This window comes from Psittacula echo (genome assembly GCF_963264785.1).
Source record: "Psittacula echo genome assembly, chromosome: Z".
Taxonomy (NCBI): Eukaryota; Metazoa; Chordata; class Aves; order Psittaciformes; family Psittacidae; genus Psittacula; species Psittacula echo.
This window is the reverse complement of record NC_137742.1, coordinates 95004272-95114847: the sequence shown is the minus strand read 5'-3', so window position 1 is coordinate 95114847 and position 110576 is coordinate 95004272. Positions and strand designations below refer to the sequence as shown.

At 43.2% G+C, this 110576-nt stretch overlaps 2 protein-coding genes across 3 annotated transcripts; both read left to right on the top strand.

Annotated features, from left to right (window-relative positions):
- Positions 1–267: 267 nt before the first annotated feature.
- UBA2 (ubiquitin like modifier activating enzyme 2) lies at positions 268–17398 on the top strand. 2 transcript variants are annotated; one of them, XM_080636767.1, is made up of 17 exons: positions 268–461; positions 4148–4231; positions 4481–4551; positions 5664–5728; positions 6195–6295; positions 6468–6589; positions 7236–7303; positions 9564–9685; positions 10530–10629; positions 11155–11315; positions 12192–12285; positions 12385–12497; positions 12961–13116; positions 13677–13773; positions 14397–14502; positions 15308–15444; positions 16308–17398. In XM_080636767.1, the coding sequence occupies exons 1-17, from the start codon at positions 312–314 to the stop codon at positions 16487–16489; spliced, it is 1929 nt and encodes a 642-aa protein (XP_080492893.1). In that variant the 5' UTR covers positions 268–311; the 3' UTR covers positions 16490–17398. The 2 variants fall into 2 exon arrangements, with proteins under 2 accessions (XP_080492893.1, XP_080492894.1); XM_080636768.1 differs by lacking the exons at positions 268–461; positions 4481–4551 and having other exon boundaries at positions 4154–4231.
- Positions 17399–27860: 10462 nt separating this feature from the next.
- WTIP (WT1 interacting protein) lies at positions 27861–108079 on the top strand (the record flags this gene model as incomplete). Its single annotated transcript, XM_080638170.1, has 8 exons — positions 27861–29337; positions 59465–59566; positions 88090–88157; positions 100504–100566; positions 102929–103059; positions 104163–104214; positions 106051–106119; positions 107927–108079. 8 exons carry the CDS (start codon positions 27861–27863, stop codon positions 108077–108079), a joined length of 2115 nt encoding a protein of 704 aa, XP_080494296.1.
- Between the last annotated feature and the right edge of the window lie 2497 nt (positions 108080–110576).

Sequence of the window (110576 nt, the reverse complement as noted above, 5' to 3'; positions counted from 1 at the left end):
GCAGGCGAAGGCCGGCTTCCCTGGAAGTCGGATAGCCCAGGCAGCCCCCAGCCGAGGCAGGGCCGGGCGACGGCGGCAGGAGCAAGACTCGAACCGGGCTCCTTCCCGCCTGAGCTCCGGCCCCGCCGCAGCCTTCCGGGGCGGTGCGCGGGCGACGACCGAGGCCCTCCTGTCTGGCAGAGGGCGCTGCGGACGAGGTGAGGGGCAGCCGCTCTGGTCTCTCTGGGGCTCTCTGTCCGGAGTGCGGCCCGGCGGAGGAGAGTCGCGCGCATTGCCCCGCTTCCCGCCGCCGCCGTTGTTCGCCCGCAGTCATGTCGGTGCCGGTGTCGGTGTCGGGCCCCTTGCGCAGCGAGCTGGCGGAGGCCGTTGCCCAGGCGAGGCTCCTGGTGGTGGGAGCCGGCGGCATCGGCTGCGAGCTCCTCAAGGACCTGGTGCTCACCGGCTTCAGCAACATCGACGTGGTGAGGGCCGGAGTCGGGGGCCGGGGCGGGTGAGGGGCCGGCGGGGAGGCCTGGGCGCCGGGGGTGCGGGGAGTGGGGCGGAGCCCTGGGCGGGGGGGGGGGATGTTGGCTGTGGCTGCGTGGCCGCTCCCGCCAGCCGCATTGTCTGCGTGTTTTCAAACTGCTCCCGGCCCGCCAAAGCGGCCGGGCGAGGCGAGGACAGGCCCCGCCACAAAGGGGCCGCGGCCTGCGGGCGCCATCCACGTCCCCGCGTCAGAGCGGCCGGCCTGAGCTGTGCCTGGGCTCCCCGGAGGCGCGAACGCTGCTTCTCCCCGACGGCCGGGCCCCCCTCCTGGGTCCCGCCGTCGCTCGCCGGAGGAGCGGCTGCGCCTCTCTGGGAGCCCATAAATGGAATGTCCCAGGGGACAGCAGCGTGCCATGTTAGCTGCCCCACGAGTGATCCTCAGAGATCTTAATGCCGCCTTCGCTGATGCTATCAGTAATGGTCCAGTAATGGGAAAGTAATTCGTGGGAGGTGAACTGTATTTTCAGATACCGAGCGGTAAAGCTGTCAAAGGTCCTAGGAGACCGGCCACGACAGCTCACGCGGTCTGTGCTTTCAGTTTTGCTTCCTGATACTAATCGCTAAGTGTGTATAGGAAGGGCAGAATTGAGAGGTGGTAGAGAAGAAGGGGTCGGAGAGAAATATTGTTAGCAAAACTCTGATTACCCAGCTTCCAGACCTTTATTAGTAATGCCTTGTTGTAATTATGAAAAGTATATGGTTTTAAGAACTCATGTGAGTGCAAATCCAGGTAGAGCACAGGTCTGTTTGTTGAATACATTTGCCCATGTTTGTGCCTGGCCAGGAGTCACATCTGGGAGTTTTGCATGACACGTTGCCAGAAGTTTTTACAGTCAGACTTTTTGAGCAAAGCAGGCAGAAACAGCTTTTGTCTAAAACTGTATCTGCTCATAGAAGTGTGCAGCTACTGATTTGCCTTGTTGTTCAAAAAACTAAGGCCTTTCTACCGCAATACTTTAAAACTTGTAGGTTATGCTTAAGTGTAACTCCAGGTTGTCCCTTTGGTTTCCGTCTGCGCTGACAGCCCATCTGATTTTAGTATTGTACTGGTGAAATAAACGCGTGCAAAAAAAGTGGAAGCCTGTGTTTTCTGAACTGGTCTTTTTTCCCTCTTTACTTTTTCCTACCTTGCTATGTCATTTGTGTACTCCCGCAGTCCATTCTGATAGAAGGAGTGTAATATCTACTGATTTTCCAGTTAGTCATTAGGTATAAATCTCATTGCAGTACATTTATTGTTTCACTTACTATAGTTTGATTTTTTTTGTATTGTTTTTCAAGGCAAGTTGGACTCCATTAACTTAAGTACATATTGGATCAGGGCCATCTTAATTTAAAAATATCATTGGCAATGTTCTATGCAAGACAGTAATGTTTTAATAACATATGGAGTGGATGGGAGAAGATGAGGTGAGAGCAAAAAGAGAATACGTATGCAGAGATGAAATGTGCTATTGGGAGAATAAATAGCTTTTATCAACATTTATGGTATTGTTGAGGGTTTTCGATGGTTGTTAAATAGTAACAAACATGGACACCTGAAAAAGCTTTATATTTTGTAAGTTGTGAATTAAAAAAATAATTGATACTGTTTAAAAAAATCTAGTAGTTTTGAATACCTGACAACTTGCAAATATGTGATTTCATTAAGTATACTCTATGGAAGGCAGTGCCTTTGTCCTCATTAAGAACAAAATCAAATTACTCAAAATCCAGGTCTGAACATGAATATATATATTCTTAGGAACCTCTGAGGCCTTTCCTTCTGACTTAGAAAAATTGGAATAATGTAAAAGCTGTTTTAATAAGAGATCTGTTATATTCTGATTATTCTGAGCTAAATTGAAGCTTCTCTTGAGGCCTAAAGGTCTCAAGTATTCTCTTCGGAGAAAAACTTCTTTGCTTCTTTTGGTCTTGGTAGTACTGTTCTCAGGTGTGGCTTACATCATTTGTTATCATCTCCAGTTAAAATCCTGAATGCTTTCTGGGTAGTGGAAGTTTTAGCAATGATGCACTTGATTGTTCTCACTTGAGGTTCTTGGGCTTTCTGGCTTTGGACTAAGCAAGCTTTTTGAGTGTGTTTCAGTGAAAGGAAAGGAGGTAGAAATGTGTTTTCACACAAATACCATTTTCATTTAAAGATGCAAGACCATGGGTAGTTACTAGGATCCTATGAAAATTAAGAGTGTTTAATACTTTATAATACTTCCCTAAAACATTGTGTATTTTCTGTTTGCTCTATAAGCACATATTTAATATTTAAATAAAATTCTTTACTATTACAGTTCTTAGTATATTAAAACTTAGATTTAAAAAATATTCTCTTCAGAAAACAGGCAGTTTAATTTTGGAGCATGGATCTCACATACAAAGGGTCTTCAATGAGAAGTGCATGGCATACTTTTTCATTATTCAAGTTTGGTTAATAAAACCAGAAGTGTATGGGAACACCCTCAGTAAATCATGTTTCAACTCCATGCTGCACACTCAGTCTGATAGTACTCTCCATATAGCTGGAAGCATTACTGTGTTGATTATGTCAACATTGTCTATGGGAATTGGGGAGAAATATCTCTGAGGCTCCAAAGAATTGTCTCCTCTCCTAGTTAAAAATGTTAGGGACAGGAGAGGACTTCTTAAAGGATGGTGGATCAGAGCAACAACTGTTTAATTAAAGCAAAAGTAGTGGCATCAAAGGTAGGAGTAAATCTCAAATTTCTAATTAAATCTTAATTCTCGTGGTGGGAGGTGAACACATTTGAAATTATGATGTCATGTGCATGTATTAATAATCAGAATCATGGCCATTAGGGGGACTACAGTCATGGCATCCTTTGAGGTTGCGCTTCCCAGGTGTTCTGTGGTACATGTTCTTACACATCTTGATTGCATGATTGGATTTTGTTGTTTTTTGGTTTTTTTTTTAATAGACTTCATAATTTTTTAATACACACTTAAGCAGTTAGTCCTGTTGACAACCAGTAAAGCTTTTTGCTCTGCAGTGTATGTATTAGAACACAGTGCAGCACTCAGTGAACTGATTCAATTGCTCAAAGCCATGTTCAAATGTAAAGTCGAAGTACTAATTTGTTTGCTGAATAGCCTTTCTTTGACCTTAGGGAAGCGTGAAACAGAGCCAGTGGTCAGGGTGGTTAGTCCCATGTTGAGTCTTACTGGACTTACCTAGACTGATGTCTGCAGTGTCCCTTCTGAGTCTGTACACTGCTCCTTATGAATTCTCAATAACATCTTTATCCTGCAGTAAACAGTAGAAAGTCAGTAACTGATTGTCCTAACTACTGTGCATACATATCTGAAAATTCTCATGTGGTTTTTGTAAGGACTCTTTATTCAGAAAGTTCACGGTATGTAACCCTTAATTTTTGACATATAGCTCCATTGTTAGTAATTATTTAAAATTACTGGATTCATGAAGATGATTAGGTGATCACTCATGCCTCCACAGTTGTTATAGTGCAGATGTGACCCCTGAATGCAGGTCTGAAAAGGAGTTTGTAAAGTTTATGCATTTTGGTCAATCTCATTTGCTTCAAGCTCTGTTAATGATTATGTTCCTTTTGTTTCTGTAAAAGTAAAATGGCTGTCTCTTGTGTGTTTATAGATTGATTTGGATACTATCGATGTCAGCAATCTCAACAGGCAGTTTTTGTTTCAAAAGAAACATGTTGGAAGATCAAAATCACAGGTGAGGAAAAAGTCAAAGATCATGTTTTACTGTCCACAAAATAATACTGAGTGTTAGAAATATGTCACAATTTTATTTCTATTGTGAAACGGAAGTGTTGGTTGGTTGGTCTTGACTGTCCACAGCATTTCATTGTAAAAGTATTTAAATCTCTTAAGGTAGTCAACTTGATACTCAACTGGTATTAAGTCTATATCTAGAAGGAAGGAAGAAATAATAAGTGGTTTTTTTGTTTGTGTTTATTTCTAGGTTGCCAAGGAAAGTGTGTTACAGTTTTATCCAGAGGCTAATATTATAGCTTACCATGATAGCATCATGAAGTAGGTTTGGTTTTTTGCTCTAGTTACATGTTTTAGTTTGCAAGTACTGTGCTATTTAAGTGCTATGATGGAGTGCTTTAGGATATTTTACACAGCTACCAGAGTAAGAAGAAAAAGCTGTGAGACTACCACAAACCTGAGTGGGAGTGTGGATTTTGAATGAGTTTTCTTTAGTTCTGGTACTATGCTGCAGCCATTTGTTTATATCTATTTCTCACTTTATTAGCAACATTTAGTATATAAATTTCTACACTGTAAGGTGGCCCTGATGTTTTGAGCCATTATTAGGTTAAAATAAATGTGAATGTTGAGTCTGCAATGAAAAAAAATGTCTTGTCTTAGGTAACTGAGTATTATGTGTGCCCAAAACTGTTAAAATTTAGTCTTTATGATCCATAAGCAGTGTGTAGAATACAGGAGTAGTTAGATTTTCATTAGCTGTTTCCTATGTTTTAATTTGTATTTGTTTGGTTTCTTCAAAATTGATACTGTGACATGTTAAGGTTTGAACTCTGATGTTGTTATTAGCCACTGAAACACTCACTCATTGCATCCTTTGGAAACGGTAAAACCGTTAATCCTGTTTCCTCTTTATTCTCTCATCACGTTCTTCTTTAAATCAGAAAAATGCAATGTAAAAGTACTAAAGCATCAAGATTTTAAAATCCAGTGTCTTGAATCCTAAAAGTATGGAGGTACAATCAAAACCAATTGAGCTATCACAGTGTAATGACTTATCAACAGTCTGATGAGATGATAATTACAGTGTGCACATTTTAGCCTCAGCTGGTGGTTTTTAAGGTCAGTTACCACAGCTCAGCCAATTTACTCATATTACTGTCAGAACAGTATAATTGTTTCTTCGTTGACTGTCTGTTTCATTGGTCAAATCAGCACTAACTGCAATAGCTTCCTTCCAGCAGCATAAAATCCATTATTTCATCCAGTTTTAAAATGGGCAGAAGGCAAATGAGGCAGTTAAAGGCTAGCAGTAAACTCATAATGTGTGTAATTTATCACATCAGTCTGCCCTTTGCATGTGTGTAGTTTCTGTTGTGTCATAACCAACAACTTTGATATACCATTCTGAGTATTGTTTTTCTTTTCTGTAGCCCTGACTATAACGTAGAGTTCTTCCGCCAGTTTACATTGGTTATGAATGCTCTGGATAACAGAGGTGAAGTTTTCACTATGACTTATATTGGAGATGAAAATAACTGTTGTTCGTATGAATAATCATACAAACAGAACTTTAATGTGTTTTGCTCTTAGTATTTCTGCAATGTCAGTTAAAGTATCCTCTTAACCTCTCTGTAGTTTCACTAATACTTGTGTGCTTTACTAGAAACTTGAAGAGGTAGTTAGTGCTTGAACAGTTGTTTAGAAAGTAAACATTAACTGCTGTGCTGCTGCTTTATGGGAACTGATGATTATTGTGTGTATATGTGTAACTTTATTCAGTTGAGTTTGCTATATTTAATACTGTTGATGTACTTTGTGTTAATTGAAAAATAACTGTCAAAAAGTTTTGCTTCATAATGAAATAAGGCACTTAAGGATAAATGTTTGCATAGGAGGCTGGTTTGAATTTGGAGAAGTAAAACTTTTTTTTCTGTTTTTCTTTAAAATCTCTTGGTTTGCAGCTGCCCGTAACCATGTGAACAGGATGTGTCTGGCTGCTGATGTTCCTCTTATAGAGAGTGGAACCGCAGGCTACCTTGGACAAGTAACAGTTATTAAAAAGGTTAGTTTGTGTATTATTACTCTTGTCACTTTAAGTTTAAATCATTGGCTATTTTAAACCAACAGGGCATTGAGTGTTTTGAGATACAGATACAGTTACAGTTCAGCTGGTAATGGCACATGTTGTCTGTAGCCTTCACAGTGTGACATGTAAATATTCTGCTTTTCACCAGGGAGTGACAGAATGTTATGAATGTCATCCCAAACCAACTCAGAAGACTTTTCCAGGCTGCACAATCCGAAATACGCCATCAGAACCTATCCACTGCATTGTGTGGGCTAAGTATTTGTTCAAGTAAGTGATTTATTTAAAAAGAAAACAGGTACTGTGTTCACTCTTCTGCTTGCTGTGAACCTACAGACAGAGAAATAAAGTGAACATGCTCTTTCTGGTTTGTTTTGTGTTCAAATGAATATCGGTTATAGCGAAAACCTCCAGTTCTTTGGCCTGGGTTTTAGGGTGCAGTTTGGGGCTTTTTTAATTTTAATATGAAGATGAAAGGTTGACTAGTACTTAGGCCTTGCTTTAATATCATAGAAAATCTGGCAGTTTGGCACAGTACTGTTTACTTTGTTCTTCACCTGTGTGTGAGGTTAACACGTTTTTCAATTTAGTGCATATATTAACAGATGTAAAGTTTGCTGGGATCTTGGAGGGTTATAGGCAATGCATTCAGTACTGCAATATAAATACAATGCTGGGTGAACTGCTGAGTGAGTTATACAGAACTGGTTTGCTAAATTAGTTTTTGTATTGGACATTTTGGGTTGGCAATGTTAAGACCATGTGTGATGAATCCCAACAATTTAAAAAGCAATGTATGAAATGGTGCTCTGATAGCAAGAATTCTAAAGTGGATATATATCTTTTAGCAAATATTTCAGTCTCTTACAAGATATGATAAAATTCTAGTGTGGTGTTATTGTTCTTAATTATATAGCCAGTTGTTTGGAGAAGAAGATGCTGATCAAGAAGTCTCTCCTGACAGAGCTGATCCTGAAGCTGCCTGTGAGTGTGAAATAAGCCAGTAGCTTACCCTGTTATCAAACAGTTCTTGTTTCTGTACATCTCTTAAGGTTAGAGAGTTCAGCTACATTTTCTTTAAGATGATTCCATTTACTGCACCCTTGAGCAGTAAGAGTTTGGGATGTGTGGACACTAGTTTCCCTAACAGATCTTCATGTACCTGGTGCATAATTTGGTTCCCTCCTACTGTTGCTTATTTTTGCAACAATTCCCATGTTTTTAGTTAACTTGATCCATAGTGCATACCAGAGGTTTTTGCGTGGAGAATCTGCAAAAAAAAAACCACCACTGCAAGGTAACAACAGCTTAATAGTTTCACCTGTCAGAAGTGTGGCCCTTGTGGGCAGCCTAAAACATTATTAACTGATTACTTCAGCTGTCATGAAGGCTTTTTAATACAGTGTAAGATGGGTCACTGGCATTCACCAAATTTTCTCAGGTAGTGTATGTAGAACAGCTGTGAGGAATGCAATCAATACGTTAATCATAAAGCTGCAGTTAACACGTCCAAGCGTTAAGATATGATTTAGATGAATGGGCTTGTATCTGTTGGGAGACTCCTGTTCTCTCTTGTCCTGGATTCAGCAGTAGCAGTCATTTTTCTCCTTCTCAGTAGCTGGTGCAGGGCTGTGTTTTTGACTTTCAGCCTGCGAACAACACTGGTAATACCGATGGTTTTAGTTGTTGCTATGTAATGTTTACGTAGCTTGCCTTTTGAGCTGAGAACCGAGTGGTGTTTGTAGTGGCTCTATATTTTCCATTCGTAGCTGAGGGGTTGCAAGGAAATACCAGGATTGTATGTGAACTCTTCTAGATTTAAACACTTCTGTGTTAATCTGTATAGGAAATATGCCCATTTTGAGTGATGTTTTTATAGCTATTCAGTATTCTTCTATAAGGACAGTAACTGTAGTTACTGTGCAGATGCATAAGCATTATTGTTTCTTCTTTTGGATCCTTTGATAGATGAACGGGCTTGGGAGAGGAAGCTTAGAGAATTCTCTGAGCATCAGATAGTGATCACATGACAGATAGTTCCTATAGGATGTGTAGAATGAAATAGCTGAGCCTTTGAAACAGCATTATATAAAGTTACTCAAAACAGTGGCTGCTGGAATACTTAAGGTAGCAGACACAATGCCACTTACTTACACAAAGATACCACGGCAATTATAGGAGGCCCTCAGCCTGTAGCTGAGCTGTAGTGGGCAAACTGTCCATAGCAATAGTGCTGTTTAGAATCAGTGGATACGTGGTGTATCAGGGGAGAGACAGTGCAACCTTTGCAAAGGGAATTCCTGCCTCGTGTGGCTCTGCAGGTCCTTTAAAGGAATTGAGAAACCTGTGAACAAACGTATCTGGTTTACACTCTTCTGAATCTGCAGGGGGCACTCAGAAGCTTTTTGTGAGGAACCTGAAGGAGTTCAGCAGCCACGGAGAGAAAAAAGGATGGAGATCCTGAAGTGGCTGAACTACTTAAATGATAGAGATAAGTGGTGATTAGAGGAAGGTCTCAGATTGGGGATGGGACCAGTGTTGTTCAGCATACAGGATCAGGCAAAGTCACTTAGGATAATAAAGATGAGAACTGACTGCAGAAAGTAGTGGAATGCTGCACAATGACTGAGCAATGTGACATTAGGTAGTTTTGCTGGAGATTAAGTGATGCAACTAATGCATTGGTGAAAAGGGGAACATGCACAAGTTTACATATAAAGGATGGTCTCTAATTTTTCTTATTCAGTCAAGATGTTAATAGATAGTTTTATGAAAACATCAACCTGCTGCTTATTAGGAGTCATGATAGCAATTGCTGGATGTGACTGGGAAGGAAACACAAAATGAATAGCATCTGTGTGCGTGTAATAGTTTTGTATAGACATAACCAGAGCTAAGATAAGGTGGGTGATTTTGTGTTGACGTTCTAACCAAACTAAGACTGGAGACTACTAAAGGAGGATCATTGGACATACATGAAATCACAACATTATGTGGAGAGTATTAGGGAACAATTGTTCACTCTTTCTCCAAATAAAGGAAAGAGGTGACAAGAAGTTAAATTAGTGAGTTGCAGTTGCAGAAGCAAACAGGAGTAGTCGCACTGTGTCTAATTCAGCTTTTTTTCAGCACAGTAAAGCCATTTTATGGTCCGTGCATAATTTTGGTTATTGACTCCAGGGGAAATGTTTGGATGGGAACTTCCCTGTTTTTAATTGAAACACCGGTTCATATTTATTAATAGGGGAGCCAGCAGAAGCAGAAGCCAGAGCACGAGCATCCAATGAAGATGGTGAGATTAAACGTGTTTCAACTAAGGAGTGGGCTAAATCAACTGGATACGATCCAGTTAAACTTTTTACTAAGGTATCTCTTTTACCCCCATAAATTTCTTTATTTGAAGTGCATGAGGTGCTGTAAAGTTATCAAACCCCAGTTTGGACACTTAATACTAGCTATTTATTATGCAATTATGCTACAAGTTCCACCAATTTTGCTGTAATATTGGTCTTTTACAACACTTGTTTGTTGTATGGCATTCCATCTGTGTTATACAGATGGCTTCAGCAGCTTGTCTGTACTGTACAGAAACACTTCATTCACATTCCTTTTAATGCGAAAAGGTAAAACTGAATTCTGTAGGAATTTCACTGGAATTTCACAATCAATCTGAGGACCTAAAATCTATCAGTCGTCTGTGTATAATCAGGCTCCGGTGTGAGAAAATACAAACTGGTTTAAGAGTTTTCCTTCCAAATAGTTGCTGAAAGTGGATAAATAGGGGAAATTTGTATGGAATGTAATGTTGATAGGTAGTAATAACTTTACTTTGGAAACACATTGGCATGTAGGTAAGAATATGTTGGGGAGCTACAAATAGCTGTAGTGATGGCTTCAGTGGGCAAATGAACCCACTACATGTTTGGATTATTGTTTCTTGATTTTTACTTTATTCCTTCTCAAATTAATCAGAGCTATATCTGCTTTATGTAATAAGTTTTAGAGGATGGGGAATACGCAGTTTTTCAAATCTGTTTTTATTTATGTGGATGAGAATATTTTCAAGGACAAAAGCAAGATCTCATAAATATCATGCTGATTTTTCAATTTCACAGCAGGTATTAAAATAAAGTACGCCCTTTTTTTCACCTTTCATTTTAATGTGTTTTGTTGTTTGGTTTTTTCGTTTGTTCGTTTTAATGTTTCCTAGCTTTTCAAAGATGACATTAGATACCTGCTGACAATGGATAAGCTGTGGAGGAAAAGAAAACCTCCAGTGCCACTGGACTGGGCTGAGGTACAAAGTCAAGGTAATTATCCCTCCTCCCACTGTTTATTTGTAAGCCATACTTGCTGTTTATTAAGGCATCTCTGTGATACTTGATTTTTTCACTGCCACAATTGAGTACTGAAAAACAAACATCTTAATTCTTTGCAATTCCTCAAGATTTAAAATTTTTCTCTATATAGAAAACATCTTCTTTCTAAAACTGTTTTGCAGTTGTTATTTTTGATACTTGGTATTGGCTGTAGAAAATTCACATTTTAAAAAATTACATATCAGCTTATTCTGGGAGCACTAGTATATTTATCTCTGAAAGCTGAGTTTTGCTGAAAATTTACATTTGCTGTAATTTGTTCATGTGTAGGCAATTGATACAAATGTAGTTGCAGTTTTAAATGCAGATTTGTTGTAAGATGTTTGGACTGCTATAGTTTAGGGATATTCTTCAATTTAGAAAAGACACAATTTTCCTAAAATTCTTAGCTTTTTGAGAGAGCTTCTGTGAGATTTTTAAGTCTTTCTGATCTTATTTTTTTCCCTTTTCCCAAAGAGAAAAACACATCTGATCTACAAAATGAGTCTTCTGCAGTCTTGAAGGATCAGCAGGTTCTCGACGTCAAGAGCTACGCACACTTATTCTCAAAGAGTGTTGAAACCCTGAGACTTCACCTGGCTGAGAAGGGTGATGGAGCAGAGCTTATATGGGATAAAGTTAGTCTGCCAAATACATAAGAACCAGTTATACTCTACATATGTAGTATAAATATTAATTATACTCAGTTTCATTCCAAAATAGTACTCTAGTACTAGTTAGAACAGTGTCTGGCACCTCACTGAAAGTGCTTTGAGTATGTAAACAAATACATACTTTAAACACTGTATTTTGTAACTTGCTGAGTGTAAGGATTACCTCTGATGTAAAATAATTCACCAACTTCAGAAAGCACAAATTCAGAAGTACTTGTCATATTTTGATTTTGAAAATATTTTAATAATGCAACTTCACTTTTTTGCTTTTTAGTTTTCTCTAAAACATGCTCATAAATAGTGAGTTGTAGCTAGAGCTCTACTGAGTTGTACTTTCTGATTAGCTCTGATGATAGGTATGCGATATGAGTTTCACTGAAGAAGAAAAGAATTTTCTCTCTTAGCACCACAGTGTAATCCTCCTGCAGTCGTTGTCGTTTAGCATAAGAAAAAAAAGTAGTCCATAAATACAGGAGGGACAAAATAATAAAGTAATATTACAACAGACAGTAAAAATACTTCTTTCTGACACACCTGTTTTTGAAACTGATTTTTGAAACTGCAAGATTTAGGATTTGGGTATTTTTTTGAACATGCAAGGCATTTTATTGGTACTAATACGCTACTGAAATAGTACAATTGCTAAACGTCTATTTCAAGTATTACTGATCTGACTAAACATGGCATCTGAAAGAGGAAGTATATTGCCTTTGGAATGGAATACTGCACCGACTGTTTTTCAAACTTTCTATTTTTAAGGTTTTAGGAAATGCATGTTGCAAGCTTTTTCCAGTGACTAGTGTGATTTTTAAATACTTAATGTATTAATTTCTTGTCAAGGATGATCCTTCTGCCCTGGATTTTGTCACTTCTGCTGCGAACCTCAGGATGCATGTTTTCAGTATGAATATGAAGAGCAGATTTGATATCAAGTGTAAGGATAAAATACAACACTGTTTTATTTAAATAATAATTTAAACTTTTCATTTTCATTTACTGTTAAAAATCTTGCATACTCTTGCTTATTTTGCAGCAATGGCAGGAAATATTATCCCAGCTATAGCTACTACTAATGCGGTAATAGCTGGTCTCATAGTGCTGGAGGGTTTGAAGATTTTGTCAGGAAAAATAGATCAGTGTAGAACGGTAAGTGGGAATGAGACACTTTTACTTTCTTGTTATTTATTATTTGTTTAGAAGTCATAATTAACCTGCTTTGACTATTCTGTAGTTTTACTGACTCTCTTGCTTCGGTAGATTTTGAATGTGCTGGGAACTTTCAATCACAATGAAACGAAGAAGTAGAAGTCTTAAGGAACATTAAATTCCTCTGAGTTAATAAAAATTAGTTGCTGAATAGGGTAGAGAACCAGACTGACATCATTTGAAATATGCTTGTTTCATCTTAATTTGGCAGCAGCTGGTCAGTCAGCACAGGTGTTACTGTGGACTGGCTGTAATACATACTTTCTCCTGTTCAGCAGGCATGTCAAGAAGAATTAGGGAACAGAACAACATGTGAGACTAAACGAATAAATCTGTAGGAAAACAGGTTTTATGACTGCTGTTACTTACAGAATAACTTATTTTGTTCTTTTCTGTTCTCAAGATTTTTCTGAACAAGCAGCCAAATCCCAGAAAGAAGCTATTAGTTCCTTGTGCTTTGGATCCTCCAAATCCTAACTGTTACGTATGTGCAAGTAAGCCAGAAGTGACTGTGAAACTTAATGTACACAAAGTTACTGTGTTAACGCTCCAGGATAAGGTAAATCTTGAGTATTAGCTAAGACTTGTTATTATTCTAATACTGTGAATTATTAAAGTTAGGGTTTTGCTCTGTGTATTTTGACTGAACATCAATTTTTATATTTGCTTTACATTTTGCATTTCTCTGAGCAACAACAAGACCTAGATTAGCCAGTCTGCTTCTTGCCCATGTATCTTGTGAAAGAATGTTTGTATTTTTTGACTTTTTGGTGGTTTAAAAGCCTGTTTGTATTTAACAACAAAACCATGAATTTGTATTTCACTTGTTCAGTAGCCACATTATAGCTGTATAGTCACAGTTGATGTGTTTCTGCCATTTTATGAAGTATTCTAAATTTTTTTCAGCATATCTAAACCTGTAGATTTCAGACAGCAAAAACTATTCATTCTTTTGTTCATGGAAATTTTAAAAAAAAAAAAAAAAAAGTATAGGCATTATAGTTTTTCAGCAGATGTCTGAAAATGAACCAGGGTAAGAAAATCAACATAATTCAAGGTTCTTTTTTGTAAGTGTTTTTAAGTCCAGTCTTAATTAAATAATCATCTACATCTTTTCAGATAGTGAAAGAAAAATTTGCTATGGTAGCACCAGACGTACAAATAGATGATGGAAAAGGAACTATTCTTATCTCTTCAGAAGAAGGAGAAACAGAAGGTATGCATACTGAAGCTTTTAGATAAGAGTAGATACAAACTAGGAAGAAACCAAGATACACAGAATGGAAGTATAGCAAATGTTCTAGGGTTCATCCTATAGACTAATATTTGAAGAGAGCTGGATTACAAGTATTTAAGTGACTCAAAAACAGCTACTGGTATCATCTACAAGCTTGCATGTCCAGCTCAGTTTTCCTATTTAAAGTACTTTTCACCTGAAGTGTCAGAATTCCTTTCAAGAGTAGGTATTGAGCTATGAAAGTGCACCAGTCATTTTCCTCTCTTCACAAGGCTGCTTCATTTTCTTGTTCTTAGATTGCAGTCATTTTAATGATGCTTGAAAGCACTGTTGTAATACAAATATTCTCTCCAAAATGTTTCTAAATGTAATAATAGTGAAGTGCTTGAACATGATGCATGAGGGGTAAATATGTCAAACATAAGTAGGTTTAACTACTGATGGCTAGCTTTAAATATAGCTAATAAATGTTAATCTTATGTTTCTACGTAGAAGTTCTGGAGTACTCATTTCATCATACTTACTCAGGTGTAAAGGATCTTTACATAAATAGCTGTATACACGACTACTGTACATACTGCAGGTTTTCACTTTTTTTGTAGCAAATAACCACAGGAAGTTATCAGACTTCGGAATTCGAAACGGCACTCGACTACAAGCAGATGATTTCCTCCAGGACTATACACTGTTAATCAATGTGCTTCATAGGTAAGGATTCTGAAATAATTATTTTTGTATATAGAACAGTTCCACAGGGAATTTCCACTCAGAATTTTAAATTCATGAATAAGCTCAAAGATTAAGTTGTAGACAGAAAATAAAGTGGTAAAAGAGGAATTGTTATTTTTTAATGAATTTATAAGGTTTAGGGTGTTCGCGTTTTTGGTGTGGATTTTTTTTTTTGTTTTGGGGGGGTGGGGTGTTGGTTTTCTTGGTTGTTCGGGGGTTTTTTCCAAGAGTAATTGGAAAATGTTTATTTAAATAATTTGTCATTGCACAGCGTAAAAATACAGTGCAGAAAACAAATTTACTTTTGAGGCAGCCAGCAAATGAGAAACTGCTGTTAAAATCTTTTAAAAGGCAGAAAGCCACCCAGGGTGCTGAGGTAGTAAATCCTGTGTTTGACTACCTGTGTTCAGATACAGCAATGCAAATAGAAGTCACTTTGGAATAATTGGTGTGTGTATTTAACCCTGGACAAGTAACATACATTTTTGTACAGTAATTTAACACACTGCACTTTGAGTGAGAACAGGAATGTGACATTGAGGAAGAAAGGTAAGCTCAGGTAATGCTTTTAAGTCATGGCACTGGGTGGAACAGTGTTTATGACTAGCTAAAGTGTAAATTCTAAAGGAGGACTAAACAGATTTTTCTCTTTTTTAATGTGTTTTTCTTGTTTTGTCACAGTTGCAGGGTGCTCTAACCCTGTAATGACATACATTCTTTGTTAAAAAGACAGGATTTTTTTATTTTCACCCCGTTGTTTAAAAGCGTATGTATTCTTCTACAGTGAAGACCTAGAAAAAGATGTAGAATTTGAAGTTGTTGGTGATACCCCTGAAAAGGTTGGCCCTAAACCATCCGAACCAACATCCAAGAGCATTACCAATGGGAGTGATGATGGAGCGCAGCCCTCAACATCAACAGGTAAGTAACAGTAATAAATATGAAATTAAAAAAAGTCTTTCAGTAGAGCAGTCCAGTTAAAATGGTTGTCTTCAGTTTTATGACTTAACTTTGCCAACATGAAATAAGAGGCATTTAAATTGCCATAGTGTATAAATATAATATTAAATAGAAAAATGCATTATTTACAATTGCTAAAAAAATGCACATTTAAGATTGTTTCAAAGGTTTACAGTACATACAACCTGAAATTATATTTAACTTGCAAGGGTTTAGTGAGGTGTCATCTTAAATGCATCATTTGGCACAGTGTTTTAAATAAAGTTAGACCCATTCTATCTGATGGTCATGCTATTGCTTGGCAAAAAAGTATCAACCAAATTTATTACTTTCTCCTATCAGATTAAAAATTACTTTGTGGATGTCTTTGATCATGTTTTCATTTTGTTAATTTAAAAAGATGTCTTTATTATCTGCTTCCAAAATAATTCTTTTTCACCTGTCAAGCAAAGCATGGCAAGAAAATAGTATTTCCTATTCAGGAAGAAGTACCATCACCTTCCTAATGTAAAGGATGTGAACATACTCAACATAGGTTAAGTTAAATCAGTATCAGATGCTTAAGCACCGAAGGCTCATGTTCTGGAAACATCATAGTGTTCTATAGGGGTAGCGTATGAATCTGAGTACTTGTGGCACATATGTTAGATATCTCCTAGTTCTGTTTTACACTTTTCAAAATACTCTTGCAGTTAAATGACAAAGTAATAAAGAGTGCTGCAAGCTGTATTTGTTGTATTAGGGACATTTTTATGTATGAAATTTGGGTTGAGAGTAGGCTGTCTTTACAGTATCCACTTGAATTAAAAACATATATTTTGCAGCTCCAGATCAAGATGATGTATTGATTGTTGATTCTGAAGATGAAGGTACTTCAAGCAATGTTGATGATGATATAGAAAACAAAACCCGCAAGAGAAAACTAGAAGATAAAGAGTGTGTCAGTACAAAGAGAGTGCGTACTGAGCAGACAGAAGAGCAAGATGAAATTATAGCATTAGACTGAACATGCAAATGCCCCTTGACAAAATGATTCAGATAATGTAATACAGTAACAGCATATTATGTTGGGATGTGAAAGATGCACAGAACTAGACTAATTTTAAGGCCTTTGTTCCAAGTGAATACCAAACCACTGACTTAAATAATTTGTATCTGTTTCTCTTAATGATAAAAGTCTCTTCTCAATAGACTCTTTCAGAAGTTTTTCTATATGAATTCCATATATTAAATGTAGTAGAAACATAGTTTATAAATACTTACAGATAATTATTTGCTTAAAAAGTCATAAAAAAAGCATGTTACTATGTGTAAATACTGTTTAGGTATAATTCAATAGGACAAAAAAACCCTACCATTATTTAGTAAAGGGTAATCATCTGATGTCCAGATGTTGAGTACTTTTATTTTTTTATCTTTGTTTCTGTTTTTTCATGAAGAAAAACAGGTTTAGCCTAGTCCTAAACATTTTTCACACCCTGAACAAGTGAAGAAAAAAATTCAATAAAAGAGATTAGTGCCATGTTCTAACAGTGTTTTTGAACTTCAGCTGGAACTATGTACATTACTGTAAAACTGTTAATTTACTCAAGTTTTTCAGCTCGTACTGCCTGGTATGTCAATGTAAGAAGCAAATTTTTGTGTATTGTTACAGTTTCAGGTTATTTATATTTGATGTTTTGTAAACTCAGATACTACTACTATACTGTACATCTGATGGACCAAATAAATGACATCTGAAATACTTGCTATATTTGCTTGTACTTACGGGATTTTACAATGTATAGCCTTCAAAAATTACTGTATTATTTTCATTTTTCTAAACATAACCTAGTAGTACAGAACTTAAGCTTCACTTGTTTGAGGTGAAAGGGGATTTTTTTTTAATAAAACTTTTGTGAATGGTTCTTTTCTTGGACAATCAGTTATTGGCTTCTTCAGTTGGAGCATTTGCACCACCACACGCATGCTTTGCCACTTTATGCCTTCAGAAAGAAGAAAGCATCAGTCTGTTGTACGTTACATTTTGTGCGTAGGACAAAAGTGCAGTGTTTGGAATTGGTATCTTAAAATCAGCTGCATTCATCGAACTATTTTGGTAGCTCTCAAAACCATCAGTGTTGATCCTTAGAACATGTTTAGCAGCCTTTGTCACTGCACTAATATTGTTTTCCAGCTTTGTGTTAGTGAACCAAAACTGCTACTATTTATACATAGGTATGCCGAATTGGCCTTTCAGTGCAGAGGAATGGATTGGGCAAGATTTATTCTGTTACAATTTGCAAACTGAATTTTGAACAAGATGTTAACTGTATAGAAGCAGAATGTAAAAACTAACTTTTGAGTTAGTTGCTTCTTGGACAGCATGAGTGAAGATTAAGAGGTAAAGATGTAAATTAGAGGCACTACAGAAAGGATTTTTAATGCTGCGGTGAGAAGCTTTTATAGTTCCTTGCTATGAACAGCTGATGCACTAGAATTTAATATGTCTAGTTACATCTTCCAAAATTAAGGCTGACATTTTGGGTTTAAAGGTTTACTAAAAATGAAGTTACTGGTTTGTTAAATTAGTTATTTAATAGCTTAGCTGTGTAATAAAATGTACTTACTGTGCCATGACAAAGCTTTATCTAAGCTGATAGCATGTGTAATGTGTCTTAAGACAGTCTGATCCTACCTTACTGCCCTGCTTGTACTGGTTGATATACAGGAACTTAGCTTTCAACTATAATTCTGATAACTTTATTGTATTAGTTTTACTGAAGTTGAGTGTTCATGACTTGGAAGTTGAATGGTATATGACCCAAATCGAAATAACATGCAACACCAACAGATTTGAGGGTGAGGGGGCTATTCAGTCCCATTCAGTCTCACTGGCTCCTTAAGTTACTAGTGTTAACAGCATAAGATGACAGTACTGGAATTATAAAGTATTTAGGATGCTGCTATCCAAGAAGATACTCTGTAGTTTTTCAGGTCAATAAACAACTGTCAAGAAGACCAGATTGCAGAAATGTTCAGAATTAATCAAGACAGTGTATCTTTGATGGAGCGGTACTGCTGTAGGACACTGGTTTAAGTTTTAGAAAATCATCAAGTAATTTTAATGATGCACCATCATTTGGTTTGCAGCATGAAAGGCAGTCTAGAATTTTAACTACCCAAGCAATTACATCTTGATATATTTACGAGATGTAATTGGGTTGCTTTTGTTTGATTAGTAAGTTAGATGGCCAAAAAATGCTCTTACATCCTTCCTGCAAAATACTTTAAAGTGAATGATTTTTAATCTCTTTTCACAGGCTGCGCCTATAGAACATATGACAGGCTGTTCATATAGTGTCAGCTGTTCTAATCGGTTTTTAAGTTTGGCAATGCTGAATGAAAAATGCAAGCTGCTGCTGTGCTAAATGAAAAACTGCATTTCAGAACTGGAGTATGAGTGTCCTTAATTGGCTTCTAGTCACCAACATTGTATTAATGTAGAATTTTCCACCTTAACTTTCTCATGCCCTTGAGAGCAAGTTATAAATCAAAGCATTTATTAAGCTTTCAAGTAATTAAAAAACTATCACAAGACAAGCCACTTTTCAACTGACAACTTGTCCAACTGCTATTACAGTAATACCAATACGGAAGGAAGTGTAGGTGGAAAACATAAGATTGAGATGTTACAATGGAGGAGAAATTCTTCCTAGTGCCTTAGCTTGGCAATTCTCATGTAGGCTCTGTCTTCACTAACAATTTTTGAGGCAGGCTCATTAAATCAGTTTAGAAATTCCTATCTGCAGTGGTACAAATTGCTCTTCTGTCACACAGCATTCTCAAGTTGTTTATACTCAAGTTGTTTTCACCTGCTGGAAAGTAGTGAAGGGGAAAGGGACCTGGGGGTCCTGGTGGGTAGGAGGATGACCATGAGCCAACACTGTGCCCTTGTGGCTAAGAAGGCCAATGGAATCCTAGGGTGCATTAGAAAGGGTATGGTTAGTAGGTCAAGAGAGGTTCTCCTTCCCCTCTACTCTGCCTTGGTGAGGCCGCATCTGGAATATTGTGTCCAGTTCTGGGCCCCTCAGTTCAAGAAGGACAGGGACCTGCTGGAGAGAGTCCAGCGCAGGGCAACTAAGATGATTAAGGGAGTGGAACATCTCCCTTATGAGGAGAGGCTGAGGGAGCTGGGTCTCTTTAGCCTGGAGAAGAGGAGACTGAGGGGTGACCTCATCAATGTTTACAAATATGTAAAGGGTGAGTGTCAGGATGATGGAGCTAGGCTTTTCTCAGTGATGTCCAGTGATAGGACAAGGGGTAATGGGTGTAAACTGGAGCATAAGAGGTTCCATGTGAACATCAGGAGAAACTTCTTTACTGTGAGAGTGACAGAGCACTGGAACAGGTTGCCCAGGGGGGTTGTGGAGTCTCCTACGTTGGAGATATTCAAGGCCCGGCTGGACAAGTTCCTGTGTGATGTACTCTAGGTTACCCTGCTCTTGCAGGGGGGTTGGACTAGATGATCTTTTGAGGTCCCTTCCAACCCTTAGGATTCTGTGATACTGAAACAAGTTTCTGTAAAGCAGACGATAAGCTTTTCTGGCTGCTTTTCATAGTAACAATTCATTTTTGATACTTGTATTTTTTCATTTACACAGTGAATTTCAGTTGCATGTATGAAAAAGACAGAATACTTTAGTGTAGCTGAACATAGCAGTGTATCTTTGTATGCTAGTTCAATATTCTTTTTATGCAGTGGAGCATGGAGAGAAATACCAACCACTGTTGATATACAACAGTTAACTAGAGATTCATTAAGCTGCTCTAGCTTATGGTGAAGAAATTTGTAACGACTTCCCACAACCTTGTTGTAAAAAGAAAGAAATATATATTTCATAACAGCAGAAGTGCAACCCGTCTGATTCTCAAAGCATCTAGAGGATCACCCTTAAGGGGCAACTGGTAACAGACTGCCCACCTCTAAAGAGCAACTTTAACCTGTGGATAATTAATGTTTGTAGTACAAACTATGTGACATTTTAATTTTACTTTATGAAACCATTTCACTGTTGAATCATAGGGATAGATGCATGCCTTCCTTGCCTGTTGGCTTTGACAGCTGGGAAACAGATTGATGTGCCATTTCAAGTTCTGACCTTTACAACAAAGATCTCTTGCTAATCCCAGAAGATAAAATAGGCTTCTGTTCAGTTAGTATATACCATTGATACCTGCTCCAAGCCATCTCTCTACTGACCCAGAATTTCAAGTTTGGATTAGAATACTGAAAAAACACTGAATTAAGGAACATAGATTTGTTTTTCCCTGTGTTCTGTTTCTGTGTCTATAGGTAGAGATATTTTCTTTCTTCACTTTGCAGCTATAAGGACAACAAGCCTGCACTTTTGTGCATCTAAAACACAGAAAGCAGGATCAAAGTAACACAACATATCTTACACAAGTCAGTCATCTGTGTTTTGGTTACCTGAAGTTACTTCTGGGCTGGTGTCTAAGCAGGGGGTTTACAAATAAGATGTGAAGAAAATAGGATGGGAGGGGTAGGCAATTTAGTGCTTTGTTTTGGAGGCCTTGATTCGTCTTTAAGGGAAGAATAGGATGAATAAAAGTACACCTCGATATAGCTTGATACCTGTTTCTGTTAAGAGAAGAAAATTGCTGTTTAGGTACATGTAATTATTTTTGTGTTTCTCATCCACATACTTCTTGTCCTGGGTTCAGCAGTAGCAGTCAGTTTTTCTCCTTCTTAGTAGCTGTTGCAGCACTGTGGTTTTGACTTTCGGCCTGGGAACGGAGCTGATAACACTGATGTTTAGACTGACCAAGGACTTTGTGAGTCTCATGCTCTGCCAGGGAGGAGGAGAAGCCGGGAGGAAGCAGGGACAGGACACCTGACCCAAACTAGCCAAAGAGGTATTCCATACCACAGCACGTCATGCCCAGGATGTAGAATTGAGAGTTCCCAGAAGGACTAGATCACTGTGGGGTGGGGGGCGAGGTACCGGTTGGTGAGCGGTTGTATTCTCTTTCCTTGTTATTTCCTTTATCATTATTACTATTAGTGGTAGCAGTAGTGATTTGTGTTATACCTTAGTTATTAAACTGTTCTTATCTCAACCCATGGGAGTTGCATTCTTTTGATTCTCCTCCCCGTCCCTCCAGGAGCAGAGGGAAGAAAGGTGGGGGGGGAAGTAGACTGCGTGGTTCTGATTTACGGCCTGGGCTTAAACCACAACACTTCTTCACTCACATGAGAAACAAGGACAAATTTTCAGTATGATTTCCTAAAGAAAAGATAGGGAATTGCTCCGCCAGTGCTCTCCAGCATTTGAAGCTACTTGCAAACATTAAGCAATTACATCAGTGATCTCAAAGCTACTGCAATTCCATAAGTAAGTGGCTGTAGGTAAGGAGAGACAGACACACAGAACCACTTCTACAGTAGCACTTAGCCTTCTGAGGTGCAGTACTGTGCTAGTCTTTATGCAAGTCCACATGGGAGTTTGCATCTAACCAGTGACAGCTGGAGGTAGCCCGAGAGTGTTGAGAAGAAATGTTGGCTAAGAGACCAAACTAGGACCTTAGGAAGCTTCTGGGAGCTGTGGATATAAAGGGGATAGAGACAAGAAGGTGTGTAGGTGGGCCTGGGAGAGGAATAAAGATGTTATAGAGGAGCTCCAGGGACAAAAGAACACTGACAAGTCTAGAGATGTAGGTGAATACGGTGGGAGGAGCGTGGAGGTACTGCTTATAGCAGCTGAAGACTAGGGTAAGTCTGTAGCAGTGGGACAGCTCTGTGAGACAAAGGGTTTGATAGAACCGCAGCATTACTGGGGTTTTGGAGAGGAAGTTACAAGCAGGAGAATGCAAAGGATGTAGAATACAGACCTGTAGGAGACCATCTTTCATTAGTTCCAATGCTCATGAAACAGCTCTGTACTTCTTGCAAATGTGTTCATTGTTTTCAGTTAGCAAGTGTTATCTCTGTAATACCATTTTATATGGAAAATACCATGAAATGTAAATGTAACTGGTGTTGTCCACAAATCAACATCCTCTTTCTTCTGAAATGATCCTTCTCATTGTAGCTGAAGTGCATTGTATTGCCAGGTCAGGAACCTAGTGCTCATAGCCTGCCTTGTTTCTTGAACAGCTATGAAGAGATGCATACAGTTAATCTGATGCTTTTCACCAGTGGAGAATAGGGAAGCATGTGTATAGCAGTTTGACCCTCACACAGTGTTTCTGGTTTTTATTAAATGCACTAAAGCTATCTGATTTCTTTGCCAGAAGATGGTTTGCAGTATCATAATGAGGGCTTTCTTACCGTGTCAAGATAAATTTTAGCTCTTTAGAGTCCTAAATCCCTGAATTAAGAAACTGTATTAACCTAAGACCTCCTTAAAAGTACTAAGTGGGTGCACTGCTAATTGATCTGACTTATGTATTTATGCAAATGTAGTGGCTGCTGTTAAGCTAACTTTGTGTTTGAATATACAGGGATTATGTCCTGTGACTGCAAGGAAGTATGACTAAGGCCATCTGCAGTCTCCAAAGTACAAGCCAATAAAGTGCTTTGGCCAGAAGTGTTATTGTCTGAAATATGTAAGAGAAGTGGAAGATGAAACTATAAAAGAAATAAGATACATAAATGGTGTATTAATTGTAAGTGCTTGGACATATGTTGTCTGTCTAACCTAGCAGGTCCACAAAGCGCCTGTTGTGACTGGAGTTTCACAGAGGCCTGTCCCAAGTTAAATTTGTGCAGCACAGTGAATAGCTGCATTTGCAATGAATAAGAAGAATGTAAAAAATGTTAAATAGTGTTTTATTGCAGATTTAGAATGAGAAATGACCTGTACGCCTGCAGAGGGGTGTTAGTCAAAAATACTTTGAATAGTTGTGCCTCGCACAGAGAGTCATTCAAATACAATGTGTTCTGTCTACCAGAAGATGGTGCCCTAAAACACAGTCAACAATTTCACCTTCTAAACGCTATGATAGACTGTAAATGAGTATCTTTAAAAACACGTCAGAACAAGATTTACAAACAAATCGCCAAAGCCCAATTACATACTAATATCCAAATTTTACATTCCAAAAAGCTTGCTTAAAATTCTCAAAACACAAATTGACAGGACCCAAGCATGCAAAACAAAGCAATGTAAAATACAAGACCACTATCACTTCCAATAAAACTGAAACTTCAGCCCCCTTATCATAAATAAAAACATTCCTCAACATTTGTATGAAATTCACAAGGGTTTTCGTGTTTTGCTTTGTTGAGGGTTTTTTTTTTAATTAAACTTGAAACAGACCAGAGAAAAAGGACAATCATTATATTCCTCACCAAGAAACCAATGAGCTTTAAAACTGGAAATCAGAGCAGTAAATCCCTGAGTAATAAGAAGTCTTATTTACCTTCTGGCCTTCAAGGTATAATTTCACTGATTTCTTTAAAGCTGGAGACAAGGAGGGAAATTGCAAAAACTCAGGTAGCATCCAGTTCAGTAAGCAAATCTGTAGAGTAGCTTCAAATCATTAAATTGATGAAGTGAGACAAAGCACTCCTCTCCTGCACTGTGTCAGTAGTACCATGTTTAATACAACATACACCACAGCACAAGCCAGTGGGATTTTTGCCATTGTCTTCAACAGGGCTAGAGTTTCATTGGTGGACATGTTCTCTGCTTTGTTGGTATTAAACTGTTTGCAACTCAGAGACACAAAATCCCCAACAAGCCATCAGACCCCTTGCCTGCTGGCTTGGACAGCCTTTCCTTAAAGGCACTGGCAATTAGGAGAAGCAGGAGTGTGCTGCCTGCGAGGCCCAGCCGGCTGGTATTCACAGATCAATAACTCCACCTGGCTTTTTTGCTTCCTTTAAGTCTCAGACAAAGGAGTTTAACAGAAGCAGCTGCCTTTTCTTAACATCTGATTTACTGATATAACTTAAAATCAGGTGTAAGGACTGCCACCCCAAATTAAGAAATTAGGTTCAGCTTTTATAATATTCTATGACAGCTCTTGTGCTCTTGGTTGCAGAAGTGAGTCTTTTTGAAATATATATGTTTTACTGCTGGTTGTTATAATTCAGCAAATGTATTTAGAATAAAGTGAGGCGAAAACCACATCAGGATTGCTGAGCTGTAACTTTGAGTTTTCTAGTACATAAGAGTTAGGAGAATGATGGGGGTACTTATTACAGCAACAGCAGCTTCAACTCGACACTGTTTGCACAGCCCAGCACATATGGTCCTCTGTGAGAAATGCAGCAGTGCTGAAGTGTGCTATGTACCACTGCAAGCATATTTATTTCACCCATGTGGCCTGCATCTGTGGCTATAGTGTGGATAAATGTTATGTTCATTACGTGTATGACAGAAGTACAATTTACTGGTGAAAAGGGGGTCTGTAGTATTGCCCCTGGAGCAGGGCTGAGATGGGAATACAGGGATAGTTTGGCCTGGGGCTGCAGCAGGCTCATCTGGATCTGGCTTTGAGGATTTACTTATTGAGCATAAGCTCTCAACAGTAAAAGTAAGTGATTTTTATAATTTGATCCACATTGCTTACTAAAAAAGTGTTTCCTTAGATTCCCCATATTCTCTTGGTCTCCTGTATGATTTTCCCAGGAGTTCATCCTCAACATGCTTTAATGACTTAGGTAGCAAGAGGCTTATCATAGAAACTTGCTACCTGCTTGCAATGGAAGCAATATAGAACCGTGCTGCCTCAAAAGGTGGAAAAAGGGCCAGATTTCTGGCTCAGAAGGGTAGAGCTACAGAAGGACAAGCAGCTCCTGCAGCAGCTCACACTTCTGACTTCATGCAGCATGAGCTCTGCAGTTCTTACTGTAAAGGCAGACATAATGCTTCCATGCAGGAGCACACCAGAAGGGCCTCCCAATATGTCCTACCCACTTCTAGATTAGTAGCAAAGTTATCTAATGTTGTAAAGTTTTTTAAAACAAAACAAAAACTAATTTTTCCTTACATGTGCTCTGACGGACCAAGTCCCCAGGTTGTCCATGACCCCTCCTAGTTTCTCAGGAAGACAATCCTGTAAAAATCACAGTTCAAAGTCTGTAATGGGATAGAGCATCCCAGCACAGGCACCAGGAAAGGCTGAAGAAAGAGCTCCTATGCATGAAGGCAGCAGCTCATGAGACACCCATTGTCCCAAACGAACACTGTGTGGAGTCCCAGGTGGGGTAGATGGAGGGCTCAGGTTAATGGCAATTTCCATGTGCTCTGTGGAAGGAACCTCTCTTTGTTCTTGGTGGGTGTGTGTCCATGCCATGTGGCTAACAGCACAATTTGTGTCTTTGCTGACAGCTTTACCAGAAAGCCCAAGGCTTGAATGGGACTTGAACTACTGCTTTGATCCTGCTCTGTGCTGTGGCACATTTGCTGGGAAGCTTTTGCTGCTGGTCTGTGGGCCTGCACTGTGTTAGCTGGAGCAGGGATGGCATGCACTGGGTCACAAAGCTGCAAGAGGTGCTTCAAGCCATCACACACCTGCAGACTACAGGTGAAATGTAACTTGTCCCACAAGTAACACCTTGTTTAGAAGATTGGCAGAAAGTGTAATGAAAGATGTGAACATATATTAGAAAAGAACACTCGACTCCTAAGATCGTTTGTATTGGCACATGGATGATCACATTCACTGTGACTACCTCTCCCATGTCTAATAGATTTGCTTTTCATGTCTTGCTTTATGTATTTATATGATTTGTTGGATTTCCACTCCCCTGCCACCCCTCCACACAAACAGATTGCCAGTCAATCGCCCTCCACACCTGGGGACATTTTTGAGTACACAATTGCTTTTAATGTTTAATTAGGTATGGTAACAGGATAAAATGTTCTTGGCATGGCACAATGGCTATAGCTCAATATTGCAACGTATTTCTCTCCTCACAGGGCGCCCAGCACCTGGCAGTGTGAGAACATTGTTCAGTTACCCATTGTTAGCGCTTTGTCAGCATTTCTGCCATTAACACAATGATCATCAGGGATTTCAGCCTAGTTGCAATAAAATTAACTGTAAGGTGCTGGTTTAGTACGGGAGTTCTCAGTTCAGTAGCCGTTTTGGGGGTGTCATTTTCTGGCAGCCTTTTTTGTGCATGTACAGATGTAAATGGCAAGCAGCGCTGGGTCTTGTTACCACATCAACAGATGCAGTCCTTGAAAAGTTACACAGTAGCTTGCTTTCTTAAACTCGTGTCAATCCATAGATTGCTTTGGGCCACAATATGTTTATCATATGTCTCAGCACTGCCTATAAAAGAAAACAAGGAGGCTACCTAACTGCTAAGGGCGATTAGCTGCGGTGTGGGCCGTGGGTGCTGAGCGGGTCACCGGCCCTGCTCCGCGGTTACGCACACGTGTAGGTCATGAGCAGCACGGCGCTTATCGCAGCCCCCGACCCCGATGTCGGGGGATCGACGGGAGGCACCCCTTTCCGAGGGTCCCTCCGGAAAGTTCCGGTGAAGGGGCGAGGGCGGTGGAGCCCCCCGGAAAGCGGGACCCCAGCGGCTGCCTCCCCGGCAGACCCGTCCGTGCTCGGCAGCCCCGGAGGCGCTCCGCCAAGCCCCCGGCCTCCCGGTGACAGCCCCGCCGGCCCACGGCTGCAGCGCCCGACAGCCAGCCCTGGGCAGGGGGTCTTGGCGAGTACGAGCCACGGAGAAGAGCTGTAGGCGCGGAGGGGAAGCTGCGCGCAGCGCCTCAGCCGCCCTCTCCCTGACTGACTCGGTGAAAATCATTGTTTGGCTCCAGCATTAACTACATTCCAGCGGGACGCAGCGCCCAGTCTCCTTCCTCGCATTCCTGCCCCACACAAAGGAGTCCCTGCTTCGCCGCGTCCCGCGCTCCGCTCGCCGGGCCGCAAATCCCCTCCGTGCCGGCCGCCGCCTATCACCCGCTGCCCCGGGGGTGCGAGCTGGATCGCGGCCCCTCCGCAAGGCGGCCGGCCGGGGGCGGCGGGGGCAGGGAGCCGCCGAGCGCAAATTCCTCCGCGCAGCGCGCCATTGACTGGACCGAGCAACTTATTTAAGGCTGGAAAGTGACACAGGGGCTCCTCATCTCCTCTCACCGCGCTCCGCCGGGCAGCCCGGCTGTACCGAGCCGGGAATGACGCCGAGGTGACTGCCGCCTCGCCTGGCCGCCGCCTCGCAGCCTCACGACCAGGGAGCCGCGTCCCCGGCACTGCCCTGCCAGGACCGCAGGAAGGGGCTTGCTTTTGGGTTGTTTTTTCCTTTGGTTTTGTGGTGCATTTTGGAGTGGGCTTTTTTTTTCCTTTCTTTGCTCCGGGCTGTGTTTTCACAGAGTTCGTCGTGCTTCCCCCGCGCCGCCGGGCACCGGCCGAGCATGGAGAAGTACGTGGAGGACATGGCACTGAAGGCCACCAAGTTCATGGAGGATCTGTCCCTCTACGAACCCTGCCCGGAGGGTCCGTACGGCCGGGGCGGCCGCCGGGACATGGTGCTGCACCCCGACCTGGAGGAGACCAAGCGGGTCATTGCCGCCCACATGACGGCAGAGCAGCGGGGCCGGAAGATGAACGGCACCGCCGCGCCGCCGCCCGCCGAAGCCTTCCCCGCCGCCGCCCCCTGCGGCAAAGCCTACCCGCCCGCGGCGCCGGGCGTCCCGCTCCGCGCCGCCAACGGCCGCACTGCCGAACCACCGCCGGGCGCGGGGCCGCTGTGCTGCGAGGAGGGGCTGTGCACCCGCTCGGAGGTGGCGCTGCCCTGCTACAGCGGCTTCGCCGACAAGGGCAAGCGCTACTCGGCTGAGGGCTACCGCTACGCCGCGGGCAGCGCCTATGAGGGCGGCTACGTGGCCAAGGGCGGAGGGCGGGTGCCCAGCGCCGGCCCGGACGGCAGGTACGGTGCGGCCAGCCCGCGGGCCAGCCTGGCCGCCTCCTCGCCGGGCCCCGTCGCCGAGCACGGCAAGTTCTCCAGCCCGCGCTCCAGCCTGGGCGGCGCGGCGGCGCTTCCCTACGAGAAGTTCTCAAGCCCGCGGTCCAGCCTGGTGGTGCCCGGCCAAGAGAAGTACAGCAGTCCCCGTGCCAGCCTGGTGCAGTACGACGGGGCTGCTCTCAGCCCCCGCTCCAGCTACGCCAGCACGGCCAGCGACACCAGTAAGCACTCCAGCCCCCGCGCCAGTCTCACCAGTTACGACGGTGGCGGCGGCAGCAAGCCCAGCAGCAACCGCACCAGTGGCATCAGCATGGGCTACGACCAGCGCCACGCCAGCCCCCGTTCTAGCACTGCCAGCCAGTACTCCTGCACCACCAGCCCTCGCTCCAGCTACTCGGACTCTAGGTACGGCCCGCCGGGCAGCAGCGCCGAGCCGGAGGCTGCGGGCGGTGCTGGCTTCGTCTTGGCCAGTCCCCGCTCCAGCCTCTGCGGCCCCGAGGGCCGCGTCGCGGTGGGCGCCACCGTGGTGAGCCCCCGCTCCAGCATCTCCAGCCAGAGCTCGCGGAGCTCCCGCGGCTCCATGAGCGCCTACCCCGAGCTGCAGCTGCCCTCGCCTCGCTCCTCCCTGCTGGGACCCGGCCTGCAGGAGGACGGCGCTGCGCCGGAGCTGGGGGACGTCTACCACAAGATCCATGCCCAGTCCCCGCCGCGGCTTGACCAGCACCACCCGTCCGCTGTCCCCGAGGCCGTGCCCCCCTACGCCTACAGCCCGACCAAAGGCTCCGTTTCGGCACCCAAATTCAAGCTCCCCTACCAGGTGACGCCGTGCCGGGAGAGCGGCCCCAGCCAGGCGGAGAGGCGGCTGGAGGCGCTAACGCTGGAGCTGGAGAAGGAGCTGGAGATGCACATGAAGAAGGAGTACTTCGGTGAGTGAGGGAAGGGGGTGAGGGGCCGCGTGTGGTGCCCGGGCTTGCTCCGGGCCAGGCACCTGCTGGAGGCCCGTTTCGTTGCCGTTCTAACTGTCCAGCTGGTGTCGGAAGGACTTGCACCATAGCTCGTTCCTGGTGTGTGATGCTGTTTTCTATCTAGTCTTCACAGACTAGGCAGAAGATGCCGGGGCATGTGGTGCTTTCCCTTCCACGTGCGGATGGGAGGCTTGTCTGAGATGTTGCAGGAGCGTTTGTGCTTGCAGTGACTTCCGTGTGCCTCCCTTGGTCTTGAGCTTGCTGATAACCTCCTACACCCCTGAGGCTGTGGCGTTTGACATCGTCCTCTCAGCCATTGTGTGATAACTCTTACAGACATGAGTGTGGCTGGTGAAGTAACTTCTAGTGCCTCGTTCAGTAAAATCCGTGTGATAGTTTGGAGTAAGAGTGGAATCCTGGCTTTGTTTCTGCCCGTGAGAGCTTGAAAAGCTGTCATGGGTCGTCATCTTCCCAGGGATGGGAGTTTGGCGCAAGGAGAGCCCTCTGTCCCTGCTGAGGTTAACCAAGCCTGTTGGTCATCTCCTGAACCGTTGTTGCTTCTTCATAGAACAAAAGTAACTTCTTGAAATGAGTGCATGCATTTTGTAGTCACACTAGCTAGGATTAAGCTCCCTTGTCTTTCTTGTTTTGTACTGGGTGGAAAAGTCCAAAATGCCTTTGAAAGTTAATCCTGGAGCATGCAAATACCGCACGGTGGGCTGCAGATAAGCTGGGTGACTGCAGGACATGGGCAGTCCTTGGGAGCAGGTTGTCCCCAGCTTGATCGTGGGATGAGGGCTGTCGTGTAGGGGTGCGAGAGCTCCTGGCAGATAAAGAAGCCTCGGAAGAAGAGGGTCAGTGGGTGAGCCAGGCCCCATCTGTGGCCTTTGAGGGGACACTTATCTCTGTGCCTTTGTGCACTGCCTTCGCGTGGAGGAGCTGCTTCTTAGTGGTGTGTGATAGGAGCCTTTCTGAGGATGGAGTCATGCATTGCGTTAGTTGCTAATTTGAACACAGGGATTCAGACTGTTTTTGGCATAGTGTTAGTGCACTCTGCATGGAAGAGTGTAGTTGCAGGGCTCCTTGCAAGCATCTGTGAGAGGCTTGTAGTGAGACAGACCTGGGCTGATAACTGGAGGTAGCTAGCCAGAGCAGTACCCTCTCCTACTAGGAAAAACCTTTCTGTGAACTGCAGCGGCATCATTTCTACAAGCTGTTGTGCCCAAAGGAAGCTGAACACAGTGCTTTCTGCCACCCTCCATCCCTTGTGGGACTGGTAAGAAAGCTAATGGTCATCCACGGCATCTTTTGCAGGGTCTGGAACCTGGCATGGTGCTCCTCAGCAGCTGAGGACAGTAAGAGTTTGCTTCTGTCTGTGCAGAAGCTGAATGGGAGGGCTCTGTTAATATGCTCACTGAGTGCAGGAAACGCTGCCTTCAGAGTTTCTGTGGTATGCATTGGAGATTGAGAAATAAGATGTATTCAGAGTAAGAAACAAGCTTGTCCTGAGGCTCTGAGCGGGGTTTTCAGTGGTCAGGGGAGCTGCATGTGTGATCAGCAACTCCAGGAGCAGTACTGGGGGATCTGTCGCGGTTGGGTTTTTCCTAATTTATAAGCATTTGCCATTTTCAGGTGTCACTACTTGCAGGTATATTCAGTAGTAACATGTTCCAGCATGCTGTGAATGTCGGCAGATGTGTCCTGTGTAGGATCAGCAGTAAGCCTGTGCCTTTATGCCTAGGGAGCATATGTACCAGCTGCTCTGTGGGTATTTGTTGTAGCAGCACAAAGACTGCGGCTGTGACTCATACTCTGGAAGCAGCTGAAACCCAGAAAACTGGGGTTCTTTAAAGGAGAAAGTTGGTTTGTGTGAGTTGTTGAGGTTTTGATAAACCCTGGTGGGCTTGATCCTTTTTAGTTCAGATCACACATGCAGGTGAATGCTGACCTTCAGCTGAGCAAGCACATGAGGGCTGGCAGGAACGGCTGCAGGCTGATGGGTCAAAGACAAGGAAAGTGATAACAGGATAGGGAGAAGTCTGTACCTGGGAGGGTCTTACACAATGCTGATGAAAGGGAGCAAGGAGAAATGCATTGGTTGGTGTAGCAGCTCACACATATTACAGCTGAAGTCTTTGCTTGTGTTCACTCTCTTGGTGCTGGTGCCTGGCATGCCCTGAAGGCAGTAGTGTTCTGTGATGCATGTGGAGAACCAAGCATTGAGCCTGAAGTCTAAGAAGGTAGAGGGAACAGAGGATATGGTTTAATACTCCTTAATAAGGAGATGGTGTAATACTCCTTAATTAGATGAGCTCAATTGTCCAGTGAGTAAGTGCTTATAAGAGGACACTGGTAATTTCAGTGTTCTCCCCTCTTTCCCCTGTTGCCCCTCCCACTCATACCCACTCTCCCCCAAAACCAAAAGGGGGCAAGGAATTGAAAATGAATTGAAAATTTGAGCAGTCTTTGAAACTGAGGTCAAGTGACTAACGGGAGGAGGAACAACTCTACCCTGTCTTCATTCTGTTTGGGGTTTAGTTTGAGTGTTCCCTAACCCTGCTCATGGTGGCAGTCCCTGGCTGCTCTTCCACATCTCACTGCTCTGCTTCAGTAGGAACCTGCAGTCTGGGGCAGATAAATAGGTGATGGAGGGCATGTGTAGGGTCTGAGCATTGAAGAGGCTCTGGGGGAACCAAGTAGCGTGCAAGCCAGCAGGTCTAAGGGACTGATAGCTGTCTCTGCCCATGCTGGTATGAATGGCTCTGAGCAGTGCTGTGCCGGGCGCTTTGCTTTGCTGCCTCACCTTCTCCATCCTCCCCTCTCTTCCGGCAGGCTTCAGCGCATCTGTAGCGAGGAGGAAAACGCCCTTCCGCAGTTGGTTTAGTCTGACTGAAGATGACAGTGCCGCAAAGGAGCGCTCTGCATCTGCCCTAACCCCAGTTGCACAGCTGCAGGGTAGCGCCCTGCCACTTCCAAGTGCTCTCGACAGCATGTTGCAGCCACATGGGCGCACTGATCTTGCAGGATATGGAGCTTGCAGGGGAGGAAGGGAAGAGAAAGGGTTGTCCCGGGCTGGATTGGTGAGCTGCTCCCATTCATCCCTGTCGATGAGGTGTCTGGAGCTGACCCGAGGGAGAGGGTGCAAACAAAGAGTTCCTAGAAGCGGAGACTGTTCCTTTGACAGCTGGATTGGGTAAAGCTTGTGGCTGCTTCCTATGCAGCCCCAGCCCAAACTGCCTCATCCTCTACCCTCTGAGACCTCCTGCCTGTCCCCTGTCTAGGTACTGACAGCTTAGTAATGTGCTTCGTGTAGTGGCAGATGCTGAAAAGAGAGGTAATAAAAGAGTATTTTCACTTGCTTTCATAACTATTCTCAGCTGAATATCTGTATGTGATGAGGTGAATTGCCAAAGTTGTTTCAGGGATACTTTGAATTGAATGTGCATCCTGAGGTGTCAACAGGACATTTGTGGGTGTTGGAAAGTCATCAGCTCAGGCGCTGTCTTAAATCCTATTTTATCTGCAGAATTCTTCAGTCTGTCTACATGTTGAAAAAGGCAGTTTAAGGCAAAAAAACTGGCTTTTGGCATGGTTATCCACATCAAGCAGTCCTTGTGGGACTGACTGTAAACCTCTACAGCTTGTCATCTGCTGGGCAGGGAAATGTCATCATGTTGAGCAGTCAGGCTGATTTGGCTGTTGCTTTTGAGCAAGATCTCTGTATGTCCTGTGGGTTTGCTGGCCTGTTGTCAGGAATGGAAGGAAAGCCAATGGAGGGGTACAGGCAGCTATCGTGTGCTCCTGGCAACTCCTGCTGTGCTGCAGCCATCGTCCAACAAGGGCTGTCAGCTCATCATGGTCAGGGTGGGGGATCCAGTGCAAGAAGTTACTGGATTGTCTCACTGTCTGGAAGTAAAGAGGAGATGGAAAATGCACTGTGAGAAAAGGAGGCAGGGAAAGTGTGGCTCGTTTCCTGCTTGTGCAAAGCCTAGAGAGACAAGCAGGTTTGCAGTCTTGCTGGCACCCTTTGGTACCCCCATGCAGTGCCCTTTGTGAAGGTGCTCTTCTCCACCTCTGCACATCAAGTGCCTTCCTCCTCACTTTGTGGTAACCTCACCCCCTTACCTCCCACGTCAGATATGCAGGATACAGCAAGTTCATACCACATGTGGTAGTGAGAAACAAGCGTTCCCTTTGCAGAGAGTTGTCACCCTTCTTACTTTATGCCTTTGTCTGACCCTTCTGTATCCTGAAGGAAACAGCCCCTTTCTCAATACCATGCGGGAGATTTACCAAGCGAATCAGGGATCAGTTATGTCTTGAAAGGAGATGCAAAGTCTGGATCGTGTTAATAATATAGTCACCTGGCTAGCAAAAGTCCACTGTTATCCTAGCAAGTAGGCTTGCCTTCTGAGAGCTCCTGGATCTTTCCAGAAAGCCACCCAGTAGTACCAGCACAGGGTTTCTTGGAACACCACCAGGAAATGCTGCTGATAACATCCTGATGAAAAGCCTCTGGCCTGGTAGGTAGATGAAGGGAAGAAATAGATTCTTAGACCCACCAGGACCTTTTTGCCCTTTATGTACATAGTCATCCCTGCAAATCTGGATTGGTTTTTGGGCCCTACACTATGCTTGTGAGTTAATTTTTGTGTGTACAGGTTGGTAGGATGGGGAGATGTATACGCAAGTGAGATCAAAATTAAGACAGACAACAGTGGTAAGTCCCTAGAAGCTGCATTGTTTAGAGATGAAATTTAAAAATCTGAATGGAATTTAAGTGAGCTTGCAGTTGGTGACCAGAACACTTGATGCATTTGCTAAAGTGTTTTAAGCTTTCTTTGTGAAATATTAGATCTTTTCTATTTCCATGAAAATAAAGGCAACAGTTGATAGATCATACTGTGTGTACCCCTGTGAACATTGTGCCTGGTGGCTTTTGAGCACAGGGCAGTAGAGTGGAGGGATGAGCCATCCAGCTCTATGTATGTGAAGTAAAGGGGATTGTTATATGCAGACTGCATGTGGAGAAGTAAGTCTTTTGGCTGTTTCAGAGAGTCTGTATCTTTGTGGAAAGGATACTACTGGTTTGCAAGGGCTGAGTGGAGCCTGTGTTGCAGTTTGGCTTGGAGCATGCTGTGCGCCTGCTCGTAGCAGACCCAAGGGGCTGCTGTGTGAAACACTGAGCGATTCATTACTTCTGCTCGGGGTTTCTCAGGGCTCTGTCACAAGCTCCAAGCCAGGTCTGTATTGCATTCCCCAAGCAAAAGCTCTCAAATTCCCAGAAGTAACATCAGGCTCTTAAATACACCCTTTCCTGCGCCCAAAAATCCCTGTCAGGTTTGTAGCCTTAAGGTGGTCAGGAAGACATCCTAAGTGAGATTAAAAGCACAAAAATCATTCTCCAGCAGTTCAACTTGTATTGTCAGCTGTTCACCTGCCCTCTGTGCCTTCTCTTCCACAGAGATTTATGGGCGCAAATGTCCGAGTTTGGTGTTAAATCATGCACTGGAAGTTCATACACGTTGGGGTGTGAATTGAGAGTGAATAGTTTAATGGATGGTTGTAGGTGGCTGCTGTAGGTTGCAGAGTAGGAATGTGATGCTGTTGTGAAGCAACAGGTAACTGTCAAAGTAGCTGAAGTTACAACGTGTTTGAAGTTGATGTTTCATAGTGGAAAATTCCCCTGAAGTTCTGTCACTTTTGTGTCATTTACATGTGTTAAATGTAACTTCATGTGCTCCTGCTGATGGCTTGATGGCAGCAGTGAAGATACTGGTCTAAGCTGAAATCCTTAATATCCACAGTTAATAAATTAGGATCTAGATGTCTCTGTTACAGCCATGTGGATACTGGATGCTTAGAAAGCCTTCTCAAAGGAAAAGTATTTGCCAAGTACTAAAATGATTATTAAAAAATGGGGAAAAAAATCTGGCACAGTAATTTCCAGATGTTTCAAAGGCTTGTTCAGCAATGGAAAGGAAAAAAAATATAAAACAACACAGCAGTGGTAAGTCAAACAGTTCTACTAAAACTGAAACAATTGCAGAAAGATGGTACATCTAGATTAGATAAAGAAAGAAGTTCTTACACTGTGTTCTAGTGCTGAAGCACTGGAACTCACAGGGGAAGGCCACTGGAACAGCTTGCCCAGATAAGCTGTGGCTGCCCCATTTCTGGCAGTGTTCAAGGCCAGGTTGGATGGGGCTTAGATCAACCTGCTCTAGTGGAAGGTTACTCTGCCTGCAGCAGGGGGTTGGAACTGGGTAAGCGTTAAAGTCCCTTCCAACCCAAACCAGTTTGGGATTCTATGAAATCACTGTCACTGGGGTGAAGGTGTTGGGATCCTGTGGGACCCTGCTACCTGGGTCTCCTGCATCTCTGATGGAAGAGGAGGTGCAGCTGCTCCTGTGGTCTTTTAAAGTCTGTGCTTTCTCCTGCAGCCTACCTGAGCGTAGTGGTTCTGCAGTCAGAATTAGTTGTAGGCTGGAGAAACTAGATTTCTCTTAGAGTATAATGTGGTGTTTGATTTTTATGTCCATCCTGGACAAAGTGCCTCCTCTCTGACAGAGCTGGGAACATATTTTAATTTTAAAGCAAAATTTAAGCAGCAAAAAGGAAGAAATGCAGGAATGTGCATGGTACCTGTAAACTTTATTTAAAAAGGCTTGTTTTGGAGGGCTACATTCAACTGCATGAAAGGATCAAGTCCTGACAGGATGGAGGTGCATGGGGCTCTGATGTGGCATTGCTTGGAGATGCTCCAGGGGTGTGACAGATCCATTGGCTCGCAGCAGGATTCCTGTTGGCTTATTTGGTAGCAGGAAGGACTAGCCTTCAGATCTTAACAAAACTAGCAGATGTGCTAACAATTGACCAGAAAATGCCATTATTTAGCTGGACGTATACATGATTTTTCTCTGTGCCTGTGTGGATGCTGTCTCTGGAAGTAGATTTTGTCCCTTTTTTCTGTATTGAAGCAGATATTTCTGTTGTGTGGTATGTGTTACCTGTTTCTATTAAACTTACTGTGGTGTTTTAATTCCTGATGAGCATAGCCGTGTTTATTACTGTGCTGTGATACAGAGGAGCACAAGAAAAGGGCCAAGCAAGTCATGTATCTCTTCCATCTGGAATATATCACATCATCTGAAACTTCATTGCTTGTTTTTTTGGAGCAGTTTTACTAAATTTCTAATGTCACATTTATGTGTTCCAGCAGACTTTTAAGAAAAGGCCTATGACTCATTAAGGAAAAAAACCCAGCATCCCAGAGCACAAACACTCATTTAATGCTCAGCTGAGGACTACTGTGAGTATAAAACATGTTAGGGCTTACACAGGGGGACTCAGCTGGGGGCCAGGATTTATTGCTAGTGACATCTATTTCCAAATTTGAGATGCTGGAAAAGCTCCTCTTGGCAGGTTTGCACGAAAACCTGTAGGCAGTTGGGTTCAAACCTCTGTTCCGTGTTGCTGGGGCTGTGATGGTGCATGTCTACTGACAAGAGCAGCTCAGCCATTGTAACCCAACCTAGATGAAAGCCTCAACCCTCCCTGCACCTGAGATTAGAGAGCAGCAGTAGCAGCTACTGCATGGTTGGAGGAAGGGATGTATTGGGCTGATTTGGTAGGTGCTGCCCACTGGGGTTGGACTGGCATGGGGTCTGCTGATGGGTGCTGCACGCTGCTTGCATGCTGCTTGCATGTGTGAGAGTTTTCCCAGTGGTGAGGTTTTGGGAGCTCAGGTATCTAACAACTGAGTTCCTTCAAGTGCCAGGGATGAGAAGTCAAATGACTTGAAGAGGGATTTGAGTGGGTTGGAATAACACTACCAATACCGAACGCTAGATCTGGGGGAGATGGTTAATTCTGAAGTCTCTAATTGCAGGCAGCAGCACTGAAACACAGCAAGGTTGCTGTGAGAGTTAATGTGTATATTTGTGTCAGGAGAACTGCAGGGAAGGCAGCATGTAAACACAAAGAATATTAATACCGCATATTGGCATGAAATAGTCAGGGAGTGGATCAAATGGACCACGAGGAGGCATTTTATAGGTTATAAAAGGTCATGTCTGGCTGAATAAGGCATGTTTCTGTTCAGAACATGTTTATAGCTTTTGTGAAGGGTAGATGTCTACTGTGGAAGAATTGCTGGGGACTCTCGGATGCTTTCCTGGCCATCCAAACATTAATTTAATTGGTGAACTGTTTCACTTGTGACACCACAGAGCTTCTGGAAAATGAAAACAAGATGTTTTCTCCCTTTTAATGTGGCCGCTTGAAAAAATTGGAAAATTTCAAAGTTAAAATAAAGAGAAAAGCAATTTCTAAATGCAGTTTGACACTTGCGCACATTTAGATGCTTCAGCTCACTTGGATCATGTTTCCTGTGGTCTGTGGAGACCCTGTGGCCTCTCCCAGGCATGGGAAATACCCTTTTGTTCTAGTGGTCATTGCATAAACCTTTCTCCTGTGCTGGAGGCTTGTCCCCAAGTGTATGCAGTACAGGGAGCTGGGATCCCATGAGTAAAGCTCTGGGGCTGGAAGCTGAGTGGTTCTGCTGTGCTTTCTAAGTCTCCTCCAGGGTTCCGTGTGTGCTGACAGTATCAGCCTGTGGGCTTTCAGGGAGCAGGATGTAGCCGATTGGAAACCTTTGTTAGTAAGGGATATCTAATGAGATAGGGAGAGAAGTATGGTTGGTTGTTACTGTAATACATCAAGCACTCACCTGACTGAATTGAGATGGCTGAAGTCTCTGCTGCTGTCGCTTGATTCAGTTTCCTGGCCTTGTGGATGTGACACTGCCTTCTGTAATGTTAGAGCAGTTTTAATGTCTTTTTTTCCTAGTGTGAAATTCCTACTAAATCCATTTGTTTGGGCCAGGTGATGAATGACTGGGAAGTAATCACTAGGGAAATGGTTCTGAGCAAGGGGATACTGAATAGATTTTGCCACTGTCCATGGTTTCCTCTGCTCAAAAAAGCATGCTGACCAGGCCATGTGCTGCTGTCTGCTGCCCTACCTGTTCTTGTCATCAACATGAAACACAGCAGGATCAGACCCAGGGTCTCTGTGGAGTGTCTCACCTGGCATTCTTCTTTCCACTTCTCCATAACTAAGCTAGTTCAAAGAGAATATTGATTAAAAAAAAAAAATAGTAATGAAAAAGGGAGAAGAAGCAAAAGATTTTGGACTCCAGCATCAGCTGAGACAAAACAACTGTTTATACCAGACAGCAACTTAAGCATCTCAATTCTCAGGTGTAGATGGGGGAAACAGGTAATTCCTCAAGGGACAAGGCACAAGTTCTGATGAATGGCTAATAACTGTTGCAGCTCGCTCTCTGCCAAGCTGTTATGTGAAAATTCTCTGCAATTGGTGGGTTGCCCACTTTTAATCAAAGCCACGTTTCCCAGATCTAAATGCTCAGTAGAAAACAGAGCTGCACAACAATGTGTTAGAGTCCAGATTTTGAGCTGGTTTGAGAAATAAGCATGTAATTTTCTGAAGTGTAAGTCTTCTAAGAAGAGCAGGTTGGCTTGTTGTAGCTGTTCCTGGCTAGAGCAGGGCAAAGCCTCTGTGATACAGCCCTGGAAAGCAGCAGTGGTTCACAGCAAGTGATGTACTTGCTCTGGTGGAAAACCCCTGCAACACAGGCGCAGACTTAGTGACTTAACCCAGGAAGAAAACCCCCAAGACATCTCACAATGAAATCCATTCAGGGTATTAACTAAGTACATTTTTATTTAGAAAATGGAATACTTATCTGATAAATCCAGACCTCTGTCATTCATGACAGGCCTGGTTAGGTCACAGGGGCATGTTTGACTTGGTTTTGACAGCTTGTAGTCATCTCTAGTTGTTTTTATTACACCACAGAGACCAGGGAGTAAGTAAATTCATGTCTGTGTTTCACCCTTGCCATGTTTCTCTTCCTGGCCTGCCAGGCTGCCCCTGCACCTCCCAGAATATATCCACTGTAGAGCTGTGAGTATATAGCTGCTTTGAGCTGCGGCTGCAAAAGCGACCCTGGGAGCTTAGTACCTTGACAGATAGGCACCAGATTCCAGCCAATTGTGATGTAAATAACAAAAAGCAGGTGGAGTTAATGGTGTGAAAGAGGATTATAATGCTCTGTTTAGTCCTGCTGACCTCTTTCAGCTTGTACAAAGCCAGCTATTGCCACTGTGTTCCCAAGTTACTCTGCTTGCTTGCAGGAGACAGGTTTATGGAAGATATGTGTGAATCCTAGGAATGCAGAAGCTGGGATCCCACCATCTTGGGGCATTGAAATGCCAGTGAGAAGAGACTAGATCCAGAAACTGAACCTGACTTTTCTGTGTGTGTGATTTTGGTAGGGTGAGGTACAGGTAGTGTCCAGAAGTGGAGTTCTACATCCTCTGCTTTTCCTCTACTTGTTGTCTTCTGTTCAGAACAGAAGTAATTTAATAAATGACTTCTAATAAATGATAATAAAAATATCACAACCTAAACCAGAAGAGGTTGTACAGAGCAGAGGAACATGGGTGATTCATGTGACACCCATTGCCTCTGATTTGCAGGTAATTATAGAGAGCTCCTTGATGCAGTGTGTGCTGTGAATGAAGCTGGAGTCTCCAGGTACTGTTGCCCCTTTGTTCCTTTTGATGCCTTTTATTTGCAGCAAAATAAAAGGTCCTGCTTATTGATACTTGATGATTTTCCCTAAAATGTTAGTGTCCATCAGATGTTGATCCAGATGCTGTGTTACAGATAATTAGAAGAAAGCTTCCTGTTTTGCTTTGCCAGGAAAGAGACCCTCCTAGTCTTATTTCTGTATCTTAGTTTTGAGGGAGACATTCCAGTGTGAGGTTGGTGAGAGTGGCTGTGCTGGGAGGTGTTGCCTGGTCTTGGAGAGTGGTTCAGGGCTTCCCAATAGCAACACACTCAGCACGTGCAGAGTAGGTCACTGCCCAATTCAGAGAAAGCAGAAAAACCAAATCCACTGCAGGTTTGGGCTTGGAGCTTTGAATGCAGCAAGGGCAGGCACAAGGCAAGGTTTGCCTCTTGCTGTAGTTTCTGGCAAAGTGGAGATGTGGCAATTCACTCACCAAATCCCACATTGCCCTAGAGCTTCAAAGAGCCCTTGTGTGGGGTTCAATGACTTGAGAGTGCCAGACCACGCTCTTTTAAAAAACAAAACCAAGAAACCACCCTGGCGTACAAGGAAAAGGGAAAAGAGAAGGGGCAGCTTGGGTTAAGCTGAAACAGTCTTGAATACTGTGTAAGAGCAAACTGCTGTTACTCTTTTGGGAAGAGGCTTTCTCAGCTCCTGCTCCACACCTGGGAGGAATTCAGTCTGGTGAAGAACCAGTCCAGAAAGAGGTGATCCCCGGAGGCTGATTTGCATTTATTCACGAAGAAGATGCTTTGAAGATGCTCCAAGTGCAGACTTGCAAATCAGTTTCCTGGTGTGCCAAGTGTGTGAAGCCCTGCCTTTTCCTGCTGCTGCCTCTGTTCCCCACCTTGCTGGGCTTTGCCTGCTTCCCCATGGGCTGGTGGGACGGGAGAGGGGGGCAGCTCAGACCCATCTGGCTGTAGCAATGGCTTGGCTTTGGCTGGGTCACTTGTGTCTAATTTATTTCTAAGCCTCATGGAAGAGAAAAGTGCCACAGAACACCCTAGCTCCTGAGCTTAAGGCTGAATCTTGGACTCCTTTGTGGGCAGAACTTCCTTTCAAATTACTGGCTGTTTTGCTTGGTTAAAGATGGTCAGAATTGGGAATCATGGTCTTAGGTTGTCGCAAGGTCAGAGAAAGGGTGCGTTGCAAGGTCTGGAGTCTTTAATTATTTTTTTTCTGACAAAGTACCCCATGAATAATGAGTATTGGCTTGGAGCTTTTTCATTCCCAAATAGCAGCACAGTGTGTCTGCTTGTGGACTTTCTAACCCTGCTCTGCAGGTGGGATGACAGAGGGGCTGCTGAAGGCCACTGTGCCTGGATAGAACCTGGCTGTCTTGTCTTGTGTTGTGCCTGGGGCTTTCAGCACGGAGCTGAATCCCACCCATGGGAGCTGGAGGTCAGGGGCAGCAGTGCTAAAGGAGCAAGGGTCGGTTCTGGGGTGCTGCTGCAGGCACACAACCATGCACAAACATTAGCTGGACCTGAAGGCACAGACATCAGGGTAACAATTGATAGAAGAATTTTTCCCTTCTACATCTGAGTATCTCTTCTTCCCACTCGCCCAGCCTGTGTGGTTGGGTGAGGATGATGTGCCCACTCACCAGCATGTGCATTTGTGGAGCTTTTAAATTTGTGTTCCTAATCAATGTGTAAAACACAAGAGGCAACTTTGATTCAAAACAGGAGAGGGGGCTGCTGCAGAGAGTTTTAGCAAATATGTGGCAATATTTGCCTAAATTTTTGAGAAATGTTATTACACCTTTGTTGCGAAGCTTATGCCTGTGGATTTACACACACACACATTTTCCAGGCTTTTGCCATTTCAAGGCATTGTTTCCAGAACTGCCAGCATCAGGGCTGAGCTGAAAGTGGCTATAAAATCACTTTGGTTTTAATTTCAGCTGTTTTCATTTTGAGCACAGGAACAAGTCATAGGGGCATTTAGGGGGAATGTTAGGTCGTAAGCTTTATTTTGCTTATATATGTTTTACGTTGGATTTGGACTGCAACCAAACTGCAGTGAGATGGATGGGAGTCTTCCCTTTTCAAAGGACAAGAAGTACACACCCATGTAGCAATCATTTGTAAAAACATCTCCCTAAACAGAAGACATTCCTGTTTTGAAGAAGGATCAGCAGCTGGGGCCTGCGTATGCTGCTGGTGCGGGCTCAGTTCTGCACATATCATTTCCTTCTGTAATGCTGCTGTTCTGAAAAAAACAGTTACCAGCCAGAAAAAAAGAAGTATTCAATAAGCCTGTGAACAAATTGTAGTTTGAATTTTTTTGGACTATAGTTTGCAGCTTCTCACCAAGCAATTGACTTAAGAGAACAGAGTTAGTGTTGTCTTGGAGTCTAAGTCAGGGTAAGACTAACTCCAGGATCAAGTGTGACAGTTTAATTATAAATAGCTGTATGTTTTTATCCTGTGGGTCAGGGCATAATTTTTAAGCCTGTGGTGGGATGGTGAGATGGGGTTGTTCTGTGCAGGCTGGAGACTGGAGAGCAGTGATCCTAAAAAGGAATACAATATTTTGAGTTTTCTTTCCTCAAAATGCTCCAGGATCAGGTAATAAAGAAATGGTACCAAGTAGTGCACTGGGCAGTATCGTACAGAGGAAGAAGAGGCTGGAGGCCAGGGGGCACCCAGTATTTCAGGTCTGACCTGAAGGCCCTTCTGCTGTCAACAGATGCTTAGGTAAAGAAGTGGGATACTTGTCAGAATGAAAACCTTAAACTCAGTACTGTAGAGGAACGGGGCCTTTTTTTATTATTATTATTCTTATAAGATGCAAGTTTCTTGGCAAACTCCTGAGTGATATCACACATCTTTACAGCAAGTCTTTTGATTCAAGGGAAGATCCTGTGCTTTCCATGGCAGAAACTTGCATGAGCCATTCCTGTCAGCCTGAGTCATTGATACCACTGCAAGATAAAAGCTATGGCTCCCATCAGATGAAGACCAACGGGGAGCAAACATCTGTAGTGATTACTTAGTTTTACTTGCTTGCTTGAAGAGACATCTCTCTTTTTGGCTATGATGGAAGACAACCAGAGAAAACATTTTGTGACTGATACTAGATTGAAACAGAATGTTTTAATTGAGAATAAACAATGATTCCTTCTCTGAAATGCTCCTCTGCAGAAATGATAAAATCTTTCATCTTTGAAAGATACCAGTGAGAGAAGTAGGGGATGTGTCGTACCAACTCTGAACTTCACTCTTAATCTTACAGAGACAGCACAGTAGAGAGATTCTTCATTGATTTAATAAAAGCTACCCTTATTTTTATGAATATAATTACTGAAGAGGCTACATTCATCTGGGAACAAAGGCTTTATTAATTAAAAAAAAGTGTGGGGGCAAAAGTAAGTGCAGTACACATACACATCCCCCCCGCCAACAAATACACCAATTCTTTTAGCTGGTTTTCAAGAGAAGTATTATGGGTTGTGGGTCTTTCTTAGGGAATATTTACAAACTTATTTATTAGTGGATACAATGAAAAAAGACATTCCAGAAGGACTTTTCTGCAGTTGAGGGAATGGTTGCGTTACGTTATGCTGCCATTGATTTAGTGTGAGAAGGAAAATCCCAACTGAGTGATTTACACACTGATCCTGAACGTTTTGATTAAAGGTCACTCAGAAATGCACTTAACTCTAATTTGGACATCTGAAGAGAATCCACTGGGGACTTAAATCTCTAAATAGAAGTTAAAGGTATAAATATTCACAGGTAGCTCTTTAGTTACCCATGTCATTTTGTTGTGAATTTAGTTAGGGAAAGCTTTACTTGAAAACTGAAGTCCAGTCTCTATGAGTACCTACAACAGGGCAGAGCATTCCTGTAGACTGTCCTGACATTGGTTATTGCATATAAAAATTTTGTACCTTACTAACTGAAAGGAGTTTGAAAGTAGATGTACTTTATATAGGAAGAAGAGAAAAGGGATCCAGGAAAGCCGGTTGATGTTTTTCAAGGATTGCTGTCTCCAAGCTCAGGAACGGTCCATCGTGATGTGCAAGAACTCAAGCAAGAGTGTCAGGAGCCCTGCAAGGATGAGCAAGCAGCTCCAAAGGAAGAGATGAAAAGGAAATATTAATGTATAAGAGGTGAAAGCAGGGCCAGGTGACCTGGCAGGAATATAAATATCTGAGCACGCACAGATGGGGTCAGGAGAGCCAAGGCTAGCCTGAAGCTGAATCTGGTGAAAGATGTGAAGGTCAGGAAGTGCTTCTGCAGATGTAGGAGCAAGAGTGAAAATGTGGAGCAGGGTACTGGGTTGTTCTGCGATAAGAAGCTTGGTGAGTAAAGGGAGAGCAGTGGATGTTGTTGATCTTGGCTTTAGCAAAGCTTTTGATACTGTCTTCTGTAGCATCCTTCTAGCCAAACTGATGAAGTGCAGGCTGGATAAATGAGCTGTGAGATGGACCGAAAACTGGTTAAGCTGCTGGACTCAGAGCTGTGACAAGCAGGGTGAGGTTAAGCTGGAGGCCAGTCATTAACGGTGCACTTCAGGAGTCAGGACTGGGGTCAGTACTGTTTAACTTGCTCAGTAATGACCTGGATGATGGGACAGTACACATCTAGCAAGTATGCAGATTGTACTATGCTGGGAGGAGTAGCTGACATATCAGGTGGATGATGTGTTGTCATTCAGCAGGACCTGGAGAAACAGGCTAACAGGAACCTCATGAAGTTCAACAAAGGGAAGGACAAAGTCCTGCACATGGAGATCAACAACCTTGTAAAATGGTCTGAGCTGGGGGCCCACTGACTGGAAAGCAGCATTGCAGAAAGACCCTCTGGGTTCTACTAGACCTGAGCCAGCAGTGTGCTCTTGTGGTAATAAAAACCAACACCATCTTGAGCTGGTGTTCAGACCCACCTGTCTTGGGTCATGGGAATATCGAAGCGGAATGTATGCCCTGGATTTCTGCCTGGGAACTAGGCGCCCACATGCTCTGTCCATGCGCTGCAGGTCATAGAACGGTTCCTCAATGTCTGGGCAGCTTGCCCACAAGAGCTGTGTGTAAACAGGGGACTGCAGGGCCTGAAGGGTTGGAGTGAGTTGTGTCAGCTTCTGTCAGGTAGGTCTTGGGTGGGAGAGGTGCCAGCTCTCACCCAGTGCCTAGATGAAAGGTGCTGCTGCTGTGATGTGAGCCTATGGGGCAGCTCAGGTCTTAGCCAGTCTTCCCAGTACGAACCCCTCTGGTGCCCACTTCTCAGGTGAGCCCTTTCAAACTTAAAAGGCCACAAAACATGTACCACATATACCATAATCAGATGTGAATTATCTTCTGTTGCTTTTGTCAAGATCCTAATCTGAACCACTGCTTTAGTAGCAGGGAAGGTATTTACCACTGACATTGCACATGGGGTTTCCACCAGGCTGTGTAATGGTGGATGAACAGACAGTGAGGTTGAGGTGGACAGGGTTACCCCTCTTTATCGCTCCTCTTTATTGATGCTCTGTGTTTTGCTGAGTATTTTAATTAAAACCAGATAAAGGAACATTTTTCACACAGTTTCCATTTTTTAGTGATTTCACCTGCTGCTGAAAACTGCATGAAGACGTAACAGTAAGTGAATGATGTCATAGTATCATAGAACAGTTAGGGTTGGAAAGGACCTTAAGATCATCAAGTTCCAACCTCCTTGCCAGGGGCAGGGACACCTCACACTAAACCATGTCACCCAAGGCTCTGTCCAACCTGGCCTTGAACACTGCCAGGGATGGAGCATTCACAACCTCCTTGGGCAACCCATTCCAGTGCCTCACCACCCTTACAGTAAAGAACTTTCGCCTTATATCCAATCTAAACTTCCCCTGTTTAAGTTTGAACCTGTTACCCCTTGTCCTATCACTACAGTCCCTAGTGAAGAGTCCCTCCTCAGCATCTTTGTAGCCCCACTTCAGATACTGGAAGGCTGCTCTGAGGTCTCCATGCAGCCTTCTCTTCTCCAGGCTGAACAGCCCCAACTTTCTCAGCCTGTCTCCATACGGGAGGTGCTCCAGTCCCCTGATCATCCTCGTGGCCCTCCTCTGGACGTGTTCCAACAGTTCCATGTCCTTTTAATGTTGAGGACACCAGAACTGCACACAATGCTCCAAGTGAGGTCTCATGAGAGCAGAGTAGAGGAGCAGGATCACTTCCTTGTAGACCTGCTGGTCACGCTCCTTTTGATGCAGCCCAGGATACGGTTGGCTTTCTGGGCTGCGAGCGCACACTGCAGCCGGCTCATGTTCATTTTGTCATCAACCAACACCCCCAAGTCCTTCTCCGCAGGGCTGCTCTGAATCTCTTCTCTGCCCAACCTGTAGCTGTGCCTGGGATTGCTCCGACCCAGGTGTAGGACCTTGCACTTGGCATGGTTAAACTTCATCAGGTTGGCATCAGCCCACCTCACAAGCGTGTCGAGGTCCCTCTGGATGGCATCCCTTCCCTCCAGCGTATCAACCGAACCACACAGCTTGGTGTCATTGGCAAACTTGCTGAGGGCGCACTCAATCCCACTGTCCATGTCACCGACAAAGATGTTGAACAAGACCGATCCCAACACCCATCCCTGAGGGACACCACTCGTTACTGGTCTCCAGCTGGACATCGAGCCATTGACCACAACTCTTTGCGTGTGGCCATCCAGCCAGTTCTTTATCCACCGAGTGGTCCACCCATCAAATTGATGTCTCTCCAATTTAGAGACAAGGATGTCATGTGGGACAGTGTCGAATACTTTGCACAAGTCCAGGTAGATGACGTCAACTGCTCTGCCCCTGTCCATCAGTTTCGTAGCCCCATTATAGAAGGCCACCAAATTGGTCAGGCAGGATTTCCCCTTAGTGAAGCCATGCTGGCTGTCACCAAGCACCTCCTTGTTTTTCATGTGCCTTAGCATGCCTTCCAGGAGAATCTGCTCCAAGAGTTTGCCAGGCACAGAGGTGAGACTAACTGATCTGTAATTCCCTGGGTCATCCATTTTCCCTTTCTTGAAAATGGGGGTTATATTTCCCTTTTTCCAGACATCAGGAACTTAAAGAGGACTGTCACGAGAGGAATGTCAAGAGGAATAAATGCTCCTTTTAGCTGCTATGAATAGAGGCTTCTCATATCAGTTAAGACTTTACAATTAAGAGAAGATTACACATTTCTGTTATTTTTTAGTCAGTCTCCTAAGACATAAATTAACTAACCTTTCACCACTTTGTATAACCATTCAAAATGGAGAAGGGAAGTTTGGCTGATAAATTACAGAAGATCACATCTATTTGGAGATATTTACTGTAACTAAAAAAGTGGAAAATCACTTTCCTAACCTTGTGGCCTTTTCTATCTGCTCACGGTTCCCTGGTTTTGCAGTTCTTGATTTTCCTTTTTGCTGCCTCTAGAAAGATATTTAATGAATTGTCCTGGAGGGGTTTGCTCCACAGCTGTGCTTAGCTGTATTTTTGTAAGTGCTGCAAAAAATTTACCCACAGCTCCTTTGCTGCCTGATGCCTGGGGGCAGTGGAGATGATGAGTTACTAAATGAGTGATGTCTGAGTGGTGGGATGCTTGAGGGGATGGTGAGGTGTTGAGAGGGGAGAGAAGAGCATCTCGCTTCTGGTTCATCACTTTGACTTGAGTGTGGCATTCAGCTGCAGAATGAATGGAGTCCATCTTCCAAAATTCAGCTTAAAATGAAGGTGCCTTGCCATCTTGGCATGGAGACAGTGAGCAGAGTGAGTTGGAGCAGACACTTAGTGCTGGTTTTGGGAACAGGCCTCCTGTGATGTGTGGTTGGGTCTCACAGTGCTGAGGGCTGGTTGGCAGCTGCCAGCATCTGTTTTATGAAGACCAGACTCATTAGGCACCAGGGCACCAGTGCTATACAAGTGATCGTTTTGAAAGATAAATCCTTTTATCCTTTCAAACAAACAGCCTCTGACATTAGCCATTGGGGCTAAACTATATTTCACTGTTTGCATCTCAGTGCCAAGTGCTATAGCAGGACACGTGTTCTTTAACAGCAGCAGCTTAGCACTTCAGCTAAGCAGCTGCAGGTTTCTCCCTTAGAGGGTTTGGGCCAGGGGTTTGGCTGCAGGTGCAATGGGCAGGTTGCGAAAAGAGCAAACGATGCCAAAACCTCATTATAGTCGGGGTTTGCCTTTTTTGCCATGTTCTTCTTGAGATAACTCACTCATCAGTGTCTTGCACTTTTTTTTTTTTAGCTCTGTGCTCAGCTTTTGCAGAGCAGCCAGGCACTTCTACCGCTGGTCTGGCCTTGAGAATGTAAAAGATGTGTGGCAAAACCCCAAGTAAGCATGGAGCCTGTTAACCTGGAGGATGGTTATTTCTAGCTGGGAAACAGTCTGCCATTGAGTGTGTAAGCTGAGTCAACACATACTACTTATTGAGTGCTGTTGACCATACCTGTTTCCCACTGTCTTCATCTGAGAAAACTAGCTCTACTCTTTTTTTTTCTTCTTCTAATTTTCCAGCCTTTTATACCCACTTTGTGTCAAGATAAGTGAGACAGGGACAAAGCAGGGGAGACGGATGGTCCCAAGTGTGATATTCATGCATTTCTGGATCATTCCTTGATAACAACTGGACAAGGATCAAGTGTATGTTCACATTTGTCATATTAGCCAGACAGATCACATACCCTGAAGTTCACGCCAGCTGCTGAGAGCAGACTGTTACCTGATCCAGCAAAAAGTCAAATCAGTCCAGACAGATGATACCTGACCTAGCAGACGTCCTGCTAATATGAAGTTAACTATCAGTAGTTTACACTGTGTAGCATCTTCTGTACAGTACCAAGAGTTGTAAAGGCAGATTTATTCAGTCATTGGAGCACACCTGCTGCAGTGCTACTGCCCATCTCATTGGAAGGGTTGCTTTGCTATTGAGAAAAATAAGATCTGTCTACTCCTATGGGTCTGAGCGGTGCTGGCTGGCCACAGCTGCCCTAAAGAGCAAGTCACTGAAGGTGAAAATTGAGCTCAAGTCCTTTCATGGTCCTTTCCTCCTGTAAGAATCAGTGCAGACAGGAATCTGACTAAGGCCTGAAACAGTCGCCACTTGCCTGCCTTAGATATGCAGTGGAGAGCTGCTGAATACATGGGACTGCCCAGGTCTGAGAAGCCTCATTTTGCTATGGAAATTGTCAGTGTGCTGATTTTCTAATTTTTACCTTCCCCTCCAGTTGGATCCATAAGAAGGACATGAGCCTATATATGTATATATAGCATTTACTGTTACTGTTTCCTGGAGGTTGGGGAGGCAAAATCTGAATATCCTGTTTACGTGCTGTTAGTGCTGTATTTGACCAGTTGTCCTAAGGGCTTTCAACTTGCTAGATCGAGACAAGCTTTTGTTATGGTCTGAGGGTCTTCTGTGTTACTGGATAGAGGAGTGTGGCTGTTTGCACAAGGCCTGAGCACTTCTCTGGACTGAGCCTTGCAGCTGCAGAGAACATGGCTTTTTGCTGCAGCTGAGGCAGGGAGAGTGAGGCTTGCCAGGCTAGGTACTTCAGAACTAAAATATTTTGTGAGCTGAAGGGAGAAACCCCTGAAGTGTTCAAGGCCAGGTTGGATGGGGCTTTGAGCAACCTGCTCTAGTGGGAGGTGTCCCTGCCCATGGCAGGAGGGTGGAACTGGATGAGCTTTAAGGTCCCTTTCAACCCAAACCAGACTATGATTCCTGAAGGATAGCCTTACAGGAAGGCATAGCCCTCCTCCCCATGTTCTAAAAGCATCCTTGAATCACTTGACTTGCAGTGACTGAGAAAAAAACCCCCACGTTCAGAGGGTTTAAGTGACAGGTTTTAAAGTAATTTCTAGCTTTCTTTAAGTAATTCAGTCTTTCTAAATATCTTCGTATCTTACCTACATATATGCATGCTTTTGTTTAGGCAAACCTATTTATATGTCTGGAAATGATAAAGAACCTCCATGAGGCAGGTGAGAACTACTGAGCCAGTGCTGGTAGCACCTTTGCAGGGTGGGTAGTGGAAATGTGGGGCTGCTGTGGACATGTAGTGTTTAGGTACTGCTTGTGGCAGCAGCTGCTGAATTTATAACCAACGTGGTTACCTAATGCCGTGCCTTTTCCAGACTGTCATGCATGTTCTGGAAATGAACCGTTATCTGAAAAAATGGAGAAGTGCACCTGGAAACTTTTAGACTAGTCTCCTTGTTTAATCATGAACCCATTTTAAATATGTCAGGGAGGGCAGCTGTAATAAATGACCTTTTCCTGCCATATATTAGAGTGATGACTCATGTGCAGTGTCAGGAGAATGTAATGAAAAGTCTCTCCAACTTGACGTCTGTGCAGTTGAAAGCTTTCGGGTCTGACATGCCGTGGAGCACAGGGTATTTGGACTGCATTGTTGGTGCTTTCAGTATCACTGCTGTCACCTGGTTGCACAGATATTTTTCTAAGCCGAAGCATTTATATTGATTCTGTCTTTTCCATGTCATCTAGAAGGCTTTTTGTCTGAAGACCACACAGGTGTCAGAGGCTCCCACAGAATACTGAAAAGAGCCAAGACACAGAGAAGCTAAATGGTTTGCTAAAGACAGCTAAGAAAATCAAAGCTGGAAAAGGGGGCTGGTACAGTAGAGTTGCTCACTGATTTTGTACTGTTGTGTATATAGGAAAATCTGCTATGTCTAGATAAATAGATTATTACTAATATGTGGTATCAGCCTGCACAAAGGAAAGGTGATGAAAATACAGGCTTTAAGTACTTTGTTTATTGTTTACTTGCTGTAATAAAATTGTCTGCAAACCTGCCACTGGAAACAGCTTGAATAAAACTTAGCATGTCCACGTTTCAACCTGCAGTATGCCAGAATAAGTCTAAAACAATGGCACGGGCAAGCATCTCATCCCAGAGCTTGCTTAATCTCCAGTTGGTGCAACTTGCAGAAATTAAAACATTGGTAGAAACTGCAGTATCTATGTTAATTAAAACCCAAATGTTTTTGTGTGAGTGCATTTGCAACCTGATTTTTTCTTTTTTTCCCCCTGAGAAATCTTCTCTATCACTGTCTGTGAGCTGCCACTTCTTCTGTTGCCCATTCAGTGTGAAGGTCTGTCTTCTTTCTCAGCTGCAAGTACGGTGGGGCTGACTGCCCCTGGAGCTCTACAGCAGCCTCACAAGAAATTTGCGCAGCAGCACTGGGGAGGCTTGGTTGTTGGTGTTAGATTTTTCTCGACTGAAACTGGGACCTGCAGGAGCATTGTTCACGTCTGCTGTCTGCGTGACCTATGTGTGTGTGTCTGTTGGGCTTGCCTGGTGACTCTGGATAGGATGATGTATCCTTTGCTGCTAGAAGTTGTACAAGCTCAAGCTTTTGCTGGCCTAGCCTATTTTCACCTGATTGCTACATCCACCGTGCTAGAAATCTCACATTCCTACACTAGGCTGAGTTATGTATGCAATCACATATAATTCCAGGCAAATTAAGGATGGTTTGAGCTGAAAGGTCGGGTTGATGCAGTCCCTTTGAGCTGTATGAGGATGCTTGTCCACAGTGAGAGATTCAGATGTTCAGCAGCAGAGGGGCAGTAGGACATGGAAAGGCCTTTACAGACACTGTTTCCTTCCAAGTCATTCATTCCCAGTGATGCTCTGCTTTACCCCTGCAGCTGATTACTAATCCCAGTAATCACAAGGTTCTTCTAGGAGCAGGATTTTCTCGTGTGTCTTTTTGTGTCTTTTTTTTCCACCCTTTTTTTCTTTTTGTCAGTAATTCAGTTGCTAATGTTATTTGCAAGTCCCCTTGTGCTGTGTCTGTCAGCTTGAGCATGAACCTTGAGCAGTCAGCTGAGCTCTGAATCGTGGACAAAGCACCCAAAAGTGCCACAGACGATAAAGCAGCCACGAGAACGACTCCGTCTTCCAGTTCATTACCTCAGTAGCAGAAGATCTTTCTACAAATGCCAGGCGAGATGTATAAATCATCCTGGAACTGCCATGCACTAAATCAAGAAGCAGAGAAATGAATGAATATTTGTAAACCAAGTGTCAGTGTAACTAAAACACGGTGCAGAACAACAGGCCTGTGATATGCCTTGTGCCGTTGGGAGGCTCCACAGCGGAGTTGGAGATCCACACAAAGGGAAGTTACACAGAGGCATGCCGGCTGTGGCTGAGGCAGGATGAGCTGTGTGCAGATAGCGTCAGTAATTTCATGGTTCAGAGCAGTAATTTCACGTACTGTATGAAGCAATAAGCGTTTGCTGTGCTAGTTTCAGGCTTTTGCTGGGCGACCAGGTGGATCTACTTGAATAGTAAGATAATAGTAAGGCTTTCAAAGCCTTCCAGTTTCCAGCAGCTGCTAATCAGAGCTGATACCAGCTCCCATGACATCTCCTGCTTTGCAGTGTTGCCCTGGAGCTGCTGTGGCTTAATTCACCAGCACAGACATGCCCTGGGCTCCTAGCTGTGACAATACAGAGTCAGGGAGGGTGGTGTTTTAAAGTTGTTTCTGCAGCCTTCTGTGTTCCAAACTCTTGCCCATCACCTCATCCTACAAGAAGGTTTCTGACAAAACAGTGCAGCCCATGTATTTACCAAAGCAAGTGGGAATAGTTTGAGGCTGAGCCTTGCTGGCAGCACCAAGTCCTTAGTCAGGCAGAGCTCAACTCCTGTGTCCTGAATCAGCACTGTCACCTTTAGAACTGATCCCAGCACCTCCCTTGGTGGCCATGACGTCTCCCAGCAGTTATGTCCTATATGAGCCAAAGCCTTGTTAAGCGATAGGCAGAGTGGACATAATTGAAAGTTATTCTAGGAACTGGAGTTAGAACCTAGAACTTGCTTCTGCAAAACTTCCAGTGAATGTGAACTTCACTGTATTTGTAACCAAACATAAATTAATCTCAAATTTTGGTTGTTTTGAGTAAGTTCCACACATGCATCCCTCCTGCCCGAAGTCTGTACATAGAGTAAAATCTCTTGTAGGAGGCAGGTGCTGAAGTGATGGGCATATTTTTAAGTCAGCAGGTAGATATCTCAAGTTCCTATAAGTGGTTTATTTGTGAGGTTTTTACCACCTTTTCAAGGAATAAGGTTTAGCAGTGACAGCAAAAGGTTTCTTGGTCCTCAGCCTGCTTCTTGTCTTGCTTTGCTTAAGCTGTGATTTGGGGTAGGTGTTGTGGCCCATCTTCCTCCAGTTTAGTGTGCCCCAACCTCCAGCACAGTTGCTGCAGGGAGCACATGGGTACTTGAAAGCCAGAGCAGTGTTATTGAATGGAGTGACCTCCTAGCTGTGGGGTGTTGTGGTGCCAGGTGTGAATGGGAAAGGGAGTGTAAAATGTTTACTTGAGCGTTTCCCACTTTTCTTAGTTTGTCATTTTCAACCTTAATTCAAGCCGCGGTGTCTTCTGGTCTTCCCCTGCTGCAGAGGGCAGTGCCAGTAGCTTAGCTGGATGGGTCCCTCGGTTGTTCCTATCACAAGATGCTGATGCTGAGTGTGTCTGGGATATAGTTATTTATTTATTTATTTATAACTTGTACATGTCATTTAGTTTTCTGTTGGCTATTCAAGCCATTTGCTAGATGTCTGCAGGTGACTTAAGTCCTCCAGCCAGAGCCACCCATGGTGGCGAGGGCCAGGAGGGTTTCGAGGGCTGCCTCCTTTGCTGCTGCCTGGATGCTGGGAAGAGGCTCTGCCCTGCATGGATGCCTTGTTTCTTCTATCTGCCTCTGCCCGGGAGATGATGTGTGTCAGAGGATCTCCCTCCTCCTGGGGTTGCTGGAAGGAGCAGAGCATTCTTCTCTCCTGAAGTCAGCTCTGAGTGCCGAGCACTCAGCAGTGTGAGCAGTGTCAGCAGTCCGAGCTGCCACAGTCCAGGATGTCTGCACAGTAGCTGCTGTCAGCTTGGACAGGTCCTGCTGCAGCAGTGGCACAGCTACCCAGGCGTGGACAGCTCTGATGCTTCACTGTTTACCCAGCTTCTTAGCAGTGTGTTTCTTTAAAGGTAGTAGCAACACTGTGTAAAACCTGGCCAGGTGTGAAATCACCAGCTGCAGTCACTGCAGCCTGTATGGGAGAACACTTCCCATGGCCATGGCCCTTCCAAAGCCTCCTGCTCTTGTAGCTGGCCCCTGTTGCTGCAGTTTGATTTCTTGAACTGGATTAAGGCCTCTCCTCCTCCTTTGATTTTCCCGTTTCAGAGCTGTAGGTTTTCATTTCATTGTCCCTGTGCTTTGGCTGGGCTACAGGTGTGGAAAACCACACTGGGGACTTACATAGAGATGGTCTTTTCCTGTCCAAGAGAAGAAAAGGGGATTTTGCAGTCGCCCAGCGTGATGTTCGCGAGCCCTTTTTCCACCACTGCAGCATGAACAGAACTGCAGAGGAATGGAGCGAGTTGTCTGTGCCATGTGTTAGCTGTTAATTTTAGCCTTACCATAACTCTTGATGGCAGGGTTTGGTGTTTCCTACTGTAGGCAGCATGTAGCACTTATCCTGGAGATATGGTGTGGCTGTAAGACAGCAAAGCTACAGCTCATCCCTGAGCTGCAGTGCGCTGTCAAGCAGTGCGATAGCCAGATTCTGTTTCTGACTCACATAGCTGCTCTGTACTGGAGTTGAGAGGCAATGGTACCATATGGTACCATTTTTCTTGAATTTGTGTGAAACCCTTGACTTCAGATTAAGCAAGGATGGCAGTAGGCACAGACTGAGTTCCACACATCTCTGAGGACAAAGCTTAGCCAAAAGGTTGTTATACGTTAGCCAGACAAGTCTCTCCATCATAATATTGCTATTATAGGTACTTTATTTAATGTTAGTCTATTGCTTTTTCCCTAATTCTGGGTACTTGAAGTCTGTATGAACTGCCAGCTTGTACTGGCATGGTCAAAAGAGCGTCCCAGAATTTGATGTACAGCTCTCAAATGGAACTTCTGGTATGTAGGCTACTACAGGGAACTCTTGTAAGTATGTTATAGCAGGCTGAACAAAAATTACGTAGCTTTAATATCTTCTCTGGGTTGTTGCTCATAGTTTTCCTTGTTAGAATGCATTGCATGCTCTTGAGTCTGGAGCAAAATCACTGACTACATCAGAAGATACCCATCATATTTTCTTCCAGTGCTGATATTAGCTCTTGTTGATGTATGAGTTACCCAGAGCATCGTGCTTCTGATGACTGTGTTGCCGTACAGTGCTGGTGGCTTGCCTGGCTTGCATCCAGAGATGATATTCTGACTGACATGGTCAAGCTCAGTGAGGTGAATTGGTTAAATGTGTGGGGAGCACTGGCAGTGTTCTGCGGCTGACTCCAGCAAGGAATCTCTGGGAGCTTCTTCTCTTTCTAGTGTTGTTTTGGTGGTGGTCTTTTGCCATGGTCTACAGAGTTTGTTCAGTCTGTACTCTTATGTCTGGTTAAACACTGCATGAGGATGCAAACGTCTTTTTGCTGCAGTGAAGGAATGCTGTGACGCTGTGCTCCTCCTCAGCCAATCTTTATGCAAACTTTGGGTACATGCAACATCTTCTTCTAGCTAAAGAAAGACACCAGATCTGTAGGAGAGCTGATGTCTTCAGGTGGAAATGCAACAGTTGATGTGTTAAAAAAATAGAGGTACATTTGGCTGCTTAGAATAGCGGTGTTGGGAGGGGCAAGGAATTGTATAGAGGCTGAAAGGGTTGATCTGAAGCCATGTCAAGTGAAGTGTCAGAAATGAGACATGCTGCTCTGTAACAGAACATTCTTCATAGGCAGTTTAACAAGCTTTGGAATTAAATCTGGAAAAAAAAAAAGTGATGTAGCTGTTATGTCAGGGCTTTCACAAGCTTGCAGTGTGCTCTCTGGGCTGTGACTGGTAGAAAACCAGACCTGAGCAGCCATGTAATCAGTGCTTTTCCTAGGCAGTTATGAGCTCACACTATACTCACACCACAGCTGCGTATATATTTTCCAAAATACAGTTTTGGAATTATACATACATTTTCTTAGTATGCTAATCGCCGCTGTGGTCATTCATTCCTGGAGTTAATGACTAGTCTCTTAGAGAAAATAAGTTAACAAACTGACAGCTGCTCATAACAAATCACTTGCTGGAGAGGCCAGTGTAAGTTTACCATTCACAATAAATCCTTCTTTTGCTTCTGATGGTTCAGTGGAGCAATGGCAAAGAAATGAGGCAATAATTTCATTTATCAAAGCAGTTTATGGCAGATTTGAGCATGAGAGCTCATAGACAGAGATGCAAGGGAGTTACAGACTATGGATTTCTGCTGCTCTTTGAGTAATACTAAGTGTAAATGGGAAAAGGTAGATCTCTTGGTGTAACCTCACAGTTGGACAGATTAATAGCTGCCAGTTCTGGGTACATATTTGGCATAAAAAGACCATCAAAAAGGGTGGAGATAGGTAGGGTACTCCAAAGGGGCTTATCTTCTGGCTCTGCTGCCAAGAGTGAGCTGAATCTCATACCAAGACCTGACACTGAAGTAACAGATTGCTTGTTTCAGATATGAACCCCATGTTCTCATGGTTGTTGTGCGTGCAACCCCTTCTGTTCCCAGGCTTACGAGGGACCATTGCAGATCTCATGGTACATGGTAAGACAGCAAGTTTGTGGATGCTGTGCTGCTGCTGAGAGTAATTCTTGCAGCTGCTGGCTGATGGGGCACCTTTTCTGATCACAGTATCTACAGTAATCAATAACCATCTTTCGGCAGCAGCTAACCATTAACTCACAGCAAATAGCACACGTTTTTCATAACCTTTGGTTACAAAAAAATAAATAGACGTAACAGCCTTGGATAAGGCAAGAAATTTTGTGAAATTCCCATTTGCTGGATCAGAGTTGAGCTACTCTGAGGATTAGCATTTTCTTAGCACTGTATATGGAATGAGCTGATGGATCTAGTTGGCAGCTAATTTGTATTGCAGTTTTTAGCTTGGAACATTGGTGCCTGATAATATTGTAGTTCCTGTTTCACGGAAACACTGACATCAGGTTTAAGATTTAAAAATTGTCGTTGTTTTTCAAAATTGCAGTTTCATGTGGCAAATATGCTTACAGTCCAAAATGACAACATTGTGCTGAGCTAATTGAATGAAAGGTCAATTAATCTCTCTGTGACCTGAAATGAGGGAGCTAAAGGTATAAACACCAAGAAACCTGTGATTTAAAGAAAGATCTTTCATTTCAGCATTTGAATTAATAGTATAGGAAAATTCTTTTCTTCAAATGCAGTATGTTTTTAAGTTGACAGTATCCTGATTAAACTGATCACACTACACAGCCCATACAGGTGGCTGCGTTAATGCTACACTGAACTGAAACAGCACCCTGTGGAGGGGACCCACGCTGGAGCAGTTCATGAAGAACTGCAGCCCATGGGAAGGGCTCATGTTGCAGAAGTTCATGTATTCCATGGGAGGGACCCCACACTGGAGCAGGGGAAGATCACGAAGAGTCCTCCCCTGAGGAGGAGGGAGTAGCAGAGACAACATGTGATGAATTGACTGCAACCTCCATTCCACATCCCCCTGCAGTGCTGGAGGCAGGGAGGAGGTAGCAAACTTGGGAGTGAAGTTAAACTCGGGAAGAAGGAAAGGGTGAGGGGAAGGTGTTTTTAAGATCTGTTTTTATTTCTCATCACCCTAATCTGTTTTGTTTGGTAATAAATTAAACTAATTTCCCAAACTGGAGTCTGTTTTGCCTGTAGTGGTAATTGGTGACTGATTTCTCCCTGCCCTTATCTTGACCCACAAACCTTTGCCTATATTTTCTCTCCCCATCCAGTTGAGGAGGAGACTGGTAAGAGCTGCTCTGGGAGTGTCCAGTCAGGGTCAACCCACCATATAAGTATACATAAGAACTATTGCATAGGAGCTGTTTCAGGCAGAGAGTACTAATGTACTGCTTATGCCAGTTTGTATGCTGGTAGTGAAAAAACCAAACCCCATAGAAACTGAATTAAGGCACCAAATGCTTTGTTAGCTTGACTTTGTTTTTTCTGCTATTAAAATTTCTACCACTTCATAATATGCTAATTTACCCCCAAAGAGGTTGCATTTGTATTTTCTGTGTGTTTGTCTGTATAATATGTTCACAGCACAGCAGGGGAGAATTTTGGATGATTAAAACCAAATTTTGTAATCCTCAAGTTCCTGGGCTCGGAAAGTGTATTAGCAGTCTTGTTGATGCTAATGATTAATGCTAAGCTCATGAGTGTATTTATAGAAAGAGACTCTCAAGCACATGGATCATTATAGAGTTGTGTGAGGCAAAATCTCAATATTTATTTTCAATGGTACTATTTTATTAAAAACACACAGCCTTGTCTTGGGATGTACTGTCCTGCTGTGGTCAAATAGAGACCAATGGACATCTCGGAAGAATTTACAATCAGTAGTCCTGATTATGTGACAGAAGGACATGATTCCCCTCCAGCATTCCATTTCCTCTTCATGAGGATACAGAAGCCGTGATTTTTGAGTTATCTGCCTGCCCTGGTTTGAGTTTACGAAGGCTATGCATAGATAGAAATAAAGGCATAGGCAAAATGCTCTTAAAGCTGTAACTATGAGGAAAAAGCTTTTTTAAATGGAACAAATAACCACTCCTAAAACCCTCTTTGTGGAGATTATTGAAATAATGACCTTTCCTATGAGCCTGCTGTGTGTGGAGCTAACCACCGACTTTACGAGTGCTGCTCTGGTTCTTCATACTTTGGTCTCATGCAAACTTCATGAGAGTCTTCCTCAGCATCATCAAGAGCAGGCTTGGGCAGTGAAGGTGAATTTCTGACCCCACTGAAGCAAAACTGCCAGCCAGTATTTTTTCTATTAGGTATATAGAAGCCTTGCTCTTCTGTTTTGTAAGGTGCCAGGTTATGTTTATGTGGTTAGATACTGCTATCTAATATAACTGTGGAGAGTTAAACAATTCTCAAATGTGGCTGACAGGCCCATTTTTCTGGTGCTGCATGGCTTTCAACATGGACCAGTGCCCTTGTTGTTGCCTTGCTGGAGAGGGGCAGTTTTTTGAGTTCGGACTGGATTGTTGTATTATTAGTGATTATTGAATGTAATGTGATGGAGCACCTAGTTGTGAAGGTGAAATCATTTCTTGGGCAAACAGAGTTATTTCTGGAGAGTGTGTGTTTTTTCTGTCCCCTCTCATTGCACCTGCCTCCTTTGGATTTCTGTCTTCAGCGAGCCTCAGCCTTCACGGATTGAAACACTAGCAGAGGCTTCCCTCCCTTTTATTTTGGGTTAATTTCCGTGCATCTGTTTCACTAAAGCCACCTGCAGCTGTCTGGGGTACTTGAATCTGTTCAGGGTGAGGATCTCATTGATTTAGGGCCTGATGGGGGTTATCATGAGTGATATGAATCAATGGCCTGGAGCAGCGGGGGGGTTCTAACTTTCGTTCTCTTTCTCCTTTATAGGTATTTGTATAAAGTGTGGAAAAGGTGTGTATGGAGCGAGCCAGGCTTGCCAAGCAATGGGTAACCTATATCATACCAACTGCTTCACGTGCTGCTCTTGTGGTAAGTCAAATCTACCATAGCCTTATTAAGTGGCTTTATTTTGTAATATATATTCCTTTAGCAACCAGTATGCAGAGTGAAACCTCATCTTGCGTGCTCTTGAGGCAAAATTCCCACGCAAGATTCCAGCTTCAGAAGTAGTTTTTTATTTGCCATCTGTAAGTGTTCAATGGTGTTTTCCTAAGCAACAGCCCAGAAAAGTAGTATTTGGTTGGTTTAAGGCCTGCATTTACAAAATGGCTTCAACCTGGCCATTATAAGTGCAACGTACTTCAGATCACTTGTGTTTACGGAACTGTAATGTGCATGTATCATTTTTACAGAAAAGCAGTAAAAACTTGTGCAGCCAAAACTGTATTTTCCCTCACTTCCTATTTCCAAATGTAACTCTAGCCAAGCACATATATTTGTCATTTCTGTGTATACCTAATGCTCAAAATTGTTCTCTTACGTTTGAATGCGGTAAAAACAAATAGAAACTGCATGTTGAAATACTTTAAGCTATTTCATTTTGCAGGAGAAAACTTGCAGGTTTATCGCTAGTTCCTCTTTGCTGTTCTTGGGACCCTTTTAGGTTTCTCTTCAAACCTGAATGCATCTGAAAGTGATCTGTTCCGTATGTGATTTGGGGAAGTCATGGTTTTGTCAGGGAAAACAGGACTTGGAAAATTAAGGGCAGCACTTTCTGAAGTGTTTGCCTTCAGCCAAGCATTGTGAATTTAAGTTGGAAACTTCCTCAATGTATTGTCTGTAGCTGCTGAGAGCAGACAAATTCACACAAGTTCAAGGGAAGTATGAGAGCTCAGTTTTCATGAGTCAGGTAATTTTTATTGATCTGTCCACACATTTATTTAGGTACCTGATTTCTGAAAGTGTTTGCCTGGATGTTGAAGATCTTGTTGCAATGCATATACACAGAAAAAGATTTACTCTGAGTAGAATATGCCAAGTGTACATTATTTATAAAAAGGATTAATTAAGGATTAGAAAAAGAGTAAAAGATTATTGGCATAGAACCAAATAAGTTGATAATGAAAAGACCATTGTAAAGTTGACTTGTGAAAGGAGAAGTGTTGTCTTTTCTCCTGAGATTTGTACAGATAAATATTAGTTTAAAGAAACCTATAACCTGAACATAGAATTTAGTGACCTTTATAAATGACTCTGGATCATTAGCAAGTTCTAGAGTAAACTCATCTGAAACCTTCAGGGATCGCTCTTGACTTCGCTCAAGTCTGACAGTGAACAAGCAGCTATTTTGTTGGCTCCCAGGGTGAACAGCATCCTGTTTAGCAGAGGATTACAAAATATGGTATCAGATAATATCTATCCACTCATTGCCAACATTAACCTAACCTAATTGTATGGGTGAATTCCAGCTTCTTCTCTGGGGCAGATGTGTTTTACTTAAGTAATCAGGATACACGCTTGCTACCACAGAGATCTGTACACAGGTCACTCTGTTCCTCAGAAGAATGCATGAGGACCAAGGAATGTATTTTAACAGCAAAATACAAACCTAACTTCTTTATTCAAAAGGACAACAAGCTCTTCTGACTGTTCTAGCAAGGTGTGTGTGGCCAGTGTACATCTACCACAGGGCGACTTGAGACATGTCCGTTGGGAGCATAGTTTTGCCCACCTCACGGTGCCAGCGGAATTTCATGATTCACAGTACTTCCCATGAGTCATGCACACACATGAGGAAATGGTGCTCCAGGTTGGTCTTCCGAGCTTCTCGCTGTACTGCTCGTGGGCTGGAGGGCCCGGCTGTCATCCACCAGGGTGTTTCACAAGTGAGGGCTTGGATTTCCTTCTCCCTGCAACCTCTGGTACAATCCCATTGAAAGAGGAACATGTGGGGACTTTCTTATGTTAGGCACTGGAATGGGGGGTGTGCTGCTAATGTGGCAGAGTTACATAGAGTATTAAAAAGGAGGAGACAAGCTAATTGTGGGAGCCCTGTGTATGGGCAAATTATGGGAGGGACATGTGGCTGGAGCTTGTCAACACTTTTACCATTAAACAGCATTAGAAAGTGGTCTCGTGTATTAGTCTCAAACATGGGAGATCTTTTCTGGAGGCTGAAATTACACAAGTCAAATAGAAAATCAAAGACAGTTTTTGAGGAGGATTAACTGCTGGAATGAAAAAGCAAAAGAAGTGGTAGATTCTCTGTTCTTCTTTGTTTTCAAATTAAGACCAGATATCCCTTTGGAAAGTGTTTTAAGTTGAGCCAAGCTTTTAGATTCAATACATAGGTAACTGGGTGATCATTAATGACCTTTGTTAGGCAAGAAGTCACTAATGCGCCTTCTGAGCCTTTGGCAGGAGAGTATAGAAGGATGTTCGTACTCTCTGTCTAAACAGGTACCTATACAGTAGTTCTTATCTACGTGGTGGGTTGACCCCAGCTGGACACCAGGTCCCCACCAAAGCCGCTCTTGTCAACACCTTGCCACGCTAAACCCAATACAACTTAGAAATCTGAGACAGAGTAAGAGTGCAAGCTTGCCTTTCTTTATTTCCCAGATAACAAAAGGGATCCAAACTGTCCTTCAGCAGTTATCGGTCTTACTTTCAATATAACAGATCTAGAAAGTAAAAGGCAGTAGCTGAAGAGGAAAAATTCTGTACCTGAAGACGTTTGATTTAGGTAAGGGCCAAATATTTAACCAGCAAAATTTAAAAAATATTTCAGATCCTTGGGAAAAATTGTGGTTTGGAGACCACTCAGGCTGAAATGTGATAATGAGTGATGGAGCTTCCAAGGGCCTTGTTTCAGCACTCAGCAGTGAGAATTTTCAACTCATCAAAGAAAAGTGCAGTTATGTAGAGAAGTGGGAATGGACCCTCAATGGGAAATCTTGCCCACGTCAGAGTCCCTTCTTAGGCACTTCTTTAACTTTGGTTTCAGTGCCAAGTGCCATCTGTCAGGGTGCCTGGTTGAAAAGGGCAGCGTGTGGCAGAATGGGCCATCTTGCACCTTCTGGGGAGCATATAGCACTTGCCTCAGTGCTGTCCTTTTCAACTCCCACCATTGCTGGAGAGTTTGTGTTGCTTGTAGTTAAGAGTTAACCTAAAATACGCTCACAGATGCAGGCACTTCTGTGAAGACTCCAGCCTTGCTAGCATACAAGTGTGAGGATGCAAAGGATGGATTCTCAGGGGTCTTCTGCAGTGATGGTGGTTAGCTCTTGAAACATGAATGAAGAAAGATGAGGAAATGCTCCAGAGATAGAGTAAATAATCAGGAGACTTCTGTCCCCTTTAGACATTTTTGTAAATGCTCAGATGGTAAATCTCTTAATTGTCTTCCTGAGTTCTGAGAACTTTGGGATAAAACTCAGTAATACATTAATTCAGAGTTGTACAGGATGTCCTTAAAAAAAAAGGAAATCTTGCCAGTGAGCTGAGGTCAGAATGGAAAGGAAAAGTAAACGACCTAGCAGGCATATTTTATGTGCTGCATTTCTGGCTCTGTAATGTGTTCAGTAGGCTTTGGATAGTTGAGCCTTGCTCCCATAATACCATTTTAGAACTTTGCTCTGTCAGTTAATTTTTTATTACATCTCTGTGTAAACCCCTATTGCCTTCTGCAAAAAGCCATGCTTCTCAGATAGCTTTCTTTTTCAGAGGCCTGATAATTCTCTTCAGGTAGTGTAAAAGCCAAAGCAGTCTGGTTTCCTAGGATCAAGTAGTTCAATGCAGATCTTTATCCACAATCTCTTACAGAAAACAAATGAAGCTTGTTAGGATGGTTTTTAAATGTAGACTCAAATCCTCTCAGCCTTTCTCACACCAGTGGAACCTCTTGATTCAGCAAAACACATAGACATGTGCTTAAATATGTTATATTGCTCATATGTAATCATGCTTTGCTGAATCTTAAATAACAGAGATTAATTCAGGCAGCAACATACACTATCCCTTCTGTTAAGTGTAAAATTTTAGTTTTGGCAGGAGTTCAGTTGCAAATTTTGCTTATGGAAGATAAAAGCTGATATCTGCCTGAAAAGCTCATCATCTAATTCCTCTTGGTAGTATTTCAGAGCATAACAAGATTTCTTGAAAAATAACTGCAGTAATGCCAAATTGCTTGTGTGCTGTAAGTGTAGGTGATCAGTTGCAGGAATTAATGGGGTCTATTTGATACTCATTACAGAAGGTAACTTACCATGTGCCTCCAGTTTGCAGACCCTAGTGCCATCCACAGCATCTCTTCAGGCTGAAAATATGAATCTAGTGGCAGTGATTTTTGAAACTACAGTAAGATACATCTTTACAATGAGGAATATCAGTTTACTATTTGTTACTCTAAGGATGTAGGAAATGGGCAGGGGATGAGCTTTGAAGAGCTAGGGGTTTCAAGCCTCTGTACTCTCAAAGCTGAGATGTATTTGACCATAAAAACAAGGAACATTTTCTGCTCTTACATGATGGCAAATGTTTGAGCAAAGCATTCATCTTTAATTTGCACTCTTGCGGATGGTTTTAAGGCATGGGAAATCATCACAAATCAATCAGAAGCCTAAAGCAAACCATATACTCCCAAAGATATATAGCTTATTTCTTACCTGGTAGCTATTGCTTGGACTGGAGCACTCATGGGATTTTCATACAGCAGTTAAATTTTAAGTGACAGCTTGTAAAGGTATTGCGGTTCAGCTGATTACTGGCATGGCTGCTGCTTCAACACCAGCCTTTGTTCAGGCTTCACAAGCTCATTGCTACAATATGATCCTCTAAGAGAAGGATCACAGCGAGGGCTGACAGCACTGCCATTTGAAAAGGCCGGTGTGGGACAGCTGTAGCAGTACGTATCGTTACCCTGAAGGTATAATGAGCAGTTCTGAACTAGCCCATGCACTCCAACTGGTGTGAAAGGGGAATTGGTTCACGGTTGTCGACCCAACCTACTTTTTCGCATATATTAAGTCTTGGAGACAACAGCTCCCTTCTGACTGAGGCCACTCAGTGCTACTGTATGCAGATGTCTCTTAATAGGAGGTTGCTCATGTCTGGACTTGTAGGGAGAAGTTCCTTGTGACACTGGAAAAGGTCTTTTGCGTATTTGCTGCCCTGGGTTGAACCTTTGTTTGCTCTTGGTGGTAGTAAGGCATAGAACATCTTAAGGGAGCTGTGTCCCTTCAGTGTATATTTATCCACAGTTGGTGAGTTTTTAAAATACCCCAATTCCCAGTGGAAGGTTCATTTTTAATTCACGTTTGTTCTGTCCCCACAGCATATTTATAAGTTTGGCATGAGTCATTGCATCCAAACTGCACACTGCCAGTACTTGCTTTGTAGCCTTAAATTAAATTCTCTGTGGATATGATTTTCACATAGAATAAAATAAAGTTTGGTGTCAAATGTGTGAGCTTTACACTGTATGTCCACCAATATTAGAGTTGGTAATCACAGTGGTACAGGTACATGTGTGTGTGTCAGTGGCTCTTAACTCTTCAGCACCTCATGGCTGACTTTTAGCTGACTCAGGTGTAGGTCTGGTATCTGTTCATCTGAGGGCCACCACTTTATGCAGCTGTTCTGAGCACCAGGGAAACACAGTGAGAACACTTAAGGGAAAGCAGCTAATGAGTATTGCTGCAAGGGGTACATTGCTGTGCAGTGAAAGTGCTAGGTAGCTAATGTCCTTGCACACTTTTCCCTACCGTTTGCTAACCACATGCTCTCGGACTGGAGCAGACTGGAATTTTGGGATTTTTGGCCTGTAATCCTGCCAGAGCCATTGGCTAATACCTGGTGCTCAGGGGAGGGCAAGCCGGCGGGTGATTCAGTGCTGTGCATGTGGGAACATTCCTCCCCGACCCCCATGGCCTGGAGCATGAGAGCTGGATGCCCTCAACTTGCATAACTGTGATTGTTACTCATCCCAAGCTCACACCCTGCATTTGAATTGAATTCATGGCCACCTGAGTGTTTGGTGGTTTCCAAGCCATAACTGGAGCTGGCAGTAGGTCCTGATGCGCACCGCTTGTGGGCAGTTACTTCGAGGTGTGATTCAGAGGAAAAGCCAAGCACTTAAGAAGAAGTGGAGTTTTGTTAGGAAAAAGGACTGAAGGATTTGCTGTACATTCTGCTCAGGCTGCGGTTTGTGTAGATGTGTAATGGAGATAACTTGCAGCGCTGCTGCAGGACTGCAGAATTTTGCCTGAGCCATTCTGCTTTGTCAGGATAAGTTACAGCCTGTGCTTAGCCCTGCACTTTCCTTTTTAACACCTATCAAGACAGATAGCTAAAGCTATTTCAGGTATGTCTGCAGCTGCAGTCCCAGACAAACCCATTAATGCAGAGCTCACGGAAAGGGAGGTGCTGGCTTTAGAGTCACTCAGTTGGATGGTAGAGATGACAGCTGGCTTCAGATGGTTCGGCTTCACCTTGCGCAAGGCTGAAACATGAATGAGTCTCGGCAAAAGAATGTAATCGTGTCTTTTGGTAATTGAAAGTCAAACTTGGATAGCAGCCCGTGTAAGACACCAAGTACCTTCGGGTACCGATTGGTAGAAAAATGTTTCCTTTATCTTGATTTGTGGTTAGTCTGATGATATTCCAGGCTTTAAAAAAACAAAAAAGGATGGGATGGGAAAAGGGTAATCAGAAATGTTTGAGATGGGACTGACAGGAAACTCTACTTTTTTTAGAATGTATTTAGTTGGATTTTGTATTTTAGGAGGTATTTAGTAAATTCTCTGCATTGCTGTCTGTTGTCTCAGCTAGCTCTGGTCCAGTGGGACACTGATCAGTGTGCTTGACTTCAGACAAATAGTCCAGTCCATTGACTTTGCCCCTTCTACAGATGATACTACTAGATGTTACAATTAAAGGTTTTCAATTCTGTGACTACTTTAAGTTAATTCAACTTGAGGAGAGAACCTGTTTTTTAAGGGTGGATTATCTGATTGGCCCAGTCCTGGGCCTTAATTCCGTGGGGGCATCTCAGATGCTTGAAGATGCATGTGCTTAAAGTTTCTTGTTGGTTGAGGTAGTCTTCTCTGAGGGCTGCTTTTAGCACTAGCTTTGGTAGATCTGGAGGCTGATCGCCAGGGAAAGGTAGTGTAGATAGGTAGGTAGCTGACAGAGAACCAGGAAATATTTCCATTCCTTATTTCTGATTATCAGAGAGCATGTGATCAATAGTTGGCTGGTGGTTTGTCCCCTTTTTTCCTTGAAAAGTGGTAATTGCATTCTGCTATTAATTATTCCAGCATGAAATCTGTGGCTTTCGATGGTTATTTTAATTGGAGGGGGTTGCCTGGCAACTAATGATGGAAACTTTCCTCTGTGTTGATTGATGACCATAGATGTATTCCTTCCACAATATTTTAGTATTCATAGTGCAGAGCCGAACACTGACAGGGGTTGGAAAACACATAAAATACAAAATACAAAAACCAAAACAAACCAAACAAAAAAAAAACCACCCACCTCTAATTAACAGGTTTTCTTACTGTGTTTTTTATGTCTCTGTAAAAACCACAGAGAACCTAATCACTTCCTTGCATAGTTTTGTGTGCTTGGAATGCCACCTATTGTTTAGTGTAATGAGATTTGCTAAAATTGCCCTGTTTCCTTGTCAGCATCTATTATCTGCAGGTCTCTATTGTCTTAGTCTGAAAGCCACATCTCTTGCACCCTTTTTTTTCTTTCCATTCTACTCTTTTTTTCTCCTCTTTCTCGCCTCCCCTCCTTCTCCCCCAGTTTAAAATGTTTTCTTGGAACACATCTCAGTTTATCCAAAAGAGAAGATTCCCCTGGGCTGCTCTTGAGTTCATCTCTCAAAGGAGAAGAAATCCAGATAATCCAGAGCAGAGCACAGGCAAGTCACTGACATTATTAACAGATGTTTCTGTTTCCTATTCCTCAGTTCTGTAATTTTTAAGTATTACCTAAAGCTAAAGGGGGAAAACAGGTGGCAAGAAGAAAATGAATGAAACACACAGTTGACTTCCTGTAATTTCAGTACTCTACGTTTCTGCTATATGTTGTCCCTATGTATTTTGCAAAGTGCAAATGTCCTTTAATGTCCTTAAATGATGTCCTTGATCCTTTAATCATCCGAACACTAGATCCCAGAATGCCATAATCTCTTATTTAATACAGATCATCATCACTTCTTCAACAATAACTCAGCTCTGTCTCCACATGTGCCAGTTAATCAGTTTTGTCCTTCATCACTTAATAAATCACTTCTTCCTACCACAACCAACTGAACATTTCTTTTCCAGTGCCTTTCTCTGTAAATTTGGTCCTCGCACACATACCTGTCCATGTACACAAACATACAATCATAGAATCATAATATAGTTAGGGTTGGAAAGGACCTTAAGATCATCTAGTTCCAACCCCCCTGCTTTCATGTGTTTAGCCTCCCATCTAAACGTTTCACCGGGATACTTTCATATCATTTGACTGAATCCTGAATCTCCATCTTCCCTTTGTCCATTCCTTTGGATATGTGTCTCTCACCATTACTGCTCTGTATCGACCCAAGCTGTGGTCTGTGGGCCACCACTGTTTTCCTGGCATGTTGGAAGAATTGATGGCGTGAAGTGGAAAACTGTTTTTGCTGCTTCTGTTACCTTCGTTCTCATGTGCTAACAAAATGATTCTTTAGCTTTGCATCTCATTCATGCCTCCCATCTAGGCTAGGTTATTAACTGATGCTTAGTAATTCTTGTTTACTGCTTATTTCAAGGGAGAGATGTCAGTATAGCCTGAAAACTCATTGATGTTCCACACCAGAAAGCAGCGTGGGTTTTACTTACAAATTAATTTTACAGATCAAAGATTTCCACTGCCACTCTTCACCTTTAGGATGCTTTTACTTCTTGCAGGTCTAGAAAAGGTGTTTCCCATAAGAATCTTACCATGTACAAAACAAAATTAAAGTGGTTTTGTTTTTTTTTTTTTTAGTTTGTTTTCACATTTATAAAATTAATGGTGGCAGCAAACTTTAGTGTTCTGTTTTACAGGCTTTATTCTGGTATAGGGTACTGGCAAATAACAGAGAAAAAAGTTCTTGATTGAGAGGGTTGATAGGTTGGTCATCACAAAGGGGTAAATCAGCCTGTAAGGCAGAGGACAGGGGTTTATTCCACTTGCTATGGGCTTCCTTCTTATCTTGGGCCGATCACTTACCCGTGTGGAGATAATTCGTCTCACCTACCTCACATGGGTGATATTGTGCTGATTTCATTAGCATTTTGAAATTTTGGAGATCCTGAGGTTGAAGTACTGGAGAAGTGAGAAGTTTTGTAAATGATTAAATAATTATTGTTAGATCACAACAGATGCATTTGCTGGAGGAAGCACTTGCAGTGTCTGGCAGCCAAGCCATGCAGCTGCTGCAGCATGCTACTGAAAATAATTACTTGGTCAAATAATATGTATTTACAGTTTATGGAGGACTGTTTTGAGGTTAATATATCATTAAATACATAGGCTAATGCAAGATTTTAAAAAGACTACTTTCCCAGCACCGCTCCCCAGAGCCCCTAGTGCCTGGGCCACGTGAATAACGTTCCCATTCCTCTGTCCAAGCCCAAAGTTGTGTTTTTAATTTATTTTAAGTATCCAAGGAATGCTGTCTCCAGTATTTGGAGGGCTCTAAATCGGATGTGAAAGACAAATGCACCAGAGCAGCTTATCAGAGAAACAGGCTTGGCATGAAGCCTACATAAACAACCATAAATCTTTTCTTGTTTAAATGACGGGACTCGGGAGGATTGGCTGATTATAGCTGCAGTGGGCTGTCCTTGAGCACCAAGGAAAGTGCTTTGGTGACCCCTGGTATTTGACATGAGTGGAATGTTTTGCTTGTTTATAAACTTAATGTTACAGAATGACCAGCTTGGTTCTGGTAAATGGACTTCTATACGTCACTTTCAAAAGCTATCTACCAGCAGTGGATGTTTTCCTGGCCTTGGACTTCTCAGGAAATTTTAGCTTGGTTTTAACCCAGGTAAGGGAGAGCTTTTGTTCCCAGCCACTCTTCTCTCCGTCTCTCCCTCAAAACACAACACAGGAAGAAACTCAGTAAATTTGACTTGGCCAGAAAGCACTTTTTTCCCTTCCAATAAATATCTAATTTCCTGAAAATCCTGCCTTTGACCAGTACTTCTACCAGGACCTTTTAGATTTATCATCACCCATGGCGAAATCGTGTTTCAGGTACTGTCAAAGTATTCTTGACTTCATAGAGAGTAGCATGAGCTCTTAGCTGGGTAGCAGGAGCCTGGTATTTGACATGAGTGGAATGTTTTGCTTGTTTATAAACTTAATGTTACAGAATGACCAGCTTGGTTCTGGTAAATGGACTTCTATACGTCACTTTCAAAAGCTATCTACCAGCAGTGGATGTTTTCCTGGCCTTGGACTTCTCAGGAAATTTTAGCTTGGTTTTAACCCAGGTAAGGGAGAGCTTTTGTTCCCAGCCACTCTTCTCTCCGTCTCTCCCTCAAAACACAACACAGGAAGAAACTCAGTAAATTTGACTTGGCCAGAAAGCACTTTTTTCCCTTCCAATAAATATCTAATTTCCTGAAAATCCTGCCTTTGACCAGTACTTCTACCAGGACCTTTTAGATTTATCATCACCCATGGCGAAATCGTGTTTCAGGTACTGTCAAAGTATTCTTGACTTCATAGAGAGTAGCATGAGCTCTTAGCTGGGTAGCAGGAGCCTGCTCCCATCACACTGACATGAATGGTGTAGTTTGCTCTATGTGAGCCTGCTCCCTGTACTTGTATTAAAGCAGGTAGTTTTGCAATATAGCTTTGATTATGAACACTTTGCCAGAAATAGTAAGGAAATATCTTACAGTTTTGTTGAGCAGCTCCTGGTATTTTACCAGCATGAAACCTGTATGTGGGTGACCTGCATTGAACTGACAAAAATAGGAAATCTTCATACTTGCAAACTCAATCCCACAGTCTCAAATTAGGTACAGTAAGTACTTTCTAAAAACAAACCTGAAGCAAAACCCCACCATGGCCTCCTGATGGCCAGCGTCCAGTCCGTATTCAGTACTCCCTCCATTTATAGGATTATTGACTCCATTTGGCAGTTCTCAGGACCAGTATCTGATTGAGTGCAGGCAGCGCGTTGGCAGCCAGCAGGGGTAAAGCGATCCTCTGTAGTGTCGGTGCATGCCTGGAAACCCATGCCGGGCTGCAGAGGATGAAGGCAGTCTGACTGGGGCTGATACCTGATAGGCACATGCTCTGTGCTGTCCCTTAAGCAGTCGCCTTCACTTGGTGATCCACCCTCTCATGAGAGCTCACCTGCTTTTCTGACTCAACGCTGAAATAAATTAATGAGAATTACTTTTTTTAAGTGATGGAGAAAGTGGGAGTGTAATAACCTTGGGTGCAGGCCTGTGTTCCTTGCCTGCCTCAAACAGGCTTAGGACATAGAATCATAGAATAGTTAGGGTTGGAAAGGACCTTAAGATCATCAAGTTCCAACCCCCCTGCCATGGCCAGGGACACCTCACACTAAACCGTGTCACCCAAGGCCTCATCCAACCTGGCCTTGAACACTGCCAAGGATGGAGCATTCACAACCTCCCTGGGCAACCCATTCCAGTGCCTCACCACCCTCACAGTAAAGAACTTTCGCCTTATATCCAATCTAAACTTCCCCTGTTTAAGTTTGAACCCGTTACCCCTTGTCCTGTCACTACAGTCCCTAATGAAGAGTCCCTCCCCAGCATCCTTGTAGGCCCCCTTCAGATACTGGAAGGCTGCTATGAGGTCTCCACGCAGCCTTCTCTTCTCCAGGCTGAACAGCCCCAACTTTCTCAGCCTGTCTCCATACAGGAGCTGCTCCAGTCCCTTGATCATCCTCGTGGCCCTCCTCTGGACGTGTTCCAACAGTTCCATGTCCTTTTTATGTTGAGGACACCAGAACTGCACACAATACTCCAAGTGAGGTCTCACGAGAGCAGAGTAGAGGGGCAGGATCACCTCCTTCGACCTGCTGGTCACGCTCCTCTTGATGCAGCCCAGGATACGGTTGGTTTCTGGGCTGTGAGTGCACAGTGCAGCCGGCTCATGTTCATTTTGTCATGGACCAACACCCCCAAGTCCTTCTCCGCAGGGCTGCTCTGAATCTCTTCTCTGCCCAACCTGTAGCTGTGCCTGGGGTTGCTCCGACCCAGGTGTAGGACCTTGCACTTGGCATGGTTAAACTTCATCAGGTTGGCATCAGCCCACCTCACAAGCGTGTCGAGGTCCCTCTGGATGGCATCCCTTCCCTCCGGTGTATCAACCGAACCACACAGCTTGGTGTCATCGGCAAACTTGCTGAGGGCACACTCAATCCCACTGTCCATGTCATCAACAAAGATGTTGAACAAGACCGATCCCAACATCCATCCCTGAGGGACACCACTCGTTACAGGTCTCCAGCTGGACATCGAGCCATTGACCACAACTCTTTGCGTGTGGCCATCCAGCCAGTTCTTTATCCACCGAGTGGTCCACCCATCAAATTGATGTCTCTCCAATTTAGAGACAAGGATGTCGTGTGGGACAGTGTCGAATGCTTTGCACAAGTCCAGGTAGATGCCTTCAACTGCACTGCCCCTGTCCATCAGTTCTGTAGCCCCATCATAGAAGGCCACCAAATTGGTCAGGCAGGATTTGCCCATAGTGAAGCCATGCTGGCTGTCACCAAGCACCTCCTTGTTTTTCATGTGCCTTAGCATGCCTTCCAGGAGAATCTGCTCCAAGAGTTTGCCAGGCACAGAGGTGAGACTGACTGGTCTGTAATTCCCCAGGTCATCCATTTTCCCCTTCTTGAAAATGGGGGTTATATTTCCCTTTTTCCAGTTGTCGGGAACTTCACCTGACTGCCATGATTTTTCAAGTATGATGTGCAGTGGCTCAGCAACTTCATTTGCCAGCTCCTTCAGGAATGAAAGGAGCATGGAAGGAGTCAGGAGGGTTTCCTCAGGAAACAGCTTTGAGCATTTGCTGGGCACTAGGTCCTGTCACTCCTTTTCTCGAGGACTTTAGTACTTGAGGAAACAGGTCTGCATCCTGTCGTCCTGGGCCAGAATAACCTCCTACCATTGACGGAAGAAGTGGGGGCTCAGGTACTTGAGCATTTCACCCACAACCCTGGATGATGAAATGACCAGCCTGCAAGCTGAAATGATGCAGAGCGTTCCAGTCTCTGTCTCCGTTGGACAGAGCCAAGTGGCACGTGGAGACGTAGGTCAGTGTGTTTGCACTTAAGTTTCAGTTTGCGCATCAGACGTGACTAGAGGGGTGTGGAAGCCTGGTGGAGGCACCTAAGTGTGGCTTAATGCTGTTGAAGCATCTTCTGGTGAGTGGTTTTGCAAGCACTCCCGTCGCGTCGAGCAGTCTGGGAAGAGTGCTTCAGAACAGGAAGGTTCAGGGGAGGCTGCTGACAGGCCTGGCCTCTGAGATGGGATTCAAGCGCCATGGTAAACTCAGTTGTTTGTGAGGTTACTGGGGCCTTGCAAAATCATTCCCAAAGTCCCCTGTGAGTGCTTGCTGTGTTGGGGGTGCACTTGCAAGGTTTCCAGTTGCATGGTTACCCTTCCTTTCCTCTGGCCCGTTCATCACAGGGTGGCACAGGCATTGGGTGCTCAGTGAGGGATTCCCTCGCTGCTTTGTGTGCTGTCCCGCTCCTTTTGCATTAATACATGCAACACCCCCCCACCCCCCCATATTTCTTCCCTTTCCTCTACAGAGTCCCATGTAACCTTGTCCTCACTTCCTTATCTGGTGTTACTGCATCTCCCCTCGTGACTCAGCTGGTCAGTCCCTAGTGCTGCCATCTCCTGCCTGATCCTTCTGCCCAGCTGCCTTGCTTTCCACTGGCAAGTTTTCTAGCAGTGCTCCCTGCTGTGGATATATCCTTAGGCTTGCTTCTTTCTCCCCTAGGCCTTGAGTTGATTTTTCTTGCTTAGAACCATCAGGTCTTGACTCTGTTTGCTGTGCTCCTGTGAACTTGCAGCATATTTGGAATTGTAGCAAAAAAAGTGAATGATGATCTAGGCAAGAAATAAGCAAGGAAGTGAGTAAGGAATCTTTAAAGTACGTCTTGTAACAAGAAATAAAATCAGTAGTGGCTGCTGGCTTCTGAGAGCACTGTTGACTGACTAGCGTGGGTGACCCATAGTGCCAGCACACATGCAGAATACAGACACTGATATATTCCAGAGATTTTAATTGTACCTGTGCAGAGTGAAAGGCATCTGATTTAGTGAGTATTTAAAAGCAGGAATGGATTTAGCAATCATTTTTTATTACTGACTGCTGTGTCTCAATGGTTGTCTTATCAGCATGTTTTAAAACACAAGTGTGGTATTTCCTAACATTAAATTGGATATAGTCATAGAACCTCAGTCACTTAACTCAGCAGGCTGCCTGGGTACTCTACACTGTTCCTCTTTCAGCTGCATTCCCTGCAAAATTTTTCCTGGAAATAATGCAAATAGCTTATTTGAGTGAGTCAGTGGATTACCGACCTTAGGAACCACAGCAGTGTAAATGCAGACCTATGGAAACAATTTGAGAGTCAGTATTAATGGTCCAGTGGTCTCTAGAGCAGCAGTCTCCAAAGTGGAGTTGTTTATAAGTGAATAAATATACCTGTATTGGGGGTGCATGCTCAAACATTTTTTACTGGTAGGGGAGCAAGACTGAAAAAGTCTGGAGACCTCTTGCTGTCCTAGAGGAAGAAACCCTGACGAATATACAGCCACCAGGACTTGTTTTACTGTTTCCACAAGTTATTTGGCAAAGGAGAATATATATGCTTGGGGAAATGAGGGTGGAAATCATCTACTTAAAAACTCTTAAGAAGGCAAGTAGGTGAGAGCCAGAGATCATGTTTTCTAAGCTTTGTTTTTTAATAGATTTTTTTTTTTTATTGGCCTGGTTAGATTCTAGTAGCAAATCATTGCTGTTGTTACAACAGTTCTTTTTCAGGCTACGCTGCATAAAGTTGGTTCAAGTAAAGTGGCCAGCAGCTAGGAATATCCCCGAAGTACTGTGGTATCCAGATTATGATAGTGAAGATAATTTGGTGTTGCATGCAGAGATGGCACAGCACGGATGCTGGCAGATGCAGACGTACAGTACCTGCACATGGAAACCTCGGATAGATTCCAGTTAAATATTTGCAAAGGGTAAAGTTGTCTTTTATAAGTGAAGCTCTGCAGCTGATTCTGCGCACTTTGGGGTTGATAGCAGCCAGTGCATTTGGTGTTTGTGGTTTGCTATAGCTGCTTTTTCATATTTGTTCTGTAGCTGCTTTTCCACCTAGCCCAAATAGTGAACAGGATATGCAAAACCAGAAAACCGGGGGAAGTCAAAAGAAGGAATAGCCAAGTTTAATACGAGCATGGCTGAAGGCAGAGGTTTTGGTTGTCTTAGTCATCGCTGGCTGTAGTGGCGAGCTGATGTCTCATGCTGGGTAGGGAAGAGAGGAAGGAAGTGGATTTAGTGGAAAATTGATTGCATCTACTTGGGCTCTTTCCAGCTGAATCCTGAGTTAAGTACATTCATCCTGAACTAATCGTTGGGAAGAACTGGCTGAAGTCTCACATACTTCTTAAAAGGAAAGCTAAGCATTAAAGGAACAATATCCTTATTGTGCCTGAGTGCCAAAAGAAGCTAGTGTACTATCAGGAGTTCTACCTATTCAGTTTTGTGTCTACAAGCTGCTTGTGGTTTTAGTTCTAATGTGACCTGCTGCAGGAAGCTGTGGTCAGTCCACCACAAAACATCAAGGACAGGGCATTTTGGAGGGCCTATTTCTGATTACATTTGGAGTTGCCTGAGCAAGCCCCAGTTCATTTCAATAATCTGGTACAACTGTAATTTTTAGGTTTATTTTATTTACAGCAGAATATACTGGACTATGGTATAAAATACATAGCTAAGGTTCTAGTAAGGTTTTATTTAAAGTTGTACAGAATAAATCTGAAGTAATGTTACTCACATCAGTATAAGTGTTCACCAGTGTGAGCAAGAGAAGAGTTGTCTCTGTGCAATACTGCTACATAATCTAAACCCAAAAATGTGCTTGAAAACTGACAGAATGTTTTAATACTTTGCTGTCCTGAGAATATTTAGATTTTTTTTCTACTGTGTACTAACCTGTCTGGTCCTGGGGATCATTCCCCAATACATTCTTCCATTATCAAATGAAGAAAAAAGTTCCTACTCAAGATATCTCTAGGCATTGTGGAGCTGAACAATTTCACTTTATTGTGAAGATTTATCTCAAGGGAATGAGAGCTGGGCACTGTGCACTTGATTTCAGAAACACATGGGTGCCATGTTGGCTGCTGAGCACTCTCTGGATGTGACTCAAATCCAGCATTGCTGGTATGTTGAGGTTCAGCAGCAGCGCCCTTTGATGCTGCTCACACTGAGGTGCTGACGCATGCAATGCTATGGGGAGGAAGAAAGTAAACTGTTCCTGTGCAAATCCGTTCTTGTTTTTCTGAGACAACGCAGAAGATAGTTTAGGGAAATTGCTCATCTCCCTTGAGGCTGTCTTGCATGTTGCCACAGGATTGGGCTGTGTCCACTCCTTTTGTTCAACATATTTTTATGTGCAGAGTATTAGGAGTGAAGGTGATGCTGCAGCTCACTCTGCGCAGAGATGACATTCAGCAGTCTGACTTGTTGCTTCAGGTCTTGATCAGATTTCTGATTATCTGCTTCAGAGCCAGGCTAAGCTGTGATTTTTAGTTGAGGCTGAACTTGAATGAACAAGAGAATGATGACTTGCAAGGAAGAACCTAGTAGCAATGGTGAGGGGTCTGGTGTGCACTTATCTCAACAAGTTTACCTACCTAACTTTCGCTAGTTAAGTTGTCAGGTGAAATTCCTGGTGGGTTCTTGCCCTGCTCCAAACGTCCAGATAGCAGTCCAGATGGCATAGGGACCAGATACCATCTTTTGGATGTATTCCCAGAGAAACTGTTTCCAGTTGTGTCTTACAGCAGTTCACATTTTGTGAAAGCTGCTCATTGCAGTACAGAACTCAGAGGCTTGGTCAAGTTTCCTGCAAGGACCTCACACACAGAGTGTGAACTTTTTGAGCCAGGACTACTAGTTCCACTTACATGTGTCCACCTCCGTGTTGTACAAAGAGTACCTGAGCAGAATCTTAAAAAGAGATGCTAGATAAAAATACCAGTTGGGCCATTCATTTCCACAGTTGAAGACTTAAGTTTCAGGCTTTGACTTCCAAAGCTCTTCTCTAGTCTGGTCGTGATGGCTGTAGAGGCTTTTGTTCTTTAGGATGCAGCAGGAGCTTGAGATCAGCGGAGGTTTTAAACAAACAAAAGGGAATGCTTCATACAATGCATAATGCAGTTGTGGAATTCGCTGCCATACGGTCAGTGTGGAGGCCAAAAGTATAAATGATCTCAGAGAGGAATTAGACAAATTAAAGAAGGATTGGTCCAGTGAGGCTATTAAACATAATAGTTATGATGCAACCTGCAGTGCAGGACGGCCTTAAGTGCTGGCTGCTGGAAACTGAGAGGTTATTCTTGGGACCACATCAGCCTGTGCAAGCACTGTTTCTGATGCTCTTTCCCACTCAGCTTCCACTCTTGGCCAGAGCTGGATACCGTGCTAGATGGATCCTTGTTGCTGCCATCATGGTGGTTCTTGTTGGAGCTCAAATGAAAACCACCTACCACGTTGCACGGGTAGCTGCCAGCAGGGCTGCTTGGGAAGGTTGAGTCCTGCAAGAGCCAGGAAGACTTGGGCTGGAATAGGCTGCAGTTCGGTGATTCGTGGATTTATTTTGCCATAGAATGGGTTGGCACTGAGACCCTGGGATAGTGTGATAAGACAAGTACTCTTTCAAGTCCTGGCTTAGAGCAGCAGCTGGGAAAGTGGCATTCTTTGCTGATAACAAGCAGGGTCTGTGATGGAGTGATGAAAGCTTCCCACAGTGGAAGCCACCTTCTGGGGAGAGCTCTACCAGTTCCCCTCACAGCTTGCTCCGTGCTGGGGAGGCCTCTTGTGGTTCTTACTCAGTGGTCTGTGTTGCTTTGCCCTTGTTCTTCACTTTTTTTTGCCTTTGTAAACCCAGCCCCAGGAAAAATAAAAACCAACTTAATTAAAGTACATTCAGTTTTAGTTTACATTTCCCTATTAGTGTGCCTGCTTGCTACCTTACTAAGAAATGTATTTTAAGATGTATGTTAATCTGTAGGCCTAAAATAGCTATTAGATCAATGCAGGCATTTGTATTTCTGTTTTAAATACATGCTTGGCTTATGTTTTCACAAACTCCTTTTCAACATGAGTCCTGATGGAGCTCCATGGAAATAATTTATGCCTTAGCCTTGAAATTGATGGGTGGTATGGGATAGAATAAATATGTAAGTGGGAGAGAAAGGAAACATCTGCCAATTTTAACTTTAGCAAATTATATGGAAGCTTGAAAGTATCTGCTAAGTTTATAATATGGTCTGCACAGGAACGCTTTGCCCGAGTACCAGAGGTCAGAGATCTTCTCATCCCTGCAGCATTAAGTAACCTTCTGGTTAAATAACCTGACTGAAGAGTAGGAAGAGAGGGGAGGAAAGAGAGAATTCCACACTAGAGTAAACATGGCACAGAGATTATGGATACCCTGCCAAGAAAGGTGTGGTTTTCTAGCAAGGTAACAAAAGATACTGGCTAACTATCTACATAATCCTGCTGGAGACTGACAGTGTAAGTAACACAGCTGGGTTGGGGCAGAAATGTACCCTTCACTTTCTCTCCACCCAGTATTTGGCTTGCTGGCTTTGGCGGTAGTGAATGCTGCAGAGTGATCAGAGCGACATGTTACCCGCCTCAGTGCGAGGGGTTTTGGCAGCAGAGGTGTGCTTTCTGGATAGATGGGTGCTTCCTTCAGTGTGGTAGCTGACAAGAGGCAAAATGCTAGGGAAGATAATGAAGTTTTTCACTTGACATCGTGGCAGGTTAAGGTAAACTGCAGGGGAGATGCTGGAGTTTACCCTGGGCTTACAAACATGTCAAGATGATGAACTGCCTTGTTTTCATCTGGATTTTACTGCACGTCAGTGAGAGCATAGCAAAGACAGACTTTTTTTTTTTTTTTTATTTTTCCGCAACGATAGTTCCTTGGGGCAGGTCTGCAGCTTGTATAAATGGTGATGAATCTGGTGATGCTGTCACGATTCACACCAGCTGCAAGTTCAGCTTCGCACAGTCTGCTGGGGTGGGAGGGGAGTGGTACCAGCACGTCAATGCCGCAGGAGCTGGCACGCTGCTGCCGTGCTGGAGAGGTGGCACGGAGCACAGAACAGTGCAGAAAACCTGGATAGCAGCCCAGAAATGGAAATGATAATTGTGTTATACAAGAGCCTACTTTTGTGAGAGCCCAAGTAAGAGCTGGGCAGAGGTAACCGGGAGGAAAAACAGTTAACTGCCATCTGCCTCTCCAGGACAGATCAACTTGAGATGGAGAGCGAGAATGAATACTGACTTTGTAGCCACAGTTAATTTGTACTGAAAAGCTCTTTTTTAGTGTACAAAAATATGAAATATTACAGGAATTTAAAGTATGGGGGAATTTTCAATTCAGATTTTAAAAATAATTTATTTTAAATAATAAATTATAATTTTAAACCATTTTAATGCTTTTCTGCATTGAAACTTTTAAAAAGTAAATCTCCCAGTCTCTTAAAAGTGTTTGCTCGTATCTTGCCATGTCTGCCTACCTGATGATAATAGTTGATTAGAATTTGTTCACAGACTCTGAATACTCTTCCCTGAAAGAACCTATGTAAAGGGAGAAAACAATACACATCCTGTACTCCACCTTCATAGGCCTCTAGCATACGATGTCACCTTTTGTTTGCAAGAGTTTAAATTTCAAATAAAATCCCAGCATTCTTTTGGGGAAAAAAAAAAAAAAAAAAAGGAAAGGGCCTCTCCCCTGCTTAGATTGTCAAATCCCAGACTAGCCTGGAATTGAATAGGCCAAGTCAGTGACCTCAGGCAGAAAGAATGTTGGTTATTTACGTAGGGCTTCTGCTATTTTAGCAGCAAACCTTTTCTTCTGAAAGGACAATGTATACTGTTTTGTGTTTATGGCCAAGTAAAAAGCTTGTACATCTGAGATTTGCATCGTAATAGCCTCGTAACTCAATATACAGCATCCTCAAAAATAGCAGGGCAAGGCTCTGTTTTGTCTTGGGCAATGCGGGTCTTTTGGAGGCTTTTACAAAAGTTCTCTGAAAAACTGTCCTATAGATTCAGCTGCTTATATGTTTGCTTTGGTGGCTTTTTTTCCCCTGGAGTTCTTCTTTTTTTCCAAACCAAAAATTACACGTGGTTTCTGTATGAGATCAGGCCAGTGCTCAAAATATTTTGATGCATCTCAAGCTAAGCTGTGCCTGCAGCTTGAAACCAGGAAAATGTGTGAGAGTGTGTGTGTGTAATTCACACACTGAGCATTTTTCTTGAAATAATGGAGGATCTTTACAGGCATTCTGGCCTGGTGGATGAGCCTGCAATTCCAAATGGTTTTTAAAGTGTGCTTTTCTCAATAGATCGTAACCATGAGGAGCTATTGTGCAAGTAAAGCACACATTTAGGATCCAATCCTGCATTCCTTAAAGTCAATGGGAGTCTGAGCGTGAAAAGAATGCAGGATTGGGTCCTGAAACAGGGGAGCAAAATTGTGTGCCAGATTGCTTTGAAAAGAAGAATACAGCACATCCACAGTAGCTTTTTAGTGTTTCAGATTTCAAACGGCTGGAGTCTGTGAAAAGTGGCTTCTGCCAACAGGCAGTATCTTCTATTCAAAGGAATCTGGCATTGATTTTTTTCTTTTTTTTTTTTTTTCTTCTATCTTAAAAACCTTGAAAGCCCCAGAAATTCACCCCTCCTTTCACAAAGCCTGAGCAGTTGAGCATTGCGAGGAGGGGACAGTGCCGATGGGGGATGGAAGGTTCTCCAAGCCCAGGGGCTGGAGCTGGAGCAGTCCTCCCCATGGTCCTCCTCCAGTCCTTCCTGTGGTCCTCCGCTTCCCGCATTCCCTTCCCGCTGCACAGACCTTTCCCTGCCCTGGCACCCGCAGCGAAGGCTGCGGCTGCAACGCAGAACCCCATCATGAAGAGCTGGTGCTCATGTTGCTTGGTGGCTTTGTGCAAGTCCCTTGTAGAAGATGGAAGAGAAAATGTAATTTAGCTCCAGGGCTAAAGTAGCCTCGGTGCTCCCCGTTCTCAAGCGGGTGGAGTGGCAGGAGCCCCATGTAAAGAAAATCTCTGTGCAGATAGACAGTCATAAGCTAGAGGGGAAGGATGGAGAATGGCAGGCCCAAACTCACATGTGAGTTAAAGGAGAAATGGCAATAAAGTATTGGAAGCTTTTGTTTTCTTTTGGCACGTCTTGAATCCCGGGCAGGTAAGCCTTCTCTGCCAAGTGAAAGAGAACAGTGAAATCCTGGGTGAAATCCTGTCTCAGTTTTATCTAGAGATGACTGGGAAGAGGAGGTAGCAGAGGTGGGTTGTTATAATTTCATGTTTTCAATGATTTATCCCATGTGTGTAAACTTGCTGTTTCTCTTGAAGTTTCAGCTCCTGGAATCATCCTTGACTTAAAGTTTAGCGTCCACTTTTTAGAAATAGTAATCATCCAGCCTTGGGGGTTGTGGAGAGCAGATTGGATTCTGGAAGTTTCATTTATCCTTCGGCTCTTGAGTTATTTTGGTCCCTGTTTCTCAATCATTAGGATGTGTATGTAAGAGAGCACAAAGGCCCCGCCACAGGCCACGAGTGCCATGTGGGGTGTAAAAGTGCATTTGGGTGCTGTCTGCATTTGGGAGCATGGGCAGCCTGTGAATGTCGACCACATACAGGCTCTGAATCACAGCAGCCTACGTCAGGGGCTTTTGCAAAGCAAAATCACCAGGTTTGGTGTGGTGAAGTTTATGTTTGCATTGAACAGTGATGGAGGCTGTGATCCTAGATGGGCAGCGGACAGGCAGATTTGTCTGCTCAGCTCAAAGCACCTTGTCTGGTTTCACTTCTGCAGGGCTTTGTGGCAATTTTCCTTCCCTATTATAGAAGCTGGGAAATATTTGAGCAACTGTTGTTGCATATGAATCCTGTGTGTATGTTTACATGTCGCTTTAGTCTGGAGCTTTGAGAGACTATCACTTAAGGTGCTAAAAGGCAACTGGTAACGATGCTCGTGTCACATCAGTCACTGCAGAAATGGTGTCTGAAGCAGTTAACAAGCAATTAGGTCCGTATTTAACATTGCTAACTAAAACAATTATGCACAGTTCTTCGGTCAGTCAGGCATGAAGAGTCGGAGCTGCCGTGCTCAGGAAGCAGTGTGAGTCGTGGACCAGAGCCTCCAGAATGCAGAGATTCTCACCGAGTGTCCAGTGCATCCTTAGAACTGACAATGAATAAAATAAGAAGGAAGGGGAAGAAATGCCAGTGAGAATCACAGTATAGTTTGGGTTGGAAGAGACCTTAAACCTTATCCAGTTCCAACCCCCTGCCATGGGCAGGGACACCTTCCACTAGACCAGGTTGCTGAAAGCCCCATCTAAGCAATGAGAGAAGCAATGTGATGTGCTTTTTTTTCCTCCAGAAAGAGCTGTTAAAGAAGGATGCTGTGCATTGTTGCTGCTGTGAGACAAGCGTGGAGCTTCTCATGGGTGCCCCTTTCTGACAGGAGCAGTGCTAGGGGCTTCAGCAAGCCCTGATGCTGCAAGGACAGCCTCAGCCATCCTGCCCGGTCCTGCCACACCCTGCACCCCGCATGCTACCTGTGCAGAGCAGCCATGCCCCTTTGCCAAAGTGGCAGCAGAGCTGAGGTCTGTGCTCGTGCGTGGTCAGACCTACCCAGGCATGTCCCCAGCCACCAGGTATAGCAGGTACTTGAATAATACTCCATGGTCATAGCTTGGGCTGTTCAGGCTTTTAATTAGCTCTGCTTTAACAAATTTCTTATCTTTAGCAGAGATACACACAGCTGAACTCTTTGATTGCACTCCATATGGAGAGGTTTTAATTACATTTTCTGACTCAAATACAATCCTCTTGGTCCACAGAGCTGTAATGTTAGAAATAACAAGGACATTACTAGTCATCTCGCTCTTTGTCCCTTCTAACACTGAAACTTTCCCACATGAAGTTCCAACAAGAGGCACATCTATCATGGGAGAGATCGTGATGGTGAGGAGGGACGCTGGTTTTATCTGGGAGGCGGGGCAAGGGCTGCAGAATTCCCATTATGTCAGAAGGGAGCTGTTTGGTTTTAAGTAGCGTCAGGCACTGAAACAATGCAGGCTTCTCACATGAACTTGCTTACATTACAGGACTAGTAAATCATGATTATTAGCAATGGTTGTATGGTTTTAATCATCAAAGTACTTAAAATATTATAATAGTGCTTGGCACTTTTCAACTTCAAAGCATGCTGCAAACAGTAATTAGGTCTAATAACCATTCAGTGACAGTGAGACACTGCTATCTCTTGTCTTACAAAGGCGAGGGGGGTGTTAGCCCCTGACGAGGTCGCATCATCCCATATGAGACTGGAGATCTACCACTGAAAGCTGTGACTTGATAAACTCACTTCCCTATAGGCAAATACCCCGCTGCCAGCAGCTACAGGGAGGGCTTTGGAGATGCTTTTGAGGCTAGTGGGGAGTGGGCAGGACATGCTCAGGGCTCTTTCGAGCACCTCCTCAAGGCTGTAAAACCTGGTCTGGTTCACATTTTGTTCCATGAGGGCCTGGAGCAGCTTTTGAAACAGTGTTGGAAAGAGTTTTACCCCATCTTGGCTGCCTGACTGGTGTGTTTTCACCACCCAGCCAAGTGTTGTGGAGACTGGAGAGAATAGTTGTGGACAGCCTGTGTCAATTGTGGGTCATTTTTCCTTTTGCAAGCTGAACCTGTGAGTGGAGTCCTTTGCTAAAGCAGCAGCTCTCCTGTTCCTTCCATTTAGTTTGCAACGTTTGGTTTATATTTTTTTTAATTTATTTATTTATTTTATTTAGTTTTTATTTCTCAAGTAAAAGAGAAAACTGTGCAGCAAGCAATTGCCAGACACATTGTTCATTGTGACAGAGTCATTTCTAGCTTGCATTTTATTAATTACTAGGTTATCTGCAGGAATCTTTGCCCTCTTTGCTGGAGCGTTTGTGAGGTCTCTTGTTCCCCACCTGAAATGGGGGAATCCCTTTATCCTGGCACTAAGAACCCCTCAAAGGTGTGGTATCAGTCAGGAAGAGTTACTTGCAGCAAGCATGTGCTGTCACTGTGAGTGCATAAGCTTTGTTTTCTACAGTAAAACAAGGCTAAAGAGCACTTCGAGGGGAAAAAGGAGCTTCTCTATCAAAGCTGGTGTTATGTGCCTGCAGGTGGGCTGCAGGCTGGGTAGTTCTACCCCATCCGTGGTCCCCCCAGTGTGTTCCCAGCCGACCTGCTGCTTTCCTGGTCGGTGTGAAATGGAGCCTCACTGCTGTTGGGAACTGGTCTGACAGGGCAGACGTGCCAAGGTGAGTATCCAGCGGGAGGAGGAGAGAAGCACAGTGTGTGTGTGTGTGTGTGTGTGAAACTCCGTACTTGTTGAACTCTGCGCTAGGCTGCTCATTGTAACTGCTCATTATTATTATAATGAGCTATCTGCAAGTTGCATCAAGTTTTGTCAGAAACTCTTGACATTTTTGTTTCAATATTACAAAAGCAAACAGTAATCCGGGCTTGGCTACATGCAGCCATTCAAAGGAAGGCCAGGCAGCAGGTTCTGTGGACCAGTAGGCAGGATGGTATTACTTGTCTAGCTGGCCAGGTGCTTGACTCAGCTGGCTAAAGCAGCGTTAGAGGTTTAAAACTTGTAATCTCTGGCTGATTGAGAATAATATGTTACAGCTACAGAGAAGAGGCTGGTGCTGTGCAGGCCCCTGAGTTGCTGCAGGAGAGCCACGAAGATGCTTCAAGGGCTGGAGCACCTCTACTATGGGGACAGCCTAAGAGAACTAGGCTTGTTCAGCCTGGAGAAGAGAAGGCTGCAGGGGCACCTTATAACAGTCTTCCAATACCCGAAGGGGGCCTACAAGAAGTCTGGATAGGAACTTTTCACAAGGGTGTGTAGTGACAGGACAAGGGGGAATGGCTTTAAACTGACAGAGGGTAATTTACATTAGATCCTAGGCAGAAGTTCTCCCCTGTGAGGGTGCTGAGGCACTGGCACAGGTTGCCCAGAGAAGCTGTGGCTGCCCCATCCCTGGCAGGGCTCAAGGCCAGGTTGGACGGGGATTAGAGCAACCTGCTCTAGTGGAAGGTGTCCCTGCCCATGGCAAGGGGTTGGAATTGGATGAGTTTTAAGGTCCCTTCCAGTCCAAACCATTCTGTGATTCTGTGGTATGACCTGGGAGTGAAACTGCCTTGTCCAGTGCACTGAGCTCAGGGCAGGTATCCTAACGTCAGGATGCTGCATCCAGCCATCTGCAAGGCTGCCCTGGGGCTGGAGGCACCAACACTGCTGCATCTCCTCAGGATTTGTATCTCCCTGGCTGCAACTGCCAGCACTTTCCTCTTGATTGTAGTTTTCACATGATACCTGGACATTTGCAGAGTTCGGTGTTTGACCGTGTTCAGTGCTATCATTTAGCAAACTCTTCTGGAGGGCAAGTGGAATGTGTATTTTTGCCTTTATTTCTAAAATGCAGTGTGTACAAGCCAATATAGCACACCAGGGTTATTTGTGTGAAAATTTGCTGTTTCTTGTTTATGAGGTAATGTAAGATCCCTGAATGAAATTTTTCTAAGGTAAAAGGCCTGTCAATCTTATTAATTATTGCTAAGAGTAATTATCATGTGAGCATGCTGCTTGCCTGCTTTATGGGTTTAGGCAGGTCAGATCCCTAATAGATGGCTGCAAAATGGGGAAAATGGTATTTTTCCTCAGTGTTGAAAGGTGTTGCTCTGTGAGTGCCATGTGAGACAGAGGTGTTTCACCATGGCAGCTGTATGGCAGGGACGGCAAGGATCTGTGTTTGGCAGAACAGGGTGTGAGCCGGGGCTCATGGGTTGTGCACTGGCTGAGGAGGAGGTTTGCAGCGAGATGAGCTTGTTTCATTGTCACAGGGCCATCAGCTGCCAAATGCATCTGATAACATAAATGTCTTTGAGACCCAGTCCAAAACATTGCTTTTGCCTTGTTAGCTTTGGGTCATAGGCTTCCCATAGGTTTCTGCCAGTGATGCTGTGCTATGGAAACAACAGGAGCAGAATTTGGGGTGTTTCTATCAATCTCAGCACTGCCAGGATCTGCACACTGGGATACAAAGCAGGATGTACAGGTCTTCATGGACCTTCTGCAGCACCTCGGGAGATGCTTACGCTTCCCCGAATTAGGGATTTCCTTTCCTGCAGAGATCCTTGCAGCAATGGAGTTCAGGATTTGTCCTCAATTATCTCTGCTGCTTCCAACCATAATAGTGGTGTGTGGTCAGGGTGGTGGCCAGTGCTTCTCTGCCTGAAGCAAATGCCCCAGCTCTGCACTGGTGGTGGTGTGAGCAAGGTGGAAGTACTTCATCAGCACATCCAAGGCAAGTCCCTGTTCTGGGTGCAGCCACTTGACTTCCATCATCTAAAGACAAGTTGCGTATCAGTTCTGGGTCTGGCAGAGCCAATATGTCTTTTAAAAAGCCATTCTGGTCTCTTTTCTTTTCTTCCCTCCTTTCCATTTACCTTTCCTTTACCTTTCAGTGGAGAGGTTAAAACAGCTTGGATAAGCAGGGGGGATGATCCAGAGGTGATTGCTCCTGCATCAGTTGAGAGAGGCCTTGTGACCCACTAGTTGCTGTCGCAGCCCAGTGCCTTGTTTTTGTGACATGTAAGATGGACCAGTTTGACCTAAGAGTCCCAGAGAAGATAAGACAGTCTCAGTGCATTGCCCATGCTACCAGGCTCCTGGTCCCCACCAGAGCTACCAGGCAGCTGGAAAGACAAACAAGAGCTGACTCCACCTACCAGCAGTATGGAGACAGCAGCCTGTGAGATCGACAGCCCAAGAATGTGCACACGAAAGAAGCATTTCCCTCGGCCACGACAGTAAAACCGCCAGACAACCACATGCAGCATGTGATTTCCCAAAAGCATCAGCCCAGATCCCAACTTCTTTGTGCCACACACTGTTTCCCAGGATCAGATCACAGTGGCAACGTGTAAAAGGCATTTTCAGGCACTGAAAATTAATCATATTTTCCTCAACATTGTTTATGGAAACCCTGGAGAACGCTCCTGCCCCTCTGTGCTTGGCCAGCTGGCTCAGCTCACCGGCCCTTGGAGTCAAACCCTCCGCAAAGACCAGCAATGTTTATGGTGGAGCCAGTCACTCTGCCTTGATGGGAGTCATCCAGGCTTACTCTGTGGAGTAAAAGCTTAGGCAGTGGCCAGGGGGCTCATCTGTTGACCTGTAAATACTGAGCCTCTTGCCCTCTTCCTCACTCTGTGTCACTGCTAACAGCAGTAGGTACACATGGTAGGCACCATGCCCTCTGCTTGCCAAGGCTGCAGACAGCTTGTAAGAGCACCCAAACATTTGGGAGCTTTGGCCAGTGGGACTCTGGCACAGAGTGGAAATAAGGTGAGTCAGGATGAGTGCGGTTTCTCTTCTCCCTCACTGGTTTTCATTGATAAAATGGTGTTGCTTTCAGTGGAGCAGCTCTGGTGTAAGACAGATCTGATCTATTCTATCTGAGAACTGTTTGGGCTGGGTGGTTTTTGAATTCCTGGCTTTAATCCTTTTTGTTGTGACTCTCTGGAGTCTGTTGTACATTCTTAGCTGTAAAGGGAGCCATCAGTTAATGATGATCACAGGCTTTGTCAGTAGAGTTCCAAAAGTGCTAATGAAATGGCAAACATTCAAACTTGAAAATGAGATCTCTTGTTTTCAGTGTGATTTTTTCTGCCCTTCCCTCCATCATGCATGCCTTGTACTGCTCTAGTAATGCAGACAGCTGTGTGTGTAGCTGCTGTGGCATTGCTGAATGTATTAATATTTGTAAAGGTGACAGAACATCCCTTTGCAGTGTCTCTTGTTTGGTCCTTCAGAGACAAACACCTTGCTGATTGCAGTGGATGTATGCCGGCTGTGATTTCGCCTGCTTTGATTTCACCTGCTAAGGAAATGGTCTTAATTTACAAATGAGCCTTTCCCCCCACCCCAGAATAGTAATTTTGGGGTTTAGATTTCCAGGAACTGGTATCAGGTGGGTTCCATGACCTGCACGTAGAAACAACATTTAGTTGATAAGGAATTTGTTAAGGCAGAATGGAGCTGAGAGTCAAACCATTACCCATGTCTCTGGATTGACCCAGGAGGAGGGGAGGGGCCAGAAGCTGGCTATGCAGATGGGCACAGCATGGTGTGCTTTCCACTTTGCATCCTGAGTTTGGGTTTGGGCATGGATCACAAATCCTGATAGTACTGTGTTTTAACAGGGAGAAGACTACGAGGGAAAGCGTTCTACAGTGTCAATGGGAAGGTATATTGTGAAGAAGACTTCCTAGTAAGTAAGATTTCAGGCTTCTTTTTTTCTTTTTTTTCTGCTTTGTTTTTAAACCAAATTGTTCTTTTATATTGGTTTGTTTGTTTTGAGACACAGTTTAGTCATCTAAGGCCTCCTGCCAGTGCTGGAATCGGGAAGCATTTACCACTAACTCCATAACAGCAGGATCAGGCCCTTGGTTTGAAGTGGTGGCTATGAAACCAAGTACATAACTGTCCATAAGCCATCACAAAGTGTAAATTATGAGAATAAACACTGGAGCTGCTCAAGCCTGGGACTTGAATTGCAGCCACAAAGCTCGCCTGCCAAGCTAGAGCTCAAAGTCAAACACCTGGGGAATACCAGTCATAACAAGAGGGGAGACGTTTTTGACTGGAGCACGTCATCACCATGTACAGTGTTGCTTTGTTGCAGGCACAGTTTTAATCACCACCATGCTCGGAGTGATGTGGAGCTGCATTGTGATTAGCTAAAAACTGTTAGCCACGGAGGAGCAACTAATTTTCTCTCCATGCACACAGAGCTTTCATAAACGCTTTACTTTAACAGGGACTAAGTCATGAAAAGAAAAATGAAGCTTGTTGCTGAGCTGTGTTGTTCCAGAAATAAAATATTTGCGCAATTAGTGGTGAGGATTGTGCAGGACATGGAGAATGATTTGATAAGTGGCAGACCATTTATAATTAAGATTAAGAGGACAGCATGTCTGGGAATTGAAATTAGAGAGGAATGATATATTTTAGCTTAGAGGATGAGATGTTGGAGAGCCAGTATGTTGAATTTATACCACCTTTATTTATTGAAATACCAGCTTGGGTCTTCCAGAACTACTTTCCATTTCTAATGAAAATATGGCTGTGCTTTTTGCAAAGGAATTATTCAAAATACATCCCACAACAAAAATGTTACTGGCGGTTCACAGAGTGTGCAAATGCATTTCTCATCAATTCAATTCATAAAACTCAAGGAAATTCCCCAAATATAAGCCATATTTGCCTTCGTGTGTTACACCTTTACTGTCAGCCTACCACAGCTGGACCCTGTTGAAAAGAGCAAATTATATTTTGTACAGAAAGTAAGTTTCTTGTTATAATTTAAATGTGTTACTGTTTTGCTGGCATTTTGGAGAGAAAATTATTTTTCTCCCCTGCTTTTTCAGCTTTTTCTTTTCCGCCTGTGATTCTGCAGAAGCATGGGGAGAGGAGGAAGAGGTGGTGCGTGAGATGGAAGGGCTCAGACCTTTGAGAATTTTATTTTGAACTGTGTACTTTCCCCATAGCTAAAACCTTTCATCCAGACTTAATGAAATTATTATTGTTACTAGCTTGTAATTCCAGCCTAAACATGAGAATTTAAAATCTTAAAATCTCAATCTGTTGGAGAACATTCCATTTTCAAGGGATGGGGAACCTCTTCGGTTCTTCAACATGTTCTGTAGTCACCTTCTGAAGGGAGATACTTGCAGTGATTTTCCCAAGAGATTAAGGGCCTGATAGGAATAAATTCTGCACGTTAGGGAACTGTTGGGACATTTAAGACACAGATTTAAAAGTCCAAACCTCCACAAGTGTGTCTTAGCAGATTCCCAGTAGTACAGAGGAATGAGAGAGAAGCAGACCAAGGGACTCTAGGCTGTGTAAGTCAGCAAAAAAATCCTGACATTGCCCCTGCCTGCGTTAAGCCAGCTGCTTCTCAGAAAGTGATTTCATCTTCTCTCAGTTCCCCTGAGCAAATGTTATAGCAAGATTACTAGTAATTGTCTTGCTTCCCTAATAAAATAAAACAACTTTGCTTATTTTAGAGTTCTGTGGACAGAGAAAGCTCAAAGCTTCTCACAAAGTTGGAAGAAAAGGCTGCAAAGTGGCAATTATAAAGGGAATTATTTAACTACTTCATATTTCCATATTTCCTCTTAACCACTTGGAAACCTCAGTCCTTTCTAACAAGAGGTGTTTTCAGTCCAAAGCAGATAGCCAAAGCTTTTTCTCTTTAACAGAATTTCAGTCTCTATTGTAACTCAGTGCAATTTTATGCATGGATTCCCTGCTGACAGTATGGTAGTGGGATGTCAGGGATGTCATTCTTAGGTAAGAGCCGAGGAAAAAGATTATTTTAATTTGGAGAGGTCACAGAAGTAATCCTCCTCCGTTATGATTGTATTCCAGCTAATAAAATACTGTCCCCAGGTGGTATCCTTGCTCTTCCTTAGCTTTTGCTTGCCTGGGAGCTGGTCAGGAGAATTAGATGCTCCTATAGGTATGGGAGCTGGGTCACAACTCTTCAGAGTTGTGACCCTGCAGCTTGTGACCTGATTATGTCAGGTATGACACAAAGATAATAGGAATTGGAAAGCAGAGCAGCTTCAGAAAATTGAGCAGGAGGTACTGTGCTGTCAGGCTGGGTTCAGTGGTGAAATCCGTATAGTAACAACTGAATTGGAGGGGCCTGTATGTACATGGTTAGGCTTGCAATAGCAGGATGCTTTTTCGATTGATTGCCTGGGACAGATGTGAGGATTTGCATTGCTCACAGTCCCACCGAAGCAGCAGTGGTTTGAGTGAGCCCCTCATTTGCCCTTTCAGCAAGAGGCACGCTGATGGGAAGCAGTTGACTTGCAAATGTAATGCCAATTGGGAGCAGGGGTAGTAGGAGTCTCCCCACTACCTGGAGGAGAACCCAGCCCCTTTCCATGCTCGGCAGGCAGCATGGAGGGCTGTAGTTCTTGCAGAACTCTGTCCCTTCCGATTGTTACCTCTGTGTATCCCATGAATGTGATGCAGGTGCGTCTTCCCCATCATCCCTGACACCACTCTGGGGATGTCCTGCAGGCCAGGCAAGGCAAGACACAGGAACTTGTCAATCACACTTTAGGATTGCAGTAAATAGCACATGAACAATGATGGTGGAAAAGCTGAAGCTGTTCTTGCTGTGAACCAGTCAATGTAGGAAATTTTAGGGAAGAATTTATATTATTTATGGATTTCTTCTTACTGTAACTGTTAGAAATGTTTAATATCCTACAGATATCAGCATTTTAACTCTACTGTAACACTGCTGTTTTCTGTGTCAGAACAGCTCCTGCCAGAGCAGAGTCCCCAGAGCTGTGGTTGGTGGCTTGTATGTGATACCTGGTTCTTTAACTCTCACTCAAGAGAGGTCAGCTCTTTCCCTCTGTTAGACGGGATGCATGGAATTTGCTGCAGTATTGCATATGGTTCATGAAGGCAAGACCTTGAGAAAAGTCATTACCTGATCCTTAGAAGTGCCAGAGTTGTTTCCAAACAAATTGGTCCATAAAAGTGTGACATAAGGAGCTGTTAGTGTCAAGTGTTCAAAATCGGGGCCTTTCTCTGAAAAATGCTTCTGATTTCTGCACAAAAGGTGTTAGAGAAATGTAGATGTTATTCATTATGAGCAATTTCCACTGCACAGCCATAAAGCTATCCATAGTGCAGATACACCCATCAAAACCTTTGGCAATAGCCACAAGGTACATTCTTCTAGCAAATAGTTTTCCCACATGTTTGCTCTTACTGAGGGAACAGATTATCTTTCTCTGAATTAGGCAGCTTATTTTGCTCATTCTTTTCAGGAAAGAAATGCTAGAAGTTCTTAGACATGCTTGTGGAGCTGTGGATGGGGAAGGGATGCTGCATGCCATAGTCATCCTCATACATCCTTTGCTTTAGCTCCAGGGAAGATCCAGTCATGCTTTTTCATGCCACTTTAAAGTAGCAAGTCCAGCTATATCCAAGTCTTGCCTTAGCCCTGTTAGGATGGTTATTTCATGAAAAGAATTAAAACAAATGGCAGTTTAATCCTTCCCTGAAAGCTGTTTGGACACAGATGGGTAACTAGCCATAACAGGGACACTGTTCCTGGTGCGGTGAACGAAAAATAAATGCCTTTCTGTGTAATAAATAATCCCAGTCAGATGTTCTTGTTCTATTTTGTTGATAAATTGCTGCATAATCATGGGTGATGGAAAAACGGCTCAATAATTCTGTCTTTCCCTTTCAATGCTTAAATATCATGTAAAGAAATTTAAAAGAAATTACTGTTTTTCTTGGCAAAAAAGACTTAAAAATGTCACCAAAGCAACTTGAATCTTACATCTATTATATTTTCTTCTTTGCTTTTTTTTTTTCTTCTTCTTTCTTTCTTTTTGAAAGGTTTTCCCTTTTTCTCTTGAGGTCATGAACATTATTGAGTGGGGGTCCAGTAGAGGTTAAGAAATTGGAGAATTTCCCTCCAGGGAGGAGATGAGAGGGGTAAAATGAACCTTGTGACAGATGTTAGTTACATTGCTTAATGCACTACTGGAAGACACTTAGATGCTCTGAAAATAACCTATTACAGACGCCACAAGCTGCAGTGCATAGCATTAAGGTCATCCAAACCTTTCCCTTTTAAGATTACCTCTTTCACTGTCTTATAACTTTGCCAAATTTAATCATCTAGGTTGAACTTCTTCATGCCAGGTTTTTGCCTCTGGCTAACTTTGCTACCCTTAGTTGTTGAAAGTTTTACTAAAGCTGTTCATCCATTTCAGTGAGTAAGACTGGAGGAAAATCTGTCACTTTGCCCATAAATCCTCAAAGAGAAAAGCTCCAAAAACTTCAGTTTGCATGTGCCAACCAGAAAGAGAGACTTAGTGCATTGTAAGCCTCCACGGCCTTGCAGGTTGCCTCTCAAGTCTTCCTTCTCCTCTCCATCCACCTGACAAAAGTTGGCTACAGAGAATATACAGGGTCTCATCTTCTGTCCACAACTGTAAAACTCTCAATGATTCAGATAGGTGATGAGGGTGTGCGAGATTGATAGAGAGGTGACAAATGGAAATGATGAGCCTTTCATGGGGAGAAAGGAATAGGATGTCAGTGGGGGACTATCTGGGTGATCGACAGTTCAGGAGAGCAGGGCTTGAGCCCTCATCTCCTGTAGCACCAAACACAACAAGACCCGTACCCTAATTTGGGCCTCTGGCCATGGCTGCAGTGTAAATATTAATACTAACTAGGCTATTCTTCTTAGTTTGTGCACATGCTGTTTTCCAAGCCTGGTGGTGTGGGAAATGGCCTGCCCACTTGCTGGGACCCTAGGAAGAGAGTTTTTATTTAGTGTAATAGAAGCTGGTGTCAGCTGGAGTCAAGAGGTTTGATTTTCCATCTGAGTGAGTATAAATGTTTGGAGATCTCCCTTGGGAGGTGGGCACTGGGACTAGTGCATTAGCCAGAGCCCATTGCTGCTGAGTGAGACCCTCAGAAAAGCTAAACTCAGTTGAAAAGGTAAGTGATGGAAGTTGCAGCTCATGTCCATTTCATATCTAATGGAAATCACAGAGCAAATGGAGTTCTAGATAATTATGAAGATGTTGTGTTTAGAAAACTTGCTATTAAAATGCATACTCCAGTCAGAGAACAGACAGATATGGGTGTTTGTTGATATGTTTAACAGAATGATGGAATCAAAGCTTGAAAAGGGATTTGCTGCAATATACCTGATGTACAGAAGTGTAAGGAATTCTGCAAGTGTTTTCAAGGCGTTGATGGTTCTAGGCAGGGACAGGAGGTGCCTTTCAAGATCCAGAAGTATCATGAATGCTGAGCATTGCTGTGGTCCCAAGTACTGTCACTGAAAACAAAAGGCAAACAGATTATAGCATGTTACTGTAATCAGTGCATGAGGGAGTGAAGTTTGTGTTGCCACTTGTGTGTGTCTTGCTCCAGCGCCTCCCTGCCAAAAAAAGCTTGAATACTTCCCTTCCTTAGTTTTTCCTAAGTTTGTAATATACCAGTGGTCTGGTTTTATTTTATAAACAAATTTGACAGTAAAGACACTTAATTGGGGTGTTCTAATTAGAGTGTTGCATCAGACCTACAGATGGGCTTTAAAATTCGAATTTCAGAATATCTGGGGATAGTCAAATCCTGATTGGCCTCTGCACTTTGGGCTTGAATGTGAATCAGCATGAGGAGCATGTCGATCTGGCAGTTTGGGTTCACCTCTCATTGCAACACAATACTGTAGTGCTGTGGTCCGTATCAAGAAGTTACAAGCCCATTGAAGCTGGTGGCAGAAGTCCCACTGACTTCAGGGGGTCTGGATTTTCTCCCAGGAATTCGTCCCAGAGCTAGGGTCTACGAAAAAATGTTGGCATCAAGGCTGCAAAGCTAAGAGTGAATGCTGCATGGCGCAGCAAGTGCCGTTAGCAGGTCTGCGGATTGAAGAACATTGGTGTTTTGAAATAGGAGATCAACTAAAGTCCAGAAGAATCTCTCAAGAGCAATACACAGGCAGTACCTAGACTCAGGTGATAACGTAGATAACCATAACATGATGAAAGGTGTGTATTCACTTAAAGGATGCTCAGCGTTTCCTCAGCTAGGTTATGAATTGTCAAATAGGTCACAGGAGTCACTCTCTGAGCAATAACGAACTAGACAAGGAAAGGATGGGTATTTTTGGAGATGTATCACTAGGTGCTAGCTTTCACAACTGTCTGTACTTTACATTTGCATTTAGTGGAATGTTTTGAAGAGTGTGTTGCAAAGTCCAATTGGTTTCATGCCAGATAGTCACTCTCCTATGTCGTTTTGAGATGGCAATCCAAAAGTCAGATTATCACATTTTTCTTAATACTGCATTGAAAAATAAATTACAATAACTCAAGCACACTTAAAAGAACTAGAGCTCTTTCTAATTATGTGTGACTCCTGCCAAACACTTGGAAGCAGACAGCATTAATTTTTTTCTGTGGGAGAGTCAGAAAAAAAAAAGAAAAAACCATGTGAGAAAGCGGTGTGTTTGCACTTCTGTAGTAAATGTTGGTATTAGTTGCTGTTATGTTTTGAATTGAAATCTTTCAACAACTGTTTTGAATAAAATCCAGATTTAGTTCTTTTTTCCAGGAAGATACGTTCTAATGGAGGCAGCTCTTTTGCAATGTACATAATAGATGGTAGCAGTGATAATAAATAACCGCTAGCAAGAGTATAAATGTATGATGTGAGTCAAGTTAATAGGTTTTTGGGCTGTATGGTATGAAGCAGAGTTAAAGTTGTTGCTTCAAGCTTTTTACTTGGTCATTGTCACTTCAGAGGTTCCGCAGGAGTTTGTTTAAGGAAGTTCTAGGTGAGAAAATCATTATCGTCTCTTAATTAATCAGACAGAAAGTAGTCTTGGTGACTGTACACATGGGTCTCTGTAGGCTCTCTAGGAAGTAAATGGCTGTTCCCTTCTCAGAGACTGTGAAATGCCTGACCGCTAAGGCAAGGTTAGTTGCCAGCTGAATTCCTAACTTCTGGCAGAGTTTTGTGCCTAGCCAGACCAACCGTTACCTTTGTGCAGAACATGAAGTCCCTCCTTGCCCTACCCATGTCCTTCAAACATAACAAAGTGGAAACGCAGAAGCAAGAAGATAAGCTGTGGTAGTGTTTCCTCACTGGCAGCAAGACAGGGTTAAGCAACAGAGTATATGAAAGGGTTTCGGTGAGATGAAGAGTAAATTCTGGACTATTTGCCTTTAATCCCTGCGCCACCTGCCATGAGGCTCCTGTATCTTTGAGCCTGAGAAGGCCTCATTTTGTTCCGTTCAGCTTGATTGCTGCCTTTAAATATGTGTGTGAGAAAACAACAGCAAAACCCATCTGCATGAAACCAAATTTGATATTTTCTCCCTCTCTTAACGTGATCCCATGAATTTCTTGCATTGTTGAGTCCCATGTACTGAGGATCCCATGCAGAGAGCAAACAATAAAGCAGCGAGAAGACAGATGCTCCGCTAATGGGAAACCAAGGAGAAGAGAGTCTGTGAGGGATTACAGGCAGCCTGGGGTTGGAATACATTATTAGCATAGCACCCAATTCAGAAATTAGTTTTCAGAACTAAATGCCTGAGGCATTTTGGCAAAAACTCCTGATCATCCCTCTCAGAAGCCCTTAAAGCATAAAAGAGTAGGAATCTCAAGTCTAGGCTGAGCAATCACACTGGGTGAGTTTGCAGTGCTGTAACAGTGAATTGTAGTTTTTACGGCTTCATACCATTACCGCGGCAGCAACTGCCACACCTACTGAAATGTAACCCTCGCGATCTGCTTGCACAAACCTTCAGCAGGTTTTGAACATCCTCATCAAAGAAGAAAACGGGCCTGAATGAGATTCCAGGGTCTGTTTCCAGGAGGAAGGTTTTGTTTTGTGGAGTGTATAACAGCAGGGAAGTGCATCAGCCTCTCCTTGGGCACGGTTAGGCATGTGAAGGAGAACCAGCAACATGTCTTTTCAGAGATCTGACGTTGCCTAAGGTAGAAATTTGGGGTCCTGCAGTCTTTTTCATGCATGCTATTTTCTGAATGCTTTTTGCTTTAGAAAATAGTGATGAGAAGATCAAACTTTAAAAGACCCTGTGTAGACAACCAGGCTTGGTTACAGGACTGAGGGCAGACAGGAGAAATTGTTTCTCATAGTACTTGGTGGGATTATCCTCCATGCATAATTGTTCATTATATGCTTAAAATTCATTGTTAATTTCTTTTGGATGTATTGCACATTAGACAGAGGAGTTATAAACCCCAAGATTATCACAGGAGGACACTAGAAGGCCTAAATATTCGAGACAGAAGGGGACTTATTTTCCCCTTGCATTGAAACAAAGACTCTTGGACAGAATCATTAGAGAGGTTTTTTGCCTGTTTGATAATCAAAGTATATTGGACAGCAAACAAAAGAAAGGATCAGCAGACCAAGTCTTCTACTTTATTTTTACTCTTCTATTCTAACATAATTAACATATTTCTCAAGGTTTATTAGGTTTCCCAGAGTTTTATTTTATATCATTGGGAAGTATCATTGGGAAGCTTGATTACAAGGTCTTGATTCATGCACATGAAGTGTGATTTTGTTATCCTGGGAGGACAAGGTAAATATGGGAGGAAACACCTGGGACCAAACTTAAGAAATCAGGAAAAATACTATGCCAACTCTTCAACATGCACTTGTTTTCTTTGCATCATGGTAACTAGCATCTTATTTCTAAGTCACAGAAGTGAGAGTATAGGGTCATAGTTCATTTTCAGCTTTGAATCTTAGAGGTGTTCTTTTTATGACAGCTTCTTTCAATGTTTTTATATATGCTTAATGAATATTTGGGAAAGCTGAAAATTAAGCTTCTTATGTGTCCTGGGTACAGACTGTCTGTAGACTTCTGAACATTTCTGTCTAGTTTGAGACTGGTTTGTATTTACATCATTGTACTGGTCTGCCAACAAAATTAAAAAAAAAACAACAAAAACAACAACAACAACAACAAAAAAAAAAAAAAAAAAAAAAAAAAAAAAAAAGCCTGGCATGTACAAAACCTCATAGAGTAAGTCTAATAAGTCTAGAGCCCAGGACTGCTGACATCCCAAACAAAGCTGCAGTATAAAATACCCTGTGCACAGGGAGCATAGCTGTGAGTTGACGGCTTCTCCACAAGGCTCTTGCCTATCAGCCCATATTACTTCACTGTTTCACCTCAATTTGTTTTTCACATCTCCAGGTTGAGAGGGAGGGCTGGTGTGTGCAAAAGCTCATTTTCCCACTCCAACTGTGTCAGTAATAGAAGAAGCTACAAGTCTGTAGAGCGTAACTTCCTCTTCTCTTGCAGTTACCTAGTTCACAAGCTCTGGGGGACCAGTGCTTCTTCCACCCAGCCACACTGGGCATCCACCACTGGGGAAGCTCTTGAGTGTGCTGAGGGATAATAAAGAGGCCATTCCGCCTTGTCTGCAGTCTGGAGCAGTCACAACTTCTCATTGCACACGCAGGATTTCTGAAGGTTAATAATAATAAAATGCTTCAAAGACATAGGTTGCCGATTTTAGTAAGTATTTTAAGACTTCATTGGTAAGCTCTGCTTCTAAAATTGAAAACTTAGCACAAGAGCCCTGTTTGAAGTCTCCAAGTTAAGAACAAACACTGCAAAGCAGAAGTTGACAAGTAGAGAAAATTATTTATTATTTACATTTAAACACCAGTCTTCACAGTACTACCATCATGTAGGAAACTGCTGCAGGGATCTAAGGCTGTTTCTCTGTTCCAGCCCAAGCAGATTTAAAACACAAGCAGAGACGAATCCAAAACCCTGATCTCACTGTTTGTCTGGGATCAAGACTGTGATCAGAAGAGAGTGTAGTGGTAAAGGACAACTCCCTGAACCCATGAAATATGTTATCACTGCTATTAGACTTGCTGCCCTTTTGCAGAGTCTTAATTGGGTAATCCAGTTCTGGATGTGTTTGACAAATAACAATTCTCTTGTTAAAAACAAATCATGGTTTTAATTTAATAGGGTTAGTCATATAAAAAGTGATTTTGTGTCAGCAAAACCTTTCTTTCTGACAAACAGTGTAATTTATGACAATCTAGTTAGCAATAAATGACATTATTCTGACCACTATACCATTCTGTTCCAGGGGAATAATGTTCCCTCTTAATCAATAGCTGAGTAAATACTCCTTTGCATTCCTTATCAAATGACAGCCAGATGGAGCTGGTAAATTCATTCCAGCAGGATTTTAGAATTAGCTGGGTTTGTACTATTGTTAATCTTCTGCTGTCTGCGCCACTTGGACCTACCCACCTGTTTCCAGTAACCCTCGAGTTTGCAACCTTAGGAAATAGTCTAGCCAGATGGTTACTCAGATACAGTGCAGCCAAGAAGCATCCCAAGCAGTGAGGCATTTTGTTCTGCATCTGTAAGAAAAAGGCAAACTGATATCTTGTAGTAATAGCCAGCTAGGACTGTCTGACTCTGTATTTGTTCCTTAGCACCCCGGTCTCTTTTGATGAAGTTTCAGTTTCTTAGGATTACATAAGGTGTGTTACTCAGTGTGTAGTAAATCTGGAGCTCTGACAGCTGCCATACTGTCATTTACTGACTTTCTGAGCCTGTCAGAGAACCTGCAAGACCTTTTCCTTTATAATTACTCTGTTGCATAGCAACAGTAGTTTTGTCTCCAATGTATTGATTGGAAATAGTATGTGATCCTGTAGCACAAATAAAAAGGAAAATGTATGGCGGTTCTAGGCGGGAGCCACTCGCTTGTGAAGTGAGAGGACAGTTAATCCTCACTAAATCAAGGGGCAATGGAGCAAACCCTAAGCTCTGTTGGGCTGAGGCTCTGAAGATGCATTAGATGCATGAGCCAGTTAACCTGTGCTCTGGAAGAAGAGTCCAGTTTACAGTCATCTTCCCTATTCCCTCTCTTTTATCTTGTGCAACTGAAGTACGTTTCAGGTGAGCTTTGCTACAACCTTAATTGCTGAAATAAGCATCACTCTGCAATACCATACAAAAAACTGGGCACCCGTTCCCTCTGGCAGGAAAGAGTGAGCACGCACCACTTTGCTTATATGGAACTGCAGTGGCTGAGGGTAAAGTTCAGCCACTGCAAATACCGGTTTCAAAATTACATGGCTGTAGTTCCTCTTGCCTGTAGGGTGGTTGTTTGGTACGTCAGTTGTCTGGCCTGATAACCTTGGTATTTTTTGTACACTTCTAAACACAGGGCTAAAGACAGACTTTGGCATCTGAAACAAGATCTGCTTCGGGGACTCAAGTACGTAGTTAAGGTCAAAATGACTGAGGCAGGGAACATAGAGCTTTGGTCCCAGGTGGGCCAAGTGATTGATTCCCTGCTGCTGTGCCCCTGGCATTTGAGCCCGAGAAGACTCTGCTGCCAGGCATGCCCAGCCTTCCCATTTCCTGAAGGTTGGAGCATAGGCTGGTGGATGGGCTTTGTATCATCTTTCTGAGTTACCTCACTGTTGTTCACATTGATGCAGAGAGCCCGAGTTCCTATGGCTGGACTTTTAGATTCTTCCCTGGATAAAATGCTTGTATCTATGAGGCAGCTAAATCCTCCTTGGGCCTGTCTTCATTTTTCTAGCCTGCATGTAGGTCAATATCTGAGGTCAGTAAGCATCTGGTCACTAATTTGAACAGGAGTTGGGAGGGAAGTCCTATGTTATTTACTTACCCAACAGTATCAACCAAAAGAGTTAAGTCAAGTGAGTTCTAACGCACCAAACTTGCCTATTAGGCTTTCAAAATAAAAATCAAACTTTAAAATAATATTGCTACTTTGAAAATCTCAATGGAAACCTTGCACTGGAAAGCCAAGCTGGTATCTGAGCATACTGCAAGAGCAAAGCAAAGGCTTCTACTATGTCCCAAACCTATTGTATGACTTTGTTGCCACATATATAGCACAGGCTGGAAAATAGCATAGCGCTCACTTAAAAGGTATTTCTGCAGCTAGAGGAGTGGCTACTAATAATCCTCTCTTTTCTGTCATTTGAATAGTATTCAGGTTTTCAGCAAACAGCGGACAAGTGCTTTGTTTGTGGACACCTCATAATGGAAATGGTAAGAGACCTAAATCCCTAGCTGCGGAGCAGCTTGCTGTTTATGTACTTAAGGCACTACACTGTGAGACATTGTGCTTTTCACTAGTCAGACTGTCGTTGTGTCCTCACTGCTTTTAACCTATCGTTTGAAGCTTAGGCAGTAAATAAAGAGGAATACCTTCATGCTCTATTACTTTTAAAGTGCAGTAAGTTGGGCTTCTTTTCTGGCTGAGATGATGAAAAGCTGTTGTTCTGCCACATGCCAGTTTAAGAACAAAAAGATAAATATAATTTTAATACTAAGGAGGGAAAATACAGCACAGCTTTGTATGAGAACATGGTAAAGGAAAATACGGTGTGCTCGGAAAGACAGTAGAATAGCAAGAGCTCAGTCAGGTGGACGGAAACTAGGCTAGAGAGGAGACAGTATCAGTAGTCCTGGTATGTTACTTACTGTATTTACCTTCTGCCAATTGCTCCATGTCAGTTAAAATGCATTTTGCCATGGGATTTGTAGGGAGACAGCAGTCAGAATCAAAGGGCTATGGGTTGGGCCAAATACTGCTGGCATCATTTATTTCAGTAGGTGAAAGTAGGAAGAATGAAGTCTGTTCGTCCTAATGAGAAGTTCTCAAGCAAAATGAAGTGGCTTCCACACTAAAGTAGTGCAGATCATGTAGTATATCTGTTTTCCTCTTTCTTTAAAAGGCATGTGAACCTCAGTATTCCTAATGGAAATAGCTATTGCGATGCAAACACAGAGGTTCGGTATGAGCTGGAACAGAGACGTAACTAACAAGGATTTTGGCTCATATCCTGGCACCACTGGTTGGACAAGGATATTGTTTGTTTTAGCCCAAGAGCAAATTTCTAGAGTTCTATCATGCTGGGAGGGGTATCCTGACTTGCATGCTTTGCGCTGGCCCTTAATGGCAGAATCCCAGGCAAGAGTCCATAGTTGGTGGAGCTCTGTAGCTGGAAGCTTGACAGGTGCTTGTCTGCCTTTCTCCCATCTGGAAGTGGGCTCTGACAAAAGGAAACAGCTCTGGGAGCTCCAGGAATTAAGCAGTCTTGTTTGGTTGATTCCTTTGTGTTGTTCCCTGGGAGTGCATATACAACAAAAATGATTGCACAGCAGCGGTGCCAATGTGCACCTAAGGAGCAGGGAGCTGCACAACAGCCCTGGGCACACCTGAAGCTGTTCAAGGCTGAAAGCGCAGTTGAATTAGGAGTTGCTCTGTGCAAAGGGGTGGCTACACAACTATGCCAGGCTATTGTGAGTTGTTTCTGGCTAGTAACAGGCTTGCAAACCAGAATTGAAGTATAGGGCTTCATTAGAATGGGGAGAGTGAAGGTTAAGTTCAACCGACTTTGCACATTTTTCCTATGTGACACTTCTTATTTCCTGTTGATCTGATCGTTATTCATAGAATCATCTACAGGGCCATGGAGATTGGCACGTGGAGATTTTTCATCTCCAGTTTATTAGCAGCTCCCAGCTGAGCACTGTTGCTAGCAGATACTTTTTGAAATCACCTTCCAAAGGTACTTCTTACACCTGGAATGTGTGCAGTTGGTGATGTAACCTGTTGAGAGCTGCCTGAAGATGATACCGTGTCTCACTCTTCCCAGAGGCTTGTTCATGGGCTTGATGCTTCCTCCTTGATGTCCCAGTGCCACAGTGAGGGTAATAGACAGGGACACCAGGAGAGTGGGGATCTGTTCTGTGGTGGTGTAACTGAGACTGACTGCATCAGGCCCTTCGCTTGAAACCTTTAAAATGAAGTAGGGAAGGTCAGCATGGGAAAAGCCTGGGCAGATGGATGGATCTGTATCCGTACACATGGATACAGATTGAATTTTAACAGAAGCTGATGGGCCCCTATGACTGAGTGATAACCAGTCAGTAACTGGTGGATTGGGATCCTTACTTAATGAAGGGACACCTATTTATTTGGTTGGTTTGGTATTTTAAAGTTTGAGTAATGACTGGTTTGGATTCTGTCTGTTAGAGCCTGTTAAGTTTTGTGAATTAACTCTGTATCCCATTAACTTGCGTTTGGCTGCCACAGATTTTCCAAGAAGTGGTCTCTGAAGTTGTTTTTAATTTCTGTTGGCAGTACTGGCCCTGCAGAGCTATGGCTGATGGGTGTTAGACTGATTTTCACAGTTAGTTCTCTTTATTGGGAGCCAACTGAAACCCACTGAAATAAGCAAGTTGATTGTTTTAAAAGCCTCCTGCTGACAGATCTGTGGAGTGGTAATTTCATCCTGAAGAGCTTTTCTCACTGTCATTATTAAGAATCAGACACAGCAGTATATGAGGGTTGGATCTCGTGTAACCAGGCATCTGCTTATTTTGCTGTTTGCCACCTCTTAAGATCTTACAGGCCCTTGGAAAGTCATACCATCCTGGCTGCTTCCGCTGCGTGGTGTGTAATGAGTGTTTGGATGGAGTCCCTTTCACTGTAGATGTGGAGAACAATATTTACTGCGTCAAAGATTACCATACGTAAGTATGCAAATCCATTGATGCTTAGTAAAATTATAGTAGTTAAATTATTGGTATAGTTATAAGCCTGTATAAGCCTTATAGTTATAAACCTTATAATTATAAGCCTATGTAAGTTGTAGGTAAAAAGGGTCATTCCTGTTTGCTCAGATGTCTAAGTGCTGCTCTCACACGTTGGCATTTGTAAAGCTTTTTAAAGTTATATTAAAGGTCACTTCATGGGCCCAGCACAGCATACAGTCGCCAAGTGAGTTTGAAAATGTCAGAAGATGTACTTTTCTGGTGGCTATTTCTCTACTTCTTCTAGGACTTTCAGTATTTATTAGATCAGGGTAATTCTGCAAGTGATGGTAGGTTTCTACTGGCTGTTCCTAAGAATTGACTTTCTGGTAGTGTATGACACTGGTGAGTATAAATCAGGTTAGTTTAGACTGGACAGTAGACATGTAATTAGCAGCTAGTGTTAGAATGATTATGGCCTCACCTGACAGAAAGTTTTGTGGTTTAAGTGATTGCATTTGGACTCCTTTCTCCCGCTCAAAGGTGATGTGATCTTAGCTCCAGTCAACCAGTAACTCAGCTTATGCTGCAAGAGTACTTAACTCTATTGGTACCAGCGTGACCGTGTTACGAGGATAGAGTGAGTGTTGGTCCAGTTACTGTCATAAAATGCAGCTGTAGATGGTAAGACCAGTTGATGTATTTGGTTTAAGTAGAACTTAGCCATGAGCAGCCTCTCTTCTATTTAGCATAGTTACATCTCCCTGACATCAGTGACAATCTTCAAGTCAGGAGCTGCCTTGCAGTCAGAGCAGTGAATCTCTGGAAGAATTTGAATTACTTTGAGTAAAGGAAGGTAAAAGAAATGGCATATGTGGGAAGAGGGCTGGGTTCACTATGCCTAGCGGTCAGGAAGACCTAAGCAATAAAGCTGGACTAGCATCGGTCTCCTCTTCCCTGAGTATCATCAAACACTTAGAATAGTTTCGAATCCTGTGGATCTCCATTTTGCTAAAAACAAGGCATGATTAGAATAGGTCTTTTGGTTGTACTTTTTGAAGAAGCTTTAAATGTGATTTGAACACTTTCTTCTTGCACCCTAGGGTTTTTGCACCAAAATGCGCTTCCTGTAACCAGCCGATCCTGCCAGCACAGGTACATGTTAGCATGGATCGATTCTTTAGAGAAAACAGCTGTTGGCATATGAACACTTTCTAAAAACACATTTGATGCTTTTCCTCCTTCTCCCAGAATCTATACTGTCAGATACTAAATTAAATACTGTTCAGAGTAATGTCACTCCCAAACATTCACAGAGGTTGTAACAGTCATACTACTTACACAGCTTAGTACTTTGTATCTTTAGGGTGCTTTCCAGCTCTTAATTATGCTGTTATAAATCTCATTTAATTGAAAGCTCTGACTGGGGCTCCAAGAACAACCCAAGAAGCCCTGCTTATTTTTAGAATCTCTTATTAGCTCAAGTAGCAATTTTCCTTGTCTGCTACATCTGCATTTCTGATGTGGATCTGTTAAGATGCTCAAACTTGAAAAGGCAGCTGAGGGTTACCCTGACACTGTGAGAAGGCCACAGAGTCTCTTGTCCTGGGGTAGCAATGTAATAAAAGTGCTTACAAGGGTGAGAAGGCAGCAGAAAAGTTGGCTGAGAGAGAAGCCAGGTGAAGACATACTTGCAACCTCAGCCTATCCTGACAGGATAGTTAGCATAAGACTTCTGCATGAAGACATCCCTTTTCTGCCTGCTTGCAGTGGTGGTCCCTCAGACTCTCAGGGTGCAGGACCCATTGCTGAGGTCACTGACCAGATCACTTGTAAGCAGGGGCCTCAGCGCCTCCCTCTTTTTCCTCTTGCCACGTTTATACAGCCAGAGCTTGCATCCTATAAGCTGCCGTGCCTCGGGCTAGAGCTTCTCAGCATGCCCACCTCCATCCCTCTGCACGTTAGTCTCATTTGTCATTATTATTTCTGTTACATGGGCAGGTCTCACATAATTAAAAACCTCATAAAGGCTGAGCCAGAACTGCTTGTTCTGGTGATGGGGTGTGAGGAGAAAACCCCTCTGTAAATTTCACTGGATTTGTGTCTTACAAAATTAGTTAAAAATAAAAAAAATAAAAAAAGGGGGGAAAAAAAAAGCAGTGCTGCTGCTGACTCATCTGATGGCTAGCAGGGTAGACTCCACATTCTTTCCCATGGAGGTTTCTTAGGTAGTTCAAGTCTAGCAGTGCAGGTACTAACTTGCCCGTAGCTTCTCTCAGACATAGTCTACGTCATATCTGATGCTTTAAACCACACCTAGAACTGGAAACAATGAAAGGCAAGAGATCTAATGAGCTCTGTCTTCAGAGGCTTCAGAGCAGATCAGGGAGTCTGTGAGGTTACAAGAAGGGTATAGGCTGCTTTGCAGGGCCTGGGGCTCAGCCAGGAATTACACAACTCCACCATATCCACTCTCATGCTGAGGTTTTGGCTTGTGCACATAATTACCTGCCGGACTGGTATGTAACTCCCTGTGGGGCACATACAGTGACATGTGCATGTGCAAAATAGCTGTGCAGCATATGGTTTGAGGGGAATACAAGTCCTGGAAAACTCAGGCCAGGATGTCTACAGTGAAAAGTTACCCAGTCGGCAGATCATAGGTTTTGGCTGGTAATTCATTCAGAACCTGGGTGCCCTTGGAAAATCATTTGATTTCAAGACTAGTTTCTCCCTTGAGGATAAAGTATTGGCTACGCTTCCCAGATGACCTCTACAGCTTAGGTATGTCAGACACCCATGCTGCTCCTTACATCAAAACCAGGGGTGCACCAGGGACAAGACCTCCAGCGGTCACAGAGCCCTGCTCTGCAAAGGAGGAGGGATCCCCCAGGGAAGGAGCTTTGCAAAGCAAAAGGTTGGGCACTGGGAGAAGATGGAGAAAACACCACTTACAAGCCCACTCTTACCTTCTTTCTGCTTCTGCAATAGGGCTCTGAGGAGACCATTCGGGTGGTGTCAATGGACAAAGACTACCATGTGGAGTGCTATCACTGCGAGGTAAGCGTCCAGCCCAACCCACGGCAAGGCTTTGCTAATACTTAGCAGCCTCTTGGTAGGTGCCCGACTTGCACCCCAGGGTGCTCTTGCTGGCTCTTACATGCCTGGGCAGCTAGGGCTCTGCCCCATGGCTCCTGAAGGGAGGCATGAGTGCTAGCTGGTCTGCAAGTGGTGCTGCCATCCCCAGTACCATGTTTTGGTTTAGTAGAAAAGAGATAGGGGTAGCACTGTGTTACGTTTTGGGCAGTAGTTTCTTTTTTGTGCAGAAAATTTAAACCTCTACTGGGGCAGATCAAGTTGTGGGATTAGTGCTCTTGCTTTGGAGAGAAGAGCTGAGTTCAGTCCTAGCTTTGCATCCAGAGGCATGAGGAGGGAAACAAACTGTTTAATTTGGAATCAACCCAAAATATCCAAACAGATCCTACCTGTCTTAGCACCAGAGGCAGAAACGCAGCAATATTATCCTCCATGCATTTTTGCACAAAAAAGTTTTACAGAGAGACTTCTGATTGAGGATGAAAACAGCAAACTTCGGAGTATCTTGAAAAGTATATGAACCTAGGTGTAAGGAAGACCCCTTCCACTCAGCTGTCTCCTTCCAACAGAGATACCTGATACTCCATCCTTTTCTATTAAATTTTAACGAGAAATTGGCACAGGAAATTGCTCTATTTTGGAGAGCTGTACTTCCCTCCTCCTTCTTCCCCCATCTATTGCTTTGTGCAGGCTTCACCTAAAATGACAGCTACCTCCCCTTCTCTCTCAGGCTATTGACTTTATGCTAGAATGTCCCAATGGGGGTTTGTTTTCAGTTCTGTTTCATTATTCATTTCCCCATTCTCCTTCCAGTTTGAGGCAAATCAAGCTGCCTCCACATCTGCCCAGAATGGCAGAGTGCATTTATGTACAGAAATCAGGGGTTAGCCATGTGTTAACAGGGGTAAGTTACTGCCCCATGGTCTCAAATCAGGCTCTCAAACTGTACACGCTGGGTCACGGCTGTCCTGGAATCATGCTAGAAAAGTTAGTGCCAGTATTTTGAGGTATTCATATGGAGACTTCTGCAAAGTCTCTGACCAGCCACTTCTGAAATGCTGTTAGAGTCACCATCACCTGGTGGCCTTGCAAAGGTCAGTGGGCAGTGATGAAACTTTGCTGCTTTTCTCTATGATCTCTTCCTTGTGTTATCACTTAAGTTATGCTGAGAAGTTTAAGTAGGGTTATAGATCAGTAGACCCCCATTTTAAAACTGCATGTGTCCAATTAAAAACTTTGCATCAGTTTTCAATACTAAAATGATCTATATGCCCAAATAATATGATGACAACTGAAAACCAGGATTGTCTCTATTGTGGCATACATAATAGCAGGCAGGATCATTGTTTGTTATTCTCTGTCCTCCACTGCCTGCTGTTCACCCATTTTGTCCACTTATGCTCCCCCATTTCTTGCTTGCTGCCTTGTTGTAGAATTGGTTCCTTCTCATTCCTAACGTCTTCCAGATTGTATGTGTCAGGGTCAGTCCTTGGCCTGATTTGGGTTGGGTGTTTTTTTTTTTTTTTTTGATTTGCATCAGCATTTATTAGGTAAGAGACCAGAATGGAAAACAACAGGAAAAAAAATGCTGCATACTATTATAGACCGTCCTGTTTGATTTCAGCAATGTCATTTTGCTTAATATGAGATAGTCACGGTCCACTTGCCGAAAACTCTTGAGGTTGCTGGCTTCAGAGGCTGGGTAGGTCAACATTGTTATGTGATGACACCTGAATCACTCAGTAACATGAGATGTATATGTTTCTTCTAGGATTGTGGCTTGCAGCTCAATGATGAGGAAGGCCATCGTTGTTACCCATTAGAGGGCCACTTGCTCTGCCACGGCTGTCATATCAGGCGCCTTAATATTAAACTGCCATCACATCCACCTCCGAGCTATCCGATGCATGTCACAGAACTCTGAAAGACATTTCCATTACCAGTAAGCCGTTTGAAAGAGAAGACAAATATCTAAAAATTACTTTCCTTCCCTTTCCTTTCAAGATGAGATTCCAGTAATAACCATCTAAACCAGCTATTTATTTTTTAAATCAGAGGTGAGGGGTCCTTTTCTGATCTTGTACATATGCATTCTTTATCTAGATGTTTTCACTGAGACACCATCTACTTGAACAAATAATTCAGCACTAAACTGTAAATGGCAGCATTTCTAAAAGCAATGGTACAAAGGGCTGTTCTGCACTCCCTATTCACTTTATTCCAGTGGGGATTTCGCCCAAGTAAGGAGTGTTGAATTCCTTTCGAAAAGTTAGCACCTTATCATATTGCAGCAAGCTTGATAAGATAAATGCTAGTATTTTAGCTAGCTTTGTTGAATTCTGGTCTTGGAGAATACAGGCTCACATTTTTTAAAACTTAGATGCACAAAAGTAGACAACAGTAAGTAAACAAGTGTTTTTAGTAAGGACAGTTCTCAGCAGCGGTTAAATAATAGCGTTCTCTAAAGTAGCATCACCCAGCTTTCCGTCCTACAAGGTTCCACAGTCATCCAAAGACATGTTGAAGAAAGATAGCGAGCATCTCTCAAAAACTGCGTTACAGAGGATTATATCCAAAAGATTGGCACATGCAGGGTCCTAACAGTTGACGAAAGTTACAGACCTCTGTAATTGCTTGCTGTGTACAGCTGTAGCCATGGTTTCAAAATGCATTCATATCAGCTTGATGATTTGGCACTTAATAAAGAATCCATCTTTCAAAGCTGTTTTTTGTTTAATAGGGTTAGCTGCCCCTTTCTATGCGAAGGTACACTTGTATTTATGCTACTTGTTTTATACAAGACTCCATTTGTTACCAACTGCTTTATGATTGTATGTTGATACATTATTAAAAAAAGAGGGGACAGTGTTTTTTGTATAATCTTTTCAGCTTTGTGTTCTTTTCTAGATGTACTTTTGAACTGATTGCGGTGATTGTCTTAATTGGAAAACGAAGTCCAGTTTAGCAGAAAAAATAACTTAGAGAAACCATTAAAACATTGGTATTTTATAACAAGTATTAGATGTACATAGAATGTACACACTTTCATGTTTTGCATAAGCTTTTACAGTAACCTCAGAGCTCTGGGGAAATATATGTCTTCCATATAGGAAGTTAGATGAATCTTTTTTATATTTTGTTTTCTACCATGTGTTGACGATTTACATACAAATCACACATCTGTATGTTTAAAAAAAATTCCCTGCATTCTCATGAGAATTAATCCAGCCTTCCTGAATTCGTATTTTAAATAAATCTATCATTGCTGTCTTCAACTGTACCAAAAATTACAATAAAATAAAATTATTCTGCTCCAGAGGAAGTAGAAATACCAGAGCAGATTCTCCCCATCTGTAAATTGGGACATTTCCATGCCAGTTCTCAAAACACCAAGATTTTGACGGATCCATTCAGAAATGATTCCATATTAAAGTCAGCATGCAGACTGATAAAATTACTGATTTGGCAACACCATTGCTGTTTAGTTTCTTATGCTCCATTGACTTTCTGAAAGCCCCTCTCAAAAAATACAAAGAACATCCAATGGACACTAATTCCTAAGTGGAATAATTAACTCCCTTAGCAGAACTTTTTGATAGTCTGGAATTTCCTTAAGGGGGAAAGGGAGGGGCAGGAACAGTTCCTGTGAACTTTGGTTTTTTTCTGTTATTAAGGAACAAAAGGTATGTTTCCTGAACTTTTGCCAAACTTTCATTGGCCTAGATTAACCTGTCCTACTGAATGCTCCTTGGCAAGTCAGATGCTCTTTTAAAAAGTCATTTTCTAATTAATATATATCAGTTTATAATTAGCATATTTAATGTGATAGACATGTTTTCAAGTAACTACAGTGCAACTAGTGCCTCATTTCTACACTTTGGCCTAAGAGGCCTGCAAAAGAGAGGACATTGGGTGCATGCACACTTTTTCTGCATTTGCAAATGTTACCTCTGTGTTAATAATCACCAGCCCAGCCTCAGAAGGAAGTGGAAGTACATGTGTGCCTCTTGCCCAAACAGCAAATGCTAGAAAAAGGAGAAAAAATGCCTTAAATTGAGAGTGTATTACTAGTTAAGTTCTTTAAGATTATTACAAACATGGAAGATATCAGAGCTTCAGGATACACTTTTTAGCATCAGCTGCAACATAATACTTTTTCCATGTAAGGAAGCTGCTTTGGACCACATTTAGCTTTGAAGCATTTTCACTTGCTTGTCTTTACAACATATATTAAGGGACCCAAATTAAGTGGCAAGTTTAAGTTTCCACTGCAACGTAGTTTTCAAGGGACAGTACACCAGCTAACATGTACATACCATACCTTTTTTTCTTCTTTGAAAACAATCATACAATAGAACAGAATAATATTTTATTTCATTTCACATGTTAATTTGTCAGTCTTTTGTAGTTCTCAGTTCTGT

Coding starts and splice junctions, on each gene's coding strand:
- UBA2 (XM_080636767.1), top strand. CDS start 312: ATGTCGGTGCCGGTGTCGGTGTCGGGCCCCTTGCGCAGCGAGCTGGCG. Junction 4,232..4,480: donor TTGGAAGATCAAAATCACAG/GTGAGGAAAAAG, acceptor GTTTATTTCTAG/GTTGCCAAGGAAAGTGTGTT. Junction 12,286..12,384: donor GAGCAGATTTGATATCAAGT/GTAAGGATAAAA, acceptor CTTATTTTGCAG/CAATGGCAGGAAATATTATC.